This window comes from Eschrichtius robustus, chromosome 10 (assembly GCF_028021215.1).
Source record: "Eschrichtius robustus isolate mEscRob2 chromosome 10, mEscRob2.pri, whole genome shotgun sequence".
Classification (NCBI taxonomy): domain Eukaryota; kingdom Metazoa; phylum Chordata; class Mammalia; order Artiodactyla; family Eschrichtiidae; genus Eschrichtius; species Eschrichtius robustus.
In genome coordinates this window covers 107,230,702-107,350,058 of record NC_090833.1, presented here as the reverse complement: position 1 = coordinate 107,350,058, position 119,357 = coordinate 107,230,702, and the positions used below count along the sequence as shown (strand labels likewise).

Genomic DNA, 119,357 nt, shown 5'->3' with positions numbered 1-119,357 from the left:
TCATTTCAGGTTTCTCTACAGTAGCTCTATTAGATAACTATTAGAGAAAGTTTGTTTAAAATTTTTCTTTGACTGTTTAATTACTCTTCAGATGAATTTTGGGGGGATAACTGACATACAAAATTGTCTTCCATTCAGACATATCCCTCCTTATTCTATTTTTATTAAAAATTTTAAAAGGTGTTCTTTAAAAAGATCTTAAACATTTCATAAACTTTTTTTGAGTTTTAGTATAATCTTATACTCATTTTTTAAAAAAACGTAGAAAGTTTCCTTTTCTATGTTCTTAAGTAGGTAAAATTGAAATTACTTTTCTGTTTCCCTTAAGGAAACATCCAGACCTAGTGGGGTTTTTTTTTTGCGGGAGCGGGTAGCTCTGTTTCTGTAGGATGTTACCTTTATTTCTTATGTTGTGTTATTTGGACGTTATTTTCTCATGATTATATTACCTAACGGTTAATCTATTTTATTGGCTCTTTTAAACCCAGTTCCTTCTTCCTAATTGTATGATTCTTAAATCCTTTTTTATAAGCTTAATTGAGATGTAATTCACATACTATACAATTAATCCATTTAAAGTTCACAGTTCACTGTTTTTGTTATATTCACAGAGTTGTGCAGCCATCACCACAGTCTAATTTTGGACTTTTGTCACCCCCAAAAGAAACCCTATGCTCATTAGTTATGTCTCATTTTTCCTAACTTCTTACATTTGATGCTTATTTCATTCATTCTTTCTTTATTTGGGTATTTAAGAATTTTTCCCTGGTCAGAGTATGTTTCTGTACTATTTCTAGTTTGGAGATTTTTCTTAGGTTTTCTTTGAAGTGTAATACATGGTTCCTTTTGGGGAATGTTCGATGAGTATTTGAAAAGAAGGTATGGTTTCTGTGTTCAGGGCAGCAGGTTTGATGTATCTGTTGTACTACCTTAATAATAATGTCATTTAAGCTTTTTATATTTCCCCCCTCTCTATGTCTTATGGATTTCAAGAGGTCAATTAACATTTCCCACTCCTGATATGTTTCTATTTCTTCTATCTCTTTTGTCGTTGAGGCTTCATTATTTGATGCATAGATGCTCATAACTGTGTCTTTATCATTGTGAATTGGTCATAATTTTGTACTCAGGCCAACCTTGTCTGTTATTGAAATCATGATTCTGGTTTTTATTATTGTTATTATTGTTGTTTTTATTCAGTTGCAACATTTTGATGTACTTCTACCCACTCTTTTAATTTCCTACTTTTCTGAATCACTTTCTATTAGGTGTATCACCTGATAACTGCAGAAAAGTAGTCTTTGCATTAGGATGTAATCAGAATTTCTTTTTCTTTTAATAGGGCAGTTTAACACATTTACATTTATTGATAGTTTACATGTATTTGGATTTAATATTGTTATTTTACATCGTGCTTTCCAATTAATATCTTAAAATATCTTTCACTATGGCCCTATTTTTTTCCAATGTATTTCATTGTATAACCTAGAAATTTTAATTTTTGTTCAATTAGTAGCCTTTATAACTGTATATTTATATAATTCGGCCATTTCTTTAGATGGTTTCATTTAATGCTCAGAAAGGAACAATAGTGAAATTAGTATAATGCCCCTTCTTCCTCCTTTCCCTCTCCTACCCACATTTTTAGAAGATCATGTTCTGTCTTAATATTTACCTGCATGTCCATAGCCTAACTTTATGAGTTAAGGAGCTGAAAAAAGACCAAACTAAACCAAAGGCTAGCAGAAGGAAATAAATAATAAATATTATAGCAGAGATAAACATAATAGGCAAATAGTAAAATGACAGAGAGAATCAACAAAACCAAAAGTTGGCTCTTTGAAAATATCAACAGAATTGACCAGCCTTTAGCTAGACTGACAAGAAAAAGAGAAGAAGCAAATAGCTAGAATCAAAAGTGAAAGTGGGGACCTTACTACCGACTTGACAGAACTATGAATAAGAGAATCATGTGAAGAATTATATGGCAACAAATTATAATTTCTCAGTGGTTACCCTGAAGGTTAAGTTACATTTAGCATCCTAAGTTTATAGCAATGTACAGTTGACCCTTGAACAACATGGGATTGAACTACACGGGTCTATTTGTATGTGTTTTTTTTTTTTTCAATAAGCACGACTATAGTAATACATGATCCGTGGTTGGTTGAATCCACAGGTGTGGAACCTCAGATACAGGGGGCCCATTGTAAAGTTATACGTGGATTTTCAACTGTGCCCATAACCCCCATGTTGTTGAAGGGTCAAGTGAAGTTGGAATTGATACCGACATAGCTTCACTGACATAGAAAAACTCTGTTCCTGTATAGCTTCGCTCCCTTTTATGATGTTATTGCTGCAAATTATGTCTTGATACATTGTATGCCCTTTAACCTAGACTTATAATTATTATTTTATGCATTATTCTTTTAAATCATATAGGAAACAAAAAGAGGAGTTAACAGACCAAAACCACGGTAACAATGGTTTTATGTTTACCTATGTACTTACCTTTACCGGGGTTCTTAAGTCTTTGAGTTACTGTCTAGTATCCTTTCATTTCAGCCTGAGGATTTTTTTTTTTTTTTAACATTTCATGTACTGAAAGTCTACTAGTGATGAACTCCCTCATTCCTTAGCTGGGAATGTCTTGATTCTATCTTCATTTTTGAAGGATAGTTTTGCCAGATATAGAATTCTTGGTTGGTAGTTCTTTCTTTCAGCACTTTAAATGTATTTTCCTACTATCTTCTTACCTCTGTAGTTTTTTTTTTTCTTTTTTCTTTTTTCTAAATGGAAACACAAAAGACCCTGAATAGCCAAAGCAATCTTTTTTTAAAAAAAAATTCTAAAGTAACTTGTTTTAATTTTATTTATTTATTTATTTATTTTTGGCTGTGCTGGGTCTTCGTTTCTGCGCGAGGGCTTTCTCCAGTTGTGGCAAGCGGGGGTCACTCTTCATCGCGGTGCGCGAGCCTCCCACTATCACGGCCTCTCTTGTTGCGGAGCACAGGCTCCAGACGCGCAGGCTCAGCAATTGTGGCCCACAGGCCCAGCTGCTCCATGGCACGTGGGATCCTCCCAGACCAGGGCTCGAACCCGCATCCCCCGCACCGGCAGGCAGACTCTCAACCACTGCGCCACCAGGGAAGCCCACCTCTGAAGTTTCTGATGAGAAATCATCTCTTCAGAAATTCGTTTGTTTTATCTTTTAGATTCCACATATAAGTGATAACATGCAGTAATATAACATACAGTATTTGTCTTTCTCTGTCTGACTTATTTCACTAAGCATAAATACTCTCTAGGTCCATCCACACTGTTGCGAATGGCAGAATTTCATTCTTTTTTATGGCTGAGTAATATATGTGTGTATATTACATATTCTTTATCCATTCGTCTTTTGATGAACACTTAGGTTGCTTCCATATCTTGGCTATTGTAAGTAATTCTACTGTGAACGTTGGGGTCATGTATCTTTGCAAATTAGTGTTTTCGTTTTCTTCAGATACATACCCAGGAGTAGAATTACTGGATCATACAGTAGTTCTATTTTCTGTTTTTTGAGGAACCTTCATATTGTTTTCAGTAGTGGCTGCACCAACTTACAATCCCACTGACAGTGTACTAGGGTTCCCTTTTCTCTGCATCCTTGCCAACATTTGTTCTTTGTAGACTTTTTGATGACAGCCATTTTGATAGGTGTGAGGTGATATCTCACTGTGGTTTTGATTTGCACTTCTCTGATGATTAGCAATGTTGAACACTTTTTCACGTGCCTGTTGGCCATCTGTATATCTTCTTTGGAAAAAATGTCTATTCAGGTCTTCTGCCCATTTTTTAATTAGGTTGTTTGGTTTTTTGTTTGTTTTTTGATACTAAGTTGTATGAGCTGTTTATATATTTTGGATATTAACCCCTTATTGGTCATATCATTTGCAAATATTTTCTCCCATTCAGGAGGTTGCCTTTTTGTTTTGTCTATGATTTCCTTTGCTGTGAAAAAGCTTTTAAGCTTAATTAGGTACCATTTGTTTAATTTGCTTTGTTTCTTTTGCCTTAGGAGACAGGTCCAAAAAAATATTGCTACCATTTATGTCAAATAGTGTTCTGCCTATGTTTTCTTCTAGGAGTTGTATGATTTCTAGTCTTACATCTAGGTCTTTAATCCATTTTTTTGGGTTTTTTTTGAATTTTCTTTTATTTTTTTATACAGCAGGTTCTTATTAGTCATTCATTTTATACACGTCAGTGTATACATGTCAATCCCAATCTCCCAATTCATCACACGACCCCCACCCCCCTGCCACTTTCCCCCCTTGGTGTCCATACATTTGTTCTCTACATCTGTGTCTCAATTTCTGCCCTGCAAACTGGTTCATCTGTACCATTTTTCTAGGTTCCACATATATGCGTTAATATGCGATATTTGTTTTCTCTTTCTGACTTACTTCACTCCGTATGACAGTCTCTAGATTCATCCACGTTTCTACATATGACCCAATTTCATTCCTTTTTATGACTGAGTAATATTCCATTGTATATATGTACCACATCTTCTTTATCCATTCGTCTGTCGATGGGCATTTAGGTTGCTTCCATGACCTGGCTGTTGTAAATAGTGCTGCAATGAAGATTGGGGTGCATGTTTCTTTTTGAATTACGGTTTTCTCTGGGTATATGCCCAGTAGTGGGATTGCTGGGTCATATGGTAATTCTATTTTTAGTTTTTTAAGGAACCTCCACACTGTTCTCCATAGTGGCTGTATCAATTTACATTCCTACCAACAGTGCAGGAGGGTTCCCTTTTCCTCACACCCTTTCCAGCATTTGTTGTTTGTAGATTTTCTGATGATGCCCATTCTAACTGGTGTGAGGTGATACCTCACTGTAGTTTTTTGTTTTTTTTTTTTAAGACAGTTTTGGTTTTTTTTTTTAAATTAATTTATTTATTTATTTTTGACTGTGTTGGGTCTGCGTTTCTGTGTGCGGGCTTTCTCCAGTTGTGGCGAGTGGGGGCCACTCTTCATTGCGGTGCACGGGCCTCTCACTGTCGCGGTCTCTCCCGCTGCAGAGCACAGGCTCCAGAGGCGCAGGCTCAGTAGTTGTGGCTCACAGGCATGTGGGATCTTCCCAGACCAGGGCTCGAACCCGTGTCCCCTGCATTGGCAGGCAGATTCTTAACCACTGCGCCACCAGGGAAGCCCCTCACTGTAGTTTTGATTTGCATTTCTCTAATAATTAGTGACGTTGAGCAGCTTTTCATGTGCTTCTTTGCCATCTGTATGTCCTCTTTGGAGAAATGTCTATTTAGGTCTTCTGCCCATTTTTTGATTGGGTTGTTTGTTTTTTGTTTTTTGTTTTTTTAATTAATTAATTAACTAATTAATTTTTGGCTGTGTTGGGTCCTCGTTTCTGTGCCAGGACTTCCTCTAGCTGCGGCGAGCGGGGGCCACTCTTCATCGCGGTGCGCGGGCCTCTCACCATCGCGGCCTCTCTCGTTGCGGAGCACAGGCTCCAGACGCGCAGGCTCAGTAATTGTGGCTCACGGGCCCAGCCGCTCCGCGGCATGTGGGATCCTCCCAGACCAGGGCTCGAACCCGTGTCCCCCGCATCGGCAGGCGGACTCCCAACCACTGCACCACCAGGGAAGCCCTGTTTTTTTAATATTGAGCTGCATGAGCTGTTTATATATTTTGGAGATTAATCCTTTGTCCGTTGATTCATTTGCGAATATTTTTTCCCATTCTGAGGGTTGCCTTTTCGTCTTGTTTGTGGTTTCCTTTGCTTTGCAAAAGCTTTTAAGTTTCATTAGGTCCCATTTGTTTATTTTTGTTTTTATTTCCATTACTCTAGGAGGTGGATCAAAAAAGATCTTGCTGTGATTTATGTCAAAGAGTGTTCTTCCTATGTTTCCCTCTAAGAGTTTTATAGTGTCTGGTCTTACATTTAGGTCTCTAATCCATTTTGAGTGTATTTTTGTGTATGGTGTTAGGGAGTGTTCTAATTTCATTCTTTTACATGTAGCTGTCCAGTTTTCCCAGCACCACTTATTGAAGAGACTGTCTTTTCTGCATTGTATATCCTTGCCTCCTTTGTCATAGATTAGTTGACCATAGGTGCGTGGGTTTATCTGTGGGCTTTCTATCCTGTTCCATTGATCTATATTTCTGTTTTTGTGCCAGTACCATACTGTCTTGATTACTGTAGCTTTGTAGTATAGTCTGAAGTTAGGGAATCTGATTCCTCCAGCTCCGTTTTTTTCCCTCAAAACTGCTTTGGCTATTCGGGGTCTTTTGTGTCTCCATACAAATTTTAAGATTTTTGTTTTAGTTCTGTAAAAAATGCCATTGGTAATTTGATAGGGATTGCACTGAATCTGTAGATTGCTTTGGGTAGTACAGTCATTTTCACAATATTGATTCTTCCAATCCAAGAACATGGGATATCTCTATGTCTGTTGATATCATCTTTAATTTCTTTCAACAGTGTCTTATAGTTTTCTGCATACAGGTCTTTTGTCTGCATAGGTAGGTCTTATAATTTTCTGCATACAGGTCTTTTGTCTGCTTAGGTAGGTTTATTGCTAGGTACTTTATTCTTTTTGTTGCAGTAGTAAATGGGAGTGTTTCCTTAATTTCTCTTTCAGATTTTTCATCATTAGTGTATAGGCATGCAACAGATTTCTGTGCATTAATTTTGTGCCCTGCAACTTTACCAAATTCATTGATTAGTTCTAGTACTTTTCTGGTGGCATCTTTAGGATTCTCTATGCATAGTATCATGTCATCTGCAAACAGTGACAGTTTTACTTCTTTTCCAATTTTTATTCCTTTTATTTCTTTTTCTTCTCTGCCATGGCTAGGACTTCCAAAACTATGTTGAATAATAGTGGCAAGAGTGGACATCCTTCTCTTGTTCCTGATCTTAGAGGAAATGCTTTCAGTTTTTCACCATTGAGAATGATGTTGGCTGTGGGTTTGTCATATATGGCCTTTATTATGTTGAGGTAGTTTCCCTCTATGCCCACTTTCTAGAGAGTTTTTGTCATAAATGGGTGTTGAATTTTGTCAAAAGCTTTTTCTGCATCTACTGAGATGATCATATGATTTTTAGTCTTCAATTTGTTAATATGGTGTATCACATTGATTGATTTGCATATATTGAAGAATCCTTGCATCCCTGGGATAAATCCCACTTGATCGTGGTGTATGATCCTTTTAATGTGTTGTTGGATTCTGTTTGCTAGTATTTTGTTGAGGATTTTTGCATCTATATTCATCAGTGATATTGGTCTGTAATTTTCTTTTTTTGTAGTATCTATGTCTGGTTTTGGTATCAGGGTGATGGTGGCCTCATAGAATGAGTCTGGGAGTGCTCCTTCCTCTGCAATTTTTTGGAAGAGTTTGAGAAGAATGGGTGTTAGCTCTTCTCTAAATGTTTGATGGAATTCACCTGTGAAGCCATCTGGTCCTGGACTTTTGTTTGTTGGAAGATTTTTAATCACAGTTTCAATTTCATTACTTGTCTGTTCATATTTTCTATTTCTTCCTGGTTCAGTCTTGGAAGGTTATACCTTCTAAGAATTTGTCCATTTCTTCCAGGTTGTCCATTTTATTGGCATAGAGTTGCTTGTAGTAGTCTCTTAGGATGCTTTGTATTTCTGCGGTGTCTGTTGTAACTTCTCCTTTTTCATTTCTAATTTTATTGATTCGAGTCCTCTCCCTCTTTTTCTTTATGAGTCTGGCTAATGGCTTGTCAACTTTGTTTATCTTCTCAAAGAGCCAGCTTTTAGTTTTATTGATCCTTGCTATTGTTTTCTTTGTTTCTATTTCATTTATTTCTGCTCTGATCTTTATGATTTCTTTCCTTCTGCTAACTTTGGGTTTTGTTTGTTCTTCTTTCTCTAGTTCCTTTAGGTGTAAGGTTAGATTGTTTATTTGAGATTTTTCTTGTTTCTTGAGGTAGGCTTGTATAGCTATAAACTTCCCTCTTAGAACTGCTTTTTCTGCATCCCATAGGTTTTGGATCGTCGTGTTTTCATTATTATTTGTCTCTAGGTATTTTTTGATTTCCTCTTTGATTTCTTCAGTGATCTCTTGGTTATTTAGTCACGTATTGTTTAGCCTCCATGTGTTTGTGTTTTTTACGTTTTTTTTCCTGTAATTCATTTCTAATCTCATAGCATTGTGGTCAGAGAAGATGCTTGATATGATTTCAGTTTTCTTAAATTTACTGAGGCTTGATTTGTGACCCACGATATGATCTATTCTGGAGAATGTTCCATGTGCACTTGAGAAGAAAGTGTAATCTGCTCTTTTTGGATGGAATGTCCTATAAATATCAATTAAATCTATCTGGTCTATTGTGTCATTTAAATCTTGTGTTTCCTTGTTAATTTTCTGTTTGGATGATCTGTCCATTGGTGTAAGTGAGGTGTTAAAGTCCCCCACTATTATTGTGTTACTGTTGATTTCCTCTTTTATAGGTGTTAGCAGTTGCCTTATGTATTGAGGTGCTCCTGTGTTGGGTGCATATATATTTATAATTGTTATATCTTCTTCTTGGATTGATCCTTGATCATTATGTAGTGTCCTTCTTTGTCTCTTGTAACATTCTTTATTTTAAAGTCTATTTTATCTGATATGAGTATTACTACTCCAGCTTTCTTTTGATTTCCATTTGCATAGAATATCTTTTTCCATCCCCTCACTTTCAGTCTGAATGTGTCCCTAGGTCTGAAGTGGGTCTCTTGTAGACAGCATATATATGGGTCTTGTTTTTGTATCCATTCAGCGAGCCTGAGTCTTTTGGCTGGAGCATTTAATCCATTCATGTTTAAGGTAATTATCGATATGTATGTTCCTATTACCATTTTTTTAACTGTTTTGAGTTTGTTTTTGTAGGTCCTTTTCTTCTCTTGTGTTTCCCACTTAGAGGAGTTCCTTTAGCATTTGTTGTAGAGCTGGTTTGATGGTGCTGAATTCTCTTAGCTTTTGCTTGTCTGTAAAGCTTTTGATTTCTCCATGGAATCTGAATGAGATCCTTGTGGGGTAGAGTAATCTTGGTTGTAGGTTCTTCCCTTTCATCACTTTAGGTATATCATGCCACTCCCTCTGGCTTGTAGAGTTTCTGCTGAGAAATCAGCTGTTAACCTTATGGGAGTTCCCTTGTATGTTATTTGTCATTTTTCCCTTGCTGCTTTCAATAATTTTTCTTTGTCTTTAATTTTTGCCAATTTTTTTTTTTTTTTTTTTTTTTTTTAATTATTATTTATTTATTTATTTATTTATTTATGGCTGTGTTGGGTCGTTTCTGTGCGAGGGCTTCCTCTAGCTGCGGCAAGTGGGGGCCACTCTTCATCGCGGTGCGCGGGCCTCACTATCGTGGCCTTTCGTTGCGGAGCACAGGCTCCAGACGCGCAGGCTCAGTAGTTGTGGCTCACGGGCCTAGTTGCTCCGCGGCATGTGGGATCTTCCCAGACCAGGGCTCGAACCCGTGTCCCCTGCATTAGCAGGCAGATTCTCAACCACTGCGCCACCAGGGAAGCCCAATTTTTGCCAATTTGATTACTGTGTGTCTAGGTGTGTTTTTCCTTGGGTTTATCCTGTATGGGACTCTCTGCACTTCCTGGACTTGGGTGGCTCTTTCCTTTCCCATGTTAGGGAAGTTTTCGACTATAATCTCTTCAAATATTTTCTCGGGTTCTTTCTCTCTCTCTTCTCCTTCTGGGACCCCCTATAATGCGAATGTTGTTGCATTTAATGTTGTCCCAGAGGTCTCTTAGGCTGTCTTCATTTCTTTTCATTCTTTTTTCTTTATTCTGTTCCGCAGCAGTGAATTCCACCGTTCCGTCTTCCAGGTCACTTATCCGTTCTTCTGCCTCAGTTATTCTGCTATTGATTCCTTCTAGTGTATTTTTCATTTCAGTTATTGTGTTGTTCATCTCTGTTTGTTCTTTAATTCTTCTAGATCTTTGTTAAACATTCCTTGTGTCTTCTTGATCTTTGCCTCCATTCTTTTTCTGAGGTCCTGGATCATCTTCACTATCATTCTTCTGAATTCTTTTTCTGGAAGGTTTCCTATCTCCACTTCATTTAGTTGTTTTTCTAGGGTTTTATCATGTTACTTCATCTGGTGCATAGCCCTTTGCCTTTTCATGTTGTCTGTCTTTCTGTGAATGTGGTTTTTGTTCCACAGGCTGCAGGATTGTAGTTCTTCCTGCTTCTGCTGTGTGCCCTCTGGTGGATGAGGCTATCTAAGAGGCTTTTGCAAGTTTCCTGATGGGAGGCACTGGTGGTGGGTAGAGCTTGCTGTTGCTTTGGTGGGCAGAGCTCAGTAAAACTTTAATCCACTTGTCTGCTGATGGGTGGGGCTGGGTTCCCTCCTTGTTGGTTGTTTGGCCTGAGGCGACCCAATATTGGAGCCTACCTGGGCTCTTTGGTGGGGCTCATGGCAGTCTCTGAGAGGGCTCACGCCAAGGAGTACTTCCCAGAACTTCTGCTGCCAGTGTCCTTATCCTCACAGTGAGACACAGCCACCCCCTGCCTCTGCAGGAGACCCTCCAGCACTAGCAGGTAGGTCTGGTTCAGTCTCCTGTGGCGTCACTGCTCCTTCCCCTGGGTCCCAGTGCGCACACTACTTTGTGTGTGCCCTGCAAGAGTGGAGTCTCTGTTTCCCGCAGTTCTGTCAAAGTCCTGCAATCAAATCCCGCTAGCCTTCAAAATCTGATTCTCTAGGAATTCCTCCTCCCGTTGCTGGACCCCCAGATTGGGAAGCCTGATGTGGGGCTCAGAACCTTCACTCCAGTGGGTGGACTTCTGTGGTATAAGTGTTCTCCAGTTTGTGTGTCCCCCACCCAGCAGTTATGGGATTTGATTTTATTGTGTTTGCGCCCCTCCTACCGTCTCATTGTGGCTTCTCCTTTGTCTTTGGGTGTGGGGTATCTTTTTTGATGAGTTCCAGTTTCTTCCTGTCGATGATTGTTCAGCAGTTAGTTGTGATTCTGGTCTTCTTGCAAGAGGGAATGAGAGCACATCCTTCTTCTCCGCCATCTTGAACTAATCCTCTCCATTTTTTTTTGTTTTTTATATATGATGTGAGGAAATGCGCTAATTTCATTCTTTTACATATAGCTGTCCTGTTTTCCTGGCACCACTTATTGAAGAGACTGTCTTTTCTCAATTTTATATTCTTGTCTCCTTTGTCGTAGATTAATTGAGCATAAGTATGTGGGTTTATTTCTGGGCTCTCTGTTCTGTTCCTTTCATCTATGTGTCTGTTTTTATGCCAGTACCATGCTGTTTTGATTACTGTAGGTTTGTAGTATAGTCTGAAGTCAGAGAGCATGATACCTCCAGCTTTGTTCTTTTTTTCTTAAGACTGTTTTGGCAATTTAGGGTCTTTTGTGGTTCCATATAGATTTTAGGATTAGTTGTTCTAGGTCTGTGAAAAATGTCATGGGTATTTTGATAGGGATTGCATTAAATCTGCAGATTGCTTTGGGTAGTATGGACATTTAAAAAATATTAATTATTTTAATCCAAGAACACAGGGTATCTTTCCATCTTTGTACCATCTTCAGTTTCCTTCATCAGTATTTTATGGTTTTCAGAGTATAGCTCTTTCACCTCCGTAGTTAAGTTTATTCCTAGTTATTTTATTTTATTTTTTATGAGATTTAAATAGGATTATTTTCTTGCTTTCTCTTTCTAATAGTTATTAGTGTACAGAAAAGCAACAGATTTCTGTATATTAAGCTTGTATCCTGCAACTTTGTGAATTCATTTATTAGTTCTCCAATAGCTTTTTGGTGGAGATTTTAGGTTTTTCTCCGTGCAGTGTCTGTCATCTGCAAATAGTGACAGTTTACTTCTTTCTGTATTTTCTTTGGGAAGGTGTCTGTTAAGGTCTTTGGCCCATTTAAAAAAAATCAGATCGTTTGTTTTCTTCTTTGTATATTTTGCAGAACAGTCCTTTATGAGATATGTCTTTTACAAATATCTTCTTCCAGTCTGTAAATTGTCTTTTCTTTCTCTTGTCAGTGTCTTTCAAAGAGCTGAAGTTTTTTATTTTAATGGAGTTTACCTTATCAATTATTTCTTTCACAGATTGTGCCCTTGGTGTTGCAATGAAAAAGTCATTGCCAAAAGCAAGGTCTTCTAGATTTTTTTCCTATGTCATCTTCCAGTTTTATAGTTTTATGTTTTACATTTAGATCTGTGATCTATTTTGAGCTAATTTTTGTGAAGGATGTAAAGTCTGTGTCTACGTTCATTTTTCTTCTTTAGCCTATTGATGTGATGGTTTACATTAATTGATTTTCTAATGTGAACCGGCCTTGCATACCTGGGATAAGTCCCACTTAGTTGTGGTATATACTTTTTTTAATACATTGTTGGATTTGATTTGCTAATATCTTTTGAGGATTTTTAAGTTTATGTTCATGGGAGATATTGGTTTGCAGTTTTCTTATAATGTCTTAGTCTGGTTTTGGTATTTGGTACCCCAAGTTTGGTATTTGGTATTAGGGAATGCTGGCCTCATGGAATGCATTAAGAAGAATCCTCTCTGCTTCTATCCTCTGAAACAGATTCTAGAGAATTAATATGATTTTTTCATTAAATGGTTGTTATAATTCACCAGTGAACCCATCATAGCCTAGTGCTTTATGTTTTGGAAGATTTTTAATTATTAATTCAATTTTGTTAATAGATATAGGCCTATTTAAATGGCCTGTCACTTCTGGTGTGAGTTTTTGCACATCTTATCTTTCAAGAAATTCATCCATTTCATGTAGATTGTCAAATTTGTAAGTAGAGAGTTATTCATAGCATTCCTTTATTTTCCTTTTAATGTTCATGGGATCTGTATTGATGTTCCCCTGTTCATTTTTTTTTTTTTTTAAATTTCTGTCCTCAAGAATCCACGTGGGGAAAGCTTACATTCTTTTTTTTTTTTTAATTTTTTAAAAAAATTTATTTATTTTTGGCTGTGTTGGGTCTTCGTTTCTGTGCGAGGGCTTTCTCTAGTTGTGGCAAGCGGGGGCCACTCTTCATCGCGGTGCGCGGGCCTCTCACTATCGCGGCCTCTCTTGTTGTGGAGCACAGGCTCCAGACGCGCAGGCTCAGTAGTTGTGGCTCACGGGCCTAGTTGCTCTGCGGCATGTGGGATCCTCCCAGACCAGGGCTCGAACCCATGTCCCCTGCATTGGCAGGCAGACTCTCAACCACTGCGCCACCAGGGAAGCCCCCCTGTTCATTTCTTATATTAATAATTTGTGTCCTTTCTCTTTTATTCTTAATTAGCCTACTGAGTGGTTGATTGATTTTATTGATCTTTGAAAAGAACCAGCTCTTTGTTTCTTTTATTTTTTTCTATCAATTTTCTGTTTTCTATTTCATTGATTTTTCTTTTAGTTTTTATTACTTATTTTCTTCTGTGTTGTTTTGACTTAATTTGTTCTTCTTTTTCTAGTTTTCTAAGATGGGACCTTAGATTATTTATTTTAGATCTTTCTTCTTATTTTAATACATGCATTCAATAGTATAAATGTCTCTAAAGCATTGCTTTCACTGCCTTCCACAGATTGTGATTACTTATGCTTTAATTTTCATTTAGGTCAAATATTTTTATATTTCTCTTGAGATTTATTTGTTGACCTGTGTGTTATTTAGAAGTGTGTTGTTTAATCTCTGAGTCTTTTGTGATTTTCCAGCTTCTTTCTGTTATTGAATGCTAGTTTAATTCCACTGTGGACTGAGAGCAGTTATTATATGACTTCTATTCTTTTAAATTTGTAAAGGTATGTTTTAGGGCCAGAATGTAATCTAGCTTGGTGAATGTTTCATGTGAATTTGAGAAAAATGTGTATTCTGTGGTTTTGCATGAAGTAGTTTATAGATGTCCGTTATATCCAGTTGAACAATGGTGCTGTTGATTCCCACTGTGTCTTTAATGGTTTTCTGCTAGTCTAATCTGTCCATTTCTTACAGAGGTGTGTTGAAGTCTCTGACCATAATAATGGATTCATCTATTTCTCCTTGCAGTTCTAGCTGTAAAGTAAAAAGCTTTTTTTAAAATTAATTAATTAATTAATTTATTGTTTTTGGCTGTGTTGGGTCTTTGTTGCTGCACACAGGCTTTCTTTAGTTGCAACGAGCAGGGGCTACTCTTGATTGCAGTGCACGGGTTTCTCATTGCGGTGGCTTTTCTTGTTGCGGAGCACGGGCTCTAGGAGAGTGGGCTCAGTAGTTGTGGCTCACGGGCTCTAGAGCACAGGCTCAGTAGTTGTGGCGCACGGGCTTAGTTGCTGCACAGCATGTGGGATCTTCCCGGACCAGGGCTCGAACACACGTCCCCTGCGTTGGCAGGCAGATTCTTAACCTCTGCGCCACCAGGGAACTCCCCATTCCTTTACTTTTAATCTATGTTTGTTTTTCTGTTTAAAATAAACTTTTTTGTAGGTAACATGTAGGTGGGTGGTGTTTTTTGATTCACTCTGACAATCTCTGTCTTTTAATTGGCACATTTAGGCCATTTATATTCAAAGTGATTATTGACATAGTTGGATTAATATTTACCACATTTATCACCATTTTCTTTTTTTTCTTTTCTTTTTATTCAGTTTATTTAAACTAACTAAATAAAAACAGTTTACCCATTTCTTCTACCCCTGTATTATGCCTCTGGTGACCACCAATCTCTTCCCTGTATCTATGAGCTTGGTTTTATTTATTTATTTATTTATTTGATTCTACATAAAAGAGAGATCATATGGTAATTGTCTCTCTCTGTCTGACTTATTTCAGTTAGCATAATGCCTTCAAGATACATCCATGTTGTGGCAAATGGCATGATTTCATTCTTTATTATTGCTGTTGCTTGTTACTGTTTTTTGTTTTTTGCCCAGGTTCTTCCTATTTTTGTCTTCCACCCTTTTCCTGTCTTATGTAATTTTATTGGACATTTTATATGATTCCATTTTCTCTCCTTTCTTAGCATATCATTTATACTTTTTCCCTCTTTTTTCACTGGTTGCCCTGGAGTTTACAATATACATTTACAACGAATTCAGATCTACTTTCAAATAACACTGTACTGCTTCCCAGGTAGTGGAGCAACTTATAATAACAAAATAATCCTAATTCCTCCATCCCTTCTCTAGTTTTATTTATTTATTTATTTATTTATTTATTTATTTATTTATTTATTTAGGGCTGTGTCGGGTCTTCGTTGCTGCACGTGGGCTTTCTCTAGTTACAGCGAGCAGGGGCTGCTCTTTGTTGCAGTGCGTGAGCTTCTCATTGCGGTGGCTTCTCTTGTTGCAGAGCACGGGCTCTAGAGCGCAGGCTCAGTAGATGTAGCACACGGGCTTAGTTGCTCCATGGCACGTGAGATCTACCCGGACCAGGGCTCGAACCCATGTCCCCTGCATTGGCAGGCGGATTCTTTTTTTTTTTTTTAATTTATTTATTTTTATTTATTTATGGCTGTGTTGGGTCTTCGTTTCTGTGCTAGGGCTTTCTCTAGTTGTGGCAAGTGGGGGCCACTCTTAATCGCGGTGCGTGGGCCTCTCACTATCGTGGCCTCGCTTGTTGCAGAGCACAGGCTCCAGACGCGCAGGCTCAGTAATTGTGGCACACGGGCCCAGTCGCTCCACGACATGTGGGATCCTCCCAGACCAGGGCTCGAACCCGTGTCCCCTGCATTGGCAGGCAGACTCTCAACCACTGCGCCACCAGGGAAGCCCCGGCAGGCGGATTCTTAACCACTGTGCGACCAGGGAAGTCCCTTCTCTAGTATTATTGTTGTCATTTATTTCACTTACACGTGAGCATATATACATCGTTGCTATTATTATTATTTTGAACAAACTGTTATCTGTTAAGTCAGTTAAGAATAAGAAAAATACCTTTTTATTTCATCTTCAGTTATTCCTTCTCCAGTGCTTTTCCTGTTTTTCTGTAGATCCGAGTTTCTGACCTATATCATTTTCTTTCTCAAGAAAAACATTTCTTGCAAGGCAGGTCTACTGGAACAAATTTCCTCAATTTTTGTTTGAGAAAATCTTTATTTTTCTTTCATTTTTGAAGAATAATTTCACAGTATACAGAATTCTAGATTTTTTTTCTCTCAACATTTTAAATATTTTACTCTCTTCTTGCTTTCATGATTTCAGAGGAGACGTCACTTGTAATTCTTATCTTCGTTCCTCTGTAGATAAGGTGTTTTTTTCTTTAGCTTCTTAAGAATTTTTTTCTTTATCTTTGATTTTCTGTACTTTGAAAACAATATGCTTTGGTGTCATTTTATTTTGTTTTGATTTTTAAATTTTATTCAAGTTTATTTATATTTGGCTGCATTGGGTCTTTTTTGTGGCATGCGGGATCTTTTGTTGTGGCCTGCGAGCTTCTCTCTAGTTGTGGCACGCAGGTTCCAGAGTGCATGGGCTTTGTAGTTGCAGCACGCGGGCTTAGTTGCACCGTGGCATGTGGGATCTTAGTTCCCTGACCAGGGATTGAACCCCCGGCCCCTGCATTGGAAGGCGGATTCTTACCACTAGACTACCAGGGAAGTCCCTGTTTTGTTTTGCTTTTATCCTGCGTGGTGTTCTGCGTTTTTTGTATTAGTGATTTGGTATTTGATGTTAATTTAGGGGAAAACTCTTAGTCATTATTTTTTTCAAATATTTGTTTTTTTCCTTTTTCTCCTTTTTTCTCCTTCTGTTATAAGCTGTGTATGTTACACCTTTTGTAGTTGTCCTACAGTTCTTTTGTAGTTTCCCTAAACGGGAAAACAATGAAGGAAATCATACCAAGGCACATCATAATTGTGTGGCCAAAAAAAAAAAAGTGATAAAGAGAAAATCTTAAAAGCAATAGCTAAAAAACGACACATGACTTACAGACAGACAAAGATAAGAAAACAGCAAACTCCTCATTGGGAACTATGGAAGGCAGAAAGTATTGGAATTTCTTAAAAGTGCTGAAAGCACAAAGTCTACCGAGAATCTATATCCAATGAAAATTTCCTTTAATAAATACATTACAAGATATCACATCATCATTAAATATGCCAACATCATAATAGCTACTGTTTAATACTAGGAAGTGTGCCACGTAAATTACTTCAGTTGATCCTCATCACACCCTGTGAGTTTAAGTATCATTATCAGTATCATTTTACCAGTGAGGACTCTAAAGCTTAGATGCATTGAGCAGCTTCAGCAAGGTTATAGAGGACTAATCAAAAAGCCAGGATGTATTCACTCAATCATTCAATAAAATATTCTTTGAGCACTTATCAGGTGCCAGGCATGTTTTGGCATCCAGATCACTGCAGTTAAGAAAGCCTCTTGGGACTTCCCTGGTGGTCCAGTGGTTAAGACTCTGTGCTCCCAGTGCAGGGGGCCTGGGTTCGATCCCTGATCAGGGAACTAGATCCCACATGCCTGCAGGCCTCAACTAAGACCCTGACCGGCCAAATAAGTAAATAAATAAATATTAAAAAAAAAAAAAAGAAAGCAAGCCTCTTTATTGTAGCTTCCTATCTCAGTAGTGAGACAGGTAATTATCACGTGTGTGATTGAAATAACTTCAGATAGTAACAAGCACCAAGAAGAAAATAGAAGGTCAGGGGTTGGTGATGAAGACTGACTGAAGCATGTGGACTAGATTTAGTCCACAGAAAACTCTGAGGAGTAGACATTTGAACTGAGACATAACGGGGCAGCCTTGTGATGATCAGAAACTTGGCGCGCTCAGAGCACAGGAAGGAGGCCTGAGAACGGGAGCAGAGGGCACAGACAAGAGCGCTCGAGGAGGAGAAGGGCGCGAGAGACAACGGCCGGCTCTCCAGGACTGCGTAAACTGCATTAGGGTTTCCTTGATGTAGGGAAGCAGGTTTCAGTTACGGCAAAGTGCATTACTGAGTAAAGCCTGAGTTACTCCCAACCGCCCTGGTAAATGTCCCTCTCCCATATGTATCATGGTGAGAAAAGCCACATGCAAGTGAGTTCCTAGTTAGGGGGGCAGGACATGTGGTCTAGCCGGCCCCACTTTGGGGGGAGGCCTGAAGGTGAGTCTGTACCATCAGACATGTTATTTACCACGAGGGGACACTTGTGTATTACGTAGGAGTTACGCTGGGTCTAGATGCCTAAGAGTTTGTAGATACTACACTGTATGTAGTGGATGTATACACATTGCCTTCATCCACACCCAGTTAGCTAATACATCAGGTAGAAGGTGGTGTCAGACGTTTACAATAGCAGCGAAAGTTATTGTGTACTTAATGTGAGCCAGGCTTTATAGGTACCTCATATAGATCATTTCCTATTTAGTTCTCTCAACAATCTTACAAGTTAGGTATTATTACTATTTTACAAATAAGAAAACTGAGACACTTGCAAAGTACCATACACAAGATGACAGTGATAGAGCTAGTACTCGAACCCGGAACCACTTGACTGCAAAGTACAGACTCACCGCTACTATGCTCCCTTTTCATTTTCACACACGTGTGAATGAAGTGGCCAGTGTATTCTGATTGTAATCTAGTTTCTTGGCCTCCAAGGCCCTGTCTAGAAAAATGGCTCTGGTTGGGCCAGATTCTTCTTTACCCAGATTTACAGAGATCCCACCTGGACACACCAGCTGCACTGCCAGGCACCCTTCCTTCAGAACTTTTTACTAATCAGAGTTCCTACCTATTAGTTATGGGGCTATAGGAAGTTTAGTCTATGAGGTGTAATTATTTAGCATTTGAGTTGTAGGAAAGGATTGGTTTCCTTTCAAATGCTCAAAAAAAAAAAAAAAATGCTGGCTGCCTGTGCATTAATCCAGGAAATGATTTCTCTCAAATTATAGTTTTACTTTCCTGTCAAGAGAAAGAGCCACAGTTGTATCTGCAGAAAATATTTTGCCTTGATCCCTGAAGTTTCATCGAGTTCGAGAACTCTGCAGTGTTATTGCTTTTGGAAAAATAAGGACCAAATGATATATATCAGTCAGGAAATGGACGTACTGATCCACAATTTTGGAAACTGCTTTGGCACCTGTAATATTGATATCTAAATTAGGATCTTAAGGGAATTCCCTGGAGGTCCAGTGGTTAAGAATCCGAGCTTTCACTGCTAAGGGCCTGGGTTCAATCCCTGGTGGGGGAACTAAGATCCCACAAGCCACGCGGTGCAGGGCCAAAAGAAACAAACAAAAATAAATTAGGATCTTAAGCTTATCACACTAACAAAGCTTTGTCTACACCCTTTCTGGTGGGTACTGTGTATCCAAATTTTAAATGTGGTCTATTGATCTAGAACTTTCACTTTCAGGAAATTGGCCTAACAAAATAATCAAAGAGTCTGTACGTGGATAGTCATTGCAGCATTATTAGCAACAAAAAATTTAGAAAAAAAAATCTAGATGTGGCCAATAAAGTCAGTTTAATACACAATGGTATATCCTTGTAATGCAGTCATTAAAAATGAAAATGTTTATCAGTGATGGGAAAATGTGGGCCATAATGTGAAAATAGTTTACAGAACAGTATGAATAGCACTCCATGTTTTGTATATATGAAAGCAAAACAAATGATCTCTGAGAGGTAGAACTGTGGATGGACTTTTTTTTTTTCTTTACTGGCAGTCTAAAGTAGTGGTAAGACTGTGGGCTCTGGAGATGACCAGCTGGGTAGTATTTACTAGCTGTGTAGCTCTAGGCAGGTTACCCTGAGAAAATTATGTAAAATCCTTAGTACAGTGCAATTATCATCATCATCATTACCATTATAAAGTGGAAATTAAGTAAAAATACAGATGTCTTTAACCTCAGAGAGGCATTGTGTGTAATGTAGCACAAAAAACCATGGGACCTGGAGTAAGAAAAACTGGGTCCCGTGTCCAGGCTTACCAGTGGTGAGATGCTGGGCGAGTCACATCCTCTCTGAGCCTGATCAAGGGTCGAATAGGGACAGTAATCCTCTCTCACTATCTCAGGGATGTAGTAGGGATCAAATGGGATGTTTCTAAGAGCGCTACATAAACCATGATGTACTCTGCAAACTATTTTGTAATTATTAATTATATTGAGTACGAGTTCCATGTCATACCCAATTACAAATAATTTTGCCTTGTTTTGGCCCTAATTCTAAAGCAGAAGAGGTGTCAACTTGGTGGTTTCAGAAGGAAGAGAAGTAAGTAAACATGGTAGAATAAATTGAAGAATGAGCTGTTGAGAGGCCTTCTCATCCAGTGAGCAAATCAACTTTTCTGCAAGATCGGTCATCATTTGCTGCCAGTTGAGAGTGAAGGGAGGCTAAGAGGAGGAAAGAACTTTATAGTATTTTCTTAGACTGGCAGGGTTCCAGGTGTGGCATTACCCCACATCCTAACCCCCTTGTTCTTTGCCGCTTAAGGTAACAACTACATAACCTGATCAGGGGATCCTTTCAGGCGTTACTAAGTAAACTGTGTGCAGCAAGAGCTTGATCTAGATTGGGGCTAATAAATTAACATTTTCAAAGATACTGTGAGGAAGCAAAATGTCACTTGCAAAACTTCAAATTATGGTGCTTCATTCCGCGGACTCTGCTGAGAGATTCAGAGAATAATAAAATAATAATACATTTCAATTCTTCAAAGGGACATATATTACAGTTCTCTTTGTAGAGTGACTCACAGCTAATGTGACCCTTGACAGAACAATTTTATATTGTGTCATCTTTCAAATGAGGAGTTTGGTTTAATGACATTTGAGGTCCCTTCAAGCAATAAAGTAATTCTTTATTGATGTATATAGATCAAGATTAATTAATGCTAATGGGGCACATTATTTGGTATTTTGGAGTGAATACTTCACCTATAACAATTTTTACCTCTTATAACCTTAATGGAGTTCAGAATTAGAACATCACTAATAGAAATGAAAATACAATGAAGGAATAAAATGATTCATAATAAAACCATCAAACATAATAATGAACATAAAATAACTTTTTCTCATTTTAAGTTGGAGAAGGACTTTCTAACCATAAATAACTCTTTGGTTTGACTATGAAATCATAAACGAAAACCCAGTTTATGGTATTTTGTTGAAGTAGTCTGAGCAGACTAAGACAAAGGATAAGAGAATGTTATGAATAACTGTGCTCATAAATGTGACAGCTTAGGTGAAATGGACAGTTTCCTTGAAGGGCAAACTGCCAAAACTCATTTAAGAAGTGATAGATAATTTGTGTAATTTTATGTCTTCAAAACAATTGAATTCAGATAACAACCTTTCAATAAGGAGGCCCAAGTGGCATCACTGGTGAATTCTACCCAACATTTAAGGAAGAAATTATATGAATTCTACCTACAATCTTCAGTAATATAGGTGAGGAGAGAAACATTTTATGAGGTCAGTATCACACTGACCAATGACATTAAAAAGTAAGGAAACTATAGATCAATATCTCTCATGAACCCTGAAGCAAAAATACTGGTTCCACAATTAAAAATCTGTGTAATTCACCATGTCAACATTATGAAGAATGATCATTTTAATAGATGCAGAAAAATCATCTGACAAAATCCAACATACATTCATGATTAAGAACTCTCAGAAAACTAGGAGTAAAAGGGAATTTCCTCAACCTGATAAAGACCATCTACAAAAATCTACAACTGATACACTTAATGGTAAAAGACTGCATGCTTGCCCCCTAATATTGGTGACAAGGCAAGGATGTGTCTGATATCACCACTCCTTTCACCATCATACTGGAAAGTCTAACCAGTGCAGCAAGACAAGAAAAAGAAGTAAAAGGCGTTGGAAAGGAAAACTGGAAAGACTGGAAAAAAATAAAACATTTATTATAAATAATAATAATCTGCAGACATGACTACGTAGAAAACTTAAAAAATCTACATAAGTGAATCTGGCAAGGTGTCAGGATACAAGGTCAAAATACAAAAATCAATCGTATTTCTAGATATTAGCAATGAACATTTTGGAAATTGAAAATTTTTAAAGTACCATTTACAAAAGCACACACAAAAAAACCCATGAAGTACTAACAATATATGTGCAAGAGCTGTATGCTAAAATCTAAAAACACTGATAAAAGAAATCAAAGACCTATATAAATGGAGCAACATGCTGCATTCATGGATTGGAGGACAAATATTAAGACGTCCACTCTCCCTGAACTGGTCTATGGATTCAATGCAATCATTATCAAAATCCGAGCAGGTGGTTTTGTTCTTATCAACAGGCTGATCCTAAAATGTACATAGCAAGGCAAAGGAACTAACATTAGCAAAACAGTTTTCAAAAAGAACATAGTTGCATTACTTATGCAAAGCTACAGTGATCACGCAGTGTAGTATGGGTGAAAGCTCAGACGTATAAACTAATGGAATAGTTCAGAAATAGACTAATGCTGTGTCAACTGATTTTCAACAAAGGTGCAAAGAAAAATGAACCTCTATATATGGTACATATATAATTTTTATATGTAAACAAATACAAAAACCAACTCAAATCAGACGTTAATATAAAAACTGAAAACGATTAAGCTTCTAAAAATATTAAAAATTTTTGTCACATTAAGTTAGGCAGATTTCTTAGATAGACACCAAAAGCATAACCCATTAAAGAAAAAGTTGAAAAAGTGGACTTCTGTGAAAATTAAGAATTTCTGCTCTTCAAAAAGCTGTGAAAAGGCAAGCCTCATACTGGAGAAAATATTTATAAAGCACATGTGATAAAGTCTGGTATCCAGATTATAGAAAATAATATCTGACTAGAAATATGTAAACACAAATTGGGTTACCATTTTTGACTTTTTCTGATTGACCAAGATAAAACACGAGGTTCTTGTTCATTATTCAGAGTGTGAAGATAGGGGTGTATTTGTGATGGAACTTCCATTTTTGGAACGGAAATTTGACAATATGTACCAAATCTTAAATACACCCATATCGTTTAAATACAGTAATTACAGTTCTAGGAATGTATCCTAAAAATCTTACACACCAAGGCTGGTATGTATGGTCACTATTCCAATACTTCCACTTGCAAAAATGAAAATAAAAATCAATCTTGATAACAGGCACTAGTTAAATAAATAAAGGATCAGCCACAGATTATGAGGCTATGCAGAGGGGAAATCTGGCTTAAAGTATGCCCAGAAGAGAGAGAACGAAAGAAATGCATACAAATGTGAATGGGAGTTTTCTCTGCATGATTAACTGTTGGGGTATTTTTTCTTTTTTTGGTCTATCTGAAGAACATGTATTCAGAAGGCAGAAGTTACCTTTTTTAAAAAGGAATTTAGACATTCCAGAGTTTAATCAGCATAAACGTGCAACATGAAATTCCTGGTCTCCTTGTAAAGGAGAAAGCTAACATGGTACATAAGGATCTGATTTTGCAAGGGGAAGGGGGCAGACTGAGTAATCTATGACTGAAAGGGCAGTTCATAATTCTCTTCCAGTTTCATTTTTGCTACTTCTCCCATAAGGTATGACCATGACAGCATAGTTGATATTTGGGTTCCCCCTCCATCACTCCCTCCAGGATCATGAATAGCGGTTTTATTTGGGCATAAATACACTTCGGACTTTCCCTTTATCTGGTTCCCAATTTGGTTTTTAATAATGAAGCTCTTTCAATATAGAAACAGAATCTCATTTATGCATTCATTCTCAAAAATACAAAAATTGTGTTGGTCAAGGCTTAACTGGTGTCCCCTAGTGGGAAAGTCCTCAAATAACTGGCTGCTGTTCATGTAAGTGTAGAACATTTTAAAAAGGTAAATAAATACTAGCTTTCTCCCTTTAGGCCAGTTTAATTATGTTTGCCAAATTCCTCCTTTTGCAGGAAACTAAATTTTGTAGTGCCTTCCTTTTTATAGGTACGTGCTAAGGTGGGCCGTTTCATACGTATTAACTTTAAGCCTGCAAGGTGGGCGTTCCTTTCTTACACAGTAGGTCACAAAGTTCAATGTCATTATGCAATAACATGTCAAGGAGACAAAACTCAATTTACCATTACACTTAAAACCAGCATCTGAGAACCTCAAGACTTTGCAAATTCTCTAAGCTTTTGATTAATACCAAAGAATGAGACATAATGTCTTGACCTTATATGCGTAGTTACAAGATGAAGCGGAACGAGTTTCCAAGGCTTTCTGGAGAGGGGTGTATAGAAAACCTCTTTTTAACCATGGTCTCTCTCACACACACACAAAGCTTTAATTATCAACCGTCTCAACAGATAAATATCTAAAATAGTAGTGCTCTCAAATACTACAGTAAAATTGACTTGATTCTTGATTACCTAGCATATACCTGTCCTTTCTTTCTTTTTTGGGGGGTAGTGGTTGGGCTTGGCTTTGTTCTTCCAGAAGTGCACATTACTATCTCCCCTTGAATTTTTATGTGGCAGAGAGAAGATGCTGAAGCAGTGTTCCCCAACAAGGTAATGGTTTAAATTTCACTAAAATACTTTTATCAGTAACTGTTTAGCTTTCACAAATCATTTTCCAAGAATAAACACGTTACTTGTATAAATACTGTTACAAACTAAAAGAACCTCAGTTTTATTATTTTTAGTTTTCCTTAGGAATGTCTGTGAACAGAATAATTCTCACATTGAAGGTTTTTTTTTTTTTTTTTTTTTAATCCTCACTTAATTTGAAAGGAAAAAGACTGTGTGAATGTACTTTTCTGTTCAGGGCTTCACAGAAGAAAGCTTAATATCCAATAGTTAAGTTATATAAACATGAGTTTATACAGATACAGATTTATATAACTATTGCCCAGCCACTAAATAAAGATCAAGAGATTAACAGAATGAAAGTTCTTTTTCCTACCATAACTTTTCAAAAAGGTTAAGACAGAGGGACAGAATATGTATATATTTGTAGGTGTCAAGAGAATAGGAGAATACAAGCAACTTGACAAGACTAAGTTTATTCTATAAAAGATTAACCACGACCATGAGTGGCTGGGCTTATAGTTTGCTACACCAAAGAAATTAAAAATTGATACTTGAGAATATTGTTACAATAATTTATAATAGCATTCCTTTATATTCCTATATAGAAGCAATGTTTCTCTCTTAAATATATAAAACTAACCCTTAGTGTCATGGATGAGAATCATCATAGCTACTGCTAAATGAAAGAACAATTTCCAAGAGCTGTTCGATGGTGTTATTTCAATACCTACACCCAAACTTTAGGGAAACAATCTCCCAAAAAGATCTTCTGGAAAACTGCCTGATCAGAGAGAAAGAGTATCAGTGTCTGCTCATGGCAGGGGAGTAGCCCACTTCCAAGTCAAGCATGAAGAAAAACACAAATTATGAATGTACCCAAGATCCCCAAATAAATTAGTAAAAGTGCCATTATTTTAAGAATTATCAGACATATAATCAAAGTGTTTAAATACAAATTCAAATTTGTTAAGTCCAAAAGATACAGTAATTTTATTACATATAATTTCTCCTGTGTGCTAAAAATGTTAACTTACAAGACATAATATCTGTTTAAGTGTAGAGGGAATAACGGTGGAATTCTTTAATCATTTTTCATTGGTGAGAAGAGAACAATAAGGTAGTGGACAAATAAGAAGCACTCAGAGTCCTCTAAAATTCAAGGCTGTATATTACTGCTCGACCAAAACATACTACCATTCTCTAATATAAATGCCTACTCATTTATCTTTTAAAAATAAAGGTCATTCTTTCTCCATTAAAGCTTCTGCAAGATTGACACAAAGGTTCATTCTACCTATTAAAAATAGGGGTACTCTTCATCTTTGGATAAGGTATCACCATTTAGGGAAAATGTAGTCATATACATATTACTAAATTTTTATTTGAGGCAGCTGTTGGAATCCATTAAGCACTTTTGGAACACTGTACCTTTAAAGTTTGTCTTTAACATTAATAGCTTTGGAAAACCAAAAATAAAAGAGAAACATCTATGACAAAGTACATTTCATTCAGATTTGATAGCAGTAAAATACAAAAAAAAAAAAATTTAGAGCAGTGTCAATTTTATCTATGTAAATCACTTGAGGATAGTTTTATGTTAACGGTTTATGACTGATAAAAAAAGTTTTAACTTGTTTAAAAAGTTTAAGACTTTGACTTAGTATTTAGTAATGCAAAAATGAAATTAAGCACTGTAAAGTCTTTAAAAATGAAGTTCTACAAATTTGGTTCCCATTTACAACAGTTTCATTAACAGATAATGAACTAAGTGTAGATACAATGTATCCAATACCCTTATAACTACAGTAAAAAAAAAAATCTCTAGTAGCATGTATAGATCATGATATCCTTAGTAATATCAATATATAGTCAAAACATGTTCATACAAAGCCAATACCTCTCCTCCTCCATGTAAAAGAACACTTATTAAAAATAATTAACAAAAATACCCATAAAACAATGGAACCTCATTTCATTTCACTGCACCCAAAGCTATGACACAAAATACTGGCTTAAAGAGGTAGATTAAAAAGAAAAAGAAAACCAGATTCTCCATTCTTTGTCACTTTTATTCAGTAGTAGTTTTTTTTTCCTTATTTTCAGTGCCAGACACGGCAAGGAGTGATTACAGCCAACTGTTATTAAAACATTTGTTCGCAACATATACCCCCTTTACCACTGACCCCAAACTGACTCGTTTTGTGTGCTTTCGTTCTTTCCTTTTTTATACCACCACCAAGACTGGGTGGAGGGGCAAGGGTAAGAGAGATGAAGGGGAAGAGTCCAGGAGGCCAGAAGAGGAGGAATGCTACAAGCCACAGTAAGAATGAGCTGTATTTAATTTAAAAAAGGGGGGAGGGGTGTACCCCACAAATGATACAGTAATGAGGATACACAATTAAATCCCATAAGCATGACTGAAGGCTTTCACTGTGTTTGACGTCATCACAATGGAAGGCATAAAAAGTGGAGTAAATCAATGTTGATACAGTCCAATCTAGTCCATTAGGCAAGATGGTGCAAGAAGTCATTTAAATTAAAAGTGCCCTACCCTTACCTAAATGGCTAGCAGACATGGAGAACACCACAGTGAGGAATCCACAGAGCTTTCTCCATGTAGCTATTAAAAATGTGTTGTCGAATGGCACATTGTCAAACACTGGAAAAGGGGCGCCACAATGGACCTCTCTCTTTTTTAAGTATGAATGCTAGATTCAACTATCTCAACTAAGCAGGAAGTGGGCTCTTCTGCTAGGAATGCCAACCCTAATTCACTTTGTCTTGAAATATATACAGATTGTTTGTAGTAGCTACAGCAATGATATTTTCCTTGGGGTGCCAGGCTGTATGAAGTATTTTCTTGTTGAAGTCTAGGCTGTCAACGCTTATTTCATCTTTCTTTCGCTTGCCACTTGCACACACTTTGCGTGGCTTCAGAACTGTGCGAGGTTTATTGTTTTCCCGTGATGCTTCTAGGGTTATGTCTCGCTTTGTGTTCCGGTCAAACATTCTGAAGAAATTATTGTAAGATCCAGTCATGACAACACTGTAAAAGTAGACAGAGCACTCAGTCAAATAATGAACATTAGTTTTCATTGGTGAAACCTTGCCTAGTACTCCAAAGAAAGAGCTACTTCAAGCAGATGTGGATTTAGGGAGGGGGCGGCTGACACCAACCCAGGGAACAATCACTGGAATAAACTAGGAATATAGTTTTAGTAAACTTAATTTTCTATTAATGACTCCTTTTCATGACTACCAAAACTGTCACCAAAGTTGAAAGCATCCTCAAGTAAAGCTTATAAGTAGTACTGAATTATCTTAGTTGAATATTTTTGCAACTTCAGTCTCTGCAACCAACCAGACCAGCCAGCTTCTACCAACCAACCAACAACAAAAAAAACAAGACAAAACTATGGTATACAGCTTTCTGTAAGAAACCAATGCTTTATTTTATGATTTACGTTATAAGCTATTTATGTTCCCAGGACACTGTCTGGTTCAGACAGTAACGTCTTATGTATGCTTACAAGAAATCTGCTTCAGAGTATAGAAAGAAAGTAGCATATACAACTTTTATTAACAGAAAATCGTTTAACCTATATAACACTAAATATATTTTAAGCAAGTATTTTTTGACAAATATTTTTAATAGTATCAGTTTGCAGGGGCACCACATTCTTGCCCTGCCTAAGACAATTTCTCTTGTCAGTCCTACTCGCCATCCATCACGGCTCAACATCTGCTAAGCAGCCGAATGAGCAAAACTTCACATGTTTGAAACCATTAATAAAGTACTTACATCCTTCCCACATGGTATAAATTATTATTGTAAATAAGATTATAGGACACCGGGAACTGTTTAAAGTAATGCTTGAAAACATCTCTGAATATTTACAAATATTATACATTATACAGGGTCACATATTAAATACAAATGATTATGACCTATTCATTAATGTCAATTCTCCCAAAGGACACTTCACAACATTTTAACCAAACTCAGGTCGGTGCATATACCTGAAAGTAATAAAACTGTATTTCTTTTAAAATAATTTGTGTAGTTTAGACAGGCATCCCCATGTTAGCTGAATTTGTGAGGTTTTTAATGGATTAGGGCACCTAACCTATGCTATTTTAAAAGGTGTTGTTAGGCAGCATTTCTGTGGTATTCTTGCCAAAAATGTATAACTGGAATCTAATCACGAGAGAATATTAGACAACACTCAAATTAAGGAAAATTCTACAAAATAAATTGCCTGTGGTTTTCAAAAAAGCCAAGGTCATGAAAGACAAGGGAAGAATGAAAAACTTTTCCAGATTAAAGGAGACTAATGAGATGTGACAAATGAAACATACACTTTTGGATTGGATACCAGATTGTTTTTCTCTGCTAGAAAGGACATCATTGAGAGAACTTGTGTTATTTATGGGGATCTGTGGATTAGATGGCAGTACTGCATCAATGCGAATTTTTCTGCTTTAGATGCCAGTACTGTCATTATATAGGAGAGAGTCTTTCAAAAAATTTTTTTATGTTAAGGGAAATAATTTTTCCTGACAATGGAACACGACGCTTAAACACTACGAGGACGAGCTGGCCGTAGCGCTGCGCCATATCCTACTCCATCAGTGTCGCCTTCCCTTTCCTGTCTCCTCGATGCCTCAGGGTGAGCAGTGGCGTTCAAAGACGAAGCCTGCTTGCTCCTACTCCAGGTGTGCTGTGGCCAGCCTATAGGGCCTCATATTATAATCAGATAAAAACAATTTTAAAAATCAGACAAAAGATAAATTATCCAAGTTCTGCTATCTTCAACAGCACCATGAAACCTGACTCATATCAAGCTTCAGCGATAAAACTATTGTTGAATAAAATACTCTAATGAGTGAGTACCTTGAAAGCAAGTTTAATAATTCCAGAATTATGTTTTCTTTTACTATTGTCTGTTCTATTGGAACATAATAAATGATAAATAAATACTGACATTTAAAAATGGAATGATTAAGACTTATTTATCCTTCGAAATAATGGTACACATTTTGATGACATAGTAAAAAGCAATCATACTGTGGCAAAGTTGTGGATTATAAAAAGCTTAATTACTCATGGTAATATGGTTAAAATAATACATGGTAATTACCTCTTCTCTTCTATGAGGTATTAATGTAGTACCTGGAAAAACCAGTGTGTAACGCTGCAAATGAAGTATCTACTGCCTAAATATTTCTAAAAACAATTTAATAGCAAAGTAACAACCAAACTGAAATTTCACCATTTTAACCACTGACATGTCAAAAATGTGATTGATCTGGTTCATAAAAGGGAAAAGTTTAAAATTTATATCATAATTTATTATATCTACAATTTTTTGGTATACTTTCACATTTACTAGTGAAACATAATGTTTAATTTTTATCTGCCAATACTGCTGTAAGATTACTAAATTTATTTGTATGGAAATATGTTAATATAAATGTTTCAAAATTAAAAAAAAAAAAAAAAGATTACTAAATTTATTTCAAGGAGACCCTAGGGAAAATGAAGTTGGGAAATGTAATTTATGTCAGTTTAAAAACACGCTGGCCGTTAGTAAATGTAGCAACCATACTAGGAGTGAAATAGTAAATTTCTCTCCTCTAATGAAATTCAATTTGAATAAGAGGTTCAGTTCAAATTAAAATCAATTTACCTGTCAGATCCATTCCAACAACATTCAAATTTGTCAAATATGCAGTCATTTTCATATAGTGAACAAAGTTTACTTCTGAGGTATTCATGCACCTGGGGAAAAAACAAATATATATGTATACTTAGCTTACACCTTAAGATCTGCTGCTCTTGAAATTAGAAAATGGTTTAACAAGTCTATATTTTTTCAAGGCATATACAAACACGTATACATACCTTTTAATCTCATTAAAACTCAATTCTCAAAACAAACAAACTCAATTCTCTGAGAAACAGTAAAGGTATTTTATCCTTTCACGGACATCTGGTCCCCCTTCCATGAACACACATTTTCCTCTCGTACAATAGAGAAAAATACCCTTCTGGGCACAGCACATGTACTCTTTACAAGCTCGACTGAAATATTTAGGCCAGAAAACATTTAAAACTGGCACAGATAAGAGACTAATTAAAGAATATTATAGCAATATTTGAATTTGCTAACACTTGATTTTCAGCCCATTAACTGTTGATAAAAAACATGCAATACTGTGGCTTTACTTCCTTTTTAACTACCATTTTTGGGGCATAAATAACTGAAGCCTACAATATCTTATTAAGTGCATATGTTATGCATTGCATGACCCTGCCCTAGTTTGGTGATAAATTATATGGTTATTCTAGGTATGTATTATGGAAATATTTGATATACTTGTTATTACCTATACAATATCCAAAGCTAATGATAATGTAGCTCTGTTTTTTGAAGTATAATTCTATGTTTACTCACTAGTATTTCACAAAGGGATCAACTAGAAAATAAATTAGTTACATAAAAAGTATTCTGAGAAATGATACAATTCTATATTAATATTACTAAATTACAAAGGACAGTTCCAAAGTATTTGTTGTGATCATAAGGGAAAAAAAACAAGTTTCTATCTCACTATTCTTCTTTACTTTAAAGAGAACCTTAGAAAGAAGTAATGATAGAAAAGAGTAGGTACCTTGGGACTTCCCTGGTGGCACAGTGGTTAAGAATCCGCCTGCCAATGCAGGGGACATGGGCTCAAGCCCTGGTCCGGGAAGATCCCACATGCCGCGGAGCAACTAAGCCCGTGCGCCACAACTACTGAGCCTGCACTCTACTCTAGAGCCCATGTGCCACAACTACTGAAGCCTGCGTGCCTAGAGCCTATGCTCTGCAACAAGAGAAGCCACCGCAACGAGAAGCCCACGCACCGCAACAAAGAGGAGCCCCCGCTCGCCTCAACTAGAGAAAGCCCACGTGCAGCAACGAAGACCCAATGCAGCCAAAAATACATAAATAAATAAATAAATAAATAAATAAAGAGTAGGTACCTTCTCAATGCTTAGAATTCTCTTTGAAACAACCTAAAGTCATTTTAAGTGTCCATTTCAATTATACATATTCAATAATAGCTGAATCTGCATATGCTACATTTGAGAATGATGTGACTCTACTCCCAATCACTAATCTAGTTCAGCATAGGTAGAAAAACTGCAAATCAGGTAAAATTAGGTAAATCATGATAATTCAGCCAAGTTTTAGAGTGCACATACAGGGTTTCTCACCAAACAATGTAAGCGAATGAAGGTAAGGTTCAGATCAATTATTCTCAATGGGAATGGGGTGGTGGTGTGATAGTGAGGGTGGTGAGGATCACTAGGAGATAGATCAGAATCTTGGCAGTTACACAAATGTAATTTAAAAACAAAGCAATATTGTATCCCTTTGTTGTTGTTTCAATGTAGCATTTATTTTGAAATTTCAAATACCATTAAGGAGACTCTTAAGTGGTTCATGTTTGTCAAAGAGGATTAAAAGTTTGAGAAGCATCCTTCTAATTTTACTGAGAACATACAATGTAAAGAAGGTACCATTTATAAATTCTGTGTTCCTAAAGCAGTGTTAAATGTTTTCTACACTGCAGCTTAGGGCATAACACAGGTTTCTACTGGCCCCCCGACCCTGCTCCCAGCTGTGCACATCTTCATTCTCTTCTCCAGAAGAAAGGGATCCACGGTAGCGGCTTGGCTGACAAGAAGAGAATCCAGAGCTGACATCCTACAACAGAAAGGCAGCTCCTAAAGCTGTCTGCTGGGTTCTCACAAGCCCTTCTCCTTTAGGTTAAGACAACAGTTATTAGCCAGAAGGAGAATGCCAGTTCACCTGACTGGGCACACCAAAGCTAAGCTCTAGTTCAACTAGCACGATCCAGACTCCATCCGGGACACCTCGACTAGGACTGACCATTCTCCCCAGTCCTCTTCCCCCAGACCTTGATAGAGACCGTAATTCCATCCTCACTTTAAATGTAGATAACAGGGAAAAAAAGTTATTACCGAACCAAATTGGTAGCTTTACACTTTAAAACTGAATAGACAACACAACCTATAAAAGTATATATAGGGCTTCCCTGGTGGCGCAGTGGTTGAGAATCTGCCTGCTAATGCAGGGGACACGGGTTCGAGCCCTGGTCTGGGAGGATCCCACATGCCACGGAGCAACTGGGCCCGTGAGCCACAATTACTGAGCCTGCGCGTCTGGAGCCTGTGCTCCGCAACAAGAGAGGCTGCGATAGCGAGAGGCCCGCGCACCGCAATGAAGAGTGGCCCCCGCTTGCCACAACTGGAGAAAGCCTGCGCACAGAAACGAAGACCCAACACAGCCATAAATAAATAAATAAATAAACAAATGTGGGGTTTAAAAAAAAAAAAAAAAAGTATATATAAATTTAACATAAGGAAAGGCAGTGTACTCATGGATCTCTGAAGGAAAAAAACCTCATGGTGAACATACACTGCACTGTACTGGGATTAACACATAGTACAAAATCCTTCTCTGTAAACACTTAAAAGTAAGTAAACAGGTTACATACTCACTGAAAGAAAAAATTGCAAATACCTGGTATGTTTCCACAGGCCTGTTTTCCATATTTAAGTCCCAAATTTTGACTGACAAATAGTCTCTAGTCATCATATATCGACCACTATGGCTGAATTTTACATCAGAAATTGAAGAGATGATTTCAGAAAAAAAGGACCTGTTACTCGGATCTTCAGGTTCTTCAAACACTAAAAACAAGCAAAATAGGAGGGCTGAGGGCAATTTGTAAATATTCTGGCTTGGACAAAGCATTTACTCAAAACACCATTCATCAACTTCCTCAGAGTGAGCTAAAAATGGCAGGGTGATAAAGAACCGAAAAACATCTCTCTAGCTATAAGAACATACCCTCCCTGAGAGTTTAAGAGAATCAGAGCGACTTAGTACTGAAGTTGAAGATGCAAAAGGACGCATGCAGCACAGCACCTTCCAGAGTCATTCAGCTAATTCAGCAGAACCAGACTCACTCAAGATGTCTGACTTCAGTGCACCAATCTGAGGTCCTGCATATACCTCACTGACTTTGCCTGCACTGTCACCATGAGAAACACACCATCCTCACCATTCCAACTCATACCCGCATTTTATTTTTTTAGTGGCCTGGTAAAATTATTTTGATAAGCAGCATGTACCTATCTTCATGAGTTTTTAAAATCTTCGACAACTTGAAGATAAGAATAATGCAATCCTTTAATTTTTTTAACCTGGTACTTTTCAAACTTGTTTAAGCCAAAGAAACCTCATCTCAGAAGAAATCTTCCTAGGAAGCTCAAAACAGAAAGGAAGAAAGGACGGGAGGGAGCAAAAGAGAGAAGGGAGGCAGGGAAGAAAGGAACTGCTCTACTTGAATACAGGACTGGAGAACCCAACCCAAGTTCCCAAAGAATAGCATTGCATTAAAAATACATCCACTGAAAAAAAAAAAAAAAAAACATCCACTGGGACTCAACAGACATGCCCCCAAGAGAGCCTTCTGTGCTCTTCCAGTAGAATAACCTATAATCCCTCATGTTGAGTCAGGCAGCTTACCAAAGGGAACAGGAGGTTTAAGACTTGCAAACCTATGTAAATGTAGTTACCATGTCTGAAGACAAACAGAAAATGTTATCATTTGAAAACAAGATGCAATTAACTTACGTTTAGAATGCCTATCACAGAGGGCGGATGCCCTCATGTCACATAACCGAATAGTTCCTTTACTGCTGCTGTATACAAATGTGTTACAACTGTTTGGATGGAATTCTGCTGCTGTAATCACCTCTGTCAGCTCCTCCATATTGGCAGGCTTGATATCCACAATATCTGGACAGCATTTTATTAAGGAATTTCCACTTAGAAAAAAGGTCAAGCATAATTTTATATTTTTCAAATCTAAAATTCATTCATAGACTTAAGCACAACTATTAATTCTAAACTGCATATTACTACTTACATGAGTATAAATCCCAGAGGGATCAAAACTCTTAATGCTTGAAAAAAAAGTCTGAGACAGAAACACGGGCGAATTTTAAATCACCTTAGAATGTAGAGGTCTTTTTTTTCTGAGTATGATACAAACCTCAGAAGCCATAAAAAAAAGACTGACACACCATCTTCCTAAATATTAAGAAGATATTCCTAAATATTAGTGTACACTCCAAACAAAACAAAAGGAAAAATCTGAAAGGCGGCAAAAAAGGGAAACTGCACACAAACAGTGGAGCTGATTTACTTGATGTCAAAAAGGTGCTTTAAAAACAAAGAAATTCCAATAAGAATATATGTAAATCCAACGAAAAATATGGAAAAGAACAAAAAGAAATATAAATGGCTGAAAAATATGAAAACATGCTCAAATCTACTCAGGATGAAAGAAGCGAATCAAAACAACATGAGAAGTTTTCACTAACTAGACTGCTAAAGGTATAGGAAAACAGGCTCTTTTATACACTATAAGCATACCTCGTTTCATGGTGCTTCGCTTTTATTGAGCGTCACAGATACTGCATTTTTTTATAAATTGAAGTTTTGTAGCAACCCTGCATCTAGCAAGTCTATCAGCGCCATTCTTCCAACAGCATTTGTTCACTTTGTGTCTCTGTCACATTTTGGTTATTATCACAATACTTCAAACTTTTACATTATTATTACATTCGTTATGGTGATCTGTGATCAGTGATCTTTGATGTCACTACTGTGATTGTTTTGGGCTGCCATGAACTGTGCCCACAAGATGGTGAATTTAGTCAACTGTTGAAAGGACAACCAAGGGCTTAGAACATTACATAAACTTAGTTGATAAAGCAGCAGCAAGGTTTGAGGGTACTGACTCCAGTTCTGAAGGGAAGTTCTACTGTGGGTGAAATGCTGTCAAACAGCACTGCAGACTACAGAGAAATCATTCATGAAAGGAAGAGTCAAAACTGACGTGGCAAACTTCGCTGTTGTCTTATTTCAAAGAAGTTGCCACAGCTCCTCCACCCTTCAGCAACCACCACTACAGGGATGCATGTATTGGTAGAGTATGAATAATAGTAGAGTGTTAATTTTTCAAATGATACCTATTTGGAAAGACATACATTAATACTAGTTATAATAACTAACATTTATCAAGAACTTAAATACTTAAAAACAAACATATATACATTTCTATATTTATATGTATATAGTATATGTGTGTGTATATATCTCATATATCACACACTTGATTATGCACAGAAAAATTTCAGGAGGATAACAAACAATGAAAATGAGGATTGGGAAAGTATTTATACTGTCATGCATCATGACTTGTATGAATTTCTTTTTCCAATCTTATTTTTATAATTAAAAACATTTTTTAAGGATAATACTCCACATATTTGTTTCTGTTAAAGAAACAGCTATTTAAAAAATTTTCTATTTTCATAGGTACAAACAGATGAATTCCTTAAAATTCTAAGAATCCAATTTTTAAATTGATACATTATGCTTTTTATCAAATAACTTCAGCCAGTGTTCAATCACTTAAACACACAAAAAAAATGGTATAAAGTAAGAAGCTACTATAAAAAGAATCAAAACACACTAAGGAGAGATGAAAATAAATCCAGTATGGGCACAACATGCATTCTTTACCAAACACCGAAAAAAAGAAACCAAATGGATACTAAAACTCCTGTCTGTAATTTCCAGGTGCCAAAGATTAATCCGCAAATCATCTGCAGATAAATACGTTTCATAATCACTATTAATAGAAATTGAGTTGATGTGATATGTATGAGCGTTGGCAAATATTCGTCGTGGACTGGCCTCCACCATTAGATCCATGGGCCTAAAGACCGGCACCTGTCAATAAGACACATGAAAAACCGTGATTACAAAATGTTTACTGTTTACAAGAGCACTGAAGGTCCAGAACACTTCATTACTCCAGTTTTTGAGGGAACATAAAACAGTATATTACACAGATTTAGTTTTATAAAGCAACTGATGTTGACTGCTTATTTAAAGTGTTAAAATGGGAAGAAAAATAAAAAATCTGGAAAATTTACCTTCTTTTACAGATAGCAGTACTATGAGAATTTGCAGTTTTTCCCAGTTTCAATCTTTTGCTTGAAAGACTTGCAAAGCTAATAAATGTTTATAATTTAAAGTGGCTAAAAAGGAAATTAGCCCAAAGCATCTAATTCTTGGTATTTTTTTAATTGCAACTAGAAGATTTAGTCCATTTCTACTTTTTTGATCTCCAAAGAAAGTTAACCTTGAAACTTAACCTTCTAACAGCTGACAAACCATGAGAGCAAAAGAGAGTATGGTGGCACAGTATAAAACACAGGCTTGTGCTGAGTCCTGGTTCAGCCCCTGACCACAGTGAAACCTCTCTGTAGATCAGGGTCTGTTTAAAATTTGAGTTATTAATGTTCTATCTGGTTACTAAATCTTGGGAAGAAGCAGACTGTAATTATTCCTATTCATGTTCTGCTGAGTATCTATAATATATAACAGGAATACAAAACAGTATTCATCAGAATTAGAATTTTTTTTTTTTTTTTAAATGTACTTACACGTAGTGTAGTGACTGTAGTAGGATCTCTATACCTTCCATCTTCCTCTTTCAAGTTATACCCTTCTGGTCTTTTGTCCCTTTCACTGATTTTCCATAATTTTATTGTTTTATCTGGGGAGAAAATAAAGAAAGTCCTCAAAAAAAAGATTAAAACTGATAGAAGAAGCACATTTTAAGATATATTTAAACACACCATTTCGTATCCCAAGAATAAAATCCCTGATCTGACTTAATAGAAAACAAATTTCCTACCACCAGATGAATAAAAACATCCATACATAGAAAAACAGTACAGAAATCGCACATTTATGTTAATGGCACTCGTAAAATTCCATTTGATATTAAAATCAAGTCAGAGCCAGGTCCTTATCCTTCAAAAATAATTAAAGCTAGAGGGGAAAAATTGTTATTTATGTACATATAAACACATATATGTCTATACATATATACAAACATATACATATATAATGCTTAATATTTAATTTTTACACAGAGTCGTTAAAATAGCCTACTATTTAGAATAAAAATATCATAAAGAATATCTATCTCCCTTGGTCCCACACTTCCTAGCAGATGCTATCAAACACTCCATAAATTTCTTCATGGGTCTGGAAGGATCTGTTTTTAAAATCTTTCTTTTCCTCTGTTGCATTAGGGATTCAATTCAAGTAAGTAACAGGGCCTGAAAATAATTTACCAATTAAAAGCATACGTCCCCAAGTCCTTCGATCCCTGGTCTGGGAAGATCCCACATGCTATGGAGCAACTATGCCTGTGTGCCACAAATACTGAAGCCCGCGCACCTAGAGCCCGTGCTCCACAACAAGAGAAGCCCCGCTGCAATTAGAAGACCTCGCACCGCAACTAGAGAAAAAGCCCACGCGCAGCAACAAAGACCCAACGCAGCTGTAAATGAATGAATGAATGAATGTTAAAAGAAAAAAAGAGAATATATAGTGTTTTTAAAAACAAGCTTTAATTTTGAAGTAAGTTTAGAGTTACAGAGAAGTTGCAAAGAGTGTTTCCATATACCCTTCACCCAGTTTTTTCTAATGTCAGCATCTTATGCAACCTCAGTACATTTGTTAAAACTAAGAAATTAACATTCTACATTACCATTAACTAAACTCCAGACTTGACTCTGATTTCACCAGGTTTTCCACTAATGCCTTTTTCCTGTTCCAGGATCCAAATAACACCGTATTAGTTGTCAAGCTTCCTTAGTCTCTCTGACTTTACCAATTTCTCAGACTTTCCTTAGTTTTCTTCATCCTGACAGTTCTGAGAAGCAGTGGCGAGGTATTGTGTAGAATGTCCCTGAACTGGGTATGTCTGCTCTTTCCTCATGATCAGACTGGGATCATGGGTTTTTAGGGAGAGCCCAGAGACGAAGCGAGTGTATACATAGTACCAACGTGACTTTTCCACTGGTGATGTTAGATGTGATCACTTGGTTAAGGCAGTAACTGCCAGGTTTCTCTCCTTCCCCCCCGCCATACTCTGTTCTTTGGAAGTGAGTCACTAAGTCCAGTCTACACTTAAAAGGACAACGCAGGGGCATCCCTGGTGGCGCAGTGGTTGAGAATCTGCCTGCCAATGCAGGGGACACAGGTTCGAGCCCTGGTCTGGGAGGATCCCACATGCCGCGGAGCAACTGGGCTCGTGAGCCACAACTACTGAGCCTGCGCGTCTGGAGCCTGTGCTCCGCAACGAGAGGCCGCGATAGTGAGAGGCCCGCGCATCGCGATGAAGAGCGGCCCCCGCTTGCCACAACTAGAGAAAGCCCTCGCACAGAAACGAAGACCCAACACAGCCAAAAATAAATAAATAAATAAATAAATTAAAAAAAAAAAAAAAGGACAACGCAGTTACAGTCCCTGCACGGAGGAATATCCGTCCACATATTATTTGTAACAAGCGTTCCTTCTCCCCACTTTTTATTTATTCAGTCAACCATTTGTATCACTATGGACTCAAGCACGTTTATTTAATATTATACTTTGTGTTACAATCCTGAAACTACACTTATAAAAGTATCACATTCTTAATGGCCCTTCTAAGCAAATGGGTATAACACAATTGGAAAAAGCAGTGCATAAAGGTACCGTAGAACTCTGTCATAGAGAGGTAGCAGGGACTCCTCCAGCCTGGCCACCCCTCTCTGCCTGGTGCAGAAGAGCATGCTAAGCTGCCCCTGTGGGTGCCCTTTGCAGAGATGAAGTGTACACAGAGAAAAACTGCTCACTTTACTAACTTGTAACCTAGTATTTCACCTGAACCCTCTGTAATCTTGTTTTTCAGTTATATTGCACTTAAGTTATATGTGTTTTCTATGTGCTATTTAGTTTATATATATTTATATAATTTAGGTAAAGAGTGATATATTTTAGAATATTTAACCTGTCCCCAAATCTGTAATATAAATGAGCCAAGGCCTGAATTCTACATTTCGGGAGAAATTATCATCTAAATATGATAAGGATGAATCCCCCCCCCCCCGCACATACACACCCCCATGATTATCTTATGGCCTGTTCAAATTTTTCATCCTTACTAAAGATCCAAATAAAGAAATCATGATATACTTATCAAACATTTCAAATAAGACATAATCAGTGTTTGTGGTTCCTAGTAGTGTTATAGGAATAAAATTCTAAAAAAAAAAAAAAGAAAAAAGAAAGAAAAAAACTTGGGTAAACAGATTTTTAAAACAAATTAAACTTCAAAACAAAAATTTTAAAGTGATAAAATTTGTAACTTAAGAGACTTTTTAAAACTTTTAATGGCATAAACAAAGGATCCAGAAGTACTACACAATTTTAGTGCGGTGCCTGGGAACAAGGCAGGTCAGGAATTTTTAAAAAAATCAAAATTCTTATGCTCTACAGTAGTGACCTTTTTATCTGGAGTTTTTGGTCCATAGTTGGAGGTACATGAGAATAATCAAATTCCATAAAACTGCATGCAAGATTATGTGAATATACTCGTTTTCTGTGAAGGGGATTATTAGATTCCTCAAAGAGAACTGTTGCTTCCAAAAAGTTAAGAACCACTGCTCTCCAGTGTTTCCCTCCACTGTGAGCACTGATAACTAAACAAGCGTTCCCCAAGTCCAAATCCCGGTGCTCCCCTCACCACAGAGGGTCAAAACAGGGAAATCCATGCTACCAACTCTCCTTTGTGGGTATGTAGCTTTTATATAAAATCCAAAAAGCTTCTTAGTAATAAGCTGTTAAAACACAACCTGTTTACAAGTGAACTTTGTATTATTCATATATTCAAAGACCCAGGGTCAGCAGATTAGAGTCGGATGTTTCTGCAATGTAGAGAAACTGAGGAGAATTCAGAGAAAGGCAAAAGAAGGTTAAAGAGAAAGAGAATGAAACCACTTGAAGAAACATTAAGTGAATAAAGTTATAAGAAGGTGACTATGAAGTTATTCAAGTATAAACAATCTGGGAAACACTGAACAGTTTGTGATGATCGTGGAAAGCCAATACAAAGATGAAAGTAAGATTAATTTTGGTTATTCAAAGGTGGAACGTTTGGTCCTATTTTCCACCACTCTCCCCAGTAGTTTCTAATCTTTTTGTGAGTATAAAGACCCATTACGTGTGGGGGGAAAAGGTACTATTATGCTCTATCTCAGAGAGAAAACTATACAAAATAACAGAAAGATACTGCTCAGATTTAACAGAAGTTGACATTTTTCCATATTTGCTTTCTCTCTTTTGAAAGAATAAAGCTTTTCAGATACAGATTTTTAAGTCCTATTCCTCTCATCCTTTTTCCTATCTCACCATACCCAGGTAGAGCAGTTTGTAAAATGTCCATACTTGTTCTAGCCTTCCACAATGGACCCTATTTTTAGCACAAAAAATACAGCCCCCACCCCAAAATTTGTATTTTACTTAGTATTCATTAACAACAAAAAGACAAAAACCTACAATGCATTGTGTAGTGTCCTTTAAAATAATTTGTATTATTAATCAATGATTTTTCAAATTTACACAGTAATCCTATTTGGGAAACACTGTTGATTCTGTACACAGAAAAATATTACATAGATTCACATAACCCCTGACCCAACCACTGCAATTTCCAGTGGTTTCTCCTTCCACTGAACTTTTGTAGAGTTTAGTGTCTAGAAAGGCTCGTCTGGTTAAATGATGCCTTATCTCAAATCACAGAGGAGCACATGGAAACCTGCATGGAAGACACGTGTGGATATAAATAAGAACTGAAAGAGATTTAAGATTTAATCCATAAGTGAACTGAAATGGGATTTGCTTCCAAATAATACTGAGAAGGAGGGGGAGGAGAAGTACCTGAGAAACACAACTAGTGATGAACTGAGAACTGTTGAAGCTGGGTGTTGGGTATATGGGGCTTCATTATTCTGCTTCAGCTTGTACTTTAAAAACTCCCCTCTATAAAAAGTAAAATGATTTAGCCTATAAGAAGTGAACTGGGACTTCCCTGGTGGCGCAGAGGTTAAGAATCCGCCTGCCAGTGCAGGGGACACGGGTTCGAGCCCTGGTCCAGGAAGATCCCACATGCCACGGAGCAACTAAGCCCGTGCGCCACAACTACTGAGTCCGTGAGCCACAACTACTGAGCCTGCGTGTCTAGAGCCCATGCTCTGCAACAAGAGAAGCCACCACAATGAGAAGCTCGCACACTGCAATGAAGAGTAGCCCCTGCTCGCCGCAACTAGAGAAAGCCCATGTACAGCAACGAAGACCCAATGCAGCCAAAAATAAATGAATTAATTAATTATTTAAAAAAGTGAACCGCCAAAATTACTAAGAGCAAACACACTTCCTGGGACATTTACTTCCAAAGTAGAAACTACGTAAATGGTATAATTACATATTATTTGTGTCAAAGAGCAGTATCTGAAGTGCTATTTGAAATAACTTAGTTACCTATGTAAATTAAAACTGAACCAAGATTAGAAACCAACATGTGACATGAGTAAACATATACCCTTCATCTAGGATGCTCTAAGTTACAAGCTTTAAATCATTATTTCTATTTATTTTTCTTTCAGTAAGAAGAGAGGGGAATGCAGTTTATGTAAAAAGAGAGGGGGTAGATGGTACAGATTTCAATGGACTTGTTAGGGAGAGCTTTGACAATCAGAAAAATCGGCATCTAAGAGGAAGCAAACATTTATGTTGTCAGCTAGTGGCATCATTCTGGGGAATGCATTTCCAATAACTGGATACAATGGGTGATAAGCTAAGGTGGATGAGGGCAGCACTTAATACTGTCTACTGGGTCACCCCCGAAGTCACTTGAGTTTACATTCTGCAAATGCTAAAGAATGGTGAGGTCTAGGTGCTAAAATCTGATTTTATTAACACCGAGGGGATGAGAAAATGAGAGGTTTTCCCCAATCCTTGTGCCAGCCTCAAAAAACTTTTAATCTAAATTTTTACAGACTATGGCTACCCAGAACACCTGGATGTACCCCTCAAACACTCTAATGCTTCTCTTTAGACTCAAATCCACAGGGATAAACCAGGTCACAACAACTCATGTGAAAAATATTTAGAAGAACAAAAGAAATGACCCACTTCTTAACCTGTCATAAAGGACTTTAAATTCTGGTAGAGTGATTATACAGTTCTAAACCTCACTTAATAACGTTTCCTGAACAAACAAAACAGTATAAGAAGCATCTTCTTACAGCCATAAGGCTCGCTGGGAAGAAGGCAATGAGTCAACTCCGGTTTGTGTCCTTCTTGGATGAGGATCAAGTAGGAAGAGCGCTCTCCTAGAGAGTATCCTGGAATGGGGGCCATCCTTTGACAGAGTGTTTTGTATTTACAGTTTGAAATACTCTTTGGAGAGTTAGGCACACTTAAAAAGGAAGAGGAAAGGAAATCAGTATTTACTGAGCACTCACTATGTACACTAGGAGTCATCACATTTACTCCTCACAACCGTACTGTAACACAGATATTACCATCTCCAGTTTGCAGATGAGGGAAACTTGATTCAGTGTTAGTAAGCTGCCCAAGGTGACTAAGCCAAGAAGTGGCAGAAACAGGACCTGACCCAAACCCAGTGGTAAAGCTCATTCTTTTCACTACAAACCGTGTGGACTAAAAGAAGTGGACACCTGAGGATCTCTTTCATAGAATTTAAAAACTAAAAGACAATAAAAAAGGGAAGACAAAATAGAAGAGTTTACATTCTATATGGGGAAAAAATATTTCCAAACGTCTATTTGCGGAGATCTCTTAACAACTACTCCTCTTTGAAAAGGGGAAAGCATCCTACAGGATATGTGTACATAGTGGGCACATGAAAAGAAAAAATTTACACTTACCATTGGTAGACAATAAAAACTGAGCAGCATTTTTCTGGGGTAACCACCTAATTTTGTTGATCTTTTCTTCTATTTCTAAACTTTTCAAGTAGTCAAACTCTGGTTCATGGCTCTGAAAGGTGCTGTAAACATTATATTCTCCTCTGCTATGAGACTGGATTTTGTTCTAAAATGGAAACAAAAATATTTGGACCAGTTGAGAAATATTTCAAATTAATCAAACATATAGTCAATTCCAGCAGATCCTGAATCTTATATACAATTATATTGTTTTTTATATTTAAAGGCTTTCAAGGAATAAATACAAATGCTTATAAGAAAAAAAAGGAAAAGCTAAATAAAGCCTAATAATTAGGCCCAATTCATGAGGAAAAGTGTTATTAAAATACGGATCATTCTGCTGATTACTTTACCATTATATATGACATAGTACAGAGGACTACTAAGCATACGTAACAAAAAGTAAAGATTAAATAAGAAAAGCTCATCAGGAACAGCTGGCTGAGGCACACCTTCTTTCTCTGCCCACTGTCTTAAGGATCAGTTCTCTATCCGTTACTTAACATGATGTATTGTCCTCTTCCTTTCCCTTTCTCATGCCTGCCTTTAGGTCATTTCACTGCTGAAAAACTCTTTAAGAGAAGAGCTCTCATAAACGCAACAGCACATCTGACCCCGACCTCCCCCACCCAAGACCACAGTTACAGGGCTCTATTACCCACCGAGCCCACATTCAGCAATACCCAGCAGGCCTCACCCCATCAACAACTGTGTACCCTCCTTGAATTGTCTTTCTTATATTATGAGCCTAGCACGCACCAACGATTTATTTCACTTAGTATCAGTGTGAGTGAATATAATTTAAGCTATTGGATAAAGAGACTACCTGTGAACTTCTTCAGTTAACACGACCTTAGCAAAAATGAGAATTACAACCATGTTCAGGATTTTACCTTTTAATCCATCATCACATAATCAAAAACCTTTCCACTAAAGACATTAAATGTCTAGTTCAAAAAACCAATGGAAAAATAGTTTAAAAGAAAGATATTATTTATAATCAACTGTTTTAAGTAAAAGTGAATTAGCAAATGAAATGTTTAAGATTACTTGATAATAAGAATGACCCGTTAGTCATTATTATTATTTCTCCTTATAAAAAGAAAACTTTATTGAATCATCATCTTGTAAGTGTATGTTTTGGGTTGTTTTTTTCCAGTAGCTTGATTACCCGGATTGATCATTCATGGTTACAGTTGTGTGTGGGTCCTCTGACAGTAGTATCAATTATTACTGAGTGGCTTTGCCAATACTGAGAATGCAAAGCATACCATAGAACATAATCCACACTGGGGATATGGAAAGGGTAAAAGTCAAACTCAGAACCTTGGTCTCGTTACCATACTCTTACACCAAATCTGATAACCTAACCCATGTAATGTGTACACGCTAATATCTCACCAGAAGAAATTCCGTAAGTCTTCCACTGAAAGTTACTCAGTTTCTAAACGTTTGTCATGTTACTCTCCAAAAAAAGCTACAATAAGTGTTTTAACTTAAGCAAGAGACTACAATACTATGTACACTAGGTCCCAGAGGTATAGAGAAATTTAATAACACAGAATCTCTGCCTTCCGGTAACTTGTGTGTGTGAAACTTTAGTCAAAAGTAGAAATTAAGGTCCATATAATTCAGATAAGCAAAACAAAGAGCCAAGGTAAGCAGGGCCAAGGTATATGCAGAAACTAGGTCTATCAGGGTCACGCTGTATTTGATGATAAGGAAAAGAAAAGCACAACCATATAAAAATATTTTCTACAACAGAAAAATAACATCATCCTTAAGACTCAAGAATAACTACATGGGTCTAAACATGATTTATTACATGATTCAGAAACAAAATCATTGGAGGTGTTTGGCCGTCTCAATGGATTGCAAGAAGCACTGTTTCTTTCCGACAGGGAAAAAAAAAAATATATATATATATATATATATATATATATATATATATACATATATATATATGTATACACACACACACACACACACACACCCCACACACAAGGAGAAAGTTACAGCTGACAAGTTAAAGATACATGAGGCATGTGCACTCTCTCCTGAAACTGCTAAAATTACAGTGAATTTTTAAAGACAATGGATAAGAACAAAAAAATAACAGCAGAGATGACAGCAGCAGTAACAAATGAAAAGATGTCATAAAACAGATGCCATAAAACAATGACCGACTTAACGAACTACAGAGAGCCGGACCCTAGCAGACAGTGGGATTTTCCCTAAAACGTGGGGAGGGATGTTTACATTACAATGGTCACGACAGCACTGTTCTCTGCATGCACTGAGTACACTGAGCAAACAAAAAAAAGGAACATAATCCCATGTCCTCAACACTGTGCCACTCGAACAAGAACGCATCAAAGTCAAAGAAGGCTATTTTATTTTTGTTTTAAAAACTCTCCTACAATCAGAGAGAATCATGATACATTCCAGAATGCCTCATATTTGGGTTTTTCTTGTACAGCTTTCCAGAATCTATTTTCTTAACCACACAATCTATTTATGTGAAATCTTCTTAATGAATTTAGAAACGCTTCATCCCAACACCTGTAATAGTATCTGGCATATAACAGGCATTCAATAAAAATTTTCTAAATGAACAAAAATAAAAGCAAAAAGAATGAATAAAAGGTGGCACTAGTATGGTAAAGGGAAGCTGGAATTAACCTGGCAAATGGAGTATGGTGCAGAAATTAGGAAGAATGGGTTAGATGCACACACAGCAAGACAGAAGGTTCTGGAAAACACAGCTCTTAGTGATAAAGTAGGGCACAGAATGAGGTGCAAGACATAGTATTCTTCACATACATTAAAAAACACAGTCCACAAAAACAAAATCACATACTTCAACATGGACACAAACAGAAGCCACAAATACATAAAGGATGCTGTATCATGACCAAGTTTTAAAGCCACAATGAAGACAGTGTGGTACTCACACGAGAACTGACAAAATATACCAATGGAAGAGAACAGATGGCCCAGAAACAGGCCTGAATTTGGACAAAAGTGGCACTGCTGAGCCAGGATGGTCTTCTCACTAAATAGTTTTTGGTTAATTGGCTATTCATATATAATAAAACAAACCCTGACCCCTACTACACCTCAAGCCACTCATGTAAACTGATTTCAGGTGAATCAGAAATATAAATGTGAATATGTCTAGTACAACACTGTCCAAGAGAGCTTTCTGCAAATAGTCTGTATCTGTGCTGTCCAATATGGTAGCCACCAGCCACATGTGGTTACTGAGCACCTGAAATGTAGCTACTGTGACTAAGGAAGTGAACTTTAAATTTTACTTAATTTTAATTAATTAAAATTTAAATAGCCACAGGGATCTACTAACTACCATACTAGAGAGCACAGATCTAAAAGATAACAGAAATGTGTATCTTCCTGGACCTTGGGGTAGAGAAGTATTTCTTATACAGGACAGAAAAAGCAGTTAAGTCTAGAGAAAACATTGATAAACTGAATTATATTAATATTAATAACCTCTATTTGTCAAAAGATACCTTTTCATTTTTTCTAAATGGTAAGTCACAGAATGGAAGATAGATACTTCCAACAAATACAACTGACAAAGGGTTCATATATTCAAAAAGTGCAAAAAGCCCACAAATCAATAAGAAAAATGACAGACAACCCAGCAGAAAACAAGTGCAAGAGATTTTAGTAGGCACTTCACAAAAGATGATATCCAATGGCCAATAAACACATAAAAAGATGCTGAACCTTGGCGTTAATCAAGAAAGTACAAATTAAAACCACCATAAGGGCTTCCCTCGTGGCGCAGTGGTTGAGAATCTGCCTGGCAATGCAGGGGACATGGGTTGGAGCCCTGGTCTGGGAAGATCCCACATGCCGCGGAGCAACTAAGCCTGTGAGCCACAACTACTGAGCCTGCGCGTCTGGAGCCTGTGCTCCGCAACAAGAGAGGCCGTGATAGTGAGAGGCCCGCGCACCGCAATGAAGAGTGGCCCCCGCTCGCAGCAACTAGAGAAAGCCCTCGCACAGAAACGAAGACCCAACACAGCCAAAAATAAATAAATAAATAAAATAAAATAAAAAAAGATGACCTGAAAAACACTTGCTCATTTAAAAAAAAAAAAAAACCACCATAAGATGCCCTCATAACCTCCAAATATTTAAATTTTAAAATTACTGACAATACAAAACATTGGCAAAGATGTGGAACAGCCAGAATTTTCATATATTGTTCATGAGAATAAAATTGGCAGAACCACTTTTTACTGTGTTGACTACTAAAACTAAATGCCTACCCCCATGACATGATAATTTCAAGCATGACAATGTGCACCAGAAAATGTGATCAAGAATGTTCACAGCAGCATTATTAATCCATGAACTGAAACAACCAAAATGTCTGCATCTATTTATAACAGAATGGACAAATTGTGGTACAGTTTTACAAAAGAACATTATATAGCAATGAAAGTGAGAAAATTATTACACAAACATAAACTGAGCAAAAAGGCCAGACATAAAATACTTACTGTAGATTCCATTTATAAAAAGTTCTATAACTACAAGCCAAACTAAGTGTTAGAAGACAGGCTTACAAGGGGAGGAAAGAGAAAGGAATGACTGGGAAGGGGAATGAGAAGGGTTAAAGGAAGGATGGGAAGTTCTGTGTGTGATAATCCACTAGTGTTCTGTGCACTTTTCTGTGTATCTTTCAATAGAGCTTTTTAAAAAATGCAGCATACAAACTGTGCAGCCACTTTGAAAACTGTATGGGCGTTCCTCAAAAAAATAAAAAATAGGGTTTCTCTGGTGACGCAGTGGTTAAGAATCTGCCTGCCAATGCAGGGGACATGGGTTCAAGCGCTGGTCCGGGAAGATCCCACATGCTGCGGAGCAACTAAAGCCCGTGCACCACAACTACTGAGCCTATGTGCCACAACTACTGAGCCCTCGTGCCACAACTACTGAAGCCCGCGCGCCTAGAGCCCGTGCTCCGCAACAAGAGAAGCCACCGCAATGAGACGCCTGCGCAGCGCAACAAAGAGTAGCCCCCGCTCGCCGTAAGTAGAGAAAGCCCACGCGCAGCGACAAAGACCCAATGCAGCCAAAAATAAATTAATTAATTAAAAAAAAAAAGGGGGGACTTCCCTAGCGTTCCAGTGGTTAAGACTCCATGCTTCCACTGCAGGGGGCACAGGTTTGATCCCCTGTCAGGGAACTAAGATCCTGCATACCACGAGGCACAGATGGGGGTGGGGGTGGGGGGGAAAGAACTACCATATGATTCAGCAATCTGGTATATATCCAAAATAATTGAAAACAGAATATCAAATGAGATTATTCACAATAGCTAAGAAGTGGAAACAACCTAAATGTCCATCGACTGTTAAATGAATAAAGAAAATGTGTGTGGGGGGGGTGTGTATAATACACATTTAATGGAATATTATTCAGCCTTTAAAAAAAAGGAACTCCTGTCATAGGCTACAACATGGATGAACCTTAAGGACATTATGCCAAGTGAAATAAGCCAGTCAAAAATGACAAGTACTGCATAATTCCACTTATACGGGGTATCTAAAGTAGTCAACCTCATAGAAACAGAAAGGAGAATGGTGACTGCCGGAGAGTGGAGGGAGGAAGAAGGAAGTTGCTGTTCGGTAGGTAGAGTTTCAGTTATGCAGAACTGGGGGGTTCTGTTGCATAACAATGTATATGTGGTTAAAACTGTATTGTACACATGGAAATTGTTGGGAGGTTGAATGTTACATGATATTTTGCCACAATTAAATAACAGCACACAATAACAAAATACAAATTATAAGAACACATTCAAATGGTTATCTATGAAGGGAGAGGTGCATGGGAGAATGGCAGCACGTTATGCAAATAAAAGTTAATGTACGTGTGACTACACACGTGCGTGCACGTGTTTGTTTACTTAAAGAAAGGGCCTCGCCATGATCTATAATAGTAGTGTCATGAACTCAAGTATGCCCCTGAGGTTCAAACAAACCAAAACAGAATATAAAACAGCAGTAAAATCCAATGATGTTTGAGCCAAACAAACATTTGGAAAGAGAATTAGAACTTCATTTCTTACACAAAAATAAATTCCAGAGGGAATAATTAAATATTTAAAAGTAAATAAAGGCAGCCAAAAGAAAGTACAATGGCAAATTTCTATATAATTCTGAAGTGAAAAAGAGCTAAGTATAAAAATGAAAGCAAAGAGCAGAGAAAGGTGGACGTCTGTCTGACTAGGTAGGAATATTTAAAGGTTAAAAAACAGTATACTGGGGAGAAAAGTGCATCTTAGGACAACAGTTACCATCTTTCATGTGTAAAAGGTCCTTAAAAATAATTAGGAAAAATATTAACACCCTCCTCTGAAAGATGAAAAGGTCATTAACCTAAAAAATGATCAGCAAATATATGTATAACTACTCATCATCATTAGTATTCAAAATTAAGGAATAATGTTTTGCCTTTAAACTGATGAAGAATAAAAAAAACATGATAATGACCACAGTTTTAATGATGAGAATATGGACAAAGTCATACACTACTGGGAGAAGTATAAATTTACACAGCTTTTCTGGAGGATAATTTGTCCATACTTATTGAAAGCCTTAAAAAGGTACTCAACAATTCCACTTCAAAGTATAACCTAATGAAAAACAATGTATGCAAAGATGTATGAACAACTTAATGCATAAACAGCCTAAGTCAAGTAAATTATGAAATGCTATAGAGCCAATTAAATTCATATGGAGATCAATGTTTCTCAACCATGTTAATTTATGTGCAATGCTTCCTTGCTAATACATTCTGCAGATCCCACAAGGTACACATTTGTTAAACTGTGTCATTTAAGTTATAAAGACAGACTATGTTCTTCCAAATGACACATGCATTTCTTTCCACTCAGGGTTTGCAATAGTCTCTTCACTTCCCTGACTGAGACTGAGATTAATCGGAGAAAACATTAGAAGTTACAGGGGCTTCCCTGGTGGCGCAGTGGTTGAGAATCTGCCCGCTAATGCGGGGGACAGGGGTTCAAGCCCTGGTCTGGGAAGATCCCACATGCCGCGGAGCAACTAGGCCCGTGAGCCACAATTACTGAGCCTGCGCGTCTGGAGCCTGTGCTTCGCAACAAGAGAGGCCGCGATAGTGAGAGGCCCGCGCACCACGGTGAAGAGTGGCCCCCGCTTGCCACAACTAGAGAAAGCCCTTGCACAGAAACAAAGACCCAACACAGCCAAAAATAAATAAATAAATAAATAAGTAAGTAAAATTTAAAAAAAAAAAGTTACAGAATGATACATACAACATGATACTTTTTCTACAAAACAAAATAGAGCCCCAGAATAAACACAGATACATAAATTGATCTTTATTCATGTGATGGGATGATTTTGGATTTTTTTTTTTTTTGGATTTTTATCTTATTCTTTGTGGAAATGATACACAGTTTTCATATTTTCCACGATAATCATATTAAGAATAATCAAGAGTTAAAAATGACTTCTTTGAAGTAACATCACTTGACGTTCTATAACAGCTAATTAATTCTAAATATATAAAAAACTGCCTTGTGTTTTTACTAACTTCCTCTGCCTTAAATGAAACTGTGAAAACACAGAAAATATTTACTTTGCTCCTAGACCAAAACATAAAAAATTTTAGAAAACATTGACTGTATTTTCCTTTGATCACATAAAAATGAGAGAAAAAAAAATGGACATTTTTTAAGTTTCCAAATAGAACACTACGAAAACTTAGTTACTGTTTTTTAATGCTCCTTTAATCCTATTACTTGTTAGAGACAACCATTTGTTTTATATTTCAAAATATAGTTGACCCTTGAACAACATGGGGGTTATGGGTGCCAAGTCTCTCTGCGCAGTGGTAAGTCCACATATAGCTCGGACTTGGCCCTCTGTATTGTGGCTCCACAGCTGTGGATTCAACCAACCATGAATCCTGTAGTACTGCAGTATTTACTATTGAAAATAATCCATGTGTAAGTGGGCCCACACAGTTCGAACCTGTGTTATTCAAGGGTCACCTACAGTTAGTTTAAAGAGTTTTTGAGTTTTGTGAAACAGCAATTCAGGGACAGTGACAGAAATGGTACAAAACAAAATCAATTCATATCAGATAACAAACCATTATCAATGCATTCAGCAACCTAGGGGAATTTTCTAGAATAAAGCAAAATACAAGATGGGGTAAACATAAAACAAACAAAAAAATTTCTAACTTTTTCCAAGCTGATCACAGTGATGGTAGTTGAAATACTTGAAGATTTTACAGGATCCTATTAAATTATATCCAATAGTAATAAGCTAATGCTCATTCACTGAGTTCTTATTATGTACTATGCTAATCAATATGTTATCTAGAAGAATATCAGTCATAATTTCCTGTTTACAAAACTACAACATAGTGGGAGAGATAAAAAGGATACCTGGTTGAATCAATTAGAAAATCAAATCAAGTGGTATTCTTCTTTACCTATGATATTCAAATAAAATTTAAAGAAAATGTGTTAAGTTACAATTAATATACAGTTGATCCTTGAACAACGCGGGTTTGAACTGTGCAGGACCACTCTTACATGGATATTTTTCAATAGTAAATATGACAGTACCACAAATCAGCAGATGTGGAGGGCTGACCATAAATTATATAGGGATTAACCCCATGTAGTTCAAGGGTTAACTGTAACGCTTTAAAATGTTATAAAATCTAAAATAGTTAATGTGCTATTATTCAGATTATCTAACTACCCAGAATAATTTATTTCTAAACCATGACACAGAATAAGAGCGGGGCATAGAGCAAATAATTTTAATTACTGGGAATATTAAGAGGTAAACTGAAACTAGAAATCTGGATAATAGATGGCTGAACAAGAGGGGTGGCTGGATGAATGAATAAATACAAATGAGGACTAGAACCCAGGTCTTTAAACTCTCAGGGTTTTCAAACTCATTCCAACTTTTCCCTCTCTAAGCCTCTACAGAGAAAAACATCATACCTTAATGGCTACTATTAAAAAGTCTGATGATCAAGTACTTTTCTCATTACTATAAAGTTAATGAAACTGATTTTCTTGTGTGATTTATACCACTTAAGCTCATTACTTAGAGGAGTAAGATTTTTTTTCATTGTGGATATTCATCCCAATTTATACAGGATTAGCTTTTTTTTTTTTACCCACTTGACTAGCTGTGGGATCTTAGAGAAGACATTTATCTTCGCAAAATCTCAATTCATTTATAAATCTGTAATAAATTGAGACATAGTAAGTGTGCATAACATCTTCGTTATTTTACTGTGAAGATTAATAAGATTTAGGGAGCTTGGCAGAGGGTCTGCAATATAAACTGTTGTTGCTATACCCATGTCAGAATGGGAAAAGCAATGGACAGGGAATCGGGATATAAGGGTTCTAGAGCAAGGGTTCACTTCTTTGTTAACTGTATGACTTTCCACGAGTAAACCTGCTGTCTGAGCCCCCCAGTTTCTTTATTGGTAAAAAGAGATTGCATTACCAGAGGTTACAAATTTGGGGCCCACAGACTACTCAACTCCCAAGGGTCCATGGGATTTTATAAACTTGGATGTGGTAGAAATTTACATGTTATTTTTACTAATCTCTAGCTGAAATTCAGCATTTCTTTCAATTATGGATGTAGCAGCAGGCCACAGTATTAGCAATACCATGACTTTGTCACTATAGAAATGACATGTTTTAAAATCACACTTCAGCTGTTAGTCACAAAAAAACACATACTGCTCAAAAATAAGTGTTTTTAATAAATTGAAAAATATATTTCAATAGTTTCCTTCACAATCCTATGTATTTTATGCAATTAAAACATTCTTGAAAAGTCCACAGACTTTACCAGGCTACTGAAGGAAGCTACATCACAGAAAGGGTTAAGAAGCCCTGCAAACCCTATAAATTTTAGCTCTTAATTTCTATGAACACACCATATACATATAAAGTTCAAAACAGGCAAAACAAGTTCACAGTTAGTTCGGGATAGGGGGGTAGTAGTGACAGGATAGAGAGGCTTCTGGAGTGCCAGTAATATCCCATTTCTTGACCCAGATGATAGTTACACAAATGTATTTGTTGTGAAAATTCATAGAACTGTACACATATAATTCTATGCATTTTTCTATATGCATGATCTATCTTGGAAAAACGGTTTAAACATATTTTTAGATAAGATAAACTTGAAGCTGTATTCTGGAGCTTTTATCATTATCCTGGTATTGGAATGCAGTCAATTTTAATTTTAATTTTCTATCAGGTTAAGTCCCCAAAGGAGTTTATAATTAATAAATAAATAAATGAAATGAATGAATGAAAAGTGATGGTGTCTCTGGCTTCCAGAAATTCTGATTTGGTGGTTTTGAAGTGCAATCTAGGAATCTGCATTTTAACATTCTGGTTAAAATTTTTAGGTGGTTAGGTGCATTTTTAGGTGATTCTAACATTTTGTACTCTGAAAGCACAACCTTAGATTTAAAAATTGAATGAAAAATGAAGACAGTTAAAGCCTGGTAGCTTAGAAAAGGAAGCTTATTTTATAGATATTTTGATTTGGAAGAAACCACAGTGGTAGTATTTTCTTGAACTTCTCATATTCTTTCCACAATATTCCTGACAGATGGGCATCCAATTCTTGTATACTTATTTCCATACACAAAATAAACTAACCTCTTCTTCCACATGAATCCCTAAGTTACAAGACTCTTCGTAGTCTCTTCTTCTCCTGGCTTTACAGCCTTAGTCCCTTCAACCATTCCTCTCCAATGTTTCTAAATCTGCTATTCTGCTTGGCACACAGGAAGTACTATGTTAAGTGAACGGTGCCACATCACTCTAAAACAGTAGGATCTGTCCCTTCACTTAAACAACAGACTAAACCAAGCCCTTTGTATAAACGATATTGAATTCTGTTAAACCACATGTTGATTTTGAGTCCCATTCCAGTCTTTCGCTTTCTTCTATACTCTGTTAAGGAGTTTTGGGAATACCACATTAAGAAAAAATGAGAAAGAAATCCTAGAAAGTAACCAGCAGTCATAGAAAACAGAAAACAAATGCTGCATAACAATCTAGAAAGAAATCAGAAAGGAACCACCTCTCTGCTCACTTTTCTCCTTAACTGTCCGTTAAAAATATCAACCCTCCCCCAACACTTTAGCTTATCATGTATATCAAAAAGCCTCAGAGAAACCTGAAGAAGTTCTGAGCAATCCAAAGCCAACAGGAAACCAACTACTTCAACAACTGCTGATCATTTAACATGAGCACCCATAGAAACAAAGATCCCTTAAAAACTAAGGAACACCACAATGTAACAGCTGCATGGAATCTCCCTCCAAATTATCATTATCAGAAGGAATGTATCCCACCATCCACTCTGTTGTCAAAAGCCATTATATACAAGCTGTGAAAATTAGTAAGATGGGTCAGTTATTTCAGGACATGCTATAAAGAACACTGGATTAGACTCAAAATTTTGGACTCTGACCATGTGATGCATATGATGCCTCATGGAAATCGATTTACCCTTGTGCCTCAATTTCCCTACACACCCTGCTTCCATCACAGAGATTCTGTCAAATAGAAAACTATTCAAACGTGTTAGTTATAAAAATACTATTAAATAACAGCAGAAAATGTTACAGGAACACCAGGCTGAAATATACTCTGAATAAACACTCTGAATAAATACTCTGAATATACTCAGGCTGAAATAAACTGAATGAAGACCCTGTTTATTGACCACCCAGTTTCTCTGCCTGGGAAACAGAGGGACAGGCAGCAAAGTGTGCCCGACAGGATGACAGGAAGGGGACCTGCCACACCTGAAGGGTAAAAGTGAGACAGAAAGGTGGGTTAAAGATGTCAAAGTTTGATGTGCAAGGTTCACTGCTGCTACAGTATGATCTTTTCTTCTTAATTAAGGGCAATAAAAAAAGTGAGTGGAAATATGTAAATCTCCAGTCAAGTCAGTTTTAGCAAGGAACCCTGACACTGTAGACACTGTAGTTCAAACATCACTGTGTTTTGCAGAGAGAGCTAGCATCATCATCAGGGTCTAAGAAATGCTCACTTGTTAAGCGCCAGTGTACCTTGGGATGTATGTATAATAGCTGTGGTTGTTAGAAAAAGCTGGATTAAAATTTAGAGATCCAAGTTCTAATCCCAGAGCTTTGCTATTAAACTAAGCAATATAACTTTGTTATGTAAACTTTTGTTAGGATTTACCTAAACATTAGGAAAAGACTATCTCTAAGTTCTCTTCCAGTTTTTAAACTGTAACACTATTTTACAGACGTATAGCTGTGAACTCATAAAATCTAACCTAAGTATGTTAGGTATTGATATAAACGTAAGGTACATACATTTATAATCAACGACATAGACACTAATGTCCTGAAGACAGCATTATATTAGAAGCTCCAGTATAAGACAGGGCTTAAAAATGTGGAAAATATATTAGGTAAAATGCATCAGATTAATATTAACAAGATCAAGTTTCAAGAGGGAAAGCCGATAATTTACCATCTTTGTTATTTAATCTATCCCTTAAAAAATACACTGATATTTACACTAAGTAATTTTCAAAAGACACGCTACTAATCTTGAGTTTCTAGATAATTAATTTTTGTCTTTAACTCTTAAATGCAGTTAAGAATGACAGACAACTTACACTTTTAAATAACACAAAGCCCCCATTTGAAATGTAGGCTCTCTCAGAAACCTTCAATGTAAAGCCCTTCAAGATGAAAGTGCTTAGGAAGCAAACTTAATTTTAAATGCTTTTCTCCAAACACCCTTCTTTAAAACAAAAGTGTAGACTGCCATTAATTTTCAGTTAAAAAAAAAAAAATACACGTAAGGGCAGAAAATGCCTACGGGAAAGCCAGCTCTAATTTCTGAATAACAAAATTAACACTCACATTTTGGTTACCTAACAGGAAAAACGTTAGAGCGCACTGAGAGATAACATGTTGGAAGTTCTGGGTTCTGGTTGTTAGCTCTGCCATGAAGAAATCAAGTGATCTCTTAATAGCCTGGCTTTCTCACTTGTAAATAAAGGGAAACGGTAATGACCTGTAAGGTTCCATTTCGACTCTTAAGTATTTCAAAATTCTTATGGTCACATTTTTAGCTGCTTGAAAACAGGAACAAAAACTGATTTTGCCCCCCTTCCCACAAGATCATTCTCTGTCAAGAAAAGCCTGAGTCTTATTTTCATATTTTCTTCCAACCAAAAAAATAATAATAAATAAAAGGAGACATATTTAGTGTTTGTGCATCTTCGAATCAGACACTGTTAATCATTTCTTTTAAAATTAAATTACCTACCTCACTGGGTGTTGTGAGGATTAATTCATTAGTGTTTGTATAGCACTTTGAGATCCTCAGGTCAAAGGCGCTATAGAAGTGCAAAGTAGTAGTATTATTACTAGATTCTTGCTTATTTAAGGAATTTCACAATCCTTTAAAAGCTAACTCTGTGTTATGATTTAGACATCTATTTGTAAAACCCTGCATTTTATCCACATTACTTTTAACTCTTCTTGAATATCTTATAGATAGACAGGGGCAGAATGTTTGGAAACAAATGATAAAGGTTTAACTTTGATCTACAAATGGAGGGAGAGACTAAGGGAAAATCCATTGTGACAAATTTTGTTCAGCATAAAATTTTAGTGAGAAATCTTGTCAATCAGATTTAGAAGTGTGCCTAAGTTGTACCCAAAACAAAACCAAACCCTACTTTAATCACAGATTCTGCAATGAGAAATTCCTTTCTTCAAAGAGAAAAGGAAACAATTTTCAAATCGACTCCACTTTAAGAGGGGTACTGAGCTTATAAATTACGTTACATGCGTATACATGCAACTGTCATTTAAAACCTTTATACTTAAATCCCAGTAACAGTATTAGTCATTAGTAACTGATGTCAAAATAATTGAGCAGCTTTTTCTTTAAACTACGCTCCCACCCGCAATTACACAAAGCAAACTATGCACTGAAAAGAGGTCAAAGCAATTTTAGTTTATGGAATTTTAAGGAAAAAAAAGAGGGCCAAGGCTTTAAAACCAGTTAAAATCTTTTATTCCACACTTCCCACCCCTTTCTCTAACCAAATCTTCTCACAATTAAAACAACACACACACGTACACATACACACACACAGAGCTAAGAAAACCAGAGCCATCTATACATTGGATACTCTGCTTGATAAACACACTTCTTTAAAAATCTGCCAACATCCTCTGATGAGATTCTCCAGCATAAGCTCCAGTCCCAAGAGCAAACTGAAATTTAGATATTAAACTTTAAATACTTACCTCCTGCTCCTGTTGAAAGATGACGACTCTACCACCTTTATCTCCGGTTGCTAGTAATTCTCCAGAATGATTAAATTCTACTGTAGAAATTATATCTGCTGTATAATTGAAACAAAAATGAAAAAAAAGACATTAGTTCTTCTTTCCCAACTCACTACAGAGTTTCTTAATGAGAACTTAGCATGTTTCTCCTAATATATTCCAAGTCTATATATCAACCTGCCATCAGAAATAAAGTAAATCTAAAGTTCTTTCATGGATATTTTGGTTCACCCAGAAGAAAAAAAAAATCCCCAGAGTAAACCAGTGACACTATTTTAACAAACAGGAACACAACAAATAATAAACACTAGTGCTTTATTAATATTTCACTAAATTCATGAATGTAAAGAAATCAACAATTTGTGAAACATTCTATGACAGCACCATTAAACATTAATATCGATAATTATTGTGCTAATTTTCTTTCTGATATCCTTTTGATAAGCTTCTTTATGCAAACCCAAAGATGGTCTATAAAATTAAGACAGATATAAATAAAATGGGGAAATTTTCAAAATGTAAAAATAATTGCAGGTGGAAATTTAACAATCATAAATATATAAATTCAAATTAAGGTCTCTTAAACAAATGTTTGCAAATAGAACACACTTATACCAGCAATGCTTTGTGCTATGCACCTTCAATATGCACAGCTCTTCTTGTGGCTCCCAAACACAGCAGGGGCTACTAGAATCAGTCATGTTACACCCAAAGTCGGTGCTAACTTCACAGTCAAGTTCAAATAAAATTATCAGGGTTTTTTCCTTGCTTTTTGACACCAGAGCCATTTTCCTAAAGAAAAAAATCTAAGTTACAGAATTGGGCATTAAGATAAAGCAATTACACTATACAATTCACCATTTTCACAAGCATTATGCCAAATTAGGAAAGACCCCATCATACGCATGTTACATAAACAATCAAACTTTTACTACAGGAGAAGGGTCATCTTCTTGCCTACATGAGCTAACTGTAAGAATTTTAAAAGGTGACTTTATATAGTAAAGAACACTGTATACTTTAAATTTTAAAACTTACTGACCAATGTATTGTATCATATCAATATCCTGTCCAGCACAGCATTTTACCATTTTCATTTTAGTGATTTTTCCACGTTCAGCTTGATTTTAGAAAGCTTTCTTTGCTTCCTCCATTGTCTAGGTCCAAGGCACCTTACCTTTTTGGAACTCTCTGAGAACCTACTGAAAGTTCACATGCTCTCCCAAGAAACTGTACATATTTAAGTACACACAAAAATTTGCATATAATTTCAAAAGGTTTGGACACCATCCCACCTCCAGGTTAAAACCTTTAGCCCAGACAACTCACCGTGGCCGGTGGTATCAGGAGGAAAGAATAAATCTAGTGTTTACAATACATGCATATGTAACACCACGGTGTAAAACTGAATATACTGTACTATTCTGTAAAGCCCAAACATCAATAAATACTTAAAAGCCATTCTATTAGGTGCTCTGTACTCTATTTACTTCTGTAGTGAATATAATAAAGGATTAAAAACATACATAGTCCCTGCACTTAAAGCACATTATAGTATAGTTACAGAGAGAAAGTAAGTAGGAGCTAACAATATCAGAACAAATAGTTACACCTTATTTGAAGGTTAGATTCTAAAATCAGGGAATAAGGTAAAAGCCATACATAGTAAAAATTATCTTTAAATTCAAATCCCTCAGACAGGCACCACTTTGGAGATGCAAACTCTTTCTCTTGTTCTTTTAAGTCCAACTCAGCCAATTTTCCCTACAGCATTGATAGTTTGTGATTTCTTTGGCTAACTCATCAAATGAACTAGTTAATTTGAATATAAAGTCATGCTTCACCAAAAACACCTTATCTCTCGACTCTAGTGTATGCTCTTGGCTTGGTGAAATGCTCACACCTGATACCAACTCCAGATTCATTCTCCTTTTCACTCAATGGAATAACAGGAAGAGTAGGCTCAGTATTTAAATTATTTCCTCTTTCCCCAGGTCCAAATTGTTGCAGCCACCTAAATTAATTCCTTGTTAGGTAGATGAACTATTACAGATAAGACTTAACAGGGCATATGTCAGTGATCACGGTATGACCAGCCTGGCTGGACTCTCTGTTGGGCAGTAGTAAAAAGCAGGGAGGACAGAATGCTGCAGGATGGGCTCCATTTCTAATGGGGAGAAATGTCGATCTTCCTTAGGTGAACTGGACAGGGGGAAATCTAGAGGTGATTAAGTCAGTAAGGCGATCATTATAATAAGAGGATTGAGGACATCTGGGATGGGGGTGGTGGCAGTAGGGATTCCACACCTGTATTATTCTTAGAGACAGAACAAGAATCAAGGAATAAAACAGCAGGCACAATACCCCCAAGTACTGAAGACATTACTGACTCACATAGCTGGTGATAATGAGGTCACTGAACATCGGATGGGGAAGGGAAGGAGACGTGTGTGCACATGCATGGTGGGAGCACATGCATGGGGTGTGGAGGGGAGGAAGGAGAGGAGGCAAAGACCAATAATTTAGTGCAGGACGCAACAGGAATAGTAAGACATCTGCTCTTACAATGTGTCACTTCTTATCCTAAGAATGGTTATTTTACAACAAGAGCTGCAGAGTAAAGTGAAATGATACGTGTTTAGTACCAAACCAGCTTTGCAGCAAGGGTACAAAACTCTTATTAGAGGTACACCTGAGACAGGCTGAGGAACCCTAGAAACAAATGGCCTACACAGTGAGAGGCTGAACGTCAGGAAACGACAAGAAACAAAGATCTACACCATAAAAGTCAACGCACTTTAAATCCTTTAGGGAGAGAAATATTGAGCGAAAGGCATACAATTTTCTCATTTTAGATATTTTTAAGACACTACTGTTTGTGACTATCTTGCCAAAAGCCAATGAACAAACAGAAAATTTTAGAAATAGCTAACCAAGCCACTGATGCTTAGTGAGTAGTGTAGAGGAATTTTATTTGGGGGAGGGGTGGGCAGGCAGACTCATGGCCTCCTTGCTGTGATTTTTATACTGCATATATTTAATATAGCCATATTTCAGATAGGTAAATTATTTTCCCGGCTTGTATGATGAAAGTAAATAGGTACCATGCCATGGTGTTCCTTCCTCCTTCCCCACAATAAAAGCAAGGGGAGAAAAGAAACACCATGATTTCTGGATGCCTGGCCATCGCACATGTGTGAGAGAGCCACCATATACACAAGCACCTATTAAATCTCCAAGTGTATGATTGCTTTTAGAGTTTTTCTGAGCTGTAAAATGCGGAGATCTCACAAGGTCTCACTGGGAATACGACATATAAAAATGATGAATAAAAGGGAGAATAAGATCAAATTCTGCTTTGTAGACCAAGAAAAATATCCAGGAATCCATTATGGAGTATGCTACGAAACTGAGCTTTGAGCTGTATGTATGTGCTTCTACACCCTGGTGTGCCAAGAAGGGGATATGGGTTTGCCTGGATACTGCAAGCACCCAAACCTGTAACCTCCAGTTTTGAGCAAGCTCTTTCCCTCAGTATGCCATACAAACATTTCTGTTTTCAAGTGTGCCAGGATGTGTAAAAGATGAGGAAGCATAGCTCTAAAAATAGTGCTCCCACATCACGTGCACTGATACCCAAATGAGGTTGGTCAAATACTGCTACCTATGTTTTTGAAAGTAACAGTAACTCTGCTCCTAGAAAATATTCTTCTAATGTTCTGATTCCTATGCCACTGAAAAATATTACAGAATAGATGACTGCAGGAAGTCTACAAGAGAGCACTGTTCAACAGAACTCTCTTGTTACCATGGAGGTGTCCTATATCTGCGCTGTTCAATACAGTAATCACTAGCCACATGTGGCTCCTGAATTTTTAACTTTAGCCATGTGTCTAGGGGCTATCATACTGGACAGCCTAGGTCTAAAACATTAGAGAGTAGACACTGACTTCTACTGCAAAGCCAAGAATGCTGGAACTAGGAGAATTTTGAACGTTTAAACAGTGCACTATGGGTAAAATAAAACTACCGTGCACACACACCCCCAGATTATTACCTCAAGGAGCAGCCTGAAAATATAAATGCATTTCAGGAAAATTTAGATTCCTGGATACTATTTTTAAAACAAACTGTTAATGAAAGCCTCAAAAACTTGAGAACACTTTACTCTTGAGATTAAAGTCACTATCATATACTTTAAAAAGACAAAGACATTAACCTCACTGTTAGAGTCATATTACTGGACTCAAGGCAGGGTCCGGTATAACACATCAACTAGGTCTGTTCTCATAAAGCAACAAAAAACTTCAAAGAACAAAAAACTTCCTCTTCTAAAGAGAAAAATAAGAATCTTTCCTACGAACAATAAAAATGTTATTTCACAATGGAAAAAAACACCTGCGTTAATCATCTAAAGAACATTCTAAGACAGTTAATAAAAAGGAAGGACTCTATCAGAACATCAGTCAACGGTCCTACTGTGCCTTAAGTCAACACACAGCCATTTTAGGCACACACTAAAGGCAAGATTTAAAAGGCACAATCTGATTTTTGGTAAGAAAACACAATGTTTTTGGCCTTTGTTATGAAATTCTATATACTATTAATAAAAACCAAGGAATTTATAATGTGTTATACAAAATGGAACTCTAATTTCTTCCAACCTCTTCGTTCTAGACTGGCAGCGCCCAGGTTTCACCCTAAGAAGGTGAAATAATCACTTTCTTTTGGGGGTGGAACAGCAATTGGTGGTGGTGGGAATGACAACAGCGGTGTTACTGGTCTGTTTTCACTTCATCAGGCACACCACACCGTCCCCTTGTTACCTACCTTCTCTATTTCTTATGTACTCTAATAAGCAGAATAGGACACAATCAGACAACCGAAGGTTCAAAAGTATAACATGCTCAGCATAAAAATCAGATGAGGGAAATTTAATAGATAGTATCTATAAATGGTAGTAATTAACAGTAATGACTAAATATTAAGTGACCAAATTATTATTAGCTCTGACATCCTCTAAATACTTCAACTCCTGCACTGAAAGACACTTTATAGGGTTACTCATTGATTTTATAATTCCATTTCAGGACTACAGTCCAAATAAATAATTTGAAAGAAACCAATTAAAATTAGTACCAACATGGTTATAGGTGAATTATTTACATACAGGCATACTTCATTTTATTGCACTTCCCTTTACCATTCTTCACAGGTACTGCGTTTTTTTACAAATTGGAGGTTTGTGGCAGCCCTGCGAGGATGAAGTCTATCAGCACTATTTTTCCAACAGCATTTGCTCACTTCATTTCTCTGTGTCACATTTTGGTTATTCTCTCAATATGCCAAACTTTTTCATTATTATTATTATTTTATTTTTAACGGTGATCTGTGATCAGTGATCTTTGATATTACTATTGCAAAAAGATTACAATAGTTAGCATTTTTAAAAAAATAAAGTGTTTTTTCATTAAGGCATGTACATTGTTTTTTTAGACATAAATGCTATCGCACACTTAACAGACTACGGTATAGTGCAAACAACTTTTATATGCGTTGGGAAACCAAAAAAATTCATGTGACTCTATTTACTGCAGTCATCTGGAGCCAAACCCTCAATATCTGAGATGTGCCTGTTATGAAATAAGCTGAACGTATTTCACACATCCGATAATGAGGAAATATAAAAGTAACCTCTAGTACACAGGTTGGAAAATTATGGCCCACCAGCTGTTTTTGTAAATAACGTTTTATTGGAACCCAGCCATGCCCATTTGTTTATATATTGTCTTTGGCTGCTGTCACTTGACAACAGCAGGGTTGAACAGTTGAGACAGACTGAAAATATTTACTATCTGGCCCTTTACAAAAAAATGCTCCTCAACCCCTGCTCTAGAATATTAATATAATTGGATATTAACATTAAATGAACAAATATGACTTATGTGGGTACAGAGACACAACAAACTAATGTCAAAGCACACACTGTCTACAGACAGGTACAACTATAATGTGCCAAGCACTATACTAAGTGAGCATTTACATATATCCTCATTTAATCCTTATAATACCACTATGATATAGACATCATTTTCAATTAATAGGAGTGTACGAAAGCACGGAGAGATTAAGTAACTTGCCTATCACACCTCTGTCAAGTGTCAGAGCCAAGATTCAAATTTAGCAGGTGTGAACAATCATATGGGTAAGGTAGCAGCACAGAATCCTATAAATCACTGCATGATGAACAAAGAAATAATATATGTGTTCAGTTTACTGCTGCTTTTTCATTGCCAAAATGTCTGTGTTCAATAAAACATTTAGAGTCAAACTACATCACCTTTATACTATTTACTAATGACCACATTACAGTTACTTGTAGCCCTACCATAAAACTGAGCATTTTTTTCAGCACCTGCTATATTCAAGGGGCTGGGTGATCCACAGTCTAAATTCTACCCTCTAAAGGGGCTTATAAGCAGAATGTAATCACAACAGATAAACAGTTAACCAAGAAAAGATTTAGTAAATGTTTAAGAGAACCAAAGAAGGAATATTGTAAGGCAAAATAAACAATTATAAAATGAATTCTAAGACATAAAGACTGAGTAAATATATAAAGATGCTCCCTTCGTTTTAAAAATAAAGGGGGAGGAATCAACTAGAATAAGCTGCTTACATATTTTTACCCATCTGGATTATAGATTCCCAAAAGTTTCACTTGAAACAGTTAACATAGCATCCACTGAATGCTGACAAACCTGATTCTGTTATTTTTCTCAATATGATTAGTCTTTATTTTTAAAATTATTTTTTACTGACCTAAGAGAATTTTTATTAAATAAAATATATGTTAAATATAGATACACTTTTTAATGAAACAAGAATGTGCAGTATTTTTTCAATAAAATTACGTCAGATCACAAACATTTTTACTTAATCCTAAGTTTAACTTAACCTGGTCCAACCTGTTATTCTTATTCCACCCAGAAAACAATGCATATACATTAACCCGTGTCGCAAATTCACTTGCTCACAAAAACATTACTGAGCACTTACTGTGCTATCACTGAGACATCAATCAGTATTAAGAGCCCCCCCCATAAGAGCAGCTCATACTTACACAGTGCTGGGTACTGTGCTAAGTACCCCTCAATATGATTAGTCTTTAAAGCTAACTAACACAGAAGAAAATTTAAAAGGTTAAAATTCATAAAATACTATAAACATTGCTGCAGCAAATAATCCTAAAAAATTCAGGCCTATCTACTTTATGCATCACAAGATAGCATAAATCTCATGACAAGAGGTTCACAAAAATTCTATGAATAATCACTATTTCTTATAATTCTACATTTTTAATATTATCTCAAAAGGGACCGCTCTGGCGAAAAAAGCAAGTATCTGTGAAGACTTGCTGCAAGAGCAGCTGCCAGCGTGGACTTCTAGGTATCAAATGAAACTTTCACGCCTGGAAGAAAATGAGCTTATTAGCAAGTTGGCTATGCTGAATCTTGACTTTTTGCAAATAATATTTAATTTCCCACAAAACTCTACTAGGTAATCAGTCTCCTTTCCTTTTTGTTACATTTCAGTAAAAACAAAGGTTAACAAAGAACACTACAACTAACTGCATAAACGAAGGCGTCCCAAAAAAGTACCAATAAAAATGTGAAGTAACTTATTCAGCACTTCCTCTTTCAAAAGGCTGAAGCGAAAGACAAAAGTCAAAATTAAAAATCTGTAATTGGTCTTCCGCTTCTGACCATGGGGGAGTAAGACAATCTAGATTCAGCCTCTAGCTATGAATGACTAGAAAACGGAACAAAATATATGAAACTGTTTTCAGACAACAGACAACATGGAGTTTAGGACTGTGAACTCTTAGAGAAGAGTAAGTGAGCCCTGTATTTGCCGTAACTTACTGCCTGGACAGTGCAGTGAGTCAGAAAAAATCCAAACACAGACCAGCAATCTCACCGGGTTGTGGAGTCAGAAACTGGGGGTTAGGGAAAGCCAAAGCAGCTAGCTTTTGTGGATAGAGTACAGAGAGAAAGTTCAAGGGATCTACAGAGATCACTTAAAATCTTTGGTTTAATACTGATCTGAAGACATGTGGTGTGCTGGTCCACAAGGCCTAGAAAAGAACCATCAGAAAGCTTACAAGGGCTCAGAATAAAGAGGTCTCCCACTCAGTCAGAGTAAAGAAACCTCATAATTAATAAGGCATCAGGTAGAGTCCTCAGAAGGGTATCACCTTAGGTGAGACTAAATCAGCACCATATTGAATTTGTCTTGACAAAACTTAAAAGCAAACACTGAAAAACTGATCTCAAGTAACTTAACTACGTGCAAGGACGGAATCCGACAACAACGTAAATTCACGTCTGGCAACTAAAATCACCAGGAATGTAAGGAAGCAGGAAAATATGACCCATAACCAGAAGAAAAACAAACCAATAGAAACAGAACCAGAAATGACAAAAGTGATGGAAGAATCATTTTTAGAAGGGCCTTAAAATAGCTGTTGTAAATATGCTCCATATGCTCAAGACAAAGAAGGAACATCTGAAAATGAAAAGTACACAATTTGAAATGCAAGATACACTGGATGGGAGTAACAGATTAGATGCTGCAGTAGAAAAGGTCAAGAACTTGAAGGCCTAGTAACAGAATCAAAATGATACAGAGGGGGTGAAGAAAGGAGAGAATTGACTTGTAGGATAATATCAAGTGTTCTAACATACGTATCACTGCAGTCCCAGGAAAAAAGGTGGGGAATATTTGGAAAAATGACCAGTATGTAAGTGCTCAAGCATGATGACAGTATATGTAGAATAATCAAACCAAGGGATAAATGCAGACTTACAAAGGTATACAGTAGTGGCAACTCAATAAACTTCATTAGTTTTTTGTTAGTGATGTGACTGCAAAATCATGAAGAATTCCAGCATTTCAAAGCATAATCTTCCCCTTACTTACAAAGTAAACTTCAGTATACACATTAAACACATACTAAAAGTACCAAATAGAGTTGGGTTTTAGGCTTAGAAAATAAAGTCTTTTTCAACACCACGAACATTTGGCAGAATATTCTAAATCATGCAGACCATGGGACAACTTCTTCCTCTTCAAGACTGTCCTGCAAACTGCAGAATAGCTAGCATACTCGGCCCATGCCTAGTAAGTGCCAATAATGCCTTTAATCATTGGTAAAATTAGGTAAAAAAAGAATTCAATAGGACTAGTTTATTAATATGTATATATTTGATAAAAGGTATGGTGAAGATGTAATGGTCATAAATCTTTATACTCAAAAGATTTTTACTTTATACTTCATATACTTCAGAGTTATTAGGAATAGAAGAGTTGACAATAATTATAGAAGCTGGACAAATCCTTTTCCACGCCTGACAGATGAAAAATAGGTAGGGAGGCAGGGAAGGGAGGAAGGACAGACACTTGAAAAATATAATTGATACACACACACAGAAATTTATACCAATATAAAAATACGTATTTCTTCCAAAGAGCTTTGCAATTTAAAAAACTCAGGTGCAGCGACAGAGCCCCTTAAAATATTCTACTTATAAAGGCCACATTCTCAATCACAATAAAATTAGCTAAAGATTAATAACCACTGGTTCTAATCAACCACTGAGTAACCTTAAAACTCTAAGGGCAAAGATAAAAATCAGTACTGCAATAAAAATATTTTAAAAGATTTACAGGAACATAAGTATATAAATATTTAAGATAGTATTGTTCTTTTTTAAAAAAAGAGATACAATGATCACTATAAAACTAACCAACTTATAAAAACTGAAAGAATAAAAAACCTGAAATCCCACCACAAGGGATAACCATAAGTAATGAATGAACAATCTTTTAAGCAAACTCATGCAAATTGCAAAATATGTATCAGATGTATTGAAATTTATATATGTTATGACTTCTGTAAGACCAATTTCAGTAATGGAATTATAATTAAAACTAACTTTACTCGTTTTTTTTGATCACACAAATAACTACTTTGTAAAAAACTATAGTCATCTACTCTTAACCCCTCTTCTGAGAGAATTTCAGTATAGTATATCCTTCCATAGTTTGTCCACATGTACTTCCCATGCTCAGTACAAAAAAAAAATCTACTGTACTGAGAAAGAATGTTATCTACATTATATCGCTGAGTTAAAAAAAAGTTACAAATCATATTTGATCCTACTGGTATAACATAAACAAAACGATCAGAGCATTATGGAATTGGTGACCAGAGCTTAGACAGGGAGACCAGGTAACAGATACACGAATGATAGACGAATCTCTACAAACTAAAAAAAAGTAATGAGGTTGCACTACACACCATTCAAATGACTAAACTTTTATTTAAAAATTGACATTGGCTGGTGCTGGTACTGAGCAACTGGAGCCCTCACATATAGTTGGTAGGAATGCAACCCACTTTGGGGGAAAAATGTGGCAGTTTCTCATAAAGCTAAAAACAAACACCATGCAACCCAACAACCACATTACTAGATGTTTACCCAAGTCAAATGAAAACCTATATTCACACAAAAATCTGAATGCAAATGTTTATAGCAGCTTTATTTGTAATCACCAAAAACTGGACACAAACCAAATGATCCTCAACTGGTGAATAAATAAACAAAATGAGGTATATATCCATGCAGTGAAGCACCACTCAGCAAAAAAAAAAAGGAACAAACTACCAATAGAAGCAGTAACATGGATAAAATCCAAAATGCATTACGCTAAGCGACAGAAGCCAGATTCAAAAGGCTACACACTATATGATTCCATTTATCTGACATTCTGGAAAAGGTATAACTACCTTTGGGATAGGCGTGGGGTAGAGGTTGACTACAAGGGAACATGAAACTTTTTGGAGTGATGGACCTGCTTTTTATGTTGGCTATGGTAGTGACTGTATGGTTTTTATCAAAGCTTGAAGAACTATACATAAAAGGAGAAATTTCACTGTATGTAAATTATACCATAAGAAAACAAGAACAAAATCCAACTACTGGAATCTCATCTCAGACATGCCAAAATCTGTCTCTTACGTTTTACTTACTGGTTACAAGATGCTTTCCTGCTCTAAAACCTTCAAGGTCCTCTAAGGATTACCAGAAGATTTTTGAAGTACTGCCTGGCATTCAATCTCCTCCACAGTATGAAGACCTCCCTTAGGTATACCATCCTACTTCCTAGTACCATAGTACTCACCAAATTCTCTAGTGAAGCTGATGTTTTTACACCTCCCACATACATACTTTTGCCCACCCTCACTACTCCTTCTTTAGCTTGGATATATTGTCTACCTTGCCTGAAATACCTTCTTTCCTCTCCCCCTTCCTTCAAGCCCTTCTGTATGTGCTCCATCAGGGGAAAAAAAAAAAAACAAACAGAATTAATTCATATTAGATTTCTGGAGAGGTAAAACTACACCAGAAGATTAAAATCTATAGATGTAATAAAAGAAAAATGTGATTTTTACACAATAACTAAATAGAAGACAAGTGGACTAGGAAAAATACTTCTATTTCTAAACAGTTCATATGACATAGGAGAACAATTCACAGAAGGGGAAATACTAGTAAAACATAAGGAAAGAGCCAGTCAAAGCAAATTAAATAAATTTTTAAACAAGACACCATTTTCCATCTCCTAAACTAGAGGGAAAATACTAATTGTTCATAAGGCTGGTATCTGCCTACACTGTAGATAGAAGTATATATTATTACTGTAGAAAACTACTTCATAATTTATATCAGAAGCCACAAAGCATTCATTCCCTTGGAACTTCATGTCACTAAGTCATCCTACTGAAATAATCCAAAAAAAATTTTAATGTATAAAGATACTAATGTCTTTAAAGTATCTAAAATGTTAGAGAATATAAGAAAACATCAAATGTGCTTATTCTGCCAATATCCTTTCACATTTTGCTCTAATTTTCCCTGAAATCCTCCTCTGTTTTCACCCTTTCCCTACAAGCCCTGGCTCTTCATTAACCATTAGGGAAGAGCAACAAGAACCCTGGGGAAACAGTCTCAGCTCTGCTATTAAGTAATAATTTGACAGTGAGTAAGTCGATTAATCTTCATGAACTTCAAATTCCTCATTTGCAAGGAAACATTGATAGATGATCTCTTCAGAGGATTTGTCTTTCACAGAGCATGTACACAACATGTACTCAGACACTTCAACTCAACACATCTAATGGAGGAAGACAACAGAATACTGGCTGGAGAAAATTAACATGCTTTTACTAGGATGCATAAACTTCTAATATGCAAAAAATTGAAGACCTAAAAGAACAACACATCTGCAACAGTTGCATAACTCTACCCGTGACCACGGATCTCTGCTAGAGATCTCACTCTGACAAAAATGGATCCCAGATTTATTTCTTAACATGGAACTCATCAACAATAGTGATTTAATGAAAGCTACTTCCAGTTAGTTTTAAGCTAATCAATGATGAAATAGGAATGGAACCCAGACAACGAAGTTGCTCTGCTCAACTTCAGCCACTGCTGCAGCAGTAAAGCACCAGAGATCCTCGTGTCATCTGTCGTTAACTCACACACCTTCACGAGATGGTATCTTCCTTGCTTTTATACACAAGTCAGAAACTACTTAATACATGTACACATAACAGAAAAGTTCCCCATTTTTCAAGCGTCATGGAACAAAATCTACATAACACAAGAGTTAACTGAGCTGGATCTTTTCGTCTTCTATAAGTTTATTTTATCATAATTTTGGACTTACAGAAGAGTTACAAAGACAGTACAGAGCGTTCCCATCTACACTCACCTAGTTTCTCCTACTGTTTACATCTTACATTACTATGGTACATTTGTCACAACTAAGGGATTAACACTTGAATATGATTACTAACTAAACTCCACAGTTTTGTTCAGATTTCACTAGTTTTTCCCTACTGTTCTTTTTCAGTTCCAGGATACCACATTAGCTTCCTATGGTCTGTGACAATTTCTCAGGCTTTTCTTGTTTTTGATGACTTTGACAGCTTTGAAGAGTACTGGTCAGGTACTCTGCAGCATGTCTCTCCATTTGGGACTGTGTTTTCCTCACAGCCAGACTACAATTATGGGTTACTGGCAGGAAGATCACAGAGAGGAGGTGCCATTCTTATCACATCACATCAAGGGTACATCCTACCAGTATGACTTACTGGTGACAACCTGGATGACCTGGCCAAGGTACTGTCTGCCAAGTTCCTCCAGTCACTCCAAGCCCCTAGAATGTACTCCTGAAGAAACCACTAAAGGGACAGAGAGAGAGAGGGAGAGGGAGGGAGAGGGAGTGTGTGTGTGTTAAGCTCCATCCCTTTGAGGGGGAGTAGCTAGTTAAATTATTTGGAATTCTTCTGTATAGGAAATTTGTCTCTTCTCCCTCATTTGTTTATCCAATCAATCATTTATCAGTAGGAACTCACAGGCATTAATGTCATACTTTGGGTTATAATCTAATAATATGTAATTATTGTGTTGCTCAAACTGTTCCTGATTTGGCCACTGAGAACTCTTTCAGACTGGCTCCTGGGTCCCTCTGACATATTCCCATCCTTCTGGTTTTTTTGAGCACTTCTGGAATATTTTTCTTAATGTGTAACTTTCAGATATTCTTAATATTACCACAAATTAAAGATGACTTCTAACTCATTCTATAGTTACATACTAAGTTTTAAGAACTGAATTCTCTCAGTTCTGAAGAGAAGTATAAATATACTGAGAACAAAAGGAATAACTAGAGCACCGTAACTAACTCTCATCCTTGGATTATCTGACCATGACTGAGATTTCTATCCTGGAATAGATTCTCATTTGGTCAGCTGAGGTTCTAAAACTTAAGAAACGGTGTGTGTTAGCCTTCTTAGAAGTTTTAGCACATGCCTACAACTTGGATTTCATAATTCTAATCTTCCGGTACTCACTGCTTTTTTTTTCTTTTCAGATGTTGGGAAAGTGGGGTGAGAACACAGGAGGCAAACTACTCTCCATTATAGTCAAGGGCCTGCTGTCAAACCATCCTGGCACATAAAGGCACAGAAATTAATTCTCATTTTGATCCAGTTTGTTTCAACACTTAAGAGTTCTCATTAAGAAGCCTGTTATCTTGTAAAGCAAATAACGTCTAATAAAGATGTTAAAAAAATAAAATAAAATAAATGTAAAAAAAAAAAAAAAAAAAAGCATGTTATCCTTGTTCAGACACATGACCATTTTCACGGTCTTTTCTCCTCTCTTCGTTTAGTATATACCCTATGTGGAGAACACTGCACTTCAGGATTGCCCCACACAGCTAAGCAGAATATGATTCACCCAAATTTCTTCTCAAAGGTAACTAATTACTCCCTAGCATAGAAAATACTTTGCTGGATAATGCAGCTATAAAATGCTAGTTTTTTGATAAAGGGTGGGCAAGCTGAAGGTATAGTTATTTCCCTACAGACCGCTATGATGTTCCTTTGTCACTGTTGACCTCTAGAGGGAGCTCAAAGTTCTCGTTACTTTTTCCCAAAGGTCAGGACACTCCTCCCACAAGTTTGCTGTGGTCAAAATTTAAGAACATTTTATTTCGGCACCCCAAAAAAGAAAGTTAAGTGTATGCCATCCCTTTAGCAATGTCTTGCCCCGCAGAAGTGAGTAAGACGTGCCCTGCTCACCTGGCTCCTGCAGTGAGCAGGCCCCAACCACTTCTGCCTCTCTCCCGTCCCGACTCCTCTCTCCTACTTTGCATGGGCTAGGGCAGATCACTGTAGCCTGAAAGGCTGCAGGGAGGGCGGCACTCCTGCTGCCGGTAGCAGCCAGTGCACCTTCACCTCCCTCCCGCCAGGGCACGCTGGCATGGAGGTGAGGGGAGGCTGCTCGCGTCTGCTCCGAGGACTGAGGGATCATTACCTTAGCACACCTCTACCACATTCTTGGGGCCACATCTGCAGGGAACTTGTGCAGGAAATGACCAGAAGTCAGACTGGTCATTTCCCCACTGTCAAATTGCCATTTCTTCTGTCTGTATGACCCTAAGGAAGTAACTCAGCCCCTTGAACGCTTAATTTCCTCATCTTTAAAATACCTACCTCTCAGAGTTGCTTTTAGGACTAAACAAGCCATAAATGCAAAGAAATGATCCCTGAATAGGGCACACAGTAGGCAAACTGGTAAAAAGAAGATGTGGGCTGGGGTTTGGGCTCTGTTGCACAAAGCAGAAACAAGCAGTTTCCCTTGTTTCTAGACTATTCCAGTCAATCAATCTAGCCTAGGTAAAAAAAGTTCCCCAAATGGTCCAGCTGAGCTCCCAGGAGCCTGAGGCTAAAGCCCAAACTAGGAACAAAGTATTGCAGCTGCCGGGCTTGCTGCTTCTTTGTAGATACACTCAAGAGGCCTCAGGTTGAAACACAACTGGTTGAGGATACGATCCTGTACTTCTGTCTCTTGGTCAAAATATCACCTCGATTTTACCATGATTTCCAAGAACAAAGTAAGTGCTAACAGCCTTCATAATAACCGTTTCTCAACCTCTGACTCAGTGACCGGGAACACGTTATGAGATAAGCTCAACAAAGACCGCTGGCTATTGATGCTCATACGGAACCTACATTGTAATGTTGCCATGAGAGTCAGGGTCCATAAGGTGATTTCCAGAGATGTGTTCTGGAACCAGCCTCCCTTCTTTTTTACTTGTTCCTGGATAATCTGATATCATGTTTGGATAAAATGGAATGGAACAATACCCTCCTGCAACAAAGAACAGAAAGATAAACAGTTGCTAATACATTTAGTCTACAGGGGTGATTTAACAAACAAGGCTTGGTGTATTAATGTTATATATAATGTTAGAAAGAAGAGCTCTAAATTGACCATTCTAAGCCTAGTTACCATCTTCATTAGATGTTTACCAACTTTTAACGGACTCATAATTAAGTCCACTAAACAAATCATCTCATTAGGTTGCATTATCAAAATAAAATGCAAATCGTTTCTCGTGGAGATTATACAAACAAGCAGTACTGCACAAAGCCCCTGCATCTACGCATGCCTTATTAAGATATTTTTATAACCAGATGGGTATCTGGTTATTAATATCTGCCTAAAATCTTTACAAACTAGGATTATTATGGCCACACTATAAGAACCTGAAAGCACTTCACTGACCACCCAGCGCAAATTTGTTTTCTGATAGAATTCCTTCAGCTCACCTACAAACTGGGTACAAAGAGGCAGAATATTTAGAAAAAGAGGTTAGAGAACTTTAAGATACAATACAAATAATGTTATCGACTTTATTCTGATGACAAAAGGAAGCCCACTGGGGAGTTTTAAATATGAGTAATCCAATTAGACATGCACCTTAGATTACTCAGGCTGAAGTGGACTGGGAATTGGGAGAAGGGTAAGTAGAGGGAAGTCTGGAGACAAATCAAGAGTTACTCCAGAAATCCTGGTAAGCAATGAAGGTGACCTGAGGGAATCAGTATTAGTATAGTAACAATATTATAAGTAGCCAACATTTAAAATTCACTTACAGTATGTTAGGTATTTAATCTTCATAACAAATCTATGAAGCTGGTGGTACTATAATATACCCATTTAACAGATGAAGAAACTAAAGCATGGAGGCAAAAGAGGGGACAGAAGTGTACAGACTTTAAAATTCATTTATGAAGTACATAAAGCAAGCCTTGATAATTAGTAAGCTGTGGAGAGCTGAAGATGAAAGCAAGAATAATGTCCAGGTTTTCATGCTGGCTGAATGTACTTATTACCATCAATGGACAGATATTTTACCTTACTTTAGGTATTCTTTAATAGCATCTAAATGGCAGGTCCAACTTCAGGTAAAAGAAAAAAGCTAAGCACCATTGGCTAAGTTCAAAAGAGTATGTCATGAATGATTTCACCAAAACTCTTAACCAAAAGGAATACATCATACATTACTACAAAAAAAGTAATTTCGTTCAGAACATCTCATCTTTCCCTTTTTTATCCTTTTCTTCTCAGTTCTGCTAGGTTAGTTTGCTCTTGGTGATAGTTCTCTGACCTTGTTTCAGTTGTATTTACACTGCAACTCATTGTTTCCGCTGTACTTTTTAAACAATTATAATCGTATTTTTCAAATAATTTGAAATTAATTTCACGATTCCATTTTCAAAGATGCAATTTCTTTCATGAATCTTACTCAAAGAGAATTAAAGTTTTTCTCCACTTACTTGAACTAAAAGTTCACTCCTCTGACAACTGATCTTATTTTTTATAAATCCTGCACATTTTTGTTGTTTTGCTCATTCCTTCAACAAATTCTTAAGAGAGTCATTCCTTTAACAAATATTTTACTGAGCATCTAATACATGTTAAGACACTCCAGGTTATGCCAGCGTTTCTAGGTGCTAGGGATATGGGAGTTCCTAAGACAGACCAAAAAATCCCTGCCCTCATGGATCATACATTCTAGTGATGGGGGCATATGATAAACAAATGAATGATAAATATAAAATGTACCAGGTAGTGCTAATAAGTACCATACAAATACAGTACGGTAGTCAAAGAAAGCCTCCCTGAGGAGACGACTTAGGCAGAAACCAAAATGAACAGGGAATTAGTCATCCAAGCTTGTAAAGTAAAGCATTCCAAGCAGAGGACCTAAGTAGGAATGAGTTTGCCAAACTTGATAAGACGAATGCAGAATAACGCGGTAGAAAAGATGGAGCATTTAACAGAGACCAAACCATATTCAGCCTTGTAAGCCATGGTAGTACTGTGGATTTGTCGTAAGTGATAAGAAGCCATTGGAGAGTTTTTAATTTATGTTTTAAAGTGCTCATCTGGTTCATAAGTTATTGCAGTAGCCTGAGTAAGAGATGATGATGGTCTGAACTCAGGTGGCAGCCAGAGAAATGGATGAATTCAGAATACAATATGAAGACAGCACTGCAGAACTTGCTGAGGTTTCAAAAGAGGTGTCACAGGATGATTCCAAGGTTTTAGAACCATGTCCAACGGAGGAAAGTCAGTGCCATTTACTGAGGAGAGACACACCAAGAGCGAGCAGGTTTGGGGTAAGAAAGGAGCCAAAAATTCCATTTTCACATCTTTGGTGTTGATTTCGACCAGACACACATGTAGAAACGTCATCCAGGCAGCTAGACAGATTTGACAGTTTATGGGAGGAAGAGGAGATATAAATTAGAGTATCATCAATTAGTAGAGGCATTTAAGGACTAAATGTGATTTCCTAGAGAGCAAGTACAGATAAGAAAACAAGGTCTGGTCTGAGGACTGAGCCTTCAGGCTCTCCCACCACTAGCTGTAAAGGAGAAAGCAGCTAGGAAAGGAGAATGCACCAGTACTACTGGTGAGGTAAGAAGAGCTCTTCTGGAAGCCAGGCAAAGACAGCCTTTCTGAAAAGAGGCAGTGATGGGGAATTCCCTGGTGGTCCAGTGGTTAGGACTCCGCGCTGCCACTGCAGGGGGCAGGGGTTCGATCCCTGGTCGGGGGACTAAGATCCCGCATGCCACGCGGCGCATCCAGAAAAAAATAAAATAAGTAAATAAATGAATAAGTAAAAGGAGGCAGTGATGAACTGTGTCCGAAAGTGCATAGAAATCAAGGGAATGCTGAGAATTAAACTTGGATTTGGTGACATGCAGATTTTGGCAAAGGTGATTTTGACAAAAGTGGTTTCAGGGGGCTGGTGTCCTTAAAATAAAAGTTATTGTCTGTGGCTTTATTTTACAGTTGTCAGGAGAAGCAGCTCTGGCACTGAGCTGTCTAGGTTGAAATCACTGCTCTGACAGTTTGAAATTTGGCTTACGAAGGGCATCCTCTTTACGTCTGACACTGATGAAGATTTTCCCTTACTTTTATATGTCTTGGATTATTCTGGGAAACAGGGGGTTAAGCAAACACTGAAGCTGACTCATCATGCTCCAGAGCTGCTGACTTCTCAGGGGGCTGGGTATACTGAGTGTAGTATTTTTTCAAGAAAAGCACTTGAGTGATACACTGGGTCGTTCCAAGCCTGGAAGATGCTATTCTATTGCCCTATGTGAAGGGTAGTTTCACCAATTTAAGATTCTCAGTTTACACAGTTTTTTCCTCAAAGTTTTCTACATGGCACTCCACTCACTGTCTTTTAGCGCACCAGGGTTCAACAAAACCTTCTGTGATCACAGAAATGTTCTATTCTGCACTGTTCAACATGGTAGCCACTAGCCACATGTAGCTATTTACTGAGCACTTGAACTGCCAGCGGTGAGAGAACAAATTTATTTTGATTAAGTTTAATGGCTACACATGGCTAGTGGCTACCACTAACTGGACAGCTCTAGCATACAGAAGACAAACACAATGTCTACTTGATATACCTTCCTTTGCCAGTAACCTGTTTCTTGTCTCAATACTTGTACTATTTATATCCACATCTTAAAATTTAGAAATCCACTAGGCTATTTCTAGGTGTGGATCCCATTTATTTTGCTTGGTATGCACGTCAGTTATCTGTAAAAGAATATAGTATTAACAGACCCTTCCACATGGAAGTTGTGTAGAGATTTTTAAATCAGTTTCAACTTGCCAAACACGTGGCACATAGTAAGTGCTCAATAAATGTTAAATATATTCCCTGAGCCCTTCTGATCTGTTCTCTCTGACCTCTCACTCTGAACTTATATTCTACATGGAATCTATTATTTGTATTTCTTGTATTTTTGTCTGTAATATTCATCTTATTTTTTCCTCTGACTTGCAGGAGTATTTCTACAGCCCTGCTGCTTCCTGCCTCCAAAGAGTCAATAGTTAAGAATCACGTATTTCACTTAAGAATTCCTTTTTCTGCTCTCTGATACTTTTTCTTCAAATGCTCAAGAGTCTTGAGAATATTATTAATTAGTTCTTCTTTAAATTTCAATGTCTTCTCTTGTTCCTTGCAGTAAGTCTGTCACCTTCTCTTAGACTGCATCTGTGTCTTTTTGTGTATTCAACTTTAAAGAGAGAGGTCTATGTTTATGCAATATTGGGAACTGTGTTGGGTTCAATCAAAAAACACTTAGAACCAAGTTCAAATCTTTGGGGATGGGGAGATGTTTACATTGTTACTTCCTGTATTAGTTCTCAACTGCTGCCTAACAAATTAGCCCAAATTTAGCAGCTTAAGACAGTGAACAAGTATTATGTCACAGTTCCCGTGGATCAGGAATCTGAGTGTGGCTTAGCTGGGTGCATCTCACTCAGGATCTCTCAAAAGGCAGCAATGTGTCAGACAGGGCACCTGCCATCTCCAAACTTGATGAGGACCAGTGGGGGAGGGTCTGCTTGCAAACCAAGCTCGTGCACACGGCTGCTGGCAGGCCTCGGGTCTTCAAGGGCTGCTGGCCGCATGAGCTCCACAGGGAAGCTCACTAAGTGGGAGATGGCTTCCCTCAGAGCAAATGACAGGGCCGCCCATAAGGCTTTGGTGGAAGCCAAAGCTTTGTTGTAACCTAACCTTGAAAGTGACATCCCATCACTTTTGCCACACTTGTGGAAGCAAGTCACTAGGTCCAACCATACTCAAGGGGAGGGACATAAGTACACAAGGACATGAGTGGGGGGCAGGGGTCACTGGGGGCCATCTTAGAGACTGTCTGCCACACATTACCCTTAGTCAGCTTATCAATTCAGCAATATGTGGTCAGAAAGCAGGATTACAAGGCCAGAGAAGGAAGCTTTAGAGCAGGGAGTTTTAACATTGTGCTTCATGGTTAGTCTCTCTCCTACAACCATGGGTAGCCAGCCCCTCTCAACTGGTCACATTCCCCTTGGTAAGAACCATGCTGATTCATTCAGTGTTTAACCCTGCTTCAAAGTACAAAATACCATACCAACCAACTGCCCCATGAACCACCTTCAATTCTAGCTCTGGCTGCTCAAGGTAGGTTCCTTTAGTCGCACCCCAGGAGGGATTCTCAACCACATAAATGAACCCAAGTCAGCTAATGAGGACTTCCCTCACTATGTTTCTCATCTGTACCGTCTCCTGCCAAAATTCTTTTCAGTTTTGTTACAGCACTCTTCCAGGGTTTCCAAGGAAACTGAACTCTCCCCATTATGCTTCTTGGTCATTTCAGTGTGTTTGTCTGTTTGTTTTAACACATGGGCTTTAGATCACCATCCTCCACTGGAAGTCAACACAGCTATTTGTTTAAGTAAACCACTTTACACATTCCTTCAAAGACTCTGTTTTGATAAATATGACAGGAAATACTTGTTGGTTTTCTTAGTCATATAATTCAATCCTGTTGTTGGATAAAACAAAGACGTTTCAATCTACACCAGTTCCCAAGATATATTCTTCTATGGTAATTTAAATAACTAAATTTTGCTGATTTCTAAAAAATGTAGTGTCACCAAACTTAGTTCAGTTTAAGATGTGACTAATTAGAAAACTTAGCACAGAAACGCTTTAACATTATCTTTAGAGGAATCACACACACAGCTGCTCAGCAGGATGAACTAATCAGAGAGCGTTGTAAAGAAGCATCTACCACTATGTGTCCAGCAGGGGGCACCTAGCACTATGGGATGGACATAACACTTTAAAGACAAATCTGAAGTAAAAAACACCAACAGCATTCTCACTCACAAACGAAAATATCCATTTTTGGTTTAACAGTAAAAAAATATTTTCCTATACCACATTATTCCTATACCCCACCCTCATTCCCAGGAAGATAATTTATTCACCCTATTTCCTGAGCATACTAGGAAAGTGGGTAGGAAGAGAATCAACAAAAAATCAGATATCAACAAATTTCCTGATGTGATGCTCTGGTACTGGATAATCGGAATTCAGGTTCTTTGTCTTCTGCTGATGAATATGTGGAAAACAGAATTAAGAAATACCTTAAGTAGACACAAGGCCACCACATACTGCTGCACAGGATCTAACCTACACAAGCAGCCATCCGGTACAGACACAAAAGGCACAGTGCCTGAGGCTTAACCCTGTATCTGATCTCATCAGATTTCTAGGTGATATGTTCTGAGTCAAACGGGATTTTCAAACATTTTAGCACTTCACTTAAGGAATAAAATTACTTGTTATCTTAGCAAAGTTGTAGGATACAAAATCAATGCACAAAAATCGGTGGCATTTCTATATATTAAAAATGAGCAATACAAAAAGGAAATTCCTTTCACAATAGTATCAAAAAGAATAAAATATTTAAGAATAAACTTAATAAATGAGGTGAAAGACTTACACAAGGAAAACTACAAAACGTTACTGAAAGAAATTAAAAACATAAATGGAAAGACATCCCATGTTCATGGATTGGGAGATTTAATATTGTTAATATTGTTCAATATTACCCAAAGCGTTCTATAGACTCGATGTAATTAATCCCTATCAATATCCTGATGATGTTTTTTTCAGAAATAGAAAAATCCATCCTAAAATTCATGTGGAATCTCAAGGGACCTGAAAAGCCAGACTAATCTTGAAAAAGAACAAAGTTGGAAGTCTTACACTTCCTGATTTCAAAACTTACTATGAAGCTAAGAAATCAACAGTATGGGACTGGCATAAATGCAGACATACATAGCCCAATGGAATAGAAAGCCCAGAAATAAACACTATTCTACTCCAAATCTGGTCACACATGACCCTTCCACACATGGTCAAATGCTTTCTGACAAGGTCTTTTCAACACATGGTGTTGGAAAAACTGGATATCCATGTGTAAAAGAATGAAGTTGGACTCGTACCTTATACCATTTACAAAAACTGACTTAAAATGGATCAAAGACCTCAACATAAGACCTAAAACTAGGACTCCCCTGGTGGCGCAGTGGTTAAGAATCCGCCTGCCAATGCAGGGGACAAGGGTTCGAGCCCTGGCCCGGGAAAATCCCACATGCCGTGGAGCAACGAAGCCCGTCCACCACAACTACTGAGCCCACGTGCCACAACTACTGAAGCCTGCGGGCCTAGAGCCTGTGCTCTGCAACAAGAGAAGCCACCACAGTGAGAAGCCCACGCACCGCCACAAAGAGTAGCCCCCCCTCGCCACAACTAGAAAAAGCCTGCGCGCAGCAAGGAATACCCAACGCAGCCATACATACATACATACATAAATAAAATAAAATAAAATAAATAAATTTTTTAAAAGACCTAAAACTATAAAACTCTTAGAAGAAACACAGGGGAAAAGCATCATGGCACTGGATTTGGCAATGATTTCTTGAATACGACACTGAAAAACAGGCAAAAAAAGAAAAAATAAATTGAACTTCACCAAAGTTAAAACCTTTGGTGCAAAGGACACAAGTAACAGAGCGAAAAGGCAACACATGGAATGAGAGAAAAACGTGCAAATCATAATCATATAAGGGATTAACATCCAGCATATATTAAGAATTCCTACAGATAAACAACAAAAAAATCCCCAATTTTAAGACAGGCAAAGGACCTGAAAAGACATTTCTCTAAAGATATACAAGTGGCCAATAAACACATGAAGATTTGCTCGGTATAACTAATCATCATGGACATGTAAATCAAAACCACAGTGTAAATCAAATCCACTTGACATCCGTGAGGATGGCTATTATCAAAAACAAAAACAGAAAATAACTAGTGTAGCTAAGGATATGGAGAAATTGAAGCCCTGTACAACATTGCTGGTGGGAATTAAAATAGTGCAGCCACTATGGAAAACAGTACGGTTAATTCCTCAAAAGTTAAACACAGAATTATCTTATGATCCAGCAATTGCAATTCTGGGTATATACTCGAATGAATTCAAAGCACAGACCTGAACAGATATTTGAACACCAGTGTTCAAAGGAGCGTTATTTACAATAGCCAAAACGTAGAAACAACCCAAACGTGCATGACAGATGAATTGGATAAACAAAATGGTATATACATACAACGGACTATTCAGCCTTAAAAAGGAAGAAATTCTGACACATGCTACATACAACATACAACTTTGAGGACTGTTATAGATGGAACGTTTCTGTCCCCCCGGCCCCCAAAATTCGTATGCTGAAATCCTAACCCTCAGTGTGATGATCATTAGGAGGTGGGACCTCTGGAAGGTGATTAGGTCGTAAGGGTAGGGTCTTCATGAATGGGATTAGTGTGCCCTTATAAAAGAGGCCCCAAAGAGCTCTCTGTCCCCTTGTGCCATGTGAGGACACAGTGAGAAGACAGCAATCTGTGAACCAGACACAGAATCTGCTGGTGCCTTCATCTTGGACTTCTAAGAACTGTGAGAAATAAATTGTTATTTAAGCCACCCAGTCTCTGGTAGTTTGTTACGGCAGCCTGAATAGACAAAGACAAGGGGCATGTTAAGTTAAATAAGCCAGTCACAAAAGAACAAACACTGTATAATTCCACTCTTATTAGGTACCTAGAGTAGTCAGATTCATAGAGACAGAAAGTAGAATGGGAGTTACCAGGGGCTGGGAAAGGAGAGAACTGGGGAGTTACCATTTAATAGGTATGGAGTTTCAGTCTGGTAAGATGAAAAAAAGTTCTGGAGATGGATGGTGGCGAAGGTTGCACCATAATGTGTCATGTACTTAATGCCACTGAACTGTACACAGAAAAATGGTTAAAACAGTAAACTTACGTATATTTTATCACAATAAAAAAATTAGTTATTTCCCATAAGAAATTCCAAGGTAGGGCAATTAAATCCAATGTTAGTTAATTCACCAGATTATTTAATTAAAGATCCAGGTTCTTTTCATCTTTATATTCTGACAAAAGATAGCTACAGGGTTGGGATCTAGAGTTCTTAGTGTGGGAGAAAAAAGATATAAATACAGAATGGGAGAGGTAAGCAAGAACTCTGTGGTAGTCAATTGAAATTGGTCGATCAGTATAAACTGGTATTTTAAAAATCTTACGACAGAGTATTTCAGTCATATACGAAAGTAGGTAGAGGAGCACAGTATAACAAATTCCCACGTACCCAGCTTCAGCAATCACAAACTCATGGCCAATCTTGTTTCATCCATAAAGTCATCCCATATTATTTTTTGCACATCCCAGATATCAAATTATTTCACCCTTAAATATTTCAGAAGTTATCTCTAAAAGATAAGACCACCACTTTTAATATAGTCAAACATCATACCTGAAAAAAATCAATCGTACTTTATCACACCGGAAAAAAATCAGTATTACAAATATCAAATATCCAGTATATGTTCAAATTTCCAATTGTCTTGCGTCAAAAAAAAAAGTTTAACTATCTGAATTACGATCTAATGCGGTTTTCAAACTACAATGGATTGATACATCCTTTTAAGTTTTTTTAATCTATAGGTTCCCCCTCTATTTTTTTTCTTGCAGTTTATCTCTTGATAAAACAATGTACTGTAGTTCATCCTATATGAACTCACGATTTAAAAACAAAACCCAGGACTTCCCTGGAGGTCCAGTGGTTAAGACTCCGCACTCCCAACGCAGGGGGCACGGGTTCGATCCCTGGTTGGGGAACTAAGATCCCGCATGCCTCACAGTGTGGCCAAAACAAAAACAAATATGCCTTTTAATTTCCTAGTTCTGTCTACAAAAAAATGACAGGGCCTAGGAATAAAGACATTCCAGCAGTAAAGAATACACTTAGTACATATGATGGTTTCCAAATACCATTCTCTACTAAAAGAACACAAAATTTCTTAGAAAAATAATTCCCAGTATGGCAGGGGAAAAAGTACAACTGGAAACATCTCGTGTCAAAAGAATAGGGAATATTAAAAGACTGACTGGGACATGTAAAGGGAAGAGACTTGATGGGTCTCTCACTGGCCAAATTTAGGACAATTTGAGCATCAAAAGAAATGGTGGCATTAACAGATTGGGTGGCATCAATAGATTGTTAATACATGGAACAAAAAAGAACCTACAAGTCCACACTGATACTAAAAAGGAAAAGAGTTGGGAAATTAGAAGATCACCATTCTGCATCCACCAATGTAATAACTGCCTCAGGCAAGGACCATCAGTGATTCACTCATTAATTACAAAGGAGGGAAAAGGGCCTTTTTTGAGAGATCTAGTATATACTATATGACCAAGAGATCAATCATCAATAACAGGACAAATTTATTACATGATTTGATGTACCAGGAAGCACACTCTATGTACTCTTATGTAATATGTCTTGTCAAAAATGTTTAACATGGATTTAATTATGAAGAAACAATTGGTGAAATCCAGAAAGTGAGATATTTTTATAACAAGCTTTGACTCTTCAAAATTAACAGAATGCTTTGATTGGATCCTGAATTGAAAAAAATAATTTTTTTTTTTTAAAGGACAGTTTTTGTGTCAGTTGGGGAAGTTTAAAAATGGACTGTGTAATAGAGAACATTTCTGAATTAATGCTAAATTACTTGGATATCATAATGGTATTGTGGTTGTGTAAGAGAATATTCTTGTTCTTAAGAGATAAAAGCTGAGTTATTTAGGGGTAAAGCATCATGCTGTTTCCAATTTACTTTCAAAAAATTTAGGGGCCGGAGTGCAGGTATAGATAAAGCAAATGTGGCAAAATGTTTACAACTGGTGAATAAAATAAAGAATGGTTATCATATTTATCTTTCAATTTCTTTGTGGGCTTAAAATTTTTCAAAATAAAAGTTGGAAAAGGAAGGGATAGAGGGAATATAGCAACTCCAGATACATTCTCGTACAATGGTAGCAAAAAAGGAAGCTCTCTCCTCTCTGGGTTTCTTTTCAATGGGCTGCAAAGCCTTTCAGGGAACCACCCCTCTGGTTCCTGCCCCCAGCAGAGACCTCTTCATATTTCATTGTATAGATCTAATATTATCTGTCTGACCTCATTTCACATTTAGCTTAGTCCTAAAACTATGAAGCCACCTATAATGGAAAAAAAAAAAAAAAAGCCAGACTGGCCTTTTCCTATCTAACCAGTGTGAAAACCAAGATCTAAGCTGGCATGTTTCTCCCAAATCATCACTAAACCAGAAAATCTCCCCTATTCTAACCAAGCTATCTATATAGGGCACCCATGACTGGGGGAGAGGGATTCATGCCTCTTAAAAAGGAGATGCAGGCCTACTCCACCCCACTTCAAACAAGACACAATCAAAGTTGAAGATTTTAACTGTTACTACTCTAGAACCTATTCCATTCTGCATTAACCAACATTTTATCTGACAATGAAAGTTACAGTAGCATTTTTTAATTTTTTAATTTCTTGAAGAAGATATCTAATGTTAGTTAGGTGCAGATGAGGTAGGAAGGAAAGAACACTGAACTAAGGAATCATCAGGCCTGAGTAAAAAGTCCTAAGAGACCCTGCAAGTGGCCATTTCCGCCTTTCTCCTTTTAGTAACAAAACACCCTGATTCTCCCCACCGGGGGCCCTCCACCCGCACCCCCCAGCAAAACCACGCACAAAGTTTGAACAGGAAAAGTAGAGGTTACATTTCTTGGGCTCTTCTAAGGCCATGTGACCAAGTTCTGAACAATGGGATATGAGTGTAAAATTTCCATGGCACATCCTTAAAAAGAAGCTCCTTGTCCTCCTCTGTCTCCCTCCCAAGGGCTGAACACAGATGTGAACCAGATCTGGCCATGCAGATAAGAGCAACACACTACAGAAGAGTAAAGACGAAGACCTAAGAAATCTGGGGTGCTGGATGATCCCTGGAAAAAAGCAGCTTATCCATTTCCGACTCCTCTCTACCACTGGTGGCTTACATGAGAGAAAAAAGCTTCCAATTTGGGGAACCACTGGGTATTTGGATCTTTTACAGCAGCTTGGTCTATAATAGCTTGTGTGACTCAGGGTACTTTTCTGGGCCTCATTTTACTGGTTCACAAAACTGAGAAGAATGATATGAATGCTATTAACTTCTTTAGCTGGTTGTATTTTGTTTTTAAAAAACTAGTATATACATTTAGTAAAATAAAACACTGAAGTTTTATATATGTTTAAAGAAATGGGATGACATGTGAAAACACGCTGCACAATTTATACACCCTTTCAACAAATAATTACAAAATGCTCACTGAGTGCGCCAAATACTGTTACGTGCCTGAGATCATTCAAGATGCTAAGAATAAAGTGGTAGAAATAAAGAAATAGAGTTCATTTCCTCATGCGTGAAAACTTTAAACTTGAGAGAAGGCCTATAATAAGCAAGCAAACAATAAATAAGATTATTTCAAATAATAATGCGGGTGAAAAAGAGGAAAAAAAGCAGATAACACTGAGTGTACTTTGGGGTTGGGAGGGGACTCGAGTTAACTTACACTGGTAGTTAAGGCCATGCAAAAATTTGGGTAATGTACATTCCAGGTTAAAAAGGCAAGTTGAAAGCCTTCAACAAGAACAAGACTATGTATGTGTATGTTCATGGAACACATGGAGGAGATGACAGAAAAGACCTCAGAGGTAGGCAGAGGCAGCCTGGTTACTAAGTATACAAATGGTATAGTACTAACATCAGGGGATGAGAGCTTCTGATAAAAAGAGAGAAAAATTATTACTCCCTTAATTCTGTCTTGGTTTCAGGAATAAGTGATGTTCCCAGTAGAAAATTATGAACTTAGTTGCCCTGCAATCAGTAACTGACTATAATCTTATTTTATTCACTTTGGGACAAACATTCCAACTAATTACAAGTGATTTTAGGAGTAGAAAAAAAACCTTAAAAGTCATTAATATCTAATAAAGCTCAAGCTTTCTCTTGACTTTTTAAAGATGTGAACAAATTTCACATATGCATTCAGTCAACAAATATCTCAAGAGCTTCTACTATACGTATGCAGACACTGCTGCAGGTGCTGAAGGTATCGCAGTAAATAAAGACCTGGTCCTTGTAGAGTTCAATGTATCAAAATACACTTCAAAGTTTAAAAATTATAATAGTAAATTTTTTAAAAACTCACTCCTTTTGGCTGTTTCCTTAACGTCTAAAATTTGGTTTGAAAATAGTGTCTTTTACTTTAATTTCTCTCATTTTTTGCCCTAATTGAGGGAAAGATTCCACAATTTTCCAAGGCTTATAGTATATGGAGCCTAATAGTACACAACGTTAGAATTTAAATATGAGAAAACAATTAAGTCTACCTTTACATTAAAAGAATTAGAAATACGAATTCTGTGAATTCTCCTGTTCCATGGCAGAGAAAGCGATTACCAAGTGTCCTGCCACATGAAGGAAACAGAACTATATTTATTGATCTACCTGTTAAACATGGAGATTCCAAACACTTCATTTAACTCTCCCCTTTAGATCCCACTAAAATGACAATAAATGAATAAAAACAGTTTAAGACAATAAGAACAAAGGAACATGCAGGGAAACAGCAGAGGACAATAACAAATGTGCTGGAAAATGGAAAGCAGGTAACTTAGCAAAATAAAGGAAACTGAAAACTAAAAGCACGTGGAGGGGGCTGCCAAGGAGAGACGAGCAGATTCACCCCGCAGACTGCAGACCATGCAAGGGGCCAGCACAGGACAACAGTGAGACATGGGGCTCAAAACAAGGCTACTGGTTGAAACATCTACATAAGATGCAGAGAAGTCCTACTCTCAAGGAGAGAACTATTTAGTTTCTGAAGAAACTGAGCCAGAGAAGATATCGGTTGGAGCTGAAGGCGAAGTACCAAACTGAAAACGAGATCAAGTGAAAGGATGCATACTCAGCAATGAGCTGACCTTCCTGGCTCTCAGGATGTCAGCAGCCAGGCTTAAGCTATGACACCCCCCACACACACCTGCCTCTGAAAGTGTTCCTGCTGTTGAGACGCTGAGAATCCCAGGCTCATCACCTTCACTGAGCCCACCAGCTGATTTGCTCTGTCAAAGGAACTCAAAGGAAATGGAATTGCCAAGATTAGATGGATCTTCTCAAAGATACTCCGTCTACAAAACAGAGGTTGCTGAAAAACGAATACTCCACAAAAAGCTTTTAAAAATATAATAACTGAAATTGTAAAAATCAGTGAAAGAGTTGGAAACAAAATTGAGGAACTCTCCCAGAAAGAACAAAATGTAAAGATGATGGAAAATAGAAGGGAAAACCCCCCCCACAAAAACTAGAGGATCAATGCAGAAAGTCCAAGATTCACATATTAGGGGTTGCAGAAACAAACAGAGAAGAAAAAAACTGAAGGAAATGAATCTGCAAGTTTAAAGGGGCCAACGAGTATTAGCCCAACCAACGAAAAAGACTCACACCATAGCACATCGTCCAGAGAGGAAAAAAGAATAGTGTGCTACAGAATAGCAACAGGCTTCTCAAATGCAATACTGGACAGTAGCAGACAGACGAAATGCCTTCCAAATTCTGAGGAAAAATGATTTCCAATAACCAGCCAAACCCAAAAGTGTGAAGGCAGAATAAAGACATCTTTTCCAAGCAGGTAAGATCTCAAAAACTACCACCCATGAAATCTTTCTCATGACATACTAGATGCTGTACACCACTAAAATGAGGGAGTAAACCAAGAAAGAAAAAAACATGGCATCCAGGAACAAGGAGATCCAACACAGAAAAGGCAAAAGGAATTCCCACGATGGTGATGTGAACATGATAAGAACAAAGGAAAATCCCAAGGCTAAGCAATAAACTTAGAAAATGCCCAGAGTATCAGAGGGACAGAGCTCAAGGCAAAAGTGAAACTGGTAGAACATCCAATGTGCTTCAAAACACTGTCAGGAAAGCTAGTCTCCCTGTCAGAGGATTTGAGGGTGATTCAGTGATAGATTCACAGAAAATGAAGCAAATCACTTCAGCCTGAAACAGCATGATGGAGAACTCCAGGGGTCGAGGGGAGAGAAAATAATTGATTACCTGATTCTTTTGACCATGTAGAAAACAATATTGAAAGGCTACTGAAAGGTGTAGAAAGAAAACAGTGATGGTAGATTAAAAAAAAAAAAAAAAAAAACAGAAACAGGGCTTCCCTGGTGGCGCAGTGGTTGAGAATCTGCCTGCCAATGCAGGGGACAGGGGTTCGAGCCCTGGTCTGGGAAGATCCCACATGCCGCGGACCAACTGGGACCGTGAGCCACAATTACTGAGCCTGCGTGTCTGGAGCCTGTGCTCCGCAACAAGAGAGGCCGCGATAGTGAGAGGCCCGCGCACCGCGATGAAGACTGGCCCCCGCTTGCCACAACTAGGGAAAGCCCTCGCAGAGAACCGAAGACCCAACACAGCCATAAATAAAATAAATAAATAAATTAAAAAAAAAAAAACAAATGGAAAAACACGGTAATTATTACCCCTAGAAAAAACAATGTTATAGCAGAAAGGATATAATCATAATTCATTACCTGGCAGCGTGAACAGTATTTATATGGACATAATAATGTTTACTTTTGTATTTGTTTCCTATGACCACTGTAACAAATTACCATAAATTTGGTGGCTTAATACAACACAAATTTATTTGCTTACAGTTCTGGAAGCCAGCAGACCAAAATCAGTTTCACTGGACTAAAGGTATTGGCTAGGCTAGCTCCTTCTAGAGACTCTAAGAAAGAATATGGTTTCTTGCCTTTTTTAAGCTTCTGGAGGCCACCTGCATTCCTTGGCTTGTAATCCTTTCCTTGCTTCACTTCAACCTCTTGCTTCTGGTGTCACACCTACTACTTCCTCCTTAGATCTTCTTATCTCCTCCTCTTTTCCTTACAAAGTACCCTTGTGATTACATTTAGGGCCTAGGAGGATAAGCCCAAATAACCTCCCTGTCTCAAAAAAATCCTTAATTTAATCACATCTCAAATCCCTTTGTCATATAATATTCACTCATTCCCCGGGTTACAAATTGGGTATCCTCTTTTGGGAGGGGGAGGGAGGCGTTATTCAGCCTGTCTAAACTCACTCTAACATTGGTTTAAACAATAATAATGGCACAACAATCCTGAGGAAACAGAGCAGGAGCAGTAAGAGGGACAGAACGGAGCTCAACTCGTAGCTACTATTTACACCTGAGGATGTCTAAACTTGATAAAGAGCTCTATGAGCATACTCCTTAGAAACAGGAAAACAAATACCAGAAGAAACTGCTAGAAGAGTTTGAAGAAGGGGAGTCAAGGTCAGGATAGGTGAGGAGGGACAGAAAACTATTAATCTTCCTCAAAAGCATTTTGAAACTAATGACTTGTTAAATTATGTACATGAGCTATATGGATAAAATGAAAATCAGCCTAAAACAAAACTAAGATTAGGTGGCCGGGGAGGGAGAAATCCTTATTGGAGACTGAAAAGGTCACTCAAGGCTAATGAAGCAAACAGAAGAATCACAAACATAAAAATTAAAAGGTTAGTCATTTATACTTATTGAAACCTGTGTTAGAGATTATGAAACAACCGATTAAGGAGTTAAGATTTCACTTCTTAAACTCATCCTTTTCACAGCACTGGGGGACAATCTACTTATAAAAGCAAATTAGCAAAAGCAAGCCTATAAGTATAGTAAGATCTTGGCCTGCGCTAAACTGAACTTGCAAACATGGATTTAACCTAACAATTAGGGATGGCTAAAGTGTAGTACTATGATGCAAGCTGTTCTTTTAACAGCTAGTACAAAGCTTCCCAGGAGGTGTTTATTCATTTATTGAACAAATGTTAACTGATGTGAGAAGAGCACAATGGATCTATTCAGTCTGTCAGAAATGCTGAGTAAAAGAATTAAGAGACTATCCTACCTGTTCCCCTTCCCCTAAAGAAGGCTATCAACTGCCTTGTCGCTCAAAGTGTGGACCGCAGACCACCAGAGCAGCAGCAGCAACATGGCGGTCGCTGGAGCTGGTTAGAAGTGCAAAATCATAGGCTCCACCCGAGACCTACATGCAGAATCATAATCTCCATTTTAACAAGATTCCCAGGAAATTCGTAAGCACGTAAAGCTTGAGAAGTACCTGTACTGGGCTAACACCATCCCTCTGACAACAAAACAGCACACCTCTGAATAAGGAATGGAGGAGAGAAATAGTGTGCTCACTGGTACAATAAAACTTGCTTTCTCTTCAGACGCCTGTAGAATTTTTTACGAGCTAGCCATATATTCGTCAGCCTACTCAAGGTTTGGTAAAGCATTCAGATCATCATACAAACAGCTGAGGAGTGGAGGAAAGAAGAGTGGGAAAATACTTATAATATAAAAGAATAATGTACTTATAATGTTGCCTTAGATTGGGGCGGGGGGTACGCGATAGGGCTTTTTTTAGAGCCTCAGCAATTAGGGGTCAATACCTGTAATGGGATTTTCCTGATATCACATCTTCAGGTGTCCCAAGCTCCACTCTTACCTGCTCAGGGAAAATGAAACTAATGGTGAAGGATGCTTTGGGCTCTACTGCCTGTTCCAAGTTCCCCCTCACTCCCGAATTATATTATTCTTGAGAGAAGATGCAGAGTATACAATCACAGGGAAGAACACAACACTGGAGGAACTTGAGAAAAATGGGAAGATGAGGCAAAAAATTAAAAAAAAAAAAAAAAAAAAAGCTTGAAATTTTGTTGACCCACATTTTTTTAAACATCTTTACTGGAGTATAACTGCTTTACATTGTTAGTTTCTGCTGTATAACAAAGTGAATCAGCTATATGTATACATATATCCCTATATCCCCTCCCTCTTGCATCTCCCTCCCACCCTCCCTGTCCCACCCCTCTAGGTGGTCACAAAGCACCGAGCTGATCTCCCTGTGCTATGCAGCTGCTTCCCACTAGCTATCTATTTTACATTTGGTAGAGTATATATGTCCATGCCACTCTCTCACTTCGTCCCAGCTTACCCTTCCCCCTCCCCGTGTCCTCAAGTCCATTCTCTACGTCTGCGTCTTTATTCCTGCCCTGCCCCTAGGTTCTTCAGAACAATTTTTTTTTTTTTTAGATTCCATATATATGTCTTAGCATATGGTATTTGTTTTTCTCTTTCTGACTTACTTCACTCTGTATGACAGACTCTAGGTCCATCCACCTCACTACAACTAACTCAATTTCACTTCTTTTTATGGCTGAGTAATATTCCATTGTATATATGGGCCACATCTTTATCCATTCATCTGTCGATGGACACTTAGGTTGCTTCTGTGTCCTCGCTATTGGAAATAGTGCTGCAATGAACGTTGTGGTACATGACTCTTTTTGAATTATGGTTTTCTCAGGGTATATGCCCAGTAGTGGGACTGCTGGGTCATATGGTAGTTCTATTTTTAGTTTTTTGAGGAACCTCCATACTGTTCTCCATAGTGGCTGTATCAACTTACATTCCCACCAACAGTGGAAGAGGGTTCCCCTTTCTCCACACCCTCTCCGGGATTTATTGTTTGTAGATTTTTTGATGATGGCCATTCTGACCGGTGTGAGGTGATGATACCTCATTGTAGTTTTGATTTGCATTTCTCTAATGATTAGTGATGTTGAGCATCCTTTCATGTGTTTGTTGGCCATCTGCATATCTTCTTTGGAGAAATGTCTATTTAGGTCTTCTGCCCATTTTTGGATTGGGTTGTTCGTTTTTTTGATATTGAGCTGCCATGAGCTGCTTGTATATTTTGGAGATTAATCCTTTGTCAGTTGCTTCGTTTGCAAATATTTTCTCCCATTCTGAGGGTTGTCTTTTTGTCTTGTTTATGGTTTCCTTTGCTGTGCAAAAGCTTTTAAGTTTCATTAGGTCCCATTTGTTTATTTTTGTTTTTATTTCCACTTCTCTAGGAGGTGGGTCAAAAAGGATCTTGCTGTGATGTATGTCATAGAGTGTTCTGCCTATGTTTTCCTCTAAGAGTTTTATAGTGTCTGATCTTACATTTAGGTCTTTAATCCATTTTGAGTTTATTTTGCCACACATTAATTTTAAATTAGTCAAGTGAATAGGCAAAGTGCCAGAACCCAGCCTGACCCCAATCCTGATGAAATTAATCTTCCCACTTCTGTCTTTGGATTTCCCAAATTCCTAACCCAACCAAACTACAGTTGTATTCATTAATGCAACATACACTTATTCAAGGTGCCTGTAACCTGCCCCAAATCTCAAAACCAACTAGATTTTTTTAAATTGACGGGCTCATATAGGCTTTTATTCTTCTGTTAATTGTTAGTCTGCTAGCATTACGTAACTAAATGACTGCACCTACTAAATTTTCTGAGCACTTATTATGTGTCAAAACTAAGCACGCACATACATTTAATCCTCTGAATAACAAGGCAAGTCTATTAATTACCCCCATTTACAGATAAGAAAACACATAGTAGTTCTCAAATGTTTGTTTCCTTACCCTTTGGCCTTCCTTTGCCTGTCAAAAACACACAAAAATCACTTCTTTTAGAAAGTTTTCCCCATCTACTCTAGACCCAAACTATTTCTTCTTTGTGCTTCCATACAACCTCCCTCAGGTATAATATGATGTGGGGCGGGAGGTGGGGGAGGTGGTGCTCATACATATGAATAAGAAAGACAAGCACCCCCAAAGAACAACAGACAAAGGACAGGGACACAATCTACACACTTAAACACGCGCAAACAAATAAGTGGAAAAGATATTTCTGAATGGTAGTATTGTGCCAGACATTGTCATCAGGTCAGGAAATGGGCACTCCCATTCACTGGTGGAGGAAGGGAAACCCAACACCACCTTTCTACGGCAATTTGGTAATACATACCATTAGCCTTAAAAAAAAGATCACACCTTTTGACTATTATGTTCTACCGCTAGAAATAGACCCTAAAGTTAATGATAAAATTCTCACAAGGATGTTCATCATAATTTATAATAGCAAAAGTCATAAACAAATGAAATGTCCAAATTAAATATACCAGACATCCAATTAAATAACATACAGCCATTTATCTTCTTAAATGTTAACTGGGAAGAAGGCATAATACAAAACTATACGTGTAATGCCAGCTTTGAAAATATACATTCACAGCAGAAAAAGGACTGTACACTGGAAAGCTCTATGCCAAAATGTTAATAGACGTTATTTAAAAATGGTGAGATTATATGTGGTTTTATTTTTTTCACTTACTTATGATGGTTTTGAAGTCAGAAGAAACCAAGGTTCATCCCCTGGCTCCCCCACTTACCAACTGTGTGACCTTGGTCAAGTTACTTTATCTAATCCTTGATTTTCTCATCTATAAAATGAAAGTGGTAAGACCTATCCTCAGAGATTAAATGAGATAATGCATACAAAGTGCTTACACTAATAGGCAATCAGCTAAGTTTTGTGAGCTCTTATTTTTTAAAATATATCAACATTTTATGTTTATATTCAGAAAGTTATTTTTCCTAAAAAAATAAAAATTTATAACATTAGCAAATTACCACATAGCAAGAATTTGATAAAGCTGTATTCTCATCAACTGAGCAGTATACAAATCAGGACATTTTAGCATTTTAAACAATGTTAGCCAAATTCCCAAGAAATTCATCTGAGAATTAGAGATGGTGGATATGTGAACAAAAGGACCTATGTATTTACTGACCAGCCAGAAAGACACAGTAGAAAAAAAAAATTAGGTCCTTGGGATCTAGCCTACTCTATAATAACTACTATAATCTTAATTAAATAATCACCAAAAAGACCAGGTCACTTCAGACTCTACCAGGAACAGTAAGATTCAATTCCAGAAAGCTCAAGATCTACTTTAATAAGGGGTAAGGCACAGACTCCAGGTATCAATGAACACAAACTGTTATTTTTAAAGACTTTGATATCTTAGACATTAATAATTATAAATTTTACTTAGCTTTATTGCACACTAACTGCACACCTAGATGCACATCCCAAACATATACAACCTTCTCAGCAACTCTTCAGGCTGAAGATACAGAAATCACAGACCAGTTAAAAGAAATTGGTAGCTAAGGGGGCCTACAGACCTTTCCTATCATGGATTTCTGGAATGTATTTTCTTACTTTTAAACCTAAAATGATGAACAGGCTCCATTAAGCTAAAAATATGCAAATATGAAATACTTCTGGAATAACATACAAGAAATTTGTGACAGTATCTCCGGGGACACAGAACCTGGGAGAATGGGATAAAAGGGAGACGTGCTTTCTATGTACACCTCTTGTACTGTTTGGCTTTACCATTGTACATGTCTGTGTGTGTGTGTTTATATTAAATTCTGGTTAGTAAAATACAAAAATAATTGCCTTACGTTTGGTTTGTAAAAAAGATATGCAAACTAGATTTGCTTACTACAGTGGAGAAAGTCAGATGTAGATGTGGTCTGTATATGAGAAGTACTACGAAATGAAAAGTTTTTTCTTTTGTAAATGGGAGTTTTTAATTGGCTCTAGAAATTTTTTTAAGAAACGGAATCCTACCTTGTCTCTCCTGTTTATTGTTTAGTTTATTTACTATTATTATTTTTTCAAATTCAGTGTACAAGTCAGCAGTTTTTACAGTATTCACAGAATTTTGCGACCATCACCCCTATCTAGTTCCAGAACATTCTCATCAACCCCTAGAGAAACGCTGTAGCTGTTGGCAGCCACTCCCCTTACTCCCACCCTTCACGAGTCCTAGCAACCACTAATTTACTTTCTGTCTCAATATATTTGCCTATTCTGGACATTTCATATATATGGAACCATGTAGTATGTGGATTCTGTGACTGGTGTCTTCACTTAGCATGTTTTCAAAGTTCACCCACGTTGCAGCATGTATCAGTACTTCATTACTTTCTGTGGCTGTGGAATATTCTACCGTATGGCTACATCACCTTTTCTTTATGCATCACCAGTTGACAGACATTTGGTTTGTTTCTACTTTTGGGCTATTACGAGTAATGTTGCTATAAACATTCATGTTCAAGTTTTTGTGGACACAGGTTTTCAATTCTCTTAGATATATACCTAGGAGTAGAACTGCTGGGTTACAGAGCAAATCGCTGTTTAACTTTTTAAGGAACTGCCAAATTTCAAATGAAGGTTTTGAAACACAGGATACAAAGGAAAGGGACAGAAGGGCTTGTAAGCTACCACAAACATTTGCCTGGAGAAATCTCCAGTTATATTCATTAGTAAATTCAACTCATGACCATCTGAAACCACTGAAAGACATATTTATGTCTTAAAAAGACTTGAGACATGCTTAACAAGTATGTGTTAATAACAGAATGCTCCCAGAGTAGAACTGAGCATTCCCGACTTAAAGGACTATAATTCTAACAGTAAAGGAACTTCCAAATAACTTCAATTAGCTCTCACTTTATTTCCATGAGGCCTCAGGCATCAGTTACATAAATAAAATACAACACTTCAAAGTTATAGTGGGGTTTTCTTTCTAGTTGGTATTGGATATTCTTACCATCATAGCTATAAATAACATATACAAACATCTCCATATGCCTTCAACCTACACCCATGACAACTGTCATCTACTTTCACAGAATAAAGGCCCTCCAACTGATAACAGCTTATTTGCAGTTAACTCTTTCAAAAATGTGGAAAATGCTCATGTTATGAGACCTCAGAATTAACACTACTACTTAATGTTATATACTACTAGTTTCTCTAAAGCATAAATATAGACATCTCATAAAAAAAAAAAAAAAGACTTGAAATATATGTGATTCTTTGAACAACCAAGTATGCGTACTACAACACCATCTCAATATCAAGCAAAGTCAAGTCAACTTGGAAAAGGGGAAATGATTTACTACTCATATCCCAGCATTACCTATAAAAGTTTTACATACGATTAGTCAAGGATCTCCCGGTGACATGAACTGGTTAATACCAAAGGCTACAACGTGTTATGGAGAATGCTTATTGTAATAAAACTGACCTTCCTTAATATACCTAAAGTGATGGACTCATGTCTTCTATTTCTCTCACATTCTCCAAAATACTGGGCACTCAACAAGTACTTGTTGACTTGTAGATGAATACCTAAGGTCTCACCTTAGCACCATTCCCTATGAGAACCCGAGATTTAGATTTAATCAAATAGTATTTTTTTAAAGCTGAACCACATAGAAGCAACGTGGGAGCCTAAAAAGTAGACAGAACAGTTTTACTAACTCATAATCTTAGATTAACATTGCTCAACTTCTTGGAGCTTCAGTGCCCTTGTGTACAAAATGACAATAATGTCTACCTCAAAGGCTATTGTTAAGAAACGCAACCTTGGTCATTCCTTATCTACAATTTCATTATAAAGAAATGCAATGCAGTTATCAAATTTTCCTATTATGGTGAAGACTTTGCCTAATTAAAGTACACACAAAACAACGTACTGTCTTTACTGTTAGTTTTACAGTAATGAAATGTGACTTACAAAATCTATGGGATTTTCTATTTTTAACCAGAAACTGCAAATGAGGTGAAACTTTGGTCAAAAATTTAGATTTTGCCTAATCTTATCCTGAAATAGCCTACAAAATAAAGTAACCCAGTTCTTGTCCTCAAACTGTTAATCTGGGCTAACAGATCTGTATCACAGCAGTACCGATCTGTATTCTTTAAGATCCTCTAATCTGATACTTTCCTGTTCTGCTTAGGGCTCTCCTGTCCACCTCCAATCACTTACAGAAAGTACTTATAGGATGCTCCTCCCCACAGAACCCCAGCTATATATAAAAAGGCTGGAAGTACACAAGAGCTAAGAGGTGGAAACAAACTAAGTGTCTGTCAAAAGATGAATGGAAAAACAAAATGTGGTATATACATAAAATGAAATCAACCTTAAAAAGGACGGAAATCCTGTCACATGCTACAACATGGATGAACCCTGAGGATATGAAATAAGCCAGTCACAAAAAGACAGATACTGTATGATTCCACGTGTATGAGGTATTTGAAGTAGTCAAATTCACAGAAACAGAAAGCACGGTGGTGGATATCAGGGCAGAGGAGAGAATGGGGAGTTGTTGTTTAATGGGTCCAGTATCAGTTTTGCAAGATGAAGTTCTTCTGGAGACCTGTTTCACAATAATGTGAATACAGTTAGCACTACTGAACTGTACACTGAAAAATGGTCAAGATGGTAAACTTTATGTTTTTGTGTTTTTTTACAATGAAAAATACATAAAAACATTAGGGAGCTAAAAAGTACTTCACTTAAAGATGTGGTTCTGCTGCTAGAAAAAAATAAGAAGACTAGGAGCAATCCTTTCCCCACTACCAATTCTTATAACCATTTTTAATGTTGCATCCCTACATAAGGAATCTGACAAGAGTTACTGATTGCCTACAACAGCTTGTTTTCTTGAAATACAGCCTTCCCAATCTATTAGCCAACAGAAAATATTAAAAATTCCTCTTATGCTATCTTAAAAACATATCTACTCCAGGCCCAGAAGACTCTCACCTTGTGGTAAACTGGGAAAGAAAAAAAAAAAAAAAGACATGGGGAAACACCAAAGAGGTTGTTTCCACTTTCATAGGCAGCAAACCTGAAACTACAATGGCAATTTCTAAAAAGTAACATTGTTCCAGATTTTCAAATAATTTAAAAAATGTTCCCACCAATCCCTTTTACCTACTTCGGTTTCTCTCTTAATACAGACCACTGAAGAAGAATTTAGATTCCTTCTGAATGAAGTATAAACAAGCACTTAGATAAAAATCCAATATACTCCTGTAATATTTTTACCCATGGTTAAAGAGACAGCAGTTTTTTAATTAAAAAAAAAAAAAAAATCAAGATGGGAATACACTAAAGCTGTCAGGTCCAGTATCTTAGAAGATTCATCCCTCTAATATTATATCAGTAACAGTAAGTACTAAGAAGATTCCTAAGAAAGAATACCCTTTTAATAGCCTAAAAACTATCGTTACCATATAAAATATCCTTGACTCCTCCAACTTAAGCATATAGGCATATAATCATAGACAAATTTTTAGATTAAAGCAGAGGTTCTTAAACAGGGTCACTGTCCATGAACCCCCTTGAACTGGATAAAAGAGATCATTCAAGGACTTCAGAAAAGAAAATTCCACTTGATATCTGAACATTCAGAGAGAAAGTCAACCTATAGAAACTAAAATTACAAGAGCCTGACCCTTGGTATAGTGGCACACAGAAGCATTCAATAATGAATTGCCAGGAATTCCACATATGCCACAGGCAAAGATCTAGATGACATTTTAATCAGCTACAGCTAACATTAACTAAAAATGTCCATATTAATAAAAAATTAGCTGTTTTTAAAATAAACTCAATGTTTATTTTAATGTTTAAATGTTTAAACATGAATGGAAAATTGGTAAAGCTAGTTTTAAAAGTCCTACATACTTTGACAATTTTTTTAAAAGGGTAGAAAAGTAGCCACAAAAAAAAAAACTGAAAATACTAAGCAATAAATAGTTGATACTGCATTCTTCGAATGGGAAGCTCAGCAACTATTTAAATATAGAATTATGCTGCATTTTAAAGTAGAATTTAAAGAAAAACACTGTTCCTTCTCCTTTCCTCCCTTTAGTGGTTAAGAGTTGAAAATAGTTACCATGCCAATTCTGTGCCTTTCTTACAAGAAAAAAATAACACATCAAACCACTACATGTCGGGTTCAAAACAAAACCCAATGTCAAGGGCACCAACTCATTTCTAATGACAACGCAGCCAACCCAGAAATGGCACTAGACTAGGCTTTAAGGAATTTAGTAATCCTACATTAAGTATTAATGATAGCTGGACCTCAGCAGAGATAGTGAGAAAAACCCTAAAAAACTGAAGGCAGATTTAATTTGGTACCTAAAGAACAGCAAGGGAGTAAGTAGGCTGAAACAATCTGAAGTCATAGGAAAGCTTTAAATACACATGCACAAAAGCAGCACTTATTGATTCTTTCTGATCACTTATAGTTCATGAGATTCTTTTAAAGCAATAGAACAATGAAATTAACAGACTAAGCCCACAGTTGTGAGGTATTTCTGGATGGCAGGATTTCCTTATACTATTAAAATCTGAAGACCCCAAAGATATTTTAAATTTTCAAATACTTACTTACTTAAAAATGTAATAAGCGGGGACTTCCCTGGTGGCACAGTGGTTGAGAAGCCGCCTGCCAATGCAGGGGACAAGGGTTCGATCCCTGGTTCGGGAGGATCCCACATGCCCCAGAGCAACTAAGCCCGTGCGCCACAACTACTGAAGCCTGGGCGCCCTAGAGCCCGCGTGCCGCCAACTACTGAAGCCTGCATGCCTAGAGCCCGTGCTCCGCAACAAGAGAAGCCACTGCAGTGAGAAGCCCATGCACCACAACGAAGAGTAGCCCCCGCTCGCCGCAACTAGAGAAAAGCCCACGTGCAGCAACGAAGACCCAGTGCAGCCAAAAAACAAGAATGTCATAAGCAGCCCTACACATTAACAAAAAAGTTATAAAAAGAAAAAAAAGAGACTATTGCCCCCCCCAAAAAAAAATTAGTGAGAAGAATGGCATTGTTTTACATTGCTGCAAATCTTTTTAATGTCTGACTTAACAGAAAATGCTGAGATCCTCTTCATCACTTCTGCATTCAACATACTACACTATGCTGTGTAGGTTAAATATATGAAGAAATCCAGTCTTACTCAGGTATGTAGTTGGGAAGGGAGGAATAGTTTCCTTTTTTTTTTTTTAAATAGATGTTGCCTTTTATTTTTTTTAAGCTTTATTTATTACTTATTTAATTTTATTTATTTTTGGCTGTGTTGGGGCTTAGTTGCAGCATGAGGGATCTTCTGTTGCAGCACACGGCCTTCTCTCTAGTTGTGGCGTGCGGGTTTTCTCTTCTCTAGTTGTGGCGCACAGGCACCAGGGTGCGTGGGCTCTGTAGTTTGCAGCTCACAGACTCTAGTTGAGGCTCGCTAGCTCAGTAGTTCCGGCGCAAGGGCTTAGTTGCCCTGAGGCATGTGGGATCTTAGTTCCCTGACCAGGGATCAACCTGTGTCCCCTGCATTGTAAGGCAGATTCTTTACCACTGGACCACCAGGGAAGTCCTGGGAGGAATAGTTTAATAGGCTTTTCAGGTAGTTACGGCTATCTCTTTGATACTACAGCAAAACTCAACACGTGATAGTTTCTTAAAGGTTTGTGGAGTCTGAAACCATATCAGTTGTCTGTTATATTAGAATCCAATGCTCTATCTTGCACTTTTACTTATGCATAACTTTTTAACATCACAAGCATTGGCCATTCAGTTATGCAGATTTTCCAAATGTTGATACATTTCATTACACAGTATTAAAAATCACAATCATTAATATTACTACTGATCTCATCTAAAATATCTGTAAGTATTCAGAAGTTATCAAGCTCAGGAGGTACACGTTTTCCAAAACTTTGAGTTTTGCTTGAAAGCTCAGATTTTATCATGGGCAACAAATACTGTCCACTGAGGTAACAGATTCACCGTTCACTTGAGAAAATGTCTGCCAAATATACAAGTCTGAGTAGTTTGTCAGAAGCTCTTTCTAGTAAAAATAATGTTCCATGAAAAGAGCAACTACTTCAGCTTGAAACAAGTAATTGCACCCATGCTTTTCCTTCAACCACTGTACTCTGTCTAGTCTATAACATAAGTGCTTTAAGTGTACTTTCCATTCTGTCACACAGAATGTTCAACACACATGTACTCAAGAGTCAAGACTTTCAATAGCAGAGACTGGACAAAATTAATTTTTACTGTTTCATCAAAGACACTACATAAAACTGGCATTTTAAAACTGCTGGTACATGGCAATGAAGATTACCATGACTATTGGTACCATTTGGTGCCAAGGCCTTGATACACGCTAAGATGCCAGCAGATTTACCAACCCTTGCTTTTGTACCATTGGTGCAAATGTCAACACAGTGAAAAAGGCAAATATTATTTTAGTATTATTATGAAAACAGTTTCAACTTCAGAGACCTTCTGATACAGTTGAGGGGTTGCCAGACCACATGACAAAATGGAATAAATGATCGCTGTTTTGACAGTGGTTACAGACCCCCTGTGACCAGAAAAATGCACCTATGTACAAGCACACACATTACAACTTTACATACAACTTCAGAAGGTTCAAAAATCCCTTATCGAATGTCCTAGCTTAAGAATTCCATTAGCAGAAGATTCAGTAAACCTCCAAGTTGGATTTAATTACTTCAAAACAATAATCTACTCGGCATTACAAATAAACTCTAAACAAGTCACATTCCAACAACCTCAAACACCTTCACCTAAACTAAAAGAAGTAGCTCAAGTTTTTAAATAAATAAAATTACATTAGGGAAATGTAAAGGTTTGAGTTAAGAATCCCAGCTCTACCACCTGCTCAAGGATACAGTTAGTAAACTAGCCTTCCTAGCCGAGTTTCCTGTCTCTATGGAAAAACAACAGCATCTATTTATTTCAAAGATTAATAAATTAATATCGATAAAGCACCTAAAACAGTACCTGGCACATAATTGAGAAATCTAATTTATATATTACCAGACTTTACTTCTCTTTCCTTCTACTAAGGAAGCAACTTGCAGACCTTTGATTACTCAATTTTAATTTCCACTATCACCTACGGGAAAAGAGATTGTAATTGAGAATATTAGCTAAAACATCTATCTCCAACCCTTTAATTTTCCTATTTAACAGCATAAGAAGCTTAAAATAAAGTTTACCTTTCTTCCTGCAACTCAACTAGGCAAATATAGATGTATAAATATGTAATATATGGTAATCTTTTTACTGATTTAATAAAATTAATTCTTTGCTTCAGTCTCTCATCATTCTGCTTATTCCACAATTTTCAAAAATTTTAAAATATAGTTCACTAAAAGAGAGTACTAAAAACTACCTAAGTGTAATTTTTGGTTTATTTTAGTAACCTGAGACAAAATGCCATTATCTCTTGTAATTTTTTTTTTTTTTTTTTTTTTTTTTTTACCAATAAAGGGGTAAGAAAAAAATTTTAGCATCTTAAAAGAAAACAAGGATACTGCCTAATACTAGATAAATATGATCATTCATGTTATTTAATGGGTGAAGTTACACTACACTACTTTAAGTGATGGTACTGCATTAGTACCAGACTTCTGTCAGCAGTAATGCTAGTGCTGAGAGAAAGAAGTGTGACATGTGAAACAAGGTAAGAATGTTAACTAAGACCTTTGCTATGAGTCATTACATTTTGGAATACAGCTGATGTGCCAATATTCTGAAATTTGCAAAAAATGGGGTTCTACTATTTTCTTCTACTAATTGACCCTAGTGCCTAAATCTAACATGCATACTACTCTAAGAAACACAGAACACAAATGATCTTAAAATCTATTTATATTGTAGCATAAAACATACTGAATGGATTTAAAACCCTCAAATTTTGTGTGATACCCCAAGATTATTTGCCTCTCAAATTTTATTTATGTCCTTATGTGGGGAGTATTTAGACTCTCCCAATGAAAGTTTTTTTTTTCCAAGAAGCAGTCCACAAGTCTAAGTCCAAAAATAAACAGGAAGCAGTGTTGAAAAGATGCAATACATTTGGATCCAAGTTTCACTGACTTCATGTAATAAAATCATACCCTAAAATAATATCCTATGAAAGAAAGTTTAAGAATGTCAAATATGGAGATGAAGAAAATTATACTTACATTTATTAATGAAAATAATAAAAATTTATTATTTAATACTTAATATTAAATAGTGAAAATTTGCATTAAAATAATTAAAATAACCATATTGGTTAATTTTTCCTTATCTTTCACCCAAAATTACACACTTCAGATTATCCACGTGTATTTGAATTTTTAATAATTTTATTTTCACAAGTAAAATTTGAACAAATTAACAAATTATCAGAATTGCTACTGCAAAAAATCATGAGGAAATATTCCTTACTGTTTCACATTAAAATGATGAACTTGGTTTTCTAGTTTGTTGAATCTAGATTTTAAAAACAAAACCAATAATATCTCTATTAGTAAATAACAAACAACTGGGAAGGAGTCAAGTCATGCAAGTCATAAATGGGACAGCACTGGCCACATGTTGATGTTGGGTGATGGGAATTCATTATACTATTTCATCTTCTTCCTGTAATGTTCAAAATCTCCATAATGAAGTTTTAAAAAAAAATTCCAAAAGAACTAGGCAAATTAAAAAACAGGCAGTTATTAGCTTCAGGGAAAATGAAGGGATGCACAAGAAATGAGCAACGCTACAGTGCAGCACCGGCTCAGCAGGGAACATCTGCATCCCCGTAACAATGTAAGCACTGACTTCTAATTTAACCACAACATATGATGTAACGCTGGGGCAAAGGGACAAAAACGTCAACAGCTTAATCTTCATCTACCATGGAAGGAAGTCAATTGAAAATGTCTAAAATTGAAAGAAATAGAAATATCATTTTATTCACAAAAAATGTAATTAAGCCCAAGGAAATACAGCTAGAAGAAGGGTTCAATATAATTGCCTTTAGGAGAAGGGCTACGGAGGATTAGGGAGTGAGTGTGGAAGGGACTGCCATTTTTCATTCTAAACCCTTTAGTACAGTATGGGATTTTTTAAAAACCTTTTTCATTGTGAAGTCTAACAAATATAGAAAATCAAAATCAAAACAACAATCTTCAGGTTAACCAGTTATTACAAACATCTGTACAACCACCATCCAGGTCAATTTGCCATCCCATGAGCCTTCCCAGAACCCCTGGCAATCACAACTGCCTATCACTGCTTAAAGATAACCACTATCCTGGCTTTTACAGTTAATTACTTTGTAGCTATTCTTTATAGAGTTTTACCAGCTTCATATGTGTCTCTAAATCTATGGTTTAATTCTAAATGTTTTTGAACTTTATATCTGTGGAATCAAAGAATATGTATAAAACATACACATACCATTTTCCTCACTTTGGCTGATGAGAAGTTTTTTAGTAGCCTTTAAAGACAATTGCCCAGTTTCCTCATTCTCCTACTCTCCCTTACTCATCATAAATATTCAAGTAATAACAATAGCTAAACCCTAATTATGTGCTGGGTTTCTGTTTTAGGAATATTAACTCATTTAATCATCAAAACAACATCCTAAGACAAGTTTTACTGTCATCCTCATTTTACAGAGGTGGAAAACAGGCACAAAGAGGTTGAGTTAACTTGCCCAAGATCACACAGCTAGTAGGTGACTGGGCAGGATTCAAATCATGGACTTTGTGCTCTGACCTACCTTCTCATGGGAGAATAGCTATCAATAAAGGAAAAACTAAAAGTTCAGGATATGATAAAATGTTATTACTGTTACTATGAAGGTTAAAATAAAAACTACACGAGAATGATTTTAGTGCCTCATCCTTCTCCCAAACAATTAGCTACATCAAAGGTAAACTACTTAAAGTGCCTGAAGAGCCGTGTGCGTAGAATAAGTACCCCAACACAGGCTGTAACTGTCCTGAAGGGCTTACCTGGGCCAAAATACAATGAGAGTATCTGATCAAATGTCAAAATTCTGTCTTAGTTCTGTAATGTTATTTAAGGAAAAATTCTGAGCCTTGAGTAACTAAGTCCACTGTCTTATTTTTAAATTAAGGCCCCCAGAGAGTCTAACATCTCAAACAATTTAACTTACCAGTGGTAATAATGTGGGGCTGTCTCTTTTCTAAGACATCTTTGAGAGTTAACAAGATTAAGAGTACAAGAACAACCGAAATCACCTAATCCAGTTCTGTTTTCTTAAGGCTAAGTATATTGGAACTCAGAGGAGTACTTACCCAAAGTGACATATACTAGTCTGTCACTAGGATAGAAACCCAAGGTCTCCTCGCTTCTTTCTACTACACGGCTATATACCATCAGTCCACTTACAAAGCTGCTAGGTAAATAAATTCATGATTGCCAAGTGTGTCTCAGTCATGCTACCTTTCACCCATACTTGTCCCCCTTCATAACCTCATTATAGTAAATTTTCTTCCTCCATTCAATAAATACTGGACACTTACTGTGTTCCAGGCTTTCTTCTAAGCATAGCAGTTTATATACAGAATGTCCCACATACAGCTCACAGTACAACAGCAGAGGTTTGGGGTACTAATATTATAAATACAAAGTGCTACAAAGGAAGATTCTTAAAATACTTCCGAAAAAGGGAGATGAGTAAAAGGGTTACAGGCGTGACCTGAAGGATAAATATGATTGTGATAAGAGAACTGTGGCAGGAGTATCAGGCATTCCAAGGTAGGAACAGCAAAAAAAAAAACAAAAAAACCCCCACGAAGTCCCCAAAGTAAGAGTGTACAGGACTTGTTTGAAGAAGAGTATCCATTTAGCTGGATCGTAAACCACACTAGCAAATAAACTTAGAGAAGTAGGGGCCATACCAGTGAGAAGTCTCACATTCTAGGCTAATATATCTGAATGTAATTCATAAGCCTGTGGATACAGTGACCACTAAAGATTTCTGAGGAAAATAAAACTGGGACGGCATTTAAGATAAACTTAGAAGCAAAACATGACAAGAAGCAGGGAATCATTTAGGAAGTTAGAGCAATCCTGATGAGAGATACTGAGAACCTTAACCAAGGTAAAAGTGGATATGGAAAGAAGATTAAAGCATTACAGAAGTAAAAAGAGTATGCCATGACAGCTGAATACATGTAGGAGGGGAAAGACAATTTGGAGCCTTTGATGGAAAAGAACTTAGGATGTACTGTTAACAGAAAACAGGCAAGCTAAACTAAAGGTTGAGCCAGATGTAACCCATTTAGAGACTATACTCTAAACCAAGGGGGAAATGTATTAATCTTACTTTACTTCAGAAAAGTAAACCTTCTCTTAGTAAAATAAACATAATAGACTATGATGTGCAAACTACCGTATGCAAAAAACCCAAATTAAAGCTGCATAATTTGAAAACTGGGTGCTTTTTATACTTATTGCATTTGTATAGACATAGGTACTAGAATAAATCATGTTTTTATTAAAATATACATACCAAGCTTCAGCATAAGATACTAGGAATGTACTGTATAAGTAATATTTAACAACCACAGATGAAAATTATTTAATGAATCAGTAGCAAAATGCAGTTACTAAGTATTAGCAGAAGAAAACTACCACTGATCCATCATACATGTCACAAACTATCGTTTGGTTCAGTTCGTTAAGTTTGGAATCATCAATTTCTTCTGATTAAATAAAATGCATGTGGTCTTTGCCCGTTTAACAGTGAACTACGCGCAGGGTTTGTATTCTAGACACCTTGGAGCCCTAGTGCTCAGCATTTAGGAGGCCCCTAGAAGATCTTTGATAAAGGGAATAAATGGACATCAACAAAGGAATGTTTTTCAAGTATACAGCACTTTCATAACTTGGCGGGATTACACAACAGCACAGAACTAATGATCCAATATCTGAGTGCCTACTGTTCGATAGGTAATGGAATTACAAAATGAGTAACACATGACTCCTCCCTTGAACTTAGGATTTATTTCTCTGAACAAGCCAAACACCACAGGCTTCATCAGAAGACCCTGATTTACACTATTTGTATGACCATCAGTGAGTCTCAACTTCTTTAAGCTTCCAGTTTCTCATCTGAAAAACAGATGAGGATTCAATAGAAAGAAATGTGAGAGTGCTCTGTATCAGAAGTACAATGTATGCTAGTTGGCTCCCCACGCAACTCAGCAAACTGATCAGGTACTTAATTAAGAATGACATTGAGGACTTCCCTGGTGGCGCAGTGGTGAAGAATCCGCCTGCCAATGCAGGAGACACGGGTTCGAGCCCTGGTCCTCGAACCCTGGTCCGGCAAGACCCCACATGCTGCGGTGCAACAGAGCCCGTGCGCCACAACTACTGAGCCTGCGCTCTAGAGCCCGCGAGCCAAAACTACTGAAGCCCTCGTGCCTAGAGCCTATGCTCTGCAACAAGAAAAGCCACCGCAATGGGAAGCCCGCGCACCGCAATGGGAAGCCCGCGCACCGCAACGAAGAGTAGCCCCTACTCGCCACAACTAGAGAAAACCCGTGCGCAGCAATGAAGACCCAACGCAGACAAAAATTTTAAAATATAAATAAATTTAAAAATTAAAAATAAAAACAAAAACGAACAACACTGACACAAGCAAATCCAAGCATTCAACTGGCTCAACACAAGGCCATCATCCTACCGTCACCTGGAAAAACCCTCAAAACAAACAGTACACTGACAGTAGGTCAGAAATAGGATCTTATTATGAGGACAACACACTGTAGAGACAGATAATTTATAAATTTTCACTAGACGAATTTTTGAAAATTAAAAGTACATATTTAATTTATCTGAGTATTAGAAAATTCCTACTGTAATTCAAATACAATACTATTAAAATTCAAACTTTAATATTTCTGAACAATGAAATAATAAAACTCCTTTATAGAAAATAACATCTCCTCCATCTCAAGACTTCCTCCATCTAAGACCATCTCAAATGAATGCAAAATCCTAAAGTTTCAAAACTTTAGAATTTTGAAATACACTAATAAACAAATCTGGTGGAAAACTAAAGCCCTTCCACTGATCAAATCGAGCTTCAAAATACACAACAATAAGCTCTCCAGAAGACATGCTATATATCTATAACACCGTTATTTTCTTAGCCACCTAAGTTAATCTTTACAAGACAATTAAATGCATCATTTGAGCCAGCATTTCTTCACAGAATATGCCAATCAACACCACACTCTCATACTAGGCAAGTGCAAAAAAAACTAAAAATCTCCCCTAAAAATGGAAGATGCTATCAAGAATATTTCTGAGCTAAATACTGATGGCACCTATTTCAACTAAATTTTCTAAAAACAGTGTACAACCATGAAAATGCATCACCATTTATTTGTACGTGAAATTTACACAGCAAGGACACCTTTACCGCATGGACCTCAGATTTTTCTTGTGACGGTTTTATATATATCATCATCTAGTGCTCCTTATTTTATTCAGGAAAAAATAACAAAGAAACACGGCATCGGGCTTCCCTGGTGGCGCAGTGGTTGAGAATCTGCCTGCCAATGCGGGGGACATGGGTTCGAGCCCTGGTCTGGGAAGATCCCACATGCCACGGAGCAGCTGGGCCCGTGAGCCACAATTACTGAGCCTGCACGTCTGGAGCCTGTGCTCTGCAACAAGAGAGGCCGCGATAATGAGAGGCCCGTGCACCGCAATGAAGAGTGGCCCCTGCTTGCCACAACTAGAGAAAGCCCTTGCACAGAAATGAAGACCCAACACAACCATAAATAATAAATAAATAAAAATTCAAAAAAAAAAAAAAAAACAAAAAAACACGGCATCAGTAATAAAAGATTTAAGACTATCTTCCAGAAAGCTGACTTTTAAAACTGTTCTTTCCCTGCTTGGACAACAAACATAGAACGGTCTTAAACTAGAACAGACTCAGCTGAAAGGAAATCCTTCAGCAACAGAGATTTTGAAAAGATTCTATATCCAAATTCTGCATTATTAAATGCTTTCTTACCTTCTGCTACATCATCATCTACTGCTCCTTTCACCTGAGAAAAACACCACTGAATATCATTCCCTCCTCCAGCTCCTGGAAAAAGAAAACATACCAATTAAAACTGAGTCCTACTCATGTTTACTCTCATAAACACAGAGATGGCATCCATAGTTGGCATGATACTAACAGCCTGGTACTGCCCACACATACAACCACCACCCCACAGCACTAACTTGGAAAAAGGTTAGTCCCCAGTAGTTGGTATTGCATTAGAAAAGAGAGAGAGATTCCAGGTCTGAAATATTTAAAGGCCATGTACTATCGTTACCATTGTACATCAGTTCAAAAGTTCCCTTCCATTTTCCCTTCCCCTCAAACCCAGTAAAAGCCTTACTTCAAGCAAGACCTACCAGAAAGAAGTAAATACCGAAAGTTAAAGAGTTTTCCTTTAAGGCTACAAAAGGCTGCAGGAGAGTTAATAAGGTTAAGCTACCATAAAACACGGAACGAAGAGACAACTTCAGGAACATTACTGCCTGGGTGAGGAGCGATGATTCATATGAACCCTATCACCACAGCGCACATACAGCAAACACAACCTCACCACCCATTTCTTTGCAGTTCATTACCAGCAAATCACTGGCTCCAGAGAGGAAAAGAAACTGAATTGAATGTTGGTGAAGAGATTGCCAAAAAGAAGCTTGGTTTGCCTCCCTTCACCTAATCCCTCAGAACCCAAAGGACCTGGCAAAGAATTAATTCCGCTCATTTGTCACCATCTTGTGCAGAACAATTTTAATTTCACTTAATCATTCAACAAGGCCAAGAAGCAACTTACGCATAGCAAACCCTAAGTCAATCCAATATGTTAACTTTTTTACAGGTTTAACTATCTATCTAAATATTGATAAACGCACGGAAAACTGGTTTAGTCCCTGAATGTTTCCATTTCACTGCCAAGCAGGGAGGGGGAAATGTCCTGGATCTATGGAGAAAGAAACTGAATCTAGATCTAGGACTGATTCTACTAGATGAAGGAAGATATTCAGCAACACCAAAATGTACAAAAATAATCCTCGAAGCAATTACCTTTCTCTTCCTTCACCTCCATTCCTTGCTAAATATTCCAACCTGGTTTTCTCTCTGCATCTCCCCCCCTCCGCCCCAAGCTTTTACCTAAATCTCTCTTCTCTTGGCTATTTATATCTCTGAGCTCCACAACTATTTTAACTAACTCCATGAAACCCTTTTGGGAAAAGGACATCTGCACAAAAGCTAACATGCAAAACGGAAAGTTTAAATTACATTTTTCACGCAACTCGCTGTATTAGAGGCCTTGCACTCTTTGGACCTAAAGGGTAAAAAAAAAAACGAAAGGGAGATGGTTCCAGACAAAAAAAAAAAAAAATTCAGGCTTACAGTCTCAAAAATATACGTACCCACAGTGGAAAGAAATACACGTTATGTCCCCATTGTATTTTAACTTATAAAGCACTCTTCCTTCTCAGTGCAAAATATGTTTATTTGTAGGAACACCCAAGAAGGCTTGCAGCAGGGAGAAACACAGGAATTAAAGGCAGGAAGAGCCGCAAAAAAGCCCCCAGAGGGGGGCGGGGGCGGAGGTTCCAGCGGGCTCCCAAGCGCAGGGACGAATCGGCACTCGCCCCTACCCCGCCCCACCCACGCCTTACCCCTCGGCTCGCCGGCACACACCCCACCCCCACCCATGCCCAGGCTCCAGCCCTCCTGTTCAAAGCCATTTCGATACCACAGCGACCACTCGCCTCCCCAGAACCCACCCCACCCCCACCCCAGCCCACTTCACCAATTCCCTGAAATCCCAGGGGTGCCCCGTGGCTCTCCGAGAGGCGCAAGCAGTCGCTAGGGGGTGATGGAGGGAGGAGGAAGGAAGCGGTGCCGTGTCAGTGGAGAGGGTGATTTCTCCTTTACCTGCCATGTTGCGCTGCAAATGGTGACCCTGCTGGGTTCCTCGGGGTCTCCGCTTCCTGAACTCACCCCCCTCACCTGGGGATGGGGGGGTAGAGAGGGCGGATGGAGGCGGATGGCACCTGTGGGGGGAGGGGGCGGGGGTCGGGGGAGAAGGAAGGAGGGGCTGGCAAACCAGCCGGCGGGATGGTGGATTTCACTCTTGGTCTTCCTCACTCTTGCTCTTTCTCCAGCGGCGGCGGCGGCGGCGGCTACGACAGCGACGGCGGCGGCGGCAGCGGCACGGCAGGCGACTCCACTTTCAAAATGGCGCCGGCTGGCCTGGCCAGTGACGTCACCAGGAGGGCGGAGCCGCAGGCCTGGGCCGGAGGGGCGGGGCGGGGCGGGGGCTGGAGCGGGGAGCGGAGGGGGAGGGGAGGGGGAGCGGCCCGGCGGGCTCCTGGCCCCGCCCCTTCCCGCCTCGCCCCGCCTGCTGCGTCCCCTCCGGCCTGGCCCGCGCGCTCCCTGTCTCTGGCGGTTCCCCCCTATGCCCGCCCTGCCAGTCCCAGTCCGAGGTCCTGCTGCGCATCGGTGCCCACACCATCGCGCCAGTGCCTGGACTCTGGGGCCGGCTCAGTGGTCCAGTTAACGTGGTCGCTCGTAGAGATTGGTGGGGTCCTGTGTCTTTGCAGAGAATACCCGTACTGTATTGCTACTTAAAATAATGACACTGCGGGGCAGCCCCGCGGCCAGTGAAATACAGGGACGGTAGCGCTGACTCGTTGCTCAGCCAAGGTGAAAGTTCGCGGATCTGAGGAGGACGTAGCTGGGCTGGTGCCATCTGGGTGAATTAAATTACCTTCTCATGGGCCCTGGAACTGAGGCGAGAGCCCTTGGCAAAGGAAGGCAGTTAAGAGTAGTTTCAAAAAAGAAAACTCAGTTTGCTAGCAGCAGAATATGCCCGAAAGGGTGGCCCAGGTCTGTCCGGCCAAAAGTGGAGAAATAGTAGTTGAGAGCTGGGCTCTGAAGCCAGGATGCCAAATGCTGACTCCACGCACGAGATGAGGGTAACAATCCTACCTTATAGAATTGTTTCAAAGATTAAATGACTTAATTTGAGTACATGATAAACGTTAGCTGCAGTTATTATTAGATTTGTATTGAAAGCATCTTCAGTGGAGTTAAAGGGTATAAGGAAAAAAATAAACTGGAAACACCAGTCATCAGTCAAGAGGGGATGTGTACTTCTTTCAAAGATGCACTAAAGGGCCTCCCTGGTGGCGCAGTGGTTGAGAATCTGCCTGCCAATGCAGGGGACACGGGTTCGAGCCCTGGTCTGGGAAGATCCCACATGCTGCGGAGCCACAATTGCTGAGCCTGCGCGTCTGGAGCCTGCGCTCCGCAACAAGAGAGGCCGCGATAGTGAGAGGCCCGCGCACCGCGATGAAGAGTGGCCCCCCACTTGCCGCAACCAGAGAAAGTCCTGGCACAGAAACGAAGACCCAACACAGACATAAATAAATAAATAAAATTAAAAAAAAAAAGACGCACTAAAGATGCAGTCACTATATACTGTACACTTTACATATCTCACTTAATCTCCACAATACTCCTGTAAGATAGAGAACCACAGTTTCCACGTGAAAACATCCAGGATTTAACCTTCAGGCAGAAAGGAGTGATAAGGCATTCAGAGACCAAGGAGAAGTTTACGATTATTTACACTTCCTCTCCATTATCTCCACTTTCTGCCTTATTCTTGATCTGCGGAGCAGTTCGGTTTCAAAATTCCTCCACGTGGAACAGCTGCACCGTTGTATTATTATTTCCTCCGTTTCTACGTTAATATTTTTCATCTAAACAATGAACAAAGCAAAACTAAAAATCCACCCTGTATCTGTCATCTTTCAGCTACCTGAAAGATACACAACTTTAATGCAATGTGTGCTGTACTGACTTCTATTTTGGTTGATTTCGTAAATGTATTTCTCTGGATATGCCTTTACTCTTTGTTTTCCTTTTCATGTTCTCTGCCCTTGTTCGATAGCTCAATCCTATACTCTCTAAAAAACCTTAACCAGAAAACAGAGAGAATAGATCATTAAACTAGAGGACTGGCACCCCTATACACAAGTCGTTTTTCTTTTTTTATGCTTCAGTTTTTGCCATGTGTTAAGATTTGTGTCTTCACACCTCCTGAAAAATAATTTCGTCTACATAAATGATTTGTTCTTCTTAGGCACCAAAGAGCTTGCCTAGAAATTGGGATAATTTTAACAAAAGTTCATATAGCACTGACTATGTGCTGTGTGCTGTTCTAAGAACATTACATAGAGTCTTGAAAGTACTACATGTCTGTGGAAGCTGAGAAGAGCCTAATAAGCAAGGATCAGTGCCCCCTGGAGCCCTGGTATGAGTGACCTGGCTCTTTTTGACCCTGGGCAGTCATTTCGGTGGACCACAAACTCCCTCCCTTTCCTTTGAATGGCAGTTAGGAAGAGAGGCCAGAAGACCCATTAGCCCAAAGACAAGAGTTGCTCTTGTTCATCTCCCTGTCCTTATCTTACATTCTATCTTCCATCCTCTGCACTACGGTTCTGTCCCCGCTACTTCACAGAAACAGTTTCTGTCAGGGTCATTAACGATCTTCAAGTTACCAAATGCAATGGTCACTTCTTTGGTTTTCTCTTTCTCTACTTCCCCAAAGCATTTGAAACTGCTGATCACCCCATGCTTAATGAGACCCTTTTTTTCCTTGACACATTATTGGTTCCCCCCAAACTTTCTAGGCACCCCTTTCAGCTTCCTTTGCTGGCTCCTCCTCCCAGACCACCCTCTAAATATTAAGGCAATCTGTCTCTCTGGGTCTTCTTCTCTAACTTCACACTCTTCTGGGCAACTTCATTCAGTATTTACAGGTATTTACAAGTGTAAGTACCATGTATTTACCAGTGACTGCCAAATCTAGATCTCCAGCTCTGTTCTTGCCTTGGAACTGCAGACACACACCTCTACTTGCCTACGTGACATTTCTACAGATGTCCAATAAACATTTCAAACAAGGGACTTCCCTGGTGGCGCAGTGGTTAAGAATCCGCCTGCCAATGCAGGGGATTAGGGTTCAAGCCCTGGTCCGGGAGGATCCCATGTGCTGCAGAGCAACTAAGCCCGTGTGCCACAACTGAGCCTGTGCTCTAGAGACCATGAGCCACAACTACTGAAGCCCGCGCACCTAGAGCCCGTACTCAGCAGCAAAGAGAAGCCACCGCAATGAGAAGCCCGTGCACCGCACCAAAGAGTAGCCCCCGCTCGCCGCAACTAGAGAAAGCCCGCGCACAGCAACGAAGACCCAACGCAGCCAGAATAAATAAATAAATTAAATAAATAATTTTATTTTAAAAAAAAATTTCAAACAAGCACTGCCAGAATATAAGTCTTAATTCCGTGTCCCCTCAATACCTTGGCAGACACTGTCTCTTTCCTGGAACATCACCATCCACTCACCCCACCCCCACCCACATGCCCATCCCTCTTTCCTTCCTCAGCCAACAAAATGCTTTTGGGTTATTTAAAAACCAATGTGGAGACTTCCCTCGTGGTCCAGCGGTTAAGACTCTGCGCTCCCACTGCTGGGGGCCTGGGTTCAATCCCTGGTCAGGGAACTAGATCCCGCATGCCACAACTAAGAGGCCGCACGCCGCAACTAAAAAGATCCCACACGCCCGCAACTAAATGATCCTGCGTAGGGACTTCCCTGGTAGTCCAGTGGTTAAGAATCCACCTTCCAATGCAGGGGACGTGGGTTTGATCCCTGGTCGGGGAACAAGATCCCACATGCCGTGGGGCAACTGAGCCTGCACGCCACAACTAGAGAGCCCGAGTATCACAACTAGAGAGAAGCCTGTGGACCGCAACTAGAGAGAAGCCTGCACGCCGCAATGAAAGAGCCCACGTGCCGCAACTAAGACCCAGTGCAGCCAAAATAAATAAATAAATATTAAAAACAAACAAAAAAATGTAGATGTAACTACCTCCAGGAAGGCTTCCCTGATATTTTCCCCATTTCCTACCCACCTTAAGTTGTGTTAGATGCCCTTCCAAAATATTCTCATAAAATCTAATGCACTGGGGCTTCCCTGGTGGCGCAGTGGTTAGGAATCCGCCTGCCAGTGCAGGGGACACGGGTTCGAGCCCTGGTCCGGGAAGATCCCACATGCTGTGGAGCAACTAAGCCCGTGCACCACAGCTACTGAGCCTGTGCTCTAGAGCCCGCGGGCCACAACTACTGAAGCCCGCATACCTAGAGCCCATGCTCCGCAACGAAGAGTAGCCCCTGCTGGCCGCAACTAGAGAAAGCCGGCGTGCGGCAGCAAAGACCCAATACAGCCAAAAATAACCAAATAAATTTAAAAATAATAAATTTATTTTAAAAAATCTAATGCACTTCTCTCTTACTAGATCATGTTAGAATTATCTAAATATGTGTCTGTTACTAGACTGAGTTCTGTGAAGGTAGGAAGTATGTCATATTCACCTCCACATCATAAGCCACATAATTTGTTGGATTGATGGATGAGTGAACAAATCTCTCTGGCTTGGAAAGAAAACCACTGACATGTTGGCTCCTTATCATTTACTGTATCATAAGTGTTTTCCCTCACCCTTCTTAATCCTGGAAGAAGGAGACATTTTACAAATTATCTTGGTCATGTTGATCTACATTTGTTAGGCAATAGTTGGTTAAAGATTTAAGTTGCTTATAGGCAGAGTCATCCCCACTACTTCCAACTGGTCCTTTGTCCCCGAATACATATTATCTAAGAGAATCCCATTGGTCACCATTCCCTCACCAACATGAACCACATGCTATTATGCAAGCATTTTTCCATGTGAGCCTGAGCCAGAACTTCAACAACTGGCCACATTTCAGATGCACAAAGTAATAGTTCCTAGCAGAGCTGGGTTCAGCTTAGGCACACCAAGAGGAAAACTCCCTCTGGGTTTTCCTGATGACGTCCTTCAAAGTCTGTAAGGCCTGGAGGTGTTTTGCTTCCAATCTGAGCTGAAAGGCACTAAAGGACACCCACAATCTCACCAGCAGAACGGAGCTAACGGGACTCACCCGTGGGTTTTTGCAAGAAGGCTTTTTTAAAGAATGTTATATGATGTGAGGAGAATCACTTGAAAGTTGTTCTTTTCCTTGGAGTTAAGATGAACACAAACCTTCTCCACAATAAGTAGAAGTGGCACTTAGATGCTCCTCTCCTCTAGGCAGTTAGAACTTGGGGTGTCTAGGAAAAACCATCAGCTCAAACGTAAAAGGCGAGGTCCCTGGGACTTCCCTGGTGGTCCAGTGGCTAGGACTCTGCACTTCCTCTGCAGTGGGCACAGGTTCAATCCCTGGTCGGGGAACTAATATCCTGCATGCCATGTGGCGAGGCCAAAAAATAAATAAATAAAATAAAAATAAAAATAAAAGAGAGAGGTCCCTGATTAGAAAATGATATCGTTTAGGAACTATATTCAATATCCTGTGATAAACCATAATGGAAAAGAATATGAAAAAGAATACATATATATGCATAGCTGAATCACTTTGCTGTATAACAGAAATTAGCACATTATAAATCAACTATACTTGAATAAAATAAATTTTAAAAAGAGAAAATGATATGGTTTAAAACTCTGGCAAACCCGTCAGAGCCATGCTTTCTGATATGGAACAGTTTCAAGGGATTTACAGGGAATATTATAAGCAGATGTCAGCTTTTTACATAATTTCTTAATATCTATTAATTCGGCCTGGAAGACAGTTTCCCAAGACTCCGCAGAGTCTAGACTATCATGACAATTCACCCCACAATGTTCAAGGTGTAGAACTCACTATGAAATCACCAAACTATCCTACACTAGCAGGTGTTCAAGAAAAACAATAGTGAACCCACCAGGAGGATTATTATGTCGTCAAATGTTTGGGAAAACAGAGGAAATTGCTTGTGCTTTAGGAAAAGGATACAAAATACTGATACAATATGATCAAAGTAGTACAACAAACAAACACCAGATATGTAGAGTGGAAAATACAAAGGAAATGCACAAGGTGCTCACAGAAATGTCTCTGGGCAGTGGCACAATGAGTAATTTTTTCTCCTTTGACACTTGCATTTCTCCAAATATTCTATAATCTGTATATATTAGGGAAAAGAATAAACTTAATTTTAAGATCCATTCTAATGCTGGTAGTAGAGCATGATGATAAAGTCTATGTTCCAGATTTCCCACATTAAAGTAAAGGTTGTAGTGCATTATAACTGTATACACAGATGTGATTTAATCCATGGCTTTACCCTAAAACCGAGACATTTCTGTTTTGGTCTTTTAACATTATGTATATTTAAAGATGAAGGAAAGATTAGTAAATTCATGCCATTACCTTCCGTTTATAAATTGCAACCAAAAATCTTGTCTTATGCTTTCATGGGAGGTACGGTCTATAAATATACAACCTGAAATCTCCTTGGTGTGAAATGCAAACTTTATGAAATTAAACATTATCTCTGAAATCTACTTTCAGTGTTGCTTATTAAATGATCATAAATGCTCTGTAACATAAAGTATTATTCAAAAGGCCTATTTGTTTGAAGTATGTCTATTTCCATGCTGTAGATCTTCAAGGTGGCATTTGAGTTTAGCTATGGCACCAGTACATGTTTTACGCTTAAATAACAGAAATGTATAGGCTCAAAGGTGAAAGGAAATTCACACTAACTAGCCCAGTTCTCACAATGGATACTTGAATTTCCTATTCAAGATGCCCTCCAGTGTTCATTCAGCCTTTGCTTAAAAACTTCCAACTAACCAAGGACTAAAATCTATTCTATTCTTAGATGGCTATAATCACTAAGTCATTCTTCCCTGTATTGTACAGAAATGTACCTCACTGCAGCTGTATTCTGCAGAGTCTGGTTCTCCCATCTGGGACCTCTTCAACATGAACACAAAAGTGGTTTAGATATTGGAATATAATCATGTCTTCCAAATTTTCTCTTCTCCACAGTAATTAACTTAGCTTCTTCAAAGCTTCCTTCCTTGATCCAGCTTTGATCTATGTATCAGTGTATTATCTCAGTCAATATCCTCTGCATATAGTCTAACTGTTCCAAACTGTCATATAATGATGCCCAGAACTAAATATAACGATGCAGGCCTGACAATTACCCATCTGAGTGAAACTGTTACCTGCCCTCTTCTGCAAACCACATTTCCATTAGCCAAGAGTCCATTGGATTTGACAATCACATACTGTGATCTGGGCCCTTTTCCATGCATAGCTGTTAACACATACACAGCTCCTTAGTCTTTTTTCCCAATGGTTCATTTTTTGGATTGATACATAATCTCTGGAACATAGTAGGAACTTGATAAATATTTGGATAAACAAATAGATGGTTTTATCTTATTCTCTATTAATTGTTTCCTTCATAATTGAAATTTTATTGGTAATAATTTGATGATCAGTTCATAGAAATTATGAATAATTTGTAAGAAAACCTAAAAAGCCATGTAGTTGTAATTCTTTCTACAGAATTATTCCAAATACTTTTCAGCTTAAAATTTGGTAGCAAAATGTTTTTTATTTTTATTATATTTTAAATTTATTTATTTCATCTTATTTATTTTTGGCTGCGTTAGGTCTTCGTTGCTGTGCGTGGGCTTTCTCTAGTTGCTGCCAGCCGGGGCTACTCTTCGTTGGGGTGCGCGGGCTTCTCAGTGCAGTGGCTTCTCTTGTTGTGGAGCACAGGCTCTAGGCACGCGGGCTTCAGTAGTTGTGGAGCACGGGCTTCAGTAGTTGTGGCGCACGGGCTTCGTTGCTCCGCGGCATGTGGGATCTTCCTGGACCAGGGCTCAAACCCATGTCCCCTGCATTGGCAGGCGGATTCTTAACCACTGCGCCACTAGGGAAGCCTGCAAAATGCTTTTTAAACGAGGATTTCAAATATATTATCTTAAGGCATTGATAAATTCTTACATCTGGAGCCCCC

General features: G+C 37.8%; 1 protein-coding gene across 2 annotated transcripts; it reads right to left on the bottom strand.

Annotated features, from left to right (window-relative positions):
* Positions 1-26,533: 26,533 nt before the first annotated feature.
* On the bottom strand, positions 26,534-111,653 carry PPP2R2A (protein phosphatase 2 regulatory subunit Balpha). 2 transcript variants are annotated; one of them, XM_068552743.1, is made up of 10 exons: positions 111,340-111,653; positions 109,408-109,482; positions 57,895-57,992; positions 43,432-43,597; positions 37,090-37,202; positions 36,193-36,370; positions 34,202-34,366; positions 33,083-33,252; positions 30,176-30,267; positions 26,534-27,531 (listed from the first exon to the last, which is right to left on the bottom strand). In XM_068552743.1, exons 1-10 carry the CDS (start codon positions 111,344-111,346, stop codon positions 27,252-27,254), a joined length of 1,344 nt encoding a protein of 447 aa, XP_068408844.1. In that variant the 5' UTR covers positions 111,347-111,653; the 3' UTR covers positions 26,534-27,251. The 2 variants fall into 2 exon arrangements, with proteins under 2 accessions (XP_068408844.1, XP_068408845.1); XM_068552744.1 differs by having other exon boundaries at positions 57,895-57,989.
* Between the last annotated feature and the right edge of the window lie 7,704 nt (positions 111,654-119,357).

Coding starts and splice junctions, on each gene's coding strand:
- PPP2R2A (XM_068552743.1), bottom strand. Junction 33,253..34,201: donor CTGTGATAGGCATTCTAAAC/GTAAGTTAATTG, acceptor GCTTGTTTTTAG/TGTTTGAAGAACCTGAAGAT. Junction 27,532..30,175: donor TGTTGGAATGGATCTGACAG/GTAAATTGATTT, acceptor CTACTTTTACAG/TGTTGTCATGACTGGATCTT.